The 144,179-nt window shown below is 41.5% G+C and overlaps 2 protein-coding genes across 2 annotated transcripts; one reads left to right on the plus strand and one right to left on the minus strand.

Annotated features, from left to right (window-relative positions):
- The first annotated feature begins 21,084 nt into the window (after positions 1-21,084).
- LOC139377336 (cadherin-18-like) lies at positions 21,085-64,233 on the plus strand. The gene is made up of 11 exons (XM_071120359.1): positions 21,085-21,318; positions 37,436-37,730; positions 38,188-38,307; positions 46,518-46,685; positions 47,145-47,332; positions 47,857-48,110; positions 48,804-48,940; positions 56,290-56,411; positions 61,018-61,132; positions 62,929-63,192; positions 63,587-64,233. The coding sequence occupies exons 1-11, from the start codon at positions 21,085-21,087 to the stop codon at positions 64,111-64,113; spliced, it is 2,424 nt and encodes an 807-aa protein (XP_070976460.1). The 3' UTR covers positions 64,114-64,233.
- A 61,831-nt stretch (positions 64,234-126,064) lies between these two features.
- LOC139377337 (carbonic anhydrase-like) lies at positions 126,065-134,762 on the minus strand. Its single transcript, XM_071120360.1, has 7 exons — positions 134,470-134,762; positions 133,967-134,164; positions 132,509-132,627; positions 132,306-132,398; positions 132,121-132,183; positions 131,857-132,012; positions 126,065-126,707 (listed from the first exon to the last, which is right to left on the minus strand). The coding sequence occupies exons 1-7, from the start codon at positions 134,501-134,503 to the stop codon at positions 126,588-126,590; spliced, it is 783 nt and encodes a 260-aa protein (XP_070976461.1). The 5' UTR covers positions 134,504-134,762; the 3' UTR covers positions 126,065-126,587.
- Between the last annotated feature and the right edge of the window lie 9,417 nt (positions 134,763-144,179).

The following is a 144,179-nucleotide window of genomic DNA, read 5'->3' on the forward strand; positions in this document are numbered from 1 at the left end:
CCAGTGAAAAGTGAACTGTCAGAGTACAATGGTATGGTCACAAGGGGGAACCACATACTAGTACCACAGACAGTAAACATTCTTGATAGAATACACGTTGGACATCAAGGTTGTGACTAAATGCAAAGAGAGGGCCAACGTCTCAGTAAGGGGGCCAGGGATCTCAGGGATAAAGAAAAAGGTCCTGTCTTGTTGTGAGCTTAGAAAGGCACAGCAAAAGGAGCTACTAATCTCAGCGTCACTCCGTGACAGGTATGGAAATTAATTGCTCTGGATCTATGTGAGCATAACAAACAAAACTATCCGATAATCTCTGACTACTACGATACTACACACACCTACAACCACAGCACACAGGTCGCCCTGAAGCTGAAAGGAACCTTTGAAAGGTATGGCATTGCAGATGAGGTACTTTGTGATAATGGGCCCCAATTCTCTAGTTCCGAGTTCCAAGAAATGGCAAAGCAGCTTGACTTTAAGCACATTACTTCTAGCCCACACAACCCTCAGGGTGACGGTCATGCAGAAATGGCAGTGCAGACCGAAAATAGGATTCTCTTGCAGAAAGATCTACTGGTTCCTCATGTGCTACAGGTCAACCCCATTCACAACAACGGGAGCGAGCCCAGCATAGCTTCTCATCGGTAGAAAAATCTGAATGACACTCCCAACCTTGGAGAGAAACCTGAAACCTAAGTGGCCCAACAAAAAAACACATCAGGCCAAAAGGTGCAGCAGAAAAGAGGGAACAAGCCCTCTACTACAACCAGCGTCACAGGGCGAGACCATTACAGTTGCTACTGCCGGGAGAAACCATGCTTACTAAGCTCGATCATCAAAATGAGTGGACTACACCTACAAAGGTAACAGGTGAAAGCACCAAACCCAGGTCTTACGTCGTCGAGATGCAGAAAGGAGGAACACTTACGTAACAATTGCCACCTCCAGGCAGTGCCTAGCCCAACTAAAGGCATTACACCTGCCTCTCCTGAAAGAACAGAAAATAGTGTACTTTCAGACAATGGTCAACAAGAGACCTTGAGTGACAGCACAGACTAGTGGTCAAGAACGGTTACTTACCAGGTCTGGTAGGGTTAACAAACCAGTTGTCAGACTGTACCTGTAAAGAACAACTATAGACACCAAGAGACATTGAAAAGAGAAACTACAGGTCAATAGACTGTCGGGGGGGGGGGGGGGGGGGGTTGTAGTGATGATAAAAAGAAAACATACATGTGAAATATTGCGTTGCTTTAGTGTTCTTTCAAAACCTTTACTGTAACATTGTTTCTGTTTATCGCTATTCTGGTTACACTAACTTGTAGAAGGTGTTAAAAGTAAAAAAAAGTGTGTTAAAGTTAAAGGGGGAATTGTCAGTATTGTGCAACAGTGTTTTGGGATTTCGTAGAGCAGCTTTGTTGAGGCATTCTGGTGAGGCGTGCATTAAAATAACTTAACTTGAAAAGTACTGACTGGACATTCACATTATATTACAGGACACAGAACCACCCGAAACATTTACAAGACAAAGGCCAACAGATAATACAATCAAAACAGTCCATTTGTCCTGGTAGGCGGCATTGTTGTCGTGGCTCGGTACAGGTCCATTTGGGCATTGCCACTGCTGCCCGCCACACCAATGCTGAATTTGGCAGCCCGCCACTTCAATGGATACTAAACACACAGATGAGTGGAAGAGAGCAAGGGTAAGGAGTAGGTCATTCTCGCCTTATCATTCAGTCTCACTCATCTGGAAGGTGACATACTTTGCAGCAGCATCTCTGCATGTAGCACATCTTTCGGTCCAGCTCTGTGCTCTCCCTCTGGGTCCAGGCGGCCGTAATGGTGGGAGAAGAGCACCGTTGGCTGCAGCTCTGAGGCAGTTGTGTTTCCACAGTAGTAGCTCCTTTGGAACTGAGCTCTCTGCTCCCTTTTCAGAAGTCTATTGCTTGTTAAAGTGATTGCACACAGGTGCGCCAGGCCAGGGTTAAGTCAGTCTCCAAGGAGACCAGACAAAAAGGAGAAGTAAATAAATAAATTAGGGAAACACAAAGAAAGAGAAAAGGAAACCAAAGCGATCACACAAAGTACAATTAAGCACAATAGTTACTGCAATTGAAACTAAGAAAATCACACGAAAAATGTTGATTAAAATCAAATCAAATTTATTTATATAGCCCTTCGTCAGCTGATATCTCAAAGTGCTGTACAGACACCCAGCCTAAAACCCCAAACAGCAAGCAATGCAGGTGTAGAAGCACGGTGGCTAGGAAAAACTCCCTAGAAAGGCCAAAACCTAGGAAGAAACCTAGAGAGGAACCAGGCTATGTGGGGTGGCCAGTCCTCTTCTGGCTGTGCCGGGTGGAGATTGTAACAGAACATGGCCAAGATGTTCAAATGTTCTTAAATGACCAGCATGGTCAAATAATAATAATCACAGGCAGAACAGTTGAAACTGGAGCAGCAGCACGGCCAGGTGGTCTGGGGTCAGCAAGGAGTCATCATGTCAGGTAGTCCTGAGGCATGGTCCTAGGGCTCAGGTCCTCCGAGAGAGAGAAAGAAAGAGAGAATTAGAGAGAGCATACTTAAATTCACACAGGACACCGGATAGGACAGGAGAAGTACTCCAGAGATAACAAACTGACCCTAGCCCCCCGACACATAAACTACTGCAGCATAAATACTGGAGGCTGAGACAGGAGGGGTCAGGAGACACTGTGGCTCCATCCGAGGACACCCCCGGACAAATAACTGGTTGGCATCTCCGACATTTCCCTTCACTAAAATACGCCTAAAATTACTTTTGCTTAGGCCTAAAATACTGCTACCAGGCATCTAGAAACCTAAATCAAATCAAATACTGAATCAAATTTTATTTTACACATGCGCCGAATACAACTGGTAACTTTGTTTACGAACCCTTCCCAACAATGCAGAGTTTAAAAATAAAATATGTAAAATAAGAATAAAGTGAAATACACAAGAATGAAGCTATATACAGAACAGGGGGTACCAGTACCAGATCAATGTACAGAGGTACAAGGTGTTTGAGGTAGATATGCACATGAAGGCAGGGTAAGACATTAGGAATCAGGATAAATAATACAAGTAAAATAAAGATAAAATAAAGAACAGAGTAGCAGCAGCAAATTAAAAGTGTAATGTGTATGTATGTGTGGGGTGCTGGGATCCTGCTGACTACGCCAAGTGTCAAAAACAGGTTTCTTTGAGATCCCAGCCGCCACACAGGTAAGATTATACAGGTTAAGTGTTTAATAAAACAATATCTGGTTCACACCATTCACACAAGCATTCACGCCAACCATACGTCAGTTGCTCATCTGCCGCTGGTACGTTTGTTTGTTCATCGGTAGCCATTTGGCAGTCGTTCCTCATCATCCATTATCATCAAGCATCTGTGGCACCCAGCCCATGGTCCAGCCCTGTGCAGGTGACCGAGAGATTAGAGGAAAGCATGCAGGGAGTCAGAGGGGGAGGAGTCTATAACAAATCAATTAAGATAACAAGGAAGAGCAACACAGCAAACCAAGGTAAATCATGCTAAGTAAAAAAAAAAGTCACTGTAAACTCTCAAATACAAATTAAATACACACAGAAAGGGCTGGTATCCAATTTGGGGAAGATTTAAGGGTGAGCAACATCTGACATATGCATGTGTGATAGAGAGAGACAGAGAGAGAGAGAGAGAGCATCTGTGTGCGTCTCCGTGCCTGTGTGTGTGTGTGTGTGTGTGTGTGTGTGTGTGTGTGTGTGTGTGTGTGTGTGTGTGTGTGTGTGTGTGTGTGTGTGTGTGTGTGTGTGTGTGTGTGTGTGTGTGTGTGTGTGTGTGTGTGTGAGCCACAGTTTAGTCAGCCACTTACTGTAGAGCCCCACCCCAGAGCTGCAGCAGGCAAATGAGGCAGCAACCTGGCGGATTGGGAGATGACACCACTAGACAGATGGGGGCCACTGTTTGTGCTGCTACTACCTCTGCTGTTGGATCTTCTGAAGCTGCTTTTGTCTGTGGTGAGCACTGCTTCTGTGAAAAAGTGCGAGTTAATTTATGTTTTATTCACGCTGCTTTAGAGCCTCTCTATACGTCCAGGGGAGTGTGAAAGCGAGAGCCCTGCCGCCACATGTTAAATGGGTTTTATTGTTTGAGCTTTAATGAGCAGTGTTGTTCTTTTTATTATCACCAATGTACGTATCTATCATATTACAATTGGACCTGTCGTAGCCACTCATAGCTCCAGCTCTAAGATGGAACTAAACAAGAGACTGAAATCCTGTAGAAACAATTTCAGTTCACTGCAGTCTAGCAATTAGCTACTGTATGTTAGTGCCTCACTAGGTGTAGCTGGCTAAAGAACTGGAAAATATGTGGTGTTTCTGCAAACAATGTCTACCTAATATGTAGAGGAAGAGCTGTAGTTTCTGCAAGTGCTGATTTGTATATAATTCTATTCTAAAATGTAATGCAGTGCATTTGACAGCTGCTGCTCATTACTTTATGATTAGAGAGATCCATGCTAAATGTATGCATAATTCCCTCCATTTGAAATGCCAAAGCAATTCTCCTGAGTTCCATTTGATCCAGAGGGGGAGGTTTAAAACTAAATGGGCTAGCTAGATACCTCTTCACTAATTCTTTATGCAGTGGGGATTTCAATGTGCCAGACTCACGTCAATCCCTCCCTTGAGTCATTCTCTGGCCACCGCTAATCCTATAATCAGTAATGAGCAATCATTCTCACCATCATTTCCTGAGCCTTACTAAAACACAACAAGGGGTGGTCTTTCCTCCTTTCCTCTACCGGAAGCAAAGTCACGTGAGATTCTTTGTGGAGAGCAAAAACCACCTGCTAGGTTTTGCAGATCTCAAACACTGGGAGTTGAGTCTTATGAAAAACATGTCTGAGCTAATCGCATTTGACCATTATGTGGGGAACTCATGTTGGTCCCATAATGTTTTACTTTCACTGTAACCTGCTACACTACATGACCAAAAGTATGTGGATACCTGTTTTCAAACATCTCATTCCAAAAACATGGCCATTAATATGGAGTTGGTCCCCCCTTTGCTGATATAACAGCCTCCACTCTTCTGGAAGGCTTTCCACTAGATGTTGGAACATTGCTGCGGGAACTTGCTTCTATTCAGCCACAAGAGCATTAGTGAGGTCGGGCACTGATGTTAAACGATTAGGCCTGGCTCGCAGTTGGCGTTACAATCCATCTCAAATGTGTTCGATGGGGTTGAGGTCAAGGCTCTGTCCACACCGATCTCGACAAACCATTTCTGTATATACAGTACCTCGCTTTGTGCATTGGGGCATTGTCATGCTGAAACAGAAAATGTTGCCACAAAGCTGTAAGCACAGAATCATCTAGAATGGCATTGTACGCTGTAGCATTAAGATTTCCCTTCACTGGAACTAAGAGGCTTAGCCCGAACCACGAAAAATAGCCCCAGACCATTATTTCTTATCCACCAAACTTTACCGTTGGAACTATGCATTGGGGCAAGTAGCGTTCTCCTGGCATCAGCCAAACCCAGATTCGTCCATCGGGCTGCCAGAAGGTAAAGCGTTATTCATCAATCCAGAGAACGTGTTTCCACTGCTCCACAGTCTAATGGCGGCGAGCTTTTATAGCAATCTAGCCGACGCTTGGCATTGCGCATGGTGATCTTAGACTTGTATTTGTCTGCTCGGCTATGGAAATCCATTTCATGAAGCTCCTGACGAACAGTTCTTGCGCTGATGTTGCTTCCAGAGGCAGTTTGGAATTCGGTAGTGAGTGTTGCAAAAATCTATGGGATTTTTAGGTGCTTCAGCACCCAGCAGTCCCGTTCTGTGAGCATGTGTGGCCTTCCACTTTACGGCTGAGCCGTTGCCGGTCCTCGACGTTTCCAATTCACAATAACAGCACTTACAGTTGACCGAGGAAGCTCTAGCAGGGCAGAAATTTGACAAACTGGCTTGTTGGAAAGGTGGCATCCTATGACGGTGTCATGTTGAAAGTCAGTGAGCGCTTCTGTGAGACCATTCTTCTGCCAAAGTTTGTCTATGGAGATTACATGGCTGTGTGCTCGATTTTATACACCTGGCAGCTGAAATAGCCGAATCCACTCATTTGAAGGGGTGTCCACATACTTTTGTATATATAGTGTATGTATTGTCAGTAAAGATAGCTAATGCATTGTCGACATAAATGTCATTGTTATCAAACACCAAGCAGGATGTAGCATTTTAGAAATTGTGTCTTGACCTTGACTGAGTGCAGTTGTTAGCAGATTTGTTAGCAAATGGCCTGATGAACAGAACATGACAGACCTTGGTGTCGAAAAGACCTGTAGTATAGACTTCATAATATAAAATGTAAATGTGAATAAAGCTGCACTGACAGCAGGCGTGGGCAAACCTTTTGGCTCGAGGGCCTCATTAGGATTATGAAATTCAACGGAGGGCTGGAACCGCCAAAACTTATTGCCACTCAATTCCATTGAGATGTGATGTATATGTTGTGGATTTGAGAAGTCTCAGCTAGCCTACTCCTGGACTTCCAGCAATGCAAGGGTCCAAGCTTGGTAGCATAGAAGTAGCACGTTGAGTTTATGTATGTGAGGTTTAAGCCTAGCTATCTGGTGTATCCCCCAGTAGCCTATTGTTGAGGGACATGCCCAAAGCTGTGTTAGCTAGTGACTTGATAGTGAAGTGTAAGGCCAGCCTTCTCAAAAGACATAGATACTGTAGTGCAGTGACCGGTAATTGAATTTCTCTAGCATAAATCTAACTGTATTGTGCTGGTTTGGCATAATGTCAATTCTAGGGTAAGATTACGTTGCATGCTAAAAGCACCATTTTCACAGGTTTCAAGCTAAAAGCTAATTTAGCCGGCAAGCAAGCTTGCTAGAGCCAGGCTACAGCTTGACTAAACTGTACAGCATGGCTAATTATGTAAAATACGTTTTACCAACATGACTCCTAAACTTAGTGTAGGGGAGAAGGGGAGGCATATGCACGGGTCTAAGCTACGGCCTCAGATGTGGTCTCAAGATCCACAAAGTTTTTATCTCCAATTAGCATTATAATTAGCAACGTGAAATATTTATCAATTGTTAATTTGTTGAGTGGCCCTCAACTACCCAGAACAAATAGTTTTAACACCCTTAACTTGTATTTCATACACGGACAATCAATTTACCTTGGAAACATTGGATATTTGACTTATACGCTGATAGCCTGGAAGCATGTTTAGCTATACCGTACAACACAGATGTGGGTGTTTTCATGGTATAAGTTATATATTTCCTTTGAAATTTACTATAGAGAGAAAACCTGCAGAGCAATATCCACTATATCTCACTGACTGTTATTTATAGCTACATGCATTTCTGCTGTCATTCTTAATAAATAAAACCATGTTGAGGGATATAGCGATAGAGTGAATATCCTACGTGAACCTACTGCTTATAGCAATAATTTCCCATGGCTATAATCTCACAGAGCAAATGCTACCTTGATTTCAGAAGATCTATGATTGTGGATGTTGACGAACGTAAATAATCACATAAGAAGAGATCGTGGAGCAATTCAGGTGATACTGTGCCCATAATGAGCCCTTAAAACAACGCTGACTCTTGACGCATGAAGCCGCACACATAGAGAATTATTGATTGATATGTACATCAACCTAATGGTGTGCCAAGTTGAAATGAAATGTTTTCTGTAGTTAATGATTAGAAAATTAAAAGCTGTATCTACAAGATGTATGAATGCAGTATTTGCAATACACAGATACTGTGATTTCCGTGCTTGGTATAGTATAACCAAGTAACATAGAAATCAGTGGCGGTCGGTGCCATTTAAGACAAGGGAGGATGATAATTTTTCTAATGAGCATGGCCTCGTTTCTATTAAAGCATATTGGGCAACTATCATTTATATTCCATTCAACCAGCTCAATGCAACACAGATAGATTCAGGCTCTTACATGATACTATAATTTTCCCTATACCCATTATGAGGTTGCTACAACCTAACCTATGAATGAAGTTTACAACGTAGGTGCACTGGTCGAGAGGAAAAATGTGAGTAATCAAGGTGATAGACAGTGACACATTCAATACCGCCGTACACACTCTTACTGCATCTAGCTGATCTAGGGTGTATTCATTAGTCCAACAGTTGCAAACAAATGTTTCTGTTGTACAAATTCAGGTATGTTTATCCCTGTTTAATTCACATTTGCTTCCGTTTAAGAAACGTTTTTCAACACAATCTACTCATAACCCTTCTTATCCGTAGGGTTTTCAGAGGTTCGGTTCGCCCATGTCTGGCTGCGTTGAATTACAATCTTGACGCTGTTTTTAACGTTTAAAAACAGCAATAATCATCGCTTGCTAAACAGTTTTCGAAACATATGCTGATATACCTCTTATATTTCATATCAGTGAGAAATAATCTTCCAAATGAAAAACAGACACTTACTATAAGTCCCCTGTTACACTTACACACAGGTGTTTGGAGCACGTTACTTAACTAATTATCTAAGGTGGCCACTTATTTATTTCTTCTGTCTTCTGTAAACAAGCAGTGTAACATGGAGATATGGCTGTGTGGGAATACTAACCCTATAAAAGGTGTGTAGTCATTTAACCTTTTGAAAAGGATTTCTCACTGATATGAAAGATACGTTCATTATGTTTTCAAAAACATTTCGCAAGTGATGCGTTTTAACATTCCCCTGGCCAGAAGATACTATCGTCAATAGGCGCTAAAGATCTATGAATGAGTTAGTATTTTCAAAAAAGAATATCCAAATACTTGCTAAGCCATAAATCATTTCAAAGGATGGTCACACAGTTAACTTTGCTTCTCAATCTGTTTTTATTTATCTTTGACATCTCAGAGTTCATTTGGCTTATTGCAATGCAGACAGAGAAACAAGGAAGACATGACAATAGCATCCTCAGACAAGCCTCTATGACACCTCACATGAAACATTTATCACTTGCAAATTGTTTATTGTTGGATGGCTGGTACTCTGCTGACAGGTGGACTGATTTATTTGGAAGGTTTTTGGAAATGCTTCCGAAAATAGCATAGTTGAGTTACCAATCAAGCCCTAAGAAAAGTGATAGATTGTAAATTACTGTTTTATATTACCGTTTTATATCTTTACTGTTTTGTATCATTATATCATCTTAGTATTAACAGACTGAAAGTAGAATTAGGTTTAAGCTCTTTGTGTATGGACTGTAGTGGACTAATAATGTGTATTTCAAATAACTCAGTGTCTCCTGACTGATAAGAAGTCCTGAGATATGAAAAGAGGAGCACGGGGAAATCCTGAGTGATGGAAAAGTACTGAAGTACATCTTTGTGGAAGGGAGGAGTTAGAGCTAAGGGTATAAGTGGACACTGTGCTGTATTGAATGTATGCATTCAGCTGGTACATCTTCGCTGAGTAAACATTTGCAACTTCACTCTGAGTTTGGGCTCTTTTGAATGATAAATATGTTTATTGCGTATTGAGGTATTGGTCTTGTCAATTGGCGTCCCGAACCGGAATTCACACTTAAGGAACAGATTTTGGAGAATAATCGGTACTAGAAGAGGCTGGGCAAAAAATAAAGGTAAGCTTGTTTGTTACCAATTCTGTTTCTTACCAAGTCTTACCAACTGTATGCTCGGCCCTAATTTATGTGCTCTCTGTCACCTGGAGCTTCATGGCAAATGGTCCAGGAACACAAGGAAAGCACAACGGACAATGCCCAAGGTCTAGTCTGCCCTTCCCCCTCTGAGGGGCCAAAATGTATCTCTTTTTTACAGTATTCAGAGGACTGACTATTGAGTGATAGTATAATGTTATAGTATCCATGTTTGGTATCTACCTGAATCTTGCTCAATGAGGATAACTCCGATGCTATCTATATGGATGTCTGATCTCTGATCTCTGTGTTAATGTGTATCTGTACACGTTGAACTCTAAATAACTCTATGCAAAGAGTTTTTATGGTCCTCTCAGAAATTCTGTCTAATTTACTCATCCCCACACAAGCTCTTAGATGCTGTGGCACCCTGTGGAGATTGGGCCTTGACGGTCAGATTATGGTGGTTGGTTTTGGGTTGAAAGGTTATACCGTCAGATGCTATAAATGGAATTAAATGCCTTTGTTATTTCTCTGATCCTGTTTCCAGTTGTATGATCAATTCTCATTTCCTAGGCTTCTAGGCCTTCGGCCTAGTATGCATTTCTTTGTTCATTCTTTGTCTTGTAAGTTAATATTGTACTGCAGTGGGTTAAATTAGGGTCACACAGAGTGTTTTTTTGGTGGTCTTAAACATATCTACTTTGAAACAAAATTATACACTTCACACATGTTTATGGGCTTAAAAACATAAGATACCTGTACCATGTCAGAATGTATTGGAATGTATTACATTTTGAGTTTGCATCCCAATATTATACTTTATTTGTACTGAAGAAAAATATCAACTCAACATGCAATCATTTCTAAGATTTTACTGAGTTACAGTTCTTAAGGAAATCAGCCAATTGAAATGAATGAATTAGGCTATAATGTATGAATTTCATTTGCCTCATGCAGTGCAACATCTTGTCACGGGTCCCTACGGAACTTTCATTGCGCACACCTGGCCCCTATTCCCACTGATTGTGTTTTTATATATGTGCCCTTTGTTCACCATGGTCTTGTCAATTATTGTTACAATGTCCGTTGGTTCATGTGAGTACCTGTGCTGTGTGTTTTGGGCTTTCATGCCCTTGTGGATCGCACAGATGATTACGGGTCTCGTCCCGTGTGTTAATCAGTGTGCGCGTGTGTATTTATTCGACGTACTCCTCATTCAACCTGTGTTTTGTATACGTGTTTGTTTGGTGTTCGTCACCGTGCCTTTACATGGCATGCCGTAATTTGTGGCTTAACAAAAAAAACTATTACGCATTATGTCTTTCGGAACTCTTCATGCCACGTGACACATCTCCTCGCTTAGAGTTGATCAGGATGTTGATTGTGGCATGTGGAATATTGTCCAATCCTCTTCGATGGCTGTGGGAAGGTGCTGAATATCGGCGGGAACTGGAACACGCTGTCGTACGCTTTGATCCAGAGCATCCCAAACATGCTCAATGGGTGACATGTCTGGTGAGTATGCAGGCCATGCAGAGTATGCAGGTATGCAGAAGAACTGGGACATTTCCAGCGTCCAGGAGTTGTGAACAGATCCTTGCGACATGGGGCCATGCATATCATGTTGAAACATGAGGTGATGGCGGCGGATGAATGGCACGACAATGGGCCTCAGGATCTCGTCATAGAATCTCTGTGCATTCAAATTGCCATCAAATAAAATGCTATTGTTTTCATTGTTCATAGATTATACCTGCCCATACCATAACCCCACTGCCACCATTGGGCACTCTGTTCACAACATTGACGTCAGCATGCCGCTCACCCACACGACACCATACGCGTGGTCTGTAGTTGTGAAGCCGGTTGGATGTACTGCCAAAATCTACAAATCTGAAAATCAAACAAAATGTTCTTTCTCACATGCGCTGAATAGGTAGATCTTACTGTGACATGCTTACTTACAAGCCCTTAACAAACAATGCAGTTTTAAGAAAAATAGCACTAAAAAAGTAACAAATAATTAAAGAGCGGCAGTAAAATAACAATAAGGAGGCTATATACAGGGGGCACCAGTACAGAGTCAATGTGCGGGGGCACCGGTTAGTCGAGGTAGTTGAGGTAATATGTACATGTAGGTAGAGTTATTAAAGTGACTATGCATAGATAATAACAGAGAGTAGCAGCAGTGTAAAAGAGGGGGTCGGGGGCAATGCAAATAGTCTGGGTAGCCATTTGATTACATGTTCAGAAGACTTATGGCTTGTGGGTAGAAGCTGTTTTAGAAGCCTACTTGGACCTACTGTAGACTTGGCGCTCCGGTACCGCTTGCTTTGCGGTAGCAGAGAGAAAAGTCTATGACTAGGATAGCTGAATTTTTTGGGCCTTCTTCTGACACCGCTTGGTATAGAGGACCTTGGGTCCAAGACAGGATGCTTGGACCCAGTGATGTACTGAGCCATACGCACTACCCTCTGTAGTGCCTTGCGGTCGGAGGCCGCAAGGCTCTCTCTGAGAATGGGGGCGTGCTCAGTCCTCCTTTTCTTGTAGTCCACAATCATCTCCTTTGTCTTGATCATGTTGAGGTTGTTGTCCTTCCTCCTATAGGCTGTCTCATCGTTGTCGGTGATCAGGCCTACCACTGTTGTGTCATCGGCAAACTTAATGATGGTGTTGGTCATGCCTGGCCGTGCATTCATGAGTGAACAGGGAGTGCAGGAGGGGACTGAGCACACATCCCTGAGGGGCCCCCGTATTGAGGATCAGCGTGGCGGATGTGTTGTTACATACCCTTACCACTCTTGGGCGGCCCGTCAGGAAGTCCAGGATCCAGTTGCAGAGGCAGGTGTTTAGTACCAGGGTCCTTAGCTTAGTGATAAGCTTTAAGGGCACTATGGTGTTGAATGCTAAGCTATAGTCAATGAAGCATTCTCACATAGGTGTTCCTTTTGTCCCGGTATAAAAAAAAGGGCAGTGTGAAGTACAATAGAGATGCATCATCTGTGGATCTGTTGAGGAGGTATGCATATTGGAGTTGGTTTAGGGTTTCTGGGATAATGGTGTTGATGTGACCCATGACCAGCCTTTAAAAGCACTTCATGGCTACAGACGTGAGTGCTACGAGTCGGTAGTCAGTTAGGCAGGTTACCTTAGTGTTCTTCGGCACAGGGACTATGGTGGTCTGCTTGAAACATGTTGGCATTACAGACTCAGACAGGGAGAGGTTGAAAATGTCCGTGAAGACACTTGCTAATTGGTCAGCGAATGCTCGGGGTACACATCTTGGTAATCCATCTGGCCCTGCGGCCTTGTGAATGTGGACCTGTTTAAAGGTCTTACGTTGGAGACAGGTTATTGTTGAGAAAGGAACACTAAATTCTCTGGCAACAGCTCTTGTGGACATTCCTGCAGTCAGCCTGCCAATTGCACACTACCTCGAAACTTGAGACATCTGTGGTAGCGTTGTGTGACAACTGCACATTTTAGAGTGGCCTTTTATTGTCCCCGGCACAAGGTGTAATGATCATGCTGTTTAATTAGCTCCTTGATATTCCACACCTGTCAGGTGGATGGATTATATTGGCAAAGAAGAAATTATCACTAACAGGGATGTAAACAAATGTGTGCACAAAATTTGAGAGAAATACATTTTTATGCATATATGTTGCATTTATATTTTTGCTCAGTGTACATCACAGAAGATTTTCAGCGTTTTGTTTTTTTATAATGTTGATTAATTATGAAATTATGAAAAATATTTATTACATTCCACCCATGAGGCCACTAGGCCATTTGACTGCTGGGAAGGGTGACCCTGCTATATGCCGAGAATAATTATTTGTTAATGTCTATATGGCCTTGTAACTAACTAATACACTTGAATTCCGTTCTCATGACCATCCTTTAATCTTAGTCAGCTAAACACATAATACTTGAGGTACATGTGAGGTATATACACAATATAATATGCAAATATAACTCCACTATAAACCCGTTGTGAGCCTTGAGACTGCTGAATCAAAGTATCTGCTAAGAGTTAAGTTTCAAATGTGTAAGCGAATTCAGTATGGCCCTTTAGGAAAATCACAGGTGTGTGTGACCGGTGGAGGCATCATAAATATTCAGTCTTGCCCATTCTCCCTCTGAATGGCACACACACAATCCATGTCTCAAGTGTCTCATGGCTTAAAAATCCTTCTTTAACCTGTCTCCTCCCTTTCATCTATACTGATTGAAGTGGATTTAACAGGTGACATCAATAAGGGATCATAGCTTTTACCTAGAATCACCTGTTCAGTCTATGTCATGGAAAGAGAAAGTGTTCCTGGTATTTTGTTCACTCAGTGTAGATCCCTACATAAAAATGTAGGAAGTGGTTTTGGCATGTGCCGTTGTGGACAGGTGGGTGAAGTAGCCTGTTTGTTTAGTACTTAACAGCGTATGGTTCTGGAGTGGGAATTGTATCTAATCGGAGGAGAAAATATTGTGCATATACAAAATATTCCTAAATGAATGAATGAATCAAGAAACACCATTAGTGAGCGACAATCAAAGTATTATCAAAGGATACACTATAAAACCAGCACAATATAACCCACAATTTGAAATGAAAGTATAATAGTTTTAGAAAAAGGAGTAAAGAATGTGGGTTCCAATTTACGAATATGATGGGAATGAGAGACGTAGTGTAGATGTGGTGACTATTCAGTTCATTCAACCTATACATTAAACCTTTGAGAAGTAGATTTTTGAGATTTTTTGTTGTTGTTGTTAGACAACAGTCCTCAATTAAAATAACACACCACTTCACCCAAGAGTTAAAAGAGACTAAAACAAAATAGGAAACGATGCAGAAAGCTGCAAAGAGTAGTTCAATCGATACAATACATTTTAATTTGGTTAGCATTGGTATCTGGCTGATGTATTTTATAATTGGGGTACATAAAGTATTCATCTCAAAATAATAGACATTAATGAGTGAGACGCAAATGGTGAATATCCAACGGAGACTGGTAATAAATATATACAGTAAAAACTTTAGGGTTAAAGGGGGTACAGTTGCCTCCCTGTGAATAGAAGTTATCATGTTTTGTCTGTAATTAAAACATATTTGTTCACATAGTTAAACAAGTGTTAGAGTGGAAGAGAAATGTACTGGGTGATAGTGATTGAGAGAGAGCTTTCGTTTTGGAAAGAGTGGAAGAGTCCGAGTTGAAGGAACCAGACATGTAGACTAGCGAAAGTAACATGAAGAAAGTGTATTCTGAGTAGAAGGGAAGGACATGGAAAGTAAAATGGAAAGATTCATGGTATTGTAATGAGTATTGCCATAATAGTATGTAGCTTTCAGCCAGCACTCTAATGATACAATATTTTAGCAATTTGAAGCTAAGGTTCTCAATACAAGGTCACATGATAAATACGAGTGTTGACATCATCTGCGTTCTATTGTTTGATATGCTCCTCAGTGAACAGAGGGATTGAGTTTAGGTACTGATATTAAATCCAAGCTCACCATTATTCCTCCACCCCGGCACATCTGGTGTTTGGATTAAAGATAAAATGTGCCCTTTGTGTTGTGAACATAAACAGGCTATAAGTGACAGTAGAACAATTGGAACAGAGGCATGAATAATTGAATAATTGAATAATAATAATTATTATTATTTCTCAAATTAGATAGAGTTGGAGTAACACCAGTGATTTAAATAAGACAGTCATTTCATGTAAAATAATATGTTCCTATTACATGAAACTTTATCCAAAATTGAAATGAAGAAGATCCAAATAAAAGGGCTGTGAAACAAAACAGAGTGGGTTTAATAAAGGCTTCCTGCCAAAAGTCAATAAGCTCGATTGGAAAATAGAGGAATGTACTGTACATAGGCCGAGTAGTACCTAATACTGCATTTTTAGGACTGATTTTACATTTTTAGGACTGATTTAAGATTTAGCATAGGGAAAACTAACAAAATGTTTTGTCTCTTTTCCAAGAGAGGATGGGGTGTCCCCTATCAAGAGTTTAACAATGATTCTGTATCTCTCCCTTTGAAATACTTCCTGAAGCCTGCTGCCTTGTGAGAGCAGTTATTGAAATTCTACAACTGTAAAGGTAACCGAATCCGTCCGTTAAGGGAGCTCCCAAATTAAGAAATGCCATTTGTTTGTTTATTGCCCCTACGTTTTATCCCCCCACCCACAACTGCATCCACACACCAATCTACAAATATGAATATTTGTTAGTAGTGTTAATACCATGTCTGATTTGTTGTGTGTGGTCTTTTTATTTGGTTTTAGTAGGTTATTCACGGGTGAGAAAGGATGCACCTTAAAGGACACACAAATACAATGCTCTAGTATATTGTGACTGAATTTTGGTTGCACATACGGTACCACGTCAAAGGTTTGGACACACCTACTCATTCCAGGGTTTTTCTTTATTTTTACTATTTTCGATTTTCAATTATTCAAAGTAAGCAACCTTTGCCATGGTGACAGCTTTGCACACTCTTGGCATTCTCTCAACCAGCATAACCTGGAAAGCTTTTTCAACAGTCTTGAAGGAGTTCCCACATATGCTGAGCAATTTTTGACTGCTTTTCCTTCACTCTGCTGTCCAAATAATCCCAAACCATCTCAATTTGATTGAGGTCGGGTGATTGTGGAGGCCAGGTCATCTGATGCAGCACCATCACTCTTCTTCTTGATCAAATAGCCCTTACTCAACCTGGAGGTGTGTTGGGTCATTGTCCTGTTGATAAACAAATGATGGTCCCACTAAGAGCAAACCAGATGGGATGGCGTCTCGCTGTAGAATGCTGTGGTAACCCTGCTGGTTAAGTGTACATTGAATTCTTAATAAATCCCTGACAGCGTCACCAGAAAAGCACCCCCCACCCTATCACACCACTTCCTCTGCTTCATGGTGGGAACCATACATGCAGAGATCATCCGTTCATCTACTTATCAGACCAAAGGACAGATTTCCACCGGTCTAATGTCCATTGCTCGTGTTTCTTGGCCCAAGCAAGTCTCTTGTTTCTAGTGGTTTCTTTGCAGCAATTCGACCATGAAGGCATGATTCACGCAATCTCCACTGAACAGTTGATGTTGAGATGTGTCTGTTACTTGAACTCTGTGAAGAATTTATTTGGGTTGCAATTTCTGAGGCTGGTAACTGGAATGAACTTATCCTCTGCAGCAGAGGTAACTCTGGGTCTTCCTTTCCTGTGGCGGTCCTCATGAGAGCCAGTTTCAACATAGCGCTTGATGTTTCTTTGCAACTGCACTTGAAGAAATGTTCAAAGTTCTTGACATTTTCCGGATTGACTGAGCTTCATGTCTTAAAGTAATAATGGACTGTCATTTCTCTTCGCTTATTTGAGATGTTCTTGCCATAATGTGGACTTGATATTTTACCAAATAGGGCTATCTTCTGTATACCCCCCTATCTCTTCACTAAAACAGTGATTGGCTCAAAGGCATTAAGAAGGAAAGATATTCCACAAAACAACTTTAACAATGCACACCTGTTAATTGAAATGCATTCCAGGTGACTACTCCATGAAGCTGGTTGAGAGAATGCCAATAGTGTGCAAAACTGTCATCAAGGCAAATATAAAATAGATTTTGATTTGTTTAACACTTTTTTGGTTACTAGATGATCCCATATGTGTTCATTCATAGTTTTGATGTCTTCACTATTATTCTACAATGTAGAAAATAATACCTGGTACAGAGTATGTTTGTAACAATGAGTCTGAAGTACAGGGAAAGAACAAACTAATTTAATGTTGTGGGCCTCTGTTCTGACATTCTGGTGAGTCCTGATCACCCTCACTAAAAAGATTATAGACACTGGGTGAAATTTAAATATAATATGTACATGCTGATAATTATGAAGAAGTGTATTGCTGTTGTTTTGTTTGTTTTGTTTACTGTATTTGCTTCAATACAAAACTCACCAGATTGGGTCTGGGGTACTGTTGAGATTTCTCCCCAAGGGTGAGCCCTCTAAATCCCTGACCCTGTAACTCCCCGGTGAGATCGCCAAATATGATAGGGAAGTATAAGCCAACCTGCAAAATAGTTTCAAAAGTGTTTTAGTATTCTCTTTTGTATTAATAATGTTGGAAAATGTAATAATTAGTCATACAGTGAATAGCCTGTCATGAATTCTTGAATCAGAAATGCCCTTAACTGTTGTTCTGGTCTTTCTTCTCTCGAGGTTATGGCGATTGTGACTCTGGATGGTATCTTGATGCATGGAAGGGATAATTTGACTGAAATCAGTGTGAGCCCCACCCCTTATAACCGGCTGAAGTAATGGTGGCAATGGCGTCCACTGCAGCCCTGTCCCTCAACACTTCTACCTGAGACCGAGCCAGCAACCTGTGTTCAGCATTCAGTCATATATCAACTGCCTTTTCTATCAGGAGTGCGGCATGAGTCCTGAGACCGAGCACATGGAGAGAGATCACTTCTAAACTTCTCTCATGCTGCTGGGGCACTAATAAAAAAATGGGCGAGACAGAATTGACATTAAAGGATGGTTATGGCGGCTAAGGTGAGCGATTCGTCTGGTTGGGAAAATCTGACTATCCCCCAGATACTGGTTGGGACATCATCAAGGGCCACCCACTTCGACAGGCATGAGTTACATGTGTGCCATTGTGAGTATGAACTTTAAAGCTATCAGAAGAAGAAAAGTTAGAGATCCCAGAAGAATGAGTGTTGTGGGAGGGGGCTCAACCGTGCCCTTAATTTATTTGGCATTGCCAAAATAGTTTATCTGGGGTATTGGGTTGATTGTGGGGGTCCTCACACTGGAAAATGTATAGTAATCTAGACTTTAAAAAATGCATTGAGATACTGATACCACTCATAACAGTATAAGACAAGAACAAATGGGGACCATACTGAGAAAAAAGAATGCTAGAAATGTAAAATAAATCAAGTTTATTCTAACGTTAGCAGGATAAATGCTTCCCTTTCTGTAAATGTATGTTCTGCCAGTGTCTGTTAGGGCTAAATCGAATGATAAACTCAACGTGAAGCACCCTTTCATGGGGTTCATCAATTTCGGCTGTGTGACAGTTAAATTAAGAACTGGGTCTACAGTATTTGGCTACATCCGTACTTTTATTCAGTCATTCTCATCAATGGCTACGAGGTTGAATGTTTTGACAGAAGGGGGGAAGCAGGGACGTGACCCAGTAGACTGGAGACCAGAGTGTCAATTTGAAACAAGCGCTGTGCAAAGCCCCCGCTCAGGGAATACCAGATGTATATAAGGAGATTGAGATGTTGTGCACGGGGATAAGGGACTGTCATTCTAAATTTGGGTTGGATAATTTAGCAATAGTTTTAATTCCTCTTTGGACAGGCAAGACGGAGAGACAGAGCGCTGCCCCTGAACGATAAATAAATCGCAAAGGGAGGGGCGGGTGCATTACTCACAACAGCATATGAGAGGTGTGAGAGAAACCTCTATCTAGTCTATTTGATTATTCCTTGAATTCCTTTATGGATGAAAAATGATTTCCTTATGAATTTATCAAGGGTTGTAATTCTAATTCGGCGTGGGTAATTAATTATATTTGTTCTTTTATTTTTTTCATTATTCAGAGGTAATATTAAGTTTTACTGCCAAGGGTGGTGTTATCATAGCAATACATCTTGCAGTTGGTTTCTGAAATGAATTCAATCTTGTTAAGAATCCATTGAGTCTAAGTTAGGGAGGGTTTCCTCCAAGGTCGAGAGAGAAGGACCTGTTGTATTCTCCAGCCTCTAACAAGCTACTTGTATCTGTGGTCTCATGTCAACAACACTGATGTAATGGTTAAGTTCTTCACCTGGAAGCTTAGCCAAGTATGGTCTACCGGTTTATTGAAACTCTACACTCAAGCTGTTGTGATATGTTGAATTTGATTACTGTAACCAATTATCTCTATCTTAAGTCTTTTTTTTTTTGCACGTGACTCAAAGTTTTGTGCTCGACACTCTCAACGCCACTACTCTCTCCTCCTTTTTTTGTGAACAGATAACATTTGACATACCTCCCGGAGGTCTGGGACCTTTGTGGAAGGGAGAGGGCGAGAGCTAAGGGTGAAAGTGGACACTGCACTGTATAGAATGGATGTATTCAGCTGGTACATCTTTTCTGAATAAACATTTGAAACATCACTCAGAGTTTCGGCTCTTTTGTATGACAAATATGTTTACTGTATATTGAGATATTGGTCTTGTCAAAAGGAAAGGAAAACACTAAATGCTTTGCTGCAGTGGAGGCTGGTGGGAGGATTTATAGGAGGTTGTAATGGCTGTAATGGAATTAATGGAACGGTATCAAACACATTAAACATATGAAACCACATGTTTGATTCCATTACATTTATTCCATTCCAGCCATTACAATGAGCCTGTCCTCCTATTGCTCCTACCACCAGCCTCCACTGCTTTCCTGAGTAGCAGATGTCTTCTCACATGGCATGGGAATATCCTTTTTAAAAACAGTGATTGAAGGTTTTTTATTGTTTTATCATAGAATATCCAAACAACGGAATTATTCAAAAGTGTTTCAAGTACAATATTGACAGAAACTGGAAGATAGAACCACTATGCTTGTGTGAGGTTGTTTACCAAGTGACACACGTTCTGTAACAGTGTAATAGACTGTGAGAATCACATGATCAAAAGCAGCTTATCATTGTGATAGACTCTGACAAAGAACGCACAAAAGAATGTCCCCAAAATGCTATTCTGGCCTATGGAGATACAGTTATGGCTCTCCTGCTTTCATAAAACCATGTTAAATTGAATGTCTTTCAGTTGTGAGGTATGTCAGAGACAGCTTAGCCTTTTGAGCTCAGACTCAGCAATGTAGTTTTGAATACTCTGGTTTGCATCCGAAGCGGACGGAAATACTCAATTCATGCACCCAGCGGAAATTGCCTCTCAGAAATCAAGTCAAAATGACAGTTTTCATCAGGAAAGAACATTGTGCTTTTAAAAATGAGTCAACGTGTAATTTCAGAATACCCGTTCCATCAAATTGCATCGGGGGATTTCACAGAAAGAAAAACATGACTCATTATCTGTGTTTCCTTAATGTTCTTTCTTCTTATCTTTCAAGGGGAAACAGCATGGCAACCTGCTCAGACAAGACCACTGGTGAAATCTTCTGAGGATCCTCTTAGCAAATTAACAACCGGCCTCTCCCCTCCGCCTCCATCCGACATGGAAACGGACCTTGGTTCTACTCCCTAATGGACAGACTGAAACAAACCATGGAATTTAAGAGAAACCTCTGGACTGGTCTTATCTACACCTAGTACTGTCTTACTATTGAGACGTCTTTGTGGCCTCTGGGTACACTGTGTGCCTACGGTACAGTGGAGGACTTAGAGAAGCATACGTTCTCTACCATGAGAATTCCTGCTACCACAGCCTGCCTCTGCCCTTTGCTGATCTGCCTGTGCTTTATCCAGAAGAGCTATGGGACGTCCCAGCTCAGGCCCAATGTCAGAGCACAAAGTAACCAAACCAAACACCCAGACGGAGAGAGAGACGTGCACCACCGGCCCAAGAGGGGCTGGATATGGAACCAGTTCTTCGTTTTAGAGGAACATATTGGACCGGAAGCACAGCATGTTGGAAAGGTACGCTATTCATGTTCACTTTTAATGGCGTTCTTTTGATGTGAGGTATTTGCATGCTGAGAAGAAAACAGTAGGCCTACATATTGCAGTCTGTAGGTGTTTTTGCATGATACAATGTTGATGATTGTCACTGCGCCTGGGAGTGCACAGTAACAGTCATTTGAGAGCAATTTTGTACCAGGTTATTAGAGCCGTACGTTTACAAAGGTTTAGAGCACTTTTCTTTCTTTTGGAAAAGATTTTCAGCTTATTTTCAGCAAAAAAATGTATATATTTCTACTTTATATGATAAATAACCCAAATTGGTTAACCTATTACACAACGATACAACCTGAAGAAGGTATCTAAATTAATCATTTTCTGTACGAATTTGAATGAAGAATACATTTTTGGGGGATACATTTGATCAATTGTTTGTATGGTCATGGTCAGGATAATTCATTCTTATTGAATATCTAAACATGGCAACATTATGAGCTGAAAGCAGTGTTACCTAACTGCTTTATGATACAGCTTACCACAGGAGCCAGATCTTTTGATATTGTGTAGCAGATGCTTCTTGAAATGCACAAGTTGTAATCCACTGTGAAACTGACATTGTATGACATTGACACTACAGTATGTACCAAAGGTGAGGGTTAAAATGGGGCTTGTGAGAGATGTGGGAAGTGAAAGGCTGGTAAGAGATGGCTCACACACACACACACACACATCCCCTGAGGGAGGGGGGGGGGGCTTGGTTGAGTGCGTGATTCACTCTCCTCAAAGATGCTGTGATAGTTGAATTGTGTGTTCTTCTTCCACTAAGATGGCACCTCTCTTGGTATTGATTTGGCCATGAGGAAAACAGCAGGTAATAGAGTATCAAGTAGCCATTTTCAACAGCACATAAGCCTACATTTGTGAGCTTGATTCTTGTCGGCACGCTAAGTATACAAAACATGAAGAACACCTGTCCTTTCCATGACATAGACTGACCAGGTGAATCCAGGTTAAAGCTATTATCCCTTATTGAGGCCACTTGTTAAATCCACTTCAATCAGTGTAGATGAAGAGAAAGAGACAGGTTACCGAAGGATTTTTAAGCCTTGAGACAATTGACACATGGATTTTTTATGTGTGCCATTCAGAGGGTAAATATGCAAGACAAAAGATTGAAGTGCATTTTTTTATTTTTTATTTCACCTTTATTTAACCAGGTAGGCCAGTTAAGAACAAGTTCTCATTTACAACTGCGACCTGGACAAGATAAAGCAAAGCAGTGCGACAAAAACAACAACACAGTTACACATGGTATAAACAAACGTACAGTCAATAACACAATAGAAAAAATCTATATACAGTGTGTGCAAATGAGCTAAGATTAGGGAGGTAAGGCAATAAATAGGCTGTAGTGGCGAAGTAATTACAATTTAGCAATTAAACACTGGAGTGATAGATGTGCAAAAGATGAATGTGCAAGTAGGTGCGAAGGACCAAAAACAAAAACAATATGGGGATGAGGTAGTTGTATGGGCAATTTACAGATGGGCAATGTCCAGGTGTAATGATCTGTGAGCTGCTCTGACAGCTAATGCTTAAAGTTAGTGAGGGAGATATGAGTCTCCAGCTTCAATGATTTTTGCAATTCGTGCCAGTCATTGGCAGCAGAGAACTGGAAGGAAAGGCAGCCAAAGGAGGAATTGGCTTTGGGGCTGACCAGTGAAATATACCTGCTGGAGCGCGTGCTACGGGTGGATGCTGCTATCGTGACCAGTGAGCTGAGATAAGGCAGGGATTTACCTAGCAAAGACTTATAGATGACCTGGAGCCAGTGGGTTTGGTGATGAATATGAAGCGAGGGCCAGCCAACGAGAGCATACAGGTCGCAGTGGTGGGGCTTTGGAGACAAAACGAATGGGACTGTGATAGACTGCATCCAATTTGCTGAGTAGAGTGTTGGAAGATATTTTGTAAATGACATCGCCGAAGTCAAGGATCGTTAGGATAGTCAGTTTATGAGGGTATGTTTGGCAGCATGAGTGAAGGATGCTTTGTTGCGAAATAGGAAGCCAATTCTAGATTTAATTTTTTATTGGAGATGCTTAATGTGAGTATAGAAGGAGAGTTTACAGTCTAACCAGACACCTAGGTATTTGTAGTTGTCCACATAAGTCAGAACCGTCCAGAGTAGTGATGCTGGACAGGCGGGCAGGTGCAGGCAGCGATCGGTTGAAGTGCATGCATTTAGTTTTACTTGCATTTAAGAGCAGTTGGAGGCCACGGAAGGAGAGTTGTATGGCATTGAAGTTAGTTAGTTAACACAGTGTCCGAAAAAGGGCACGAAGTATACAGAATGGTGTCGCCTGGGTAAAGGTGGATCAGAGAATCACCAGCAGCAAGAGCGACATCATTGATGCGAAAAGAGTCGGCCAGAGAATTGAGCCCTGTGGCACCCCCATAGAGCCGGCCAGAGGTCCGGACAACAAGACCTTCGGTTTGACACACTGAACTCTGTCTGAGAAGTAGTTGGTGAACCATGCATGGCAGTCATTTGAGAAACCAAGGCTGTTGAGTCTGCCAAGAAGAATGTGTTGATTGACAGAGTCGAAAGCCTTGGCCAGGTCGATGAATACGGCTACACAGTATTGTCTTTTATCGATGGCTGTTATGATATCGCTTTTGAAGATTTTTTGAAGATTTTAGAAAGGCAGGGCAGGATGGATATACGTCTATAACAGTTTGGGTCTAAGGTGTCTCCCTCTTTAAAGAGGGGGATGACCGCGGCAGCTTTCCAATCTTTGGGATCTCCGCCGATACGAAAGAGAGGTTGAACATGCTAGTAATAGGGGTTGCAACAATTGCGGCGGATAATTTTAGAAAGAGAGGTGCCAGATTCTCTAGCCCAGCTGATTTGTAGGGGTCCAGATTTTGCAACTCTTTCAGAACATCAGCTATCTGGATTTGGGTGAAGGAGAAATGGGGGAGGCATGGGCAAGTTGCTGTGGGGGGTGCATGGCTGTTGACCGGGGTAGGGGTAGCCAGGTGGAAAGCATGGCCAGCCGTAGAAAAATGCTTCTTGAAATTCTCAATTATCGTGGATTTATCGGTGGTGACAGTGTTTCCTAGCCTCAGTGCAGTGAGCAGCTGGGAGGAGGTGCTCTTATTCTCTATGGACTTTACAGTGTCCCAGAACTTTTTGGAGTTTGTGCTACACAATGCAAATTTTCGTTTGAAAAACTAGCCTTTGGTTTCCTAACTGCCTGTGTATATTGGTTCCAATCTTCCCTGAAAAGTTGCATATCGCGGGTGCTATTCGATGCTAATGCAGAACGCCACAGGATGTTTTTGTGCTGGTAAAGGGCAGTCAGGTCTGAAGTGAACCAAGGGCTATATCTGTTCCTGGTTCTACACTTTTTGGATGGAGCATGCTTATTTAAGATGATGAGGAAAGCAATTTTAAAGAATAACCAGACATCCCCTAGTGATTAAATGAGGTCAATATCCTTCCAGGATATCCGGGCCAGGTCGATTAGAAAGGCCTGCTCGCTGAAGTGTTTTAGGTAGCGTTTGACAGTGATGAGGGGTGGTCATTTGACCGCAGACCCATTACGGACGCAGGTAATGAGGCAGAGATCTCTGAGATCCTGGTTGAAGACAGCAGAGGTGTATTTAGAGGGCCGGTTGGTCAGGATGATATCTATGAGGATGCCCGTGTTTACGGATTTGGGGTTGTACCTGGTAGGTTCATTGATATTTTGTGTGAGATTGAGGGCATCAAGCTTAGATTGTAGGACGGCCGGGGTGTTAAGCATGTCCCAGTTTAGGTCACCTAAAAGTACGAGCTCTGAAGATCGATGGGGGGCAATCAATTCACATATGGTATCCAGGGCACAGCTGGGGGCAGAAGGTGATCTATAACAAGTGGAAACGGCGAGAGACCTATTTTTGGAAAGGTGGATTTTTTGAATTAGAAGCTTGAATTGTTTGGGCACAGACGTGGATAGTATGACAGAACTCTGCAGGCTATTTCTGCAGTAGATTTCAACTCCGCCCCCTTTGGCAGTTCTATCTTGATGAAAAATGTTGTAGTTGGGTGGAAATCTCAGGATTTTTGGTGTCCTCCCTAAGCCAGGATTCAGACATGGCTAGAACATTCGGGTTGGCAGGGTGTGCTAAAGAACTTAGGGAGGAGGCTTCTGATGTTAACATGCATGAAACCAAGGCTTTTACAGTTACAGAAGTCAACACATGAGAGAGCCTGGAGAATGGGAGTGGAGCTAGGCACTGCAAGGTCTGGATTAGCCTCTACATCCCCAAAGGAACAGAGGAGGAGGAGGATAAGAGTACGACTAAAGGCTATAAGAACTGGTCGTCTAGTGCATTCGGAACAGAGAGTAAAAGGAGCAGGTTTCTGGGCATGAAGGAATAGATTCAAGGCATATTGTACAGACAATGGTATGGTAGGATGTGAAAACCTAGGCATTGAGTGATGATGAGAGAGGTTTAGTCTCTAGAGATAATTTAATCTAGGTGAGGTCACCACATGTCTGGGAGGTGGAACAAAAGGGCTAGCTAAGGCATATTAATCAGGGCTGGAGGCTCTACAGTGAAATAAGACAATAATCACAAACCAAAACAGCAATAGACAAGGCATATTGACATTAGGGAGAGGCATGCATAGCCGAGTGATCATAGGGACCAGTGGGAAGCTAGGTGAGCTGGAGACACGGCGATTCAGACAGCTAGCGGGCCGAGGCTAGCAGGGGAATGTCGCGACGGAAGAGTCTGTTGTAGCACCCTTGGACGATTACGTCAGCAGACCAGTCGTGATGGATCGGCAGGGCCGCGTGTAGGCAGTAAAAGGGTCCAGGCCAATTGGCAAAATAGGTATTGTAGCCCAAGAAATTTACTGATGGACCTCTTCAGGTAACAGTCCGATATGCTCTAGACAGCTAGCGGACCACGGCTAGCAGGCTAGCGGATGGGCCTTCAGGGGACGTCGCGACGGAGGAGCCTGTTTAATTAAACAAGTCGTGATGGATCGGCGGGGCTCCGTGTGGGCAGTCAAAGGGATCCAGGCCAATTTGGCAATATAGGTATTGTAGCCCAAGGAGTGGCTGATGGACCTCTTCAGCTAGCCGGGAGATGGGCCTAGCACGAGGCTAGTTCCAGGTTAACTGCTGCTTGCTTCGGGACAGAGACGTTAGCCAGGGGTAGCCACTCGGAAAGCAGCTAGCTAGCTGTGATGGTCCAGGTGAAAAGGTTCAGAGCTTGCAGTAGGAATCCGGAGATGTGGAGAAAAAGCAGTCCAGTATGCTCTGGGTTGAATCACGCTGTGCAGACTGGCAGGAGTTGACCGGGCCATGGTTAGCTGATGACCGCTAGCACTTCTAGCAAGTAGTTCTGTTGGGGGTTCTAAAGTATTGAAAATAGCGGATTGCAGGAGAGTATGTTGAAATTGAGGTTCAAAATATAAAAAATATATCCGAAATATATACAAAGAAAAAAAAGATATATACATGGGACACGACAAGACAAAGACAAAGACATCTGAAGTGCTATGCCATCTTGGAAAATAATGAACAGGGTATGGTAGTAGGTGTCAGGCGCACCGATTTGGGCCTGACCTGGAAAACTGTTATACTTTTCACGGCTTCAGATGTGTCAGCGTGATGAAAGGATGAAAAATGGCCACATGTATCTGAATTTTCTCAACTCTGCTCTGCTGTGACTAATTAGCTATACAACCTTCTCCTACATCACAGAGACTATATATACCTAGCTGTTCTCTGTATAGGCTAGACATGTACTGCACACTGAGTTGAAACTACACTTTCCTCTGATTTAGATAACAAGGTTACAGCCCCAGTCCACATACATCCCAACCTCTTATCAATCAATGGGATTGACGTGTAGAGGTGGTGTTGGTGCAGCGGAGGCCAGAGATGGTTGATATAGTTGCACACCGTTAATACTACCAAGTCTCTCAGGCAGCAGTGCCATCACCTCTCACTACAATCTTAATAATAAATTGTTCTTCGGCTGTCCCCATAGGCAAACACTTTTTGGTTCCAGGTAAAACCCTTAAAAGGGTTCTACCTGGAACCCAAAAGTGTTCTTCAAAGGGTTCTCCCATGGGGACAGCTGAAGATCCCTTATTGGTTCTAGATTGCACCTTTTTCTAAGAGTGTAGAGTTAGATAATATGATTAAATATCCCTTACCAGACCTCAGAGACAAATATTACATAAAATCTTTCACCCCGGCTCACTAATACCAAGACTGGGTATAAAACAATTATTGTCAGTGAGCTCTTGCTGCAGCATAAAAATTGACCTTTCCATCAGCGTGCCTCATGTAATTTGTGGTTAGCAGAGGGGGTAGATTCCTGATTTAATCAGTCGGCGGGTTCTTGGAGCGTAGTCAGTTTATCAGCCTCTGTACAAGCCTATACCAGTGAACTTGGCTCCATGGGAATTTAGTGAGTGGATAGCTGCCAGTGTATGGGAAGACAGTTTTGTGTCATTATTTAAGAGCATTCTAAATGGCATCATTGTGTAATTCAATGAAATCCTACAAAATAAATGTGTAGGCTATGCAGTCTTTGTTTGCAAACTAGGCTATTGCCTCCCTGTGCATACACACTTCTTATTCCAAAAACTGCTTCTAAAACTGGAAGTATCTACAGTATGCCTGTGAAAGTCTATAACTGGATGTAGTAGTGGAGGGATTTTACAGTGAAATGTTGCAGTATAGCAACTGAGCCTATTTATCCTCCCTGTAGATATGAACTCAGCAAAACAAGAAACATCCTCTCACTGTCAACTGCGTTTATTTTCAGCAAACCTTTTTTATTTATTTTTTTACTATTTGTATGAACATAACAAGATTCAACAACTGAGCCATGAACTGAACAAGTTCCACAGACATGTGATTAACAGAAATTGAATAATGTGTCCCTGAACAAAGGCGGGGGGGGGTCAAAATCAAAAGCAACTGTCAGTAACTGGTGTGGCCACCAGCTGCATTAAGCACTGCAGTGCATCTCCTCCTCGTGGACTGCACCGGATTTGCCAGTTGGGGAATGGCCCTAGACCTCACCCTCCAATCCAACAGGTCCCAGATGTGCTCAATGGGATTGAGATCCGGGCTTTTTGCTGGCCATGGCAGAACACTGACATTCCTGTCTTGCAGGAAATCACAAACAGAATGAGCAGTATGGCTGGTGGCATTGTCATGCTAGAGGGTCATGTCAGGATGAGCCTGCAGGAAGGTTACCACATGAGGGAGGAGGATGTCTTCCCTGTAACGCACAGCATTCAGATTGCCTGAAATGACAACAAGCTCAGTCCGATGATGCTGTGACACACTGCCCCAGACCATGACAGACCCTCCACCTCCAAATCGATCCCGCTCCAGAGTACAGACCTCGGTGTGACGCTCATTCCTTCGACGATAAACGCGAATCCAACCATCACCCCTGGTGAGACAAAACCGCGACTCGTCTGTGAAGAGCACTTTTTGCCAGTCCTGTCTGGTCCAGCGACGGTGGGGTTATGCCCATAGGCGACATTGTTGCTGGTGATGTCTGGTGAGAACCTGCCTTACAACAGGCCTACAAGCCCTCAGTCCAGCCTCTCTCAGCCTATTGGGGACAGTCTGAGCACTGATGGAGGTATTGTGCATTTCTGGTGTATCTCATTCAGTTGTTGTTGCCATCCTGTACCTGTCCAGCAGGTGTGATTTTCGGATGTACCTATCCTGTGCAGGTGTTGTTACACGTGGTCTGCCACAGCAAGGACAATCAGCTGTCCGTCCTGTCTCCCTGTAGCGCTGTCTTAGGCGTCTAACAGTACGGATATTACAATTTTTTGCCCTGGCCACATCTGCAGTCCCCATGCCCCCTTGCAGCATGCCTAAGGCACATTCACGCAGATGAGCAGGGACCCTGGGCATCTTGATTTTGGTGTTTTTCAGAGTCAGTAGAAAGGCCTCTTTAGTGTCCTAAGTTTTCATACATGTGACCTTAATTGCCTACAGTCTGTAAGGTGTTAGTGTATTAATGACCGTTCCACAGGTGCATGTTCATTAATTGTTTATGGTTCATTGAACAAGCAAGGAAACAGTGTTAAAACCCTTTACAATGAAGATCTATGAGGTTATTTGTATTTTTACTAATTGTCTTTGGAAGACAGGGTTCTGAAAAAGGGACGTTTCTGTTTTTGCTGAGTTTAGCATTTTCCCTTATGTGAAATTCTATGAAGTAAAGGCGTACCAAGCACAATAACTCATTCTTACACAAAGAGTGACAAAAAACTCACCATATGGAAAAAGTGGACAGCAGACACACAGGCTGCTTGCATATCGTGAAATCAGATCATGCTCTGCATCCATTCTGCAACCAGGCCCCTGGTGATATATTACCAAAGTGGATAGTTCCATATATTTATTTATCTATTTATCTGTTTGGGGTTTTTCCCCCATGGCTCTTTTTATCCTTTCATCTCTTTGATAATGCAGGGCCTAGGGTAAGCATCAGTCATGAGCTGTACTCCCATTACCCTGCTAGTGAATAAAGGCACCATAGCGAAAGATAAATGAATGCTACTCTCTCACTGCAGGCAGCGTGTTCTGTGAGTGAGAGCAGTATTCTGGGCCAGTGTAAATGCTTGCGCTAGCCCAACCTTCCTGAGAAAGCCAAGGTTATCATCACAGTAGTTCCACCAACTTCCACTGAATGATATCGGACTTGGATTCTTATGTACTGTATATTACACCTACTGCGTCCTACGCAATAACATTTATTCTTGTGTCGTAGCCTATTACACTGTGTTTTGGAGTGTCCTAAGAGGACAATAAAGTCCACTACTTAACGCACATGTTGTAAATGTGGTGCTTTATGAGTCTTGGACACCCTCCATATGATTCTGTAGCAAACAGGGTTGCTGATTGTACCCTCTTCAGGCATGGGAGGCGGTGTGGAGGTGAACACTGTCTTTGCTAATTGCTCTCTGCTAATGGATTACACTCACTGCCAAGAATTAAGAGCAGCGTGTGTGTGTGTGTGTGTGTTTAACTATACTTGTGGGGACCAGAGGGTTAGTTTTAGGGTTAGGGTTAGGAGCTTGGGTTAGGGTTAAGGTTAGATTTCCGGTTTACAGTAAGGGTACGGGTTAGAGTTAGCTTTAGGGTTATGGGTTAGCTAAAATAGACTGAATTGTGTGTCCCCACAAGGTTCGTTGTATAAGACTGTGTGTGTGTGTGTGTGTGTGTGTGTGTGTGTGTGTGTGTGTGTGTGTGTGTATGTGTGTGTGTGTGCGTCTGAAGGGTTGAAGGTGGAGGCAATAAAAACCATACACTGAGGAATGTATAAAATACAGCTTTATGATTGTAACTGCCAACAGTTGCTGGCTTTATTCTTCATTCAGGACATTTCCCCTCAGTGTCTGTAGAGAAAATAGCATTCTGCCAAAGAGCAAACACTTGAATTCATAATAGGATAACTGACTTGGCTGGCCAGTTGTGTTGTTATACAGATGATGCAAGCCAGCTCCAACAGCGTTGGTGCTGTCAAGGGATTCACAGCTTTTCTTTAATGGTTTGTTATCCATCATTCACTTTCATCCTTACAGAACCACCCTCAGCATCAGCACCACAGCTGTCTGGAAACATGGAGGCTTGGGTGCATCCCAATAATCTCTCCTTCCTCCTGATGTGTGCACTTGTTCACTACTCCCCCAAAATGTAAAAGCATTGTATTGATGAAGGCATGTGCTAGAGGGAGTTTCCATAGACCAGCATTTTTTTTTAATGCATGAGGGCAAGTGAATAACAAGCGATTATTGCAATTCAGCCCATGTTCTTAAGAAGTGGTGTATTGATATGAATGGAGAAGTCATACTCTGGTTGCTATATTTATGAGATTCTATCAGATCCATTTTAAAGCTAATGGGGGGGGGGGGTGTTTTACACCTCTCTCAAACGACCTTCCACGCCACTTGACTTGTTTAAGACTTTGTAAAAAGCCATGTGCCAGGCACGCAGGCACAACCCCGAAATATTCAGACGACACGTCAACAAGGAACAACAGATTTAATTTGCAATGATGCAACTCGGTGTAGCACAACTAATCTGGATAGAGCTGGATTAACCCGTTTGTGTGTTCACACATTGCATTGGCTTTGTTCTGCTAGGCTACGAAGGGGGATACATCAGTATCAAAATGTCAAGGCAGTTAGAAACACTGTTCTTCTTGTTCTCAACGTTTTACATCAGAGTTGACACAGCATTTTTATATAGATCAGTATCATATGATACCCCAATGATTTAGCCTAGTTAAAAGAGTGTGGATTTTCTTTGCATCAACATAGGCTGCATGTGATATGTCACAACAACAATGATGCATGATTTGTTTTTAGATAACAATGTACGCTGCGAGTCGGGAGGCAAGTTCAGGGAGTGAATACATTTAATAAATAAACAAACACGTAACACAAACAGCACACTGACATGGAACAGAAACAGAAACAACAACGACTGGGGAAGAAACCAAAAGGAGTGACACATAAAGGGCAGGTAATCAAGGAGGTGATGGAGTCCAGGTGAATGTCATGATCTGCCTAGCGCTGGTGACAGGTGTGCGCCGGAACGAGCAGCCTGGTGACCTAGAGGCCGGAGAGGGAGCACACATGACAGTACCCCCTCCCTGAAACCCGGCTCTGGGTGGAGGACACCGACCAAGATGACGATCCCGGGGATCAGGAGCGGACTGGTCACCTCTGCTAAGGCGCAGAAACCTGATGAACCAGCTGAGGAGAGAACCTGATGAGCCGGCTGAGACCTCCCTGTTTGCCTCGGCTGAGGCACGGGAACCTGTTCACCCAGCTTCAGCATGGGAGCCTATCGAACCCACTCCAAACCGGCTGAAGCCTCCCAGGTAGGTCCGGCTCCAACACCCGGACTCGACATCACCCCTGACAAAAAAATAAAATACACTCCCCGATGCTTCCCTTTGTTGAGACGTCATTCTGTAACGATGTACACTGCAAATTGGGAAGCAATTTCAGGCACTGAATACATTTAATAAATAAATGTAACACAAACAGCACACCGACATGGAACGAAAGCAGAAACAATGACAACTGGGGAAGAAACCAAAGGGAGTGACACATTAAGGGCAGGTAATCAACGAAGTGATGGAGTCCAGGTGAATGTCATTATGCTCCTAATGCTGGTGACAGGTGTGCGCCCTAACGAGCTGCCTGGTGACCTAGAGGCAGGAGAGCTGTATCAGCTGTACAGCAGAGACTTTCCCATTCAGGATTTGTATGAATTAGTAATGTCTACACAACAAACAGATTATTTTTTAACCTCTGAACACTAAAATGGCATAGTGATAGATTTCTGCAGCTATGTGAGATTTAAAAAAAATAATTCTGCCAGTCTGCTTTTGATTTAAGTGAATGCAAAAACAGTCGGGTATGCAGGCTACTTGTACACTAAGGGTGGGTTGCACCAACATGGATTAACTCTTAAACTGGGTTAAATCAAGGTTTATCTATTAATCGTGTTGCACCAAATGTTGAACAAAGTTTTAAATGAATCCTAGTTCAATTAAATCGTTCCTCTAATCTAAATGTAGTTTTCACTTGCCTGTTGCTCAAAGAATGTAAAAAATATATATATACATTTACATTGGAGATTAATTCTAAACTGCCACTTGAGGTGGTTTAACTGATCAAATGGCAGCATATCTTCTGTGGAGAGACCAAAACAACAGAGTTCCTCTGATAATAATTAGAGACAGGTTGAATCCTGTTGAGTTTATGATAATTAACTCATTATTAGTAGGCTATTTACATGCCCATTTTGTACAACGATTGAATTGGGGCTTATGATATGTCCAGCCTTGGTACGAATGATGATGTTATGCAACATGCTGTAACGAGCCTGATAATGGTAACATTGTAGTGTAGTATCAATCAAATGTATTAATAAAGCCCTTCTTACATCAGCTGATGTCACAAAGTGCTGTACATAAACCCAGCCTAAAACCACAAACAATGCAGGTGTAGAAGCACGGTGGCTAGGAAAAACTCCCTAGAAAGGCCAGAACCTAGGAAGAAACCTAGAGAGGAACCAGGCTATGAGGGTTGGCCAGTCCTCTTCTGGCTGTGCCGGGTGGAGATCATAACAGAACATGGCCAAGATGTTCAAATGTTCATAGATGACCAGCAGGGTCAAATAGTAATAATCACAGTGGTTGTCGAGGGTGCAGGTCAGCACCTCAGGGGGGAGAGAGAGCGAGAGAGCGAGAAAGAGAGAGAGAGAGAGAGAGAGAGAGAGAGAGAGAGAGAGAGAACTTAAATTCACACAGGACACTGGATAAGACAGGAGAAATACTCCCGATATACCCTAGCCCCCTACACATAAACTACTGCAGCATAAATACTGGAGGCTGAGATAGGAGGGGTCGTACAACGATACCCCCGGACAGGGCCGAACCGGCAGGATGTAACCCCACTCACTTTGCCAAAGCACAGCCCCCACACCACTAGAGGGATATCTTCAACCACACACTTACCATCCTGAAACAAAGCCGAGTATAGCTTACTAAATATTGATGGGTCAAGTTGTCCGTCATCATCATAGGGGTTATGGAGAGGGGCAAACTGCTGGGGAATCATCTTCTCTTTAATCCGGTATTTTTATCCTCCAGTTCATTACTGAATTCCTCCATCAGCTCCGACAATAGTTTTTTTCATAAGCGGAGAAATATGAACTTATTTGACATGCCATGGTCATGTGGTTAGCGAACAAATAATAAAATGGCAAAATAACATTAAGTAATAACAATAATTAATAATATTGAATGCTAGCTAGCTTGGTTTATAAACTAGCTAGCTACAGTAGCTAACGTTAACTAACACATTTATTTTCTGTTTAGCACTGGCAAATTTCAAATCAGCTATCACATGAGAACCTTTCAAGATGGAGATGCAGTAGTTCAAACATCACATTGTTATTATTTTATCAAGGAACAGCAACATTTGTGGCCTCATTTGTCAAGTAGGCTAGCTACTTCGTTTCAACTCACAAAATACTTCATATATATATATATATATATATATATATATATATATATATATTTTTTTTCACCTTTATTTAACCAGGTAGGCTAGTTGAGAACAAGTTCTCATTTACAACTGCGACCTGGCCAAGTAAAGCATAACAGTGTGAACAGACAACACAGAGTTACACATGGAGTAAACAATTAACAAGTCAATAACACAGTAGAAAAAAAAGAAAGTCTATATACATTGTGTGCAAAAGGCATGAGGAGGTAGGCGAATAATTAAAATTTTGCAGATTAACACTGGAGTGATAAATGATCAGATGGTCATGTACAGGTAGAGATACTGGTGTGCAAAAGAGCAGAAAAGTAAATAAATAAACAGTATGGGGATGAGGTAGGTAAAATTGGGTGGGCTATTTACCGATAGACTATGTACAGCTGCAGCGATCGGTTAGCTGCTCAGATAGCAGATGTTTGAAGTTGATGAGGGAGATAAAAGTCTCCAACTTCAGCGATTTTTGTAATTCGTTCCAGTCACAGGGAGCAGAGAATTGGATTGAAAAGCGGCCAAATGAGGTGTTGGCTTTAGGGATGATCAGTGAGATACACCTGCTGGAGCGCGTGCTACGAGTGGGTGTTTCCATCGTGACCAGTGAACTGAGATAAGGCGGAGCTTTACCTAGCATGAACTTGTAGATGACCTGGAGCCAGTGGGTCTGGCGACGAATATGTAGCGAGTGCCAGCCGACTAGAGCATACAGGTCGCAGTGGTGGGTGGTATAAGGTGCTTTAGTAACAAAACGGATGGCACTGTGATAAACTGCATCCAGTTTGCTGAGTAGAGTATTGGAAGCTATTTTGCAGATGACATCGCCGAAGTCGAGGATCGGTAGGATAGTCAGTTTGGCGGCGTGAGTGAAGGAGGCTTTGTTGCGGAATAGAAAGCCGACTCTAGATTTGATTTTAGATTGGAGATGTTTGATATGAGTCTGGAAGGAGAGTTTACAGTCTAGCCAGACACCTAGGTACTTATAGATGTCCACATATTCTAGGTCGGAACCATCCAGGGGGGTGATGCTAGTCGGGCGTGCGGGTGCAGGCAGCGAACGGTTGAAAAGCATGCATTTGGTTTTACTAGCGTTTAAGAGCAGTTGGAGGCCACGGAAGGAGTGTTGTATGGCATTGAAGCTCGTTTGGAGGTTAGATAGCACAGTGTCCAAGGAAGGGCCGGAAGTATACAGAACGGTGTCGTCTGCGTAGAGGTGGATCAGGGAATCGCCCGAAGCAAGAGCAACATCATTGATATATACAGAGAAAAGTCGGCCCAAGAATTGAACCCTGTGGCACCCCCATAGAGATTGCCAGAGGACCGGACAACATGCCCTCCGATTTGACACACTGAACTCTGTCTGCAAAGTAGTTGGTGAACCAGGCATGGCAGTCATTAGAAAAACCGAGGCTACTGAGTCTGCCGATAAGAATATGGTGTTTGACAGAGTCGAAAGCCTTGGCCAGGTCGATGAAGACGGCTGCACAGTACTGTCTTTTATCGATGGCGGTTATGATAACATTTAGTACCTTGAGCGTGGCTGAGGTGCACCCGTGACCGGCTCGGAAACCAGATTGCATAGCGGAGAAGGTACGGTGGGATTCGAGATGGTCAGTGACCTGTTTGTTGACTTGGCTTTTGAAGACCTTAGATAGATATTGGTGTAACATGTCACTAATCATAGTTTAACAGATCCAGATTCAAAATTAAGAGGTGCAACACATCTCTGATTAATTATAAACCTAGATTTACAAATCCTAGATTTGCTCTAATCCTAGATTAATTTAAACCATGTTGGTGCAACCCACCCTAACATTCTGTAGATTTATAAAGCAGGTACAGTACCCCTCTGGTAAACTTATTTTTAAGTTATGGTTAAGTTACTACCATTAGAAATGCTCATGGAAAATAAGGGGCAATTTTTGTTCCTCTCCTAAAGTGACTGAACTAGAATTGACCTCAACCCCAGGGGTTGCAACCAACATTATTTTCCAATCATTTCATTCGGAACAGAACCACTATACATTTTTTCCCTTTACACTGTTCCGACCAGCAGAATAAAGTGCTGAGCCAGAACGAACCCCCCAAAAGTATTTGTTATATCGTTCCTATCTGTTCCTTTTTAACCTGTAAAATCAAGTTTTTTACCTTTAGCTTATTAAGTTACTTCACCAATCAGTGCAGTCAGAGCAGCTAATCTAGTTGATTACGTGCATGATGGACTATGGCGCAAGATGCGACTGCAATTTTGCGGGTGGGGAGAGCGCAAGAGAGGGTTGAGCACTGGGCATCTTGTTATGACATGCATTATCTGAATTAGGTCCACAGAATTATACCTAGGAGTAGTGGCTTCTATGGAGGAAATTTGAATGTCCTTTGAGCTAGCTAGCTAACATGCTTGTGTGTGCAGAGCGGAACCAGAATTAATGAGGTCACAGGGGACACGTCTTACCTTTTTGTCGTTAATACATCCAACGAATTGCGATAACTATGCCTATAGCATCCTTAACTAGCATTGAAAAAGTTAATCCATTCTTCTGTAGCTAATAAATAATCTCTATCTTCTGAACCAAGCTTCTAAGATAGGTACGGTAGCCTATGCTTCGGAGGGGGAGGGGCAGGTAGCCTAACACACAGGCAAAGATTTTCTGCTTGCAGCAGGCAGACACTGGAATACATTTTTGAGTGACAGAGTGAGGGCTTCGCATTAGAGCTTTGTTCTGTTTTGTTGTGGGACTAGAATTGTTTTTATATAATGTAAAATAACGCTATTAACCGGTTCCCATGCTTTTAACATAATGGTTCTGTTCCGGAACAGTATGGATCATTTTCCTTCCATGTTCCGTTTCTGTTCATTGAAAAATGTCCTTATTTTCCGGGTATTTGGTTCTGTTCCCTGAACCGGTTCCAACACATGGTCAACCATGGTGGTGAAATCCATGGGTATAGTTTTCTATGTTAAAATGAGTATTGTTATATCTGTGTGTAAAATTTCTGTAATTTCCTTCCCAGCTGCACTCCAACTCAGACAAAGGAGACGGCTCCGTCAGATACTTGCTGACGGGAGAGGGCGCTGGCACTATATTTGTCATCAATGAGGTCACAGGGGACATCCATGCCAGCAAGAGCCTGGACCGGGAGAAGAAGGGCCATTATGTCTTACATGCCCAGGCCATCGATCGTTACACCAATAGATCTCTAGAGCCTGAGTCCGAATTCATTATCAAGGTCCAGGATGTCAACGACAATGCACCCAAGTTTCCAGATGGCCCATTTGCTGCTGCTGTTCCCGAGATGGCCGATGTTGGTAAGGCAGAATACTGACAACATATTTTTGAAATGCTGGTTGCACCTGGCTGTAGGGAGCTGGCTTTGTACCCTGACTGTGAGAGCAGTCACATCATTAGCTGGGTCATCAGTATTGCTACAGATCCCTACTGTATCCAGAGGCAGTCAGGCATTAATGCACAACTCTGTAAATGGATTTTGACAGTCCTGATAAATGGGTTTGGATTAATTGGGAGATAACAGATTTCGGCCTCACTTTATGCGATACAGAAACACTCTGTGGTATTTTTAGATTTTCATGTAGTTTTACTATAAGAAAACCATGACAATATAGTGAGTTGTGCTACAGTATGCCATTGTAGTTTTTACAGTGATCATGGCACGTTGTACTTGTACTGTCTGTGAGTTCGTGTGGTTGTAGTTAAATGGGTTTTGTTTGGAAATACACTACTGATATAACCTTTCCTTCCATGCAGGCACATCAGTGTTTCAGCTCACAGCCACAGACGCAGACGACCCCACCTATGGGAACAGTGCCAAGATTGTGTATAGCATACTACAGGGACAGCCTTACTTCTCTGTAGATCCCAAAACCGGTGAGACGCCTGCCTTCTACTTAACATTCACTGCAATATAACGCTGCATGTGTGAATTGCTTCTGCCAAGTGAAAATAGCTTTGTTCTACAGTATATGTTTTATTAGATGTTGATTGTTGTAATCAGGCTGTTAAACTGTGAAAAGGGCCAAAGTGCCTCATGATGATGTTTAATGACACAGCTGATTACAGAGGCAATAAGCTCGAATTGGGTCTAGTTTTAGAGAAGGCTGCAGTACTATATGTGTTCAATAAATTACATAGTTGAGGGAAAAAGACAGCAATAGTGTTCCTCGGTCTTAAAAAGAGATACCTGCCAACTGTTCTGTATTCTAGCATTCTTAATCCCCCTCCCGCTCATTGTATAAAGGCTCTCAGACATTTTGTTCTTTGCTTTGAAGACATAAGAGAAATAAAAAAGCCTTGAATAACTTTGACAAAACATCCACCCTTGACAAATACACAACATTACCAAAAGTATATGGACACCTGCTCGTCGAACATGTTATTCCAAAATCATGGGCATTAATATGGAGTTGGTCCCACCTTTGCTGCTATAACATCATCTAGGCTTTCCACTAGATGTTGTAACGTTGCTGCGGGGACTTGCTTCCATTCAGCCACGAGAGGATTAGTGAGGTTGGGCGCTGATGTTGGGCGATTAAGCCTGACTTGCAGTTGGCATTCCAATTCACCCCAAAGGTGTTCGATAGGGTTGAAGTCAGGGCTCTGTGCAGGCCAGTCAAGTTCTTCCACACCGATCTCAAAAAACTATTTCTGTATGGACCTCGCTTTGTGGGGCTGTAACAGGAAAGGGCCTTCCCCAAACTGTTGCCAAAACGTTGGAAGCACAGAATTGTCTTCAATGTCAGTGCATGCTTCAGTAAGGCCATTCTACTGCCAATGTTTGTCTATGGAGTTTGCATGGTTGTGTTTGCGATTGTATACACCTGTCAGCAATGGGTGTGGCTGAAATGGCCAAATCCACTAATTTGAAGGAGTGTCCACATAGTTTTGTACATAAAGTGTACATATTCTGTGAGGATGCTTTTCAAAGGATTCCAGTCAATGTAATATTAAAACGTTTTATTTCACCTTTATTTTATCAGGTAGACATACTGAGATCAATGTTTATTTTACAGATGAGCCCTGAATTACAGATAATACAGAAATACACACATCTAAATACAAATACGAAATGCAAGCAGAAATACAAACAAACACATTCGTCACTAATACGGTCCTCAATCAGCTTTCTATATTGCCCTAGAGGCACCAAAACATCAAATTGAAGAACATTTTGAAGATTGTTCCACAAATACGGTGTAAAAAAACTAAAAGCTGATTTACCTAACTTAGCAGAGACTATAGGAATTGAATCCCTAAGACTGTGTAATAACAATAGATTAGAAATTGCTAAATGTTAATGTGTCTGTAGTGTGTGTCTGTATGCAGTACATCTTGATCCTGGGTCCCATGTGGCTCAGTTGGTAGTGCATTGCTCTTGCAATGAAAGGATTGTGGGTTTGATTCACATGTGGGGCCAGTATGAAACATTGATGCACTTACTACTTTAAGATGCTCTGGATAAGTGTGTGTTACAGGGATATGCACACCTAAAGAGAACAAGGAATAAATATAGACATAAGTTATTTTCTTTGCTTCAACAGTCAATGTGTGTTGGGAAGGCAGAGTGAATCTGGCAGTGAGACTGTATTATATGCCATCTGTCAATACTCAAGATGATAGTCCTAGCCATGTTCCCTTCACATATGCTCAAGTGCTATTGACACCCATCAACCCCATGTGCCATGAATGTAACCAAGCACTGGTATTACCACTATGATGGGTCTAGTTTTGTCATTGTATCATCTTAAAAGTATGTTTTATCGATGTCCATGTTGCACTGCTTAGCTACTTGAGTGAGTGGTTCTGATTTGGTTTGAGGCATAGATGTGAAGTAGCCTGGCTGGATTGTGGCCATGCCAGCTTCAGTGCATACTGGGCCATAGCCATGGCAATGCCAGCTGTTCCTGCCTCTCTCCAGCAGCTTATTGGGGCCCCATCAGCAGGAGACCCGGTCACTCAGCCCATAATCAGAGCAGAATCAGAGCTGCCTCTACACTACAATCATCTGTCTGTGATCAGGGAGTGAGGTGTTCAGCTCCTGACCAGTGATCATCACTGACATGCAGAAAAGCACACATGCACACACACACACACACACACACACACACACACACACACACACACACACACACACACACACACACACACACACACACACACACACACACACACACACACACACATTTACAAAAATGCTTCCTTTTCAGACATAGCTAATCATAACCATTACAAAAAGCAATATTTGGACGTAGTGAGCATGCAAATGAAACATGAAGCCTTTCTTATGTATAATCGACCCTTATACAGCTGTAAAAAGCTAGATTGTTAGCATAGTCAATCTGACATGGATTAGGAGGTTGAATAAAAGGCCTGAGAGGATATGATACTAAAACAGCATGAACAGTTTACCTGTATCTTCCAATAGACAACAAAAGTCTGGCAGGTAATATTGACTGGTGTAAATAAAGGACCCAGAGGAACATTTCACAATAAGACCTGCATTTAATGGCATTGATTACCCATCCCTGGTCTGACTAACATAATTACAGTAAGCTACCGGTGTTTCCTCCATTATACTCCTGTTATATAGACAGCAGTGGTGGAAAAAGTATCCAATGGTCATACTTGAGTAAAAATATAGATACCTTAATAGAAAGTTACTCAAGTAAAAGTCTAAGTCACACAGTAAAATACTACTTGAGTAAAAGTATTTGGTTCTAAATATACTTAAGCATCAAAACTAAATGTAATTGCTAAAATATACTTAAGTGTCAAAAGTTAAAGAAGTATAAATAATTTCAAATTCCTTCTATTAAGCAAAGCAGGCCGCACCATTTTATTGTTTTGAAAATGTATGGATTGCCAGGGGCACACTCTAACACTCAGACATCATTTACAAAATATGTTTTTGTGTTTAGTCAGTCTCCCACCAGATCAGAGGCAGAAGGGATGACCATGTGTTGTCTTGATAAGTGCGTGAATTAGACCATTTTTCTGTCGTGGTAAGCATTGAAAATGTAATGAGTACTTTTGGGTGTCAGGTAAAATGTATGGAGTAAAAAGTATATTATTTTCTTTAAGAATGTAGTGAAGTAAAAATGAAAGTCAAAAATATAAATAGTCAAATAAATTACAGATACCTCAAAAATGACTTTAGTAGTACTTTACACCACTGGTAGACAGTAAGGAGGACAGCAACTTTCCCGTTTGCCTTTTAAGTAGGAAAGGTTTTTTGTTTGTTTTCACACAGTGTACCGTCCATTCCACCTACTGAAAGGCTGATACGTGTATACATTTTAAAGTGAGCAGGGATTATACAACTTTTAACTTTTGATCAATTCAAGGAATTGCCAGCTGTTCTTTTGGATTTGATTGATATTTACATTTTCACTGTCAGTCTTCTCTAATAATATGTAGTTCATTCACCACCCACCCCCTCCAATGAAGCTAGCCATCTGGCAAAGCATTATAGCCAACATACTGAGCTATATTGATCTTTAAATAAAAATCTGCAGAAGATGCTGTAAGGAACAATGGGCAAATGCCTGACAGTTTGTTTGTAATATTATGTTATTTTATCAGATTGCACTAGAATACTTATTAGCAAATGTCAGCTTTGCATCAATCATTGGTATTGTTCTTACTGTATATCGAACAACATGCCTGAAATCTGATTTGCCTTGGCTAAATAAGCAGATTAGGCATTGTCTACTCTTCAGAGGATCCAGAGGAGAAGAGACTTGTAATACAGTAGTTTGGCTGTGCCTCAGAGAGGCAACGGGACTACAGTATTGGCTGTGCCTCAGAGAGGCAAAGGGACTACAGTATTGGCTGTGCCTCAGAGAGGCAAAGGGACTACAGTATTGGCTGTCCCTTTGAGAGTCCCTGGGTCAAGAGCAAAGTCAAAGACATCACATCACCCACTCTGGCTGGTCCTGAGAGCTGAGGGAAAATGACTGGGGAATCCCAAGGTCAATTGGAAAGCAAACAGCACAACAACATGGCCCTAACAGTCTTTTATCCCTTGTCACAGTGGCACTACATTATTCCTAGTGATGGGGGGGGGGGAATAAGCACATTTACATGTCGTAATAATATTTTTTATGATATATCGTATCATATCGTTTTGACAATATCGCAATATTATTTTTGCGCTAGTACCTGCACCAAAACGTATTTTCCTTCATAGCTTGTTCTCCAACTTATTTTTAAAAGGGAGCCAGGACTCCCGGGTCGCGCAGTGGTCTAGCTGTGCCACCAGAGACTCTGGGTTCGCGCCGAGGCTCTGTTGCAGCCGGTCGTGACCAGGAGGTTCGTGGGGAGACACACAATTGGCCTAGCGGCGTCCGGGTTAGGGAGGGTTTGGCTGGTAGGGATATCCTTGTCTCATTGCGCACTAGCGACTCCTGTGGCGGGCCGGGCACAGTGCACGCTAACCAGGTCGCCAGGTGCACAGTGTTATCTCCAACACATTGGTGCAGCTGGCTTCTGGGTTGGATGCACACTGTGTTAAGAAGCAGTGCGGCTTGGTTGGGTTGTGTTTCGGAGGACGCATGGCATTCGACCTTTGTCTCTCCCGAGCCCGTACAGGAGTTTTAGCGATGAGACAAGATAATAACTACTAACAATTGGATACCACGAAAAGGGGGTAACATTCAACAACAAAAAATAGGGAGCCAGTTTGTTTTCAGCACTTTTATTTCCGTGACTGATCAAAATGAATTTTCTCATGGCCCTCTCTTGTCCCTCTACAGCAGACATATGGTGAGTGATATGTTTGGACCATGGAATCGCATATAAACTCACAGTATTGTATTACAATACAATATCTCAAATTCTGAGAATCGCAATACATATTGTATTGTCACCGAATCGTTGATCATATCATATCATATCATGAGGTCCCTGGCAATTCCCAGCACTAATTGTTCCCATATAATGAGAATGGAAGCTGAACAAATTGGTTCTATGGTAATGCCTTAACCTGGACAGAATGAGAATGAAGAGAGACCGGAGTATAATCCATTTGCTGAATTCTGATATTTGGTTGGGCTAAATTCAGTGTATTCATGTTCAGACAATTTTTTTTCTTCTTCCACTGGCTGAATACTGAGAGGCTTTTAAGCATTATTGTGGTTTTGGTGTGTTGACAGCTGAACTTACTTGTCCAGGCAGGTGGTTTGTGGCCACAATGTGTTTGGTGCAATCTCTATGACATTCTCTGGGGCGGAACACTTCTCTGTATTCATTTGTTCTGGCAGGTTGAGCTATCTGTTAGCATGTTTTTCTTTCTCTCATTTTCTCACCATTCATTCATTCATTCATTTGTTCATTCATTCATTCATTAAAGAACAGCAAGTCATTTGTTGAGAATTCATCGACAGAGTGTTTTTGTTTCTGAAAGGAAAACAACCCTGTGAATTGTTGCCCATAAGATACACCATAGCATTGGCAAGGTTTTCTAAAAAACGGTTTTATTTGTTTTGTTACAATATACAGTAATTTAACTGTAGCCTTGGGAGGCTGTATTTCAGTGCCTTCATGGTTGTATAAGTATACTGATAAAAAGCATGAGCTGGCGCACACCCCAAAACCGCTGGTCGAGGTGCTGACTAACGGCGAGGAAACTGTATGCTATAGAAATAAATTATAGTGTGCGACTCTCTTTTACAAGCTCCCAGTAATTTATTGGGTAAACCACCAACATGGGCTTCTGAGTGGCGCACCGGTCTAAGGCTCTACATCTCAGTGCTAGAGGCATCACAACAGACCCTGGTTTGTTTCCAGACTGTATCACAACCAGCCGTGATCGGTAGTCCAATAGGGCGGCGCACAATTGGCCCCGCATGGTTAGGGTTTGGCTGAGGCAGGCCGTCATTGTAAATAAGAATTTGTTCTTAACTGACTTGCCTAGTTAAATAAAAAAAAGACCAAGGTTAGCCTACAAGTACATACTTATAGACAAGCTCCCAGTCATTTATTGGGTAAACCACCAACGTTTCAGCATCACTGTGGCTTCTTCAGGGTAATGTCATGAATGCTTGAACCAGGTTATGTAGACAAACAGTGCAATTAGTGCACCCAGTGACAATAATGAGGGGTGTGTCATTGTTACATTTTTTTTCATTCTCATCACCATAGCAAGACAATAGTTTACAGCTTGTTGAATATATTAGGCTATTGTTATCATACTGCTACATTGTTTTCATTTCATCTTTGTAACATGTGATCTTTTGATTGAAGGGTAATGCATAATAAGCATCATCAACAATTATCATGCATTAAGGTTGAACCAAAAGATAACATGTAACAAAGATGAAATGGAAACAATGAAATATGTAATATGTATATTAAATGAAATCATCGGTATGTAAATAATAATGTAAGTTGATGCTATTACTATGTACAATATCTAATTATGTTGCAATATGATAACAGCCTAATATATTCAACATTCTGTAAATGTTATCTTTTATCAGTTATGTTGTTTTCATTCACATCACCCTAATGACTATGACACACCCCTCACTATTGTCTACATAACCTGGTTCAAGCATTCATGACATTACCCCTGAAGAAGGCACAGTGATGCTGAAACGTTGGTGGTTCACCCAATAAATGACTGGGAGCTTGTCGATAAGTATGTACTTGTAGGCTAACCTTGGTCTTTTGAAGTGTGGATACATAGGGTAAAAAACAGACTGATGTAACCGCTACAAAATGTGAAGGACAATCAAATAAGTTATAAGTACTCATTCATACATTGGAGTAAAGCCATTTCACGCAGGTGCTCTAAAATGTTATCTCCTTTCTGTTCTGAGTAAACGTATCCTGCTCTTTGTCTGTCCATTGAATGTCACTGTACTCGTTGACAAGACATACTGTACTAATTATCCTGATAAACATATAGGGCACATAACCAATATGTCCTGACTGGTTAATCCACACATTCATTGATTCAATGTGTGGGGGATGGGTTGACTCGTATTTTCAATTAAGGTTATCACATCTCAAAAAGCTTGGGAAATAACCTTCTTTGAGACGAGTCGTCTTACTGTAATCGATGTGATCCCAATAACTGACAAATGCCTGAGTGTTCCAGAATAACTAGTTAACCCCCACAGTGTGACACCACCCGCAGTTAACTATGGCATGTCAGACCCTGTGTTCTTCCGTTTAGTGGTGGTTGTTCCAGCCAATGTTCCACCGAGGACACCTTGCTTTCAGTACTGAGTGAGCTATGTCCTGGCTGTTGTCCCCTTGGCCTTCCTCTTGTACAGGTGCACAATGTACAGTATGGTCAATCTGTTCTCTCTTCCTTCTAGCCCTTGTTCAGTCTTCAGGGTAAGATTAGGGCAGATGGGATTCTCCTTGGTAACGCTGTGAAGCGAGTAATGCAGCATAGCAGTGCCTCTGGCCAGAGCACGGTGTTTAGGTGCGGGTCTAGCTGAAGGGATAGGAGGTAGGAGAGGAGGGGGTGGCAAGCTGATAGTTCAGAGAGGGGTAAGCCAAGCTTGCTTATGTGTTAGCATATCAAATGGGGTAATGAACCAGCACAGGGGTGAAGCATGGGAATGGAGACATTAGGGTTTTTTGACGAACATTGTATTAAAGCTGGTTGTAATTATGGCTGAATTTAGAAACACTTTATGAATGATTTATTAATGTGAAGTGATACTCAATTTGAAGAAATCAATGTTCCTTCTCCTGTACAACAAGTCAGACTTTCTTTTCCTGCCTTCAACCTGAATGAAAGTGACCGGCATCTTATCCATCCAAGATTGGAATTGGAATAATGCTGTTGAGGAAGAAAATCTCTGATTGTCCACAGCTGCTAGACCCTGGCTGTGACCCCACTATCCGAGAGGTGTCTCAGGGAGAGATGGGATCTGCAAAAAACGAATTTACAATCCATACATGCGTATTCATACATGTATGAAACAGGACAAATATAATAAGCACCCACCAAATTATTATTATTGTTATTATCATCAATACATACAGTATCTACTCTAACAGACCATGTTTATTTATGGTTATTTGTGTGATATAATGAGCATTCTTGTCTTATCATTACCCAGGTGTCATCAGGACAGCCCTATCCAACATGGACAGAGAGGCCAGGGAACGGTACTCTGTGGTGGTCCAAGCCAAAGACATGGCCGGATCGGTGGGTGGGTTGTCAGGCTCCACCACCATCAATGTCACACTGACAGACGTCAATGACAATCCTCCTAAATTCCCCCAGAGTATGTAGACAGACGTCTTACTTTTTGTTTTTCTACCTCGCTGTTTGTCCTTACAGATGGATTCTCTGCTGTAATAAAACACAATATTTATATAACGCTATATCGAACGCTATATAGGAGTTTAAAATACAAAGATTCTTGTACTGTGAGTAATGTAATAAGTAGAATCGTATAATCAGGGATTCTGTTGATGTGTAATGCACAGCCAAATGTAGCCTATAATAGATGTTTTGCTAATGTGGGTGTGGCTATAAGTGATACAAACATGATGTAGTGTGTAGATGATATTTGAATTGCAAACAGGCAGGAAATGTGATTAATTAACCAATTTATTCACATTTACAGCTAGCTGGTATGCATAAACATTAGGCTAATTATTCCTCCATCTACTCATAAATGCTTTATCATACATGCTAAGATAATTACCTCTTGCTTATTCATGTGCTCCTCCCATTAAAGAAAACTACCAGCTGTACGTTCCAGAGTCTGCCCAGATTGGAAAAGCTGTGGGAAAAATTAAAGCCAATGATGAAGATTTGGGCGTTAATGCAGAGATGAGGTACAGCATAACCAATGCAGAGGGGAAGGCCATGTTCTCCATTACTACAGACACTGACCAGAAGGAAGGCATCATATCACTAAGACTGGTACAGTACAGTGCAGTGCTGATGCTCCCCTTCATTCCATCACAACAACAACACCTGGGCTTATGGTTCATGTAATAGTCCCCTTTTTTAAAGATGGATATCAAATCAGTTGAAAAATATATTTGTCACATGCGCTGAATACAACGGGTGTAGACCTTACTGTGAAATGCTTACTTACAGCCCTTAACCAACAATGCAGTTAAGAAAATAGAGCTAAGAAAATATTTACTAAATTAAAAGTAAAAAAAAAAAAAAAAAAGTAACACAATAAAATAACAATAACGAGGCTATATACAGGGAGTACCGGTACCGAGTCATTGTGTACAGGTTAGTTAAGGATATCCTGGGAAATCAGATAATATGGTAATTACATAATTGCCTAATAAATATGCCAGGAGGTAACCAAATGTTAAATACTATTAGTAAGTACCCATTGTTACCACGTACCTTCTCAAATACTAGCAGAAACGGGACAAAAAAAGCACTACTTTGAAAAGAGGATTGCTTTCCGGTTTCCTCCGCAGCCTTTGAACTATGAGAAGAGGAAAGTCCACACGCTTCACATAGAAGGAGTGAACACACACCGGGACCCACGCTTCTCCCACCTGGGCGCCTTCAAAGACACCACCACCCTCCGGATCATCATTGGAGACGTGGATGAGCCGCCTGTCTTTTCCATAGACTATTACATCATGGATGTATACGAGAACTCCCCCGTGGGAACAGAGGTCGGCACTGTGACGGCTCAGGACCCTGACAGTACCAAAAGCCCTGTAAGGTAAATTACATGCATGTGGCTGACATTTTGTGGGCATTTAAAACACCATCACAAGAATCCAAGTGTAATGAACACGAGGGGAGACAGAGAGCTGGTTTCAAACGCAGGGCGCAGCAGGTGTTAATTGCAAAGGACCACAGGAGGAGGCAGAAGGTCATACACAGAGGGTCCAAAAGGGCAACAGTACAGGCAGGGAAAAGGCTAGTAACGTAGTCCGGGAGATCAGGCAATATGTAGATAACAGGAAATCCAATAAGGAATAGGCGTCGTTAGTGAGGAAGGCAAAAACTATCATACACGGGAGGCGTAAATCACGGGAAAAACAGCACCCCGAAAGATGTGTGTCACAAAACAAACAATACCTCACAATGATGGGGTGCAAAGAACTGAACTAAATAGTGTGTAATAATGACATACAGGTGTGTGAACTGGTGATTGGGATCTGGAGAGTGAGCTGCGTTCAGAGGATCTAGGTGTTTGAGAGTGTGAGCTGGAAAGTGAGCTGCGTTCAGGGGATCTAGGTGGATGAGGGTGTGAGTTGGAAGCAGACGTTACACAAAGCTTCTACCTATGCATGTTGAAAGTCAGATATGTTTTGAACGAGAGATACAACAGCATCATCTGATTTTGAATTCAATTAAATTCAAATAACTTAATTCATTCTATTTTAATTGTTCCCTCTGCTACATGTAGGTATTTTATAGACCACAGTGAAGAGGAGCAGGTGTATTTCACCATTGGTTTGAATAACGGGGTGATCAAAACCACCCAGAGTCTGGACAGAGAGGATGTGGCCTGGCACAACATCACTGTGATGGCATCAGAGGTTGGTAAGTACCATAATACACAGAGGATCATCTTCCCTTATTTCTCTTTCAAATGACATTACTTTATCATGGCTTTCAAAATGGAGGATAAATATGCTCATGACCCTGCTTGAATGCATTAATGATGTCACTTTAATAATATGTATCAGTATTAAACACATGGCTCACCAAAATGAACAGCCAGCAGTGGCTTCTGGGATTGATGCCGGGGCTGCGTGTAACATCATAGTGTGATGCTGAAGGTGGTCGGGTCAATCATTTTTTCTTTTCCCTCTCTTTTTCCACTGATGCTTATCTAAGCAATTACCCTTTACTTTACCCTTTTCCGCACAATACTGTTCAGCTAATGGACTGAACTAGCCACTGATAAATGTCAGCTGACACTGTGCTGATGATGTTAAGTCACCATAATTAATGGGAAAACCAGTCCGCACCTTTCTGGAGACTGGTGTATGTTAATGAGGGATTCATGACTTACATAAACATTATACATATAGTGCATAGTGTACAGTGCCTTCATAGTGTACAGTGCCCTCAAAAAAATATTCATACCTATTGACTTATTCCACATTTTGTGGTGTTACAGCCTGAATTCAAACTGGATTAAATAGATTTTCTCTCACCCATCTATACACAATACCTCATAATGATTAAGTGAAAACATGGTTATATAAATGTTTGCAAATGTATTAAAAATGAAGTACAGAAATATCAAATGTACTTTCTGGGGTAACTATAAGAGCTTTGCACACCTGGATTGTACAAAAAAACCTCTCCCGAGTCCGTATGGGAGCAACGATGGGACAACTACCAATTGGATATCACGAAATGAGTACACAAAAATAATTAGAAAATAATTGTTCTACAGCTGCACCATTGAGAGCATCTTGACCAGTTGCATCACCACCTGGCATGGCAAGTGCTCGGCATCCGACCGTAAGGTGCTATAGAGGGGAGTGCGTATGGCCAACTTTCCTGCCATCCAGGACCTATGTACTAGGCGGTGTCAGAGGAAGGCCCAAGAAATTTTCAAGGACTCCAGTCACCCAAGTCATAGACTGTTTTCTCTGCTACCGCATGGCAAGTGGTACCAGAGCGCCAAATCTAGGTCCAAGAGGCTCCTTAAAACCTCTTTGGGCTAGACCTGCCGCTAGCGACCCACTTCGAGAACATCCGGTGAAATCGCAGAGTGAGAAATTCAAAATACAAAATGTGTAATATTGAACAGTCATGAATATTCAAGTGTCATACATCATTTAAAAGCATTTAAAAGCTTAACTTCGTGTTAATCCAGCCGCTTTGTCGCTTTACGGCGAAAGCATACCATGCGATTATCTGAGGACAGCGCCCGCGTACAAAAGCATTAAAAACATTTTCCAAACCAGCAGAGGCGTCACAAAAGTCAGAAATAGCGATAAAATAAATCACTTACCTTTGAAGATCTTCATCTGTTTGCAATCCCAAGGGTCCAAGCTATAAAACAAATGGTAGTTTTGTTCGATAAAGTCCTTTATATCCCAAAAAAAGTAATTTAGTTGGCGTGCTTGATTCAGTAATCCACCTGTTCCACTCGTTCAAAATGCATACAAAGGAATCCCAAAAGTTACCAATAAACTTTGTCCAAACAAGTCAAACAACATTTCTAATCAATCCTCAGGTACCTTAATATGTAAATAAATTATACAATTTAAGACGGAGAATAGTGTGTTCAATATCGGAGATAAATAACGAAGTGCGAGCCCTCATGCACGCGCACCACAAGACTACAGTCAAAATGAGAGCCACCTTGAGAAACTACAAATTCTAGCTAATTTTAAAAAAAAACAAGCATTTTCCCCTTTTACCCCCTTTTCTCCCCAATTTCGTCGTATCCAATTGTTAGTAGTTACTATCATGTCTCATCACTACAACTCCTGTACGGGCTCGGGAGAGACGAAGGTCGAAAGCCATGCGTCCTCCAAAACACAACCCAACCAAGCCGCATTGCTTCTTAACACAGCGTGCATCCAACCTGGAAGCCAGCCGCACCAATGTGTCAGAGGAAACACCGTGCACCTGGCGATCTGGTTAGCGCGCACTGCGCCTGGACGGCCACAGGAGTCACTAGTGCGCAATGGGTCAAGGATATCCCTACCAGCCAAACCCTCCCTAACCTGGACGACGCTAGGCCAATTGTGCGCCTAGTTCTGGGCTCGAACCCAGAGTCTCTGGTGGCACAGCTAGCACTGTGATGCAGTGCCCTAGACCACTGCCCCACCCGGGAGGCTCGTGAAACCCTTTCTAAAGACCGTTGAGTGGAAGCCATGGGAACTGCAATCTGGCAGGATTTCCTTTGATTTTCCCATAGACAGGCATTTCAATGGGTGGTCACCTCAACAACAAAAAAATTCTGGATGGATTCTCCTCAGGTTTTTGCCTGCCATATCAGTTCTGTTATACTCACAGACATTATTTTAACAGTTTTAGAATTAGAGTGTTTTCTATCCAATACTTCCAATTATGCATATCCTAGCTTCTGGGCCTGAGTAACAGGCAGTTTACTTTGGGCATGTCAGTCATCCGAACTTCCGAATACTGCCCCCTATCCCTGACAGCTTCTACCCCCAAGCCATAAGACTGCTGAACAATTAATCAAATGGCCACACAGACTATTTGCATTGAACCCCCCCCCCCCCCCCCACCCCCTTTGTTTTTACACTGCTGCTACTCGCAGTTTATTATCAATGCGTAGTCACTTTACCTCTATCAAACATGTACAAATTACCTCGACTAACCTGTACCCCGCACATTGACTCAGTACCGGTACCCCCTGTATATAGCCTCCACATTGACTCAGTACCGGTACCCCCTGTATATAGCCTCCACATTGACTCAGTACCGGTACCCCCTGTATATAGCCTCCACATTGACTCAGTACCGGTACCCCCTGTATATAGCCTCCACATTGACTCAGTACCGGTACCCCCTGTATATAGCCTCCACATTGACCCAGTACCGGTACCCCCTGTATATAGACTCCACATTGACTCAGTACCGGTACCCCCTGTATATAGCCTCCACATTGACTCAGTACTGGTACCCCTGTATATAGACTCCACATTGACTCAGTACCGGTACCCCTGTATATAGCCTCCACATTGACTCAGTACCGGTACCCCCTGTATATAGACTCCACATTGACTCAGTACCGGTACCCCCTGTATATAGACTCCACATTGACTCAGTACCGGTACCCCCTGTATATAGACTCCACATTGACTCAGTACCGGTACCCCCTGTATATAGACTCCACATTGACTCAGTACCGGTACCCCCTGTATATAGACTCCACATTGACTCAGTACCGGTACCCCCTGTATATAGACTCCACATTGACTCAGTACCGGTACCCCCTGTATATAGACTCCACATTGACTCAGTACCGGTACCCCCTGTATATAGCCTCCACATTGACTCAGTACCGGTACCCCCTGTATATAGACTCCACATTGACTCAGTACCGGTACCCCCTGTATATAGACTCCACATTGACTCAGTACCGGTACCCCCTGTATATAGACTCCACATTGACTCAGTACCGGTACCCCCTGTATATAGACTCCACATTGACTCTGTACCGGTACCCCCTGTATATAGCCTCGTTATTGTTATGTTATTGTGTTCCTTTATTTATTTTTACTTTAGTTAATTTAGTTCATATTTTCTTAACTATATTTTCTTAAAGGCTTAAGGGCTTGTAAGTAAGCATTTCACTGTAACGTCTACACCTTTTGAATTCGGCACAAATAACATTTGATTTGATCCTCAAGGAACCCTTAAGTCTGTGTGGTAGTGGATCAGATGTGTATATGTAATCCACAAGTGACAGAATGTGAAGTGGCAGCTGCCGGTTCTTATCCAATGATGAAAGGGAGTATAGTATAGTTAAGTGACCGGGTCACCTTTCAAGTGTCGCCAGGTAACATGGCGAACCTCAGGACACAGACAAACACGAGATATACCAATGGATGGAGGCTCAGTGGGAATGGAACCTTAATTGATGGAAAGATACTCTGACAAAAGAGGGATGAACATCACATGCGCTAAAATTTCCTGACATGAACACTGGACAGAAATATTTACAGTTGAAGTCGGAAGTTTACATACACTTCGGTTGGAGTCATTAAAACTCATTTTTCAACCACTCCACAAATGTCTTGTTAACAAACCATAGTTTTGGCAAGTCGGTAAGGACATCTACTTTGTGCATGACACAAGTAATTTTTCCAACAATTATTTACAGACAGATTATTTCACTTATAATTCACTGTATCACAATTCCAGTGGGTCCAAAGTTTACATACGCTAAATTGACTGTGCCTTTAAACAGCTTAGAAAATTCCAGAAAATGATGTCATGGCTTCAGAAGCTTCTGATAGGCTAATTGACATATTTTGAGTCAATTGGAGGTACCTGTGGATGTATTTCAAGGCCCAGCTTCAACCTCAGTGCTTCTTTGCATGACATCATGGGAAAGTCAAAATAATTCAGCCAAGACCTCAGAAAAAGTCTGGTTCATCCTTTGGAGCAATTTCTAAACGCCTAAAGGTACCACATTCATCTGTACAAACAATAGTACGAAAGTATAAACACCATGGGACCACGCAGCTGTCATACTGCTCAGGAAGGAGACGTGTTCCGTCTCCTAGAGATAAACGAGTTTTGTTGTGAAAAGTGCAAATCAATCCCAGAACACCAGCATAGGACCTTGTGAAGATGCTGGAGTAAACCGGTAAAAAAATATCTATATCCACAGTAAAACAAGTCCTATATTGACATAACCTGAAAGGCCGCTCAGCAAGGAAGAAGCCACTGCTCCAAAACCGCCATTAAAAAGCCAGACTACGGTTTGCAATTGCAAGTAGCTTGTGGACAAAGATTGTACTTTTTGGAGAAATGTCCTCTGGTCTAATGAAACAAAAATAGAACTGTTTGGCCATAATGACCATCGTTATGTTTGGAGGAAAAAGGGGGAGGATTGCAAGCCGAAGAACACCATCCCAACCGTGAAGCACGGGGGTGGCAGCATCATGTTGTGAGGGTGCTTTGCTGCAGGAGGGACTGGTGCACTTCACAAAATCATAAGGTAGGAAAATTATGTGGATATATTGAAGCAACATCTCAAGACATCAGTCAGGATGTTAAAGCTTGCTCACAAATGGGTCTTCCAAATGGACAATGACCCAAGCATATTTCCAAAGTTGCTGCAAAATGGCTTAAGTACAACAAAGTCAAGGTATTGGAGTGGCCATCACAAAGCTATGACCTCAATCCTATAGAAAATGTGTGGGAAGAACACATTTTGTGTGAGAGCAAGGAGGCCTACAAACCTGACTCAGTTACACCAACTCTGTCAGGAGGAATGGGCCAAAATTCACCCAATGTATTCTGGGAAGCTTGTGGAAGGCTACCCAAAACGTTTGACCCAACAGGCAACAGGCAATGCTACTAATTTCTAATTGAGTGTATGTAAACTTCTGACCCACTAGAATGCTATGAAAGAAATAAAAGCTGAAATGAATCATTCTCTCTACTATTATTCTGACATTTCACATTCTTAAAATAAAGTGGTGATCCTAACTGAAATAAGACATGGAATTTTTCCTCTGATTAAATGTCAGGAATTGTGAAAAACTGAGTATAAATGTATTTGGCTAAGGCGTATGTAAACTTCCGACTTCAACTGTATATACAGTCCATTCGCAAAGTATTCAGACCTCTTCACTTTTTCCACATTTTGTTGCGTTACAGCCTTATTCTAAAATTGATTAAATATTATTATTTTCTCATCATTCTACGCACACTACCCCATAATGACAAAGTGAAAACAGGTTTTTAGAAATGTTTGCAAATGTACAAACAAAAAGAAACTGAAATACATGACCTAAATCAGTATTCAGACCCTTTGCTATGAGAATCGAAGTTCTGATCAAGTACATCCTGTTTCCATTGATCATCCTTGAGATGTTTCTACAACTAGATTGGAGTCCACCTGTGGTAAATTCAATTGATTGGACATGATTTGGAAAGGCATACACGTGTCTATATAAGGTCCCACAGATGACAGTGCATGAGGTCAAAGGAATTGTCGGTAGCGCTCCGAGACAGGATTGTGTAGAGGCACAGATCTGGCGAAAGGTACCAAAAAATGTCTGCATTATTGAAGGTCCCGAAGAACACAGTGGTCTCCATCTTTCTTAAATGGAAGAAGTTTGGAACCACCAAGACTCTTCCTAGTGCTGGCCAGGGGAGAAGGCCCTTGGTCAAGGAAGGGACCCAGGTGGTCACTCTGACAAACACCAGGGTTATTCTGTGGAGATGGGAGAACCTTATAGAAGGACAACTGTCACTACAGCATTCCACCAATCAGGCCTTTATGGTAGTGGCCAGATGGAAGCTACTCCTCAGGAAAAGGAAAATGACAGCTTGCTTGGAATTTGCACCTGAAAGACTCTCAGACCATGAGAAACAAGATTCTCTGGTCTGATGAAACCAAGATTGAAGTATTTGAATGCCAAGTGTCACGCCTGGAGGAAACCAGGCTCTGCTCATCACCTGGCCAATACCATTCCTACGGTGAAGCATGGTGGTGGCAGAATCATGCTGTGGGGATGTTTTTTTAGCGGCAGGGCCTGGGAGACTAGTCAGGATCAAGGGAAAGATGAATGAAGCAAAGTACAGAGAGATCCTTGATGAAAACCTTCTCCTGAGCACTCAGGATCTCAGACTGGGGCGACGTTTCACCTTCAGGACAGGACAACGACCCTAAACACATAGACAAGACAACGCAGGAGTGGCTTTTGGACAAGTCTCAATGTCCCTCAGTGGCCCAGCCAAAGCCTGGACTTGAACCCAATCTAACCTCTCTGAAGAGACCTGAAAATAGCTGTGCAGCGACGCTCCCCATCTGACATGACAGAGCTTGAGAGGATCTGTAGAGAAGATTGTGAGAAGCTTCCCAAATACAGGTGTGCCCAGTTTGTAGCGTCATACCCAAGAAGACTCGAGGCTATAATCACTGCCAAAGATGAGTAAATGGTCTGAATACTTATGTAAACGTAATATAATTTTTTTATTTTGAAAACATTTGCAACAAATGCAAAAAAAATGTTGCTTTGTCATTATGAGGTATTGTGTGTAGATTGAGGGGAAACAACTATTTAATCCATTTTAGAATAAGGCTGTAACGTAACTATGGCTTGTGATGTGCTTTTTAGATTTGTTTTACATAGGGGGTTATTAGATGTGTTTTATACAGACAGTAGCTATGCAATATAAGTGTTCTATTCAGTTTTTTTGTTTGTTATTTTCAGACAATCCGAGTCTCGTCAGCCATGTTCCTATAACAATCCAGGTGTTGGATGTAAATGACAACGCTCCCTACATAGCAAGAGATGATGAGATCATTGTGTGTGAAACCTCCAGGGCAGGACAGGTGAGTATCTTTCATTAAACACACCTCCCTCCATCTTTTCAGCTCTTTTCCACTTTACTCCCCCTCTCTCTCCCACCTTCTCTCCCGTGAGATCATATTCTCCCTTCTTCAACTGTTGTCTTTTAAAACCTCTTATCACGAACTCACATGCATGCAGTCACACACATTCTCCCACAAACATACACGCGCAGACACACACACAGTACACACACATACCCTCTCTGCCTTTGTTGTGTGTTTGACACCATCAGGAATGGATTTATCTGTGGTGCTGCAGACTTTTGCAGCCTCTTGAACCCATAAATTATTCAGCATGTACCAATTTCTCCACAAGCAGATAGGAGCTGCATTAAGCGCAACAGAGCCAGATTGCAGAAAATGTTTATCATCTCGCATTCAAATTTGGCCCGTGTCCAGCAAACCACGACTGCTCAGATTCACATCGCAATAGCATTCTCTCTTCATATTTTTCCCCTTGAATGAAGATTACTAAACAGGCTGCAGCATATAATCAGTTAGCTGGCTGAAGGCGACAGATGATGCATGCTAAGATGCCCAGGCTCTTTTTCCGAAACTGCAACAAATTACATAAAATTAAAGTAACTTTCAGGAAATTTGGCTTGATGTATGGTAAAATATGTTGTTATGTTCATCGAAAGGAAGTAAATTATTATTTAGTTGAGAACTAATTGTACTTTTTTTAGGGCCACACACAATCATTGCCTCGACAGCTAATTCTGTATTTCCAAAGCTTAGTGTATTACTGTATCCTACCAAAAGTTTAGGAATGCTTCTTATAGACTGACAATGCTATAGTGGAGTGTAGGTACAGTAGCCAGGTGATTAACCACCAGGCAGTGGTGTAAAGTACTGAAGTAAAAATACTTTAAAGTACTACTTAAGTAGTTTTGGGGGGTATCTGTACTTACAACTGATTTTTTGACAACTTTTACTTTTACTTCACTACAGTCCTAAAGAAAATAATGTATTTTTTACTCGTTTCATGTTGAATGCTTAAGAGGACAGGACAATGATCAATTTCACACACTTGTCAAGAGATCATCCCTGGTCATCCATACTGCCTCTGATCTGGCGGATTAACCAAAAACAAATGCTTCATTTGTAAATTATGTCTGAGTGTTGGAATGTGCCCCTGGCTATCCGTAAAATAAAAAATGAATTTGAAATTACATTTACTTTTGATACTTGAAAAGTACTTTTCCTCAAGTATGGCAGTTGGGTACTTTTTCCACCACTGCCACCAGGGCCGTGCAGAGACCATTCAGAGGGCATACAAAAGTATGTGGACACCCCTTCAAATTAGTAGATTCGGCTATTTCAGCCACACCCATTGCTGACAGGTGTATAAAATCAAGCACACAGCCATACCATCTCCATAGACAAACATTAGCAGTATAATGGACTTAATGAAGAGCTTAATGACTTTCAATGTGGCACCGTCATAGGATTCCACCTTTCAACAAGTCAGTTAGTCAAATTTTGGCCCTGCTAGAGCTGCCTCAGGTCAACTGTAAGTGTTGTGAAGTCGAAACTTCTAGAAGGAACAACGGGCGAAGTGGTAGTTCACACAAGCTCACAGAACGGGACCGCCGAGTGTTGAAATGCGTAAAAATTGTTTGTCCTGGGTTGCAACATTCACTACCAAGTTCCAAACTGCCTCTGGAAGCAACTTCAGCACAATAACTGCTCATCAGGAGTTTCATTAAATTCGTTTCCATAGAGGAGCAGCCACACACAAGCCTAAGATCACGATGCGCAATGCAAGCGTCGGCTGGAGTGGTGTAAAGCTCACCACCATTAGACTCTGGAGCAGTGGCCTGCACAGAGCCTTGACCTCAACCCCATCGAACACCTTTGGGATGAATTGGAACGGCGACTACGAGCCAGGCCTAGTCACCCAAATTTAGTGCCTGACCTCACTAATGCTCTTGTGGCTGAATGGAAGCAAGTCCCTGCAGCAATATTCCAACATCTAATGGGAAGCCTTCCCAAAAGACTGAAGGCTGTTGTAGCAGCAAAGTGGTTCGACGAGCAGGTGTCCACATATACGTATATACCACCACCCAAAAGGGCACTTGGCGAGTGGGAGGGCAAATGTGTAACCGATGTGAAATGGCTAGCTATTTAGCGGTGGTGTGCGCTAATAGTGTTTCAATCGGCGACGTCAACTGCTCTGAGACCTTGTAGTAGTTGTTCCCCTTGCTCTGCAAGGGCTGTGGCTTTTGTGGAGCAATGGGTAACGATGCTTTGAGGGTGACTGTTGTCGTTATGTGCAGAGGGTCCCTGGTTCGAGCCCAGGTTAGGGCGAGGAGAGGGATGGAAGCAATATTGTTACATCGGCACAGGTAGACTCCTATCTGTGCATGGACCTGGTAACCACTACAATTCGTGAATTGTCCATATGAGAGTTTTTCACTCAGGTCACCTGCTGAAGGAAGCCAGTCTTTTTTATGAACTGACAATACATCAGGAACAATGCTGTTAGAGACAGGTCATATGCCCTAGCTCAGATCTATACTCCTGTCTGGAAAAAGGCTGCATGTGGAACAATGGCACGTGCTAATGGAATAGCTAACAGAAAGGGAGGGAGGGTTAAAGACCTGTTCAGTCAGATAGTCTTTACTATGATACGAAAGTATATTGTGAGTTGACTTACTTAACTTATTCCTATTATATTTAGCTGCTTGTGGAGCTGTACATAATGTACTATATGTATATATATATATATATATATATATATATATATATATATCATAGTTTTGATGTCTTCACTATTATTCTAAAATGTAGAAGATAATAAAAAATAAAGAAAAACCCTGGAATGAGTAGGTGTGTCCAAACTTTTGACTGGTACTGTATATTATGTATATTATATTATGTATATTGATTTAATTTTTGACTGGTACTGTATATTATGTATATTATATATATATATATATATATACAGTACCAGTCAAAAGTTTTTTTTACTATTTTCTACATTGTGGAATAATAATGAAGACATCAAAACTATGAAATAACACATATGGAATCATGCAGTAACCAAAAGTGTTAAACAAATCCAAATAGATTTTTTATATTTGAGATTCTACAAAGTAGCCACCCTTTGCACAGCTTTGCACACTCTTGGCATTCTCTCAACCAGCTTCACCTGGAATGCTTTTCAAACAGTCTTGAAGGAGTTCCCACATATGCTGAGCACTTGTTGTCTGTTTTTCCTTCACTCTGCGGTCCAACTCATCCCAAACCATCTCAATTGGGTTGAGGTCGGGTGATTGTGGAGGCCAGGTCATGTGATGCAGCACTCTATCACTCTCCTTCTTGGTCAAATAGCCCTTACACAGCCTGGAGGTGTGTTGGGTCATTGTCCTGTTAAAAAACAAATGATAGTCACGCTAAGCACAAACCAGATGGGATGGTGTATCGCTGCAGAATGCTGTTGCAGCCATGCTGGTTAAGTGTGCCTTGAATTCTAAATAAATCACAGACAGTGTCACCAGCAAAGCACCCACACACAATCACACCACCTTCTCCATGCTTCACGGTGGGAACCACACATGCAGAGATAATCCGTTCACCTTTGCTGCATCTCACAAAAATGTCACATTTGGACTCATCAGAACAAAGGACAGATTTCCACTGGTCTAATGTCCATTGCTCATGTTTCTTGACCCAAGCAAGTCTCTTCTTCTTATTGGTGTCCATTAGTAGTGGTTTCTTTGCAGTAATTTGACCATGAAGGCCTGATTCACGCAGTCTCCTCTGAACAGTTGATGTTGAGATGTGTCTGTTACTTGAACTCTGTGAAGCAGTTATTTGGGATGCAATTTCTGAGGCTGGTAACTCTAATGAACTTATCCTCTGCAGCAGTGGTAACTCTGGGTTTTCCTTTCGTGTGGCGGTCCTCACGAGAGCCAGTTTCATCATAGCTTTTGATGGTGTTTGCGACTGCACTTGAAGAAACTTTCAAGTTCTTGAAATGTTCCGCATTGGCTGAACATCATGTCTTAAAGTAATGATGGACTGTCGTTTCTCATTGCTTATTTGAAATTTTCTTGCCATAATATGGACTTGGTCTTTTACCAAATAGGGTTATCTTCTGTATACCACCCCTACCCTGTCACAACACATCTGACTTGCTCAAACGCATTAAGAAGGAAAGAAATTCCACAAATTAACTTTTAACAATGCACACCTGTTAATTGAAATGCATTCCAGGTGACTACCTCATGAAGCTGGTTGAGAAAATGCCAAGAATGTGCAAAGATGTAATCATGGCAAAGGGAGGCTAGTTTGAAGAATCTCAAATATAAAATATATTTTGATTTAACACTTTTTTTGGTTACAACATTATTCCATATGTGTTATTTCATAGTTTGATGTCTTTACTATACAATGTAGAAAACACTAAATATAAAGAAAAACCCTTGAATGTGTGTGTCCAAACTTTTGACTGGTACTATATATATATATATATATATATATATATATATATATATATATATATATACTGTACATACATATAGACACACACCCATTTCCCTCTCCCTCTCTTGCCCAAACTCCTCTCCCTCTTCTCTGACAGGTGATCCAGACAGTGAGGCCATCAGACAAGGACAACTTTGCAAATGGCCGATTCTCGTTTGCCCTGCCAATTGACCTTCCAGTCAATCCTAATTTCACCCTGAAGGATAACGAAGGTAGGCTGGCTATTGTGGCTTTGTGTGGCAATTAAAAAAATGTGCACAACATTTTGTTCAACCACCACCAGGGATTCTGGGTGTGGACAGATATTTGTGTCAGATACTCTGGAGTGGCATTACAAACACAAATATATCTAGTGGCGTTTGTTGTCTAACAGCCCCGTTTACACTTTCTCCTCCCTCGAGACATATTTTAATATAAAAGCGAAGGACCTGCAGGGGTGTTTCCTTGGTAACAGACAATAATTTTCCTCGTCCTTATTTTAGCTTAAAGCTACTTGGCTGAAGTCAGAGAGAACACTGTTTTTAAATTTTTTTCCTTGTCTGAAAGCTCAATAGCTCCATTGGCAGATCAGGGAAAATCTCGAGATTAAGGTAGACTTCCAAGACGGATGACAAAAACCTGAAAGATGCCAGACAGAGACAGTGAGCTTCCACTGAGTTTTGTATCAGCGCTCTGTGCTCTCGATGGTGGTGTAGCCTAACACTTAGCTTTTATCCCCTCCCCGACTGGCCCTGTTATCCCTCAGGCGCTTGTTCAGTGAAACCACATTTCCACTGATGTGCATTATGCCTATGTTTACACAGGAGCACCAGGTAGTACTCCTCAGCTAGAGCTAAAAGGAACACTGCTGCATCAGTGCACTGATTGGGTGGTAGTAGGATACTCTAGCTCCCTCAGGCTGTGGAATCTAGTAGATGTGGTTGTTATGCTTTGCTTTTGAAAGGTTTTGATTTCCAAAATTATTTAATATATAATCAGTGCCCTGGGGTTAGTCTGGATGATTTCCTGACGTTCACCAACTGATAGTCATGATTGATATTGCCAGAAATGCCTTGTGAATGAGGTAGAATTTTACAGACCTACAGCAGCTTACTCTCCAGGATGTGTTAGAGAGAAAGATAATCATCTATGATTTCCTCTGCTATAATCATAATCATTTGGAGGAAGAAAGAAGCTGGGAGGCGGCTTTATATTCTATTGTCTCCCAAGTGGAGGATGAAGGAGAGATATATTGGGTCTTTTTTGTTTACCTGTTTCCTCTCAGTGGGCGAGGAGGTACAGTAATGAATTTTGACTTGAAGCTTGTGGGCCAGCGCCCCTGCATGCCAATAGGAATCCTATGTAAATGAACGCTTCCTCCTATGCACCTTCCCATGGGCTCGCTCTGTTGGAATACATTTGTTGATATCCAGAAGGTTGGCCCCTCCTACTCCCCCCACCCCTCTTTCCCTGTCTCTTACCATCCCAAGTGACATGCTTTATCATGGCTCTGTGCGCCTGGGGGAAAATGAATCTGTATTGTGAAGAGGAGGGCCGTGATTGTGCATACAAAAGCGTGGCTCTGGGCCGTGAAAATGAAAATCTGCTAGAGCCTCTCCAGAATGAGAAAAGCTATGGCAACAGCCGTGCTGGGCTGGATAGAATACTGTTGGCCGGTTTTAATAAAGCCTGAAGAGGCAGTCGCTATCTGTCCCCAGTCTTTTCTAATAGATAGCAGTGGGAATGAATGGGGAACTATGGGCATTCTCTGCAATGTTGGAGAAAACTCCCCATATCTCAGGGCAAGTTATTTGTTGTACTGGTCTTCTGTTCTCTGTGGTTGCATATGTTATTTCAGGGGGAAAACAGGTCAGGGCAACGTTCCTTTAGATGGTATATTTTGGAAAAGTAGATAAAATGATGAAAATACACTACATTTTGTAGTAATGTTTGTATCAATACTTATAGGGACTTTTTGTCAATACAATTATACATCCAGTGTATTTTAAATTTTGTCATTCTGCTCCAGACAACACTGCCAGCATCATGGCGCGGAGGCGTCAGTTCAGCCAATCGGAGCAGGATCTCTACCAACTTCCTGTGGTTGTGAAGGATGGAGGAGAGCCTGTCCTGAGCAGCACCTCCACCCTGAACCTCCGGGTGTGTGTCTGCCAGAGAGGAGGAGGTGGCAGCAGCAGGGTGAAGGCCTGCCGAGTCCCGGCCTTCCTCTCCACAGCAGGCCTGAGCACCGGGGCCTTCATCGCCATTTTGCTCTGCATCATCATCCTGCTGGGTAAGAGACAAGAGAGCGGGTTGAGATGGCATGGTAGGAAAGAGAAGATGGGAGAGAAGGGGGGGAAAGAGAAAGAGGAAGGGAGAAAGTGGGAGGGATAGAGATGGGAAAGGAGAGATATTCTTGCCCGTGAATGTGTTTAGTCAGCCGCTTAGAGCCACACTCCAGAGCTGGGGGAGGGGGAGAGAGAGAGACCTTCTTGCCTTGAGGTAGAGATAATGAAAGGCTTCACACCAGCTGCAGGAGTAACTCTGGCTGATTTGTTTCCAGCAGCTAAGGCCACAATTCCACTCTCAAATCGATGCATTGGAGAATAGGGTGTGCATTTTGAGCCTGTAATGACATATTGTAAGTCGTTGTGGTCTTGTCCCCTCTCCTCTGTCCTGTACTGCAGCCATCGTGGTGCTATTTGTCATCCTGCGGAGCAAAAAGGGCAAGAAGGAACCGTTAATCATCTCTGAGGAGGACGTCCGGGAGAACGTGGTCACATACGACGACGAGGGCGGGGGCGAGGAGGACACAGAGGCGTTTGACATCGCAGCACTGCGGAACCCCGCCGGGGCGGAACGGAGGAGGCTGCGGCGGGAGGTAAGGCCTGGGACAGAGGGTTGGCTGGTGGCCTGTGGGCCCCAGAGCCCATCCCTGGTTCTGCTGGATACAGAGGATATGCACCATGTCATTAGACAGAAAGTGGTGGAAGCTGACAGGGACACCAGCGGGCCACCCTATGACTCCCTCCAGACTTACTCGTACGAGGGCCGTGGCTCTCCCACGGGGTCGGTCAGCTCTCTGGGGCTGGCCCAGGTCCTGCCCCCTGAACTCAGCTACAGTGACCTGGAGGACTGGGAGCCGGAGGGTCACACACTGTCCAGGCTGTTTGAGACAGAACTCTCTGAGACAGAACAGACCATAGCCCTGTAAAACATCTCTCCTCTTCAATCCCGTTAAAGGTTAACCTAACAATACAGAGCTAATTTGAGTTATACAACTTGTTTCGTTGTGGAATTGACTGTAATTTTACACTGGGCTCTGACAAGTGAAGTGGGGGAAAGTATTAACATTTTTGGAGAAAAACAAACCCCCAAAATCCTGAAGTTGTTTAAAAAAAGGAGACTATTTTCCCTAGTGTATATTTTTATTGATAAATAAAGGTCAATGATTCTGGATAAGTGAATTAATATGCAAGTTGTGTGTCATGATGTATAATGTGTCCGGTTCCATAGGAGTTGTCTCCTCAGTACCATTGCGGTAAGTCTCTGGGTCAGTATTCATAAAGTATCTCAGAGTACGAGTACTGATATATGATCAGTTAGGTCCCCTCAGTCCATATTATCATGATCATTATGATCTAAAAGGCCAAACTGATCTTAAATCAGCACTCCTACTCTGAGACGCTTTCTGAATATGGGCACTACAACAGTAACCAACAGTCTTTCAACTCTTTCTTTAGTTAACCAATCTACATTTGTAGAGTGTACAGCTCCCCAAAACTACATCCTCCAGAGCACCAGAGCAACTTTTAATTGGGAAACAACACCATTCTATGAATGATAATTGGATCCAAATGCTTTGGTGTGCAGCTTTTTATCACTTCCCGGGGATTTATAAATCAGCTATGAAAAGGTCTTGTTTCCCGCTCAGTCTTGATCAATTCCCAGGAGAGCCCAGCTCCATAAAAAAAGTAACAAGAAATCGTTCCTTAATGTCTTTAATAATAACAGGCGATGAGGGGACTCCTATTTGAATTACTGGGCTGTTTTTACAATACAATATTAATCATGGTTTCATGTTCAGGAATAATGATAATCAAGTAAGATCTTATCCATTAACTCACACTATGTCGTATATATCATATTGAAATGATAATGTGTCATGACACTACTTCCATTTCATTGAATATGACAATAAGTCTTAACAGCCCATAATACTATTCCACACCCACCTACAATAATACACAATATGCTGCATTGCAAACATTCCTACTGTGCTGCTTATTCACAGCAAGACAATTAAGGGAGATGTGTGTGTACTTACTCCTTTGAAAACAACTGTGACCCCCCCCCCCAAGAAAATAATAATTATGTTGCCATAATGGTTGTTAGATTATGAATAATGCATTACTATATAATTGCATTCTATCTGAGAAGGATGTTTAAAGGTTATGGAGGGTAAATAGCATCTCTGCGGCCTCCACAAATGTGATTACTTGTCCAGTTTCTTTTACCCATAAAGGAAACCCACCCGATGAACTGTTATGACAATTCTGCTTAAACTTGTCGGATCGTCAAAGAGCTGATAATAAAAGGAGAATCCTGGTCAATCCCAGGCAATACATTCTAATACAGTATAGATTCCTGTATCTTAGCGTTAGATGATGCTACATACTGTACTTCCTCATGAATTAAAGGGTCTATCATCAGTTGCTACATCAGTTTTTGGACTTATAAAGTAATGCACCCAATGATTCTTGAAGAATATACACTACATGAACAAAAGTATGTGGACGCTTGCTCGTCAAACATCTCATTCCAAAACCAAAATCATGGGCATTAATATAGAGTTGGTCCGTCCCCCCCCCCCCCCCCCCTCCCTTTGCTGCGATAACAGCTTCCACTCTTCTGGGAAAGCTTTCCACTAGATGTTGGAACATTGCTCCGGGGACTTGCTTCCATTCAGCCACGAGCATTAGTGAGGTCGGGCACTGATCTTGGGCGATTAGGCCTGGCTCGCAGTCGGCATTCTAATTCATCCCAAAGGTGTCCCTGCCATACTACAGCTTTGGTGGCTGTATGCATAAGATCCAAAGAGTAGAATAGTAGCCAATTTTTAATAGGTCTACTGTTAAAGGGATAGTTCGCCCAAATTACAAAATATCATATTGGTTTCCTAACCCTGTAAGCAGTCTATGGATAAGGTATGACAGCAATCCATACTTTGGTTTAGTTTCCCTGTCACTGTTTCTGCATGCTAATGTTTTAGCATTTGTGGCACAAATGCCATTCCAGTCATGGTACTGATAATAGCATTTTTCGCACATCATGTTTAAATCAACTATAAGTGACTTTGTTGAGCTTCACAGTCAATTTTCTGATTATGTGGACATAATGCGCAGGATTTGTTCCACAAATGCTAAAACGTTAGCATGTGGAAACAGTGCCAGGGAAACTAAACCAAAGCATGGATTGCTGTCATAACTTATCCATAGACTGCTTACAGGGTAAAATCTTAAATTAAAACAAATGTTTTGCTTGATGAAGGCAAGGTGTTATAAATCATATAAATAAATAAAATCTGCATGGAACACAACTTGCCATTGTTGCCACAAGCTTAAAATAGTCCAGGTTTCTGAGTTTGTTTACCTGGGGATTTTAGAAATGTCTACTACTTTACAGCCCTTGTCACTTTACCTCCCTCTCTATCATAAGACTAGCTGCTGTAGCGCCTGAATCCTGTCTTTCTTTCTTTCAGACAGCACTGTGTACTGTAGCTACACACTCTCCTATTGTGCAAATTGATTAGACACACGTTTAACTACAAAAGTAGACCATGGACGAATGCAGGATGTCACATGCATGTATTTCATTTGATCCACCTCTGCATAAGTAGTTGGGGGAATCAAACAGTGATGAGCTGTTCTACTACATAGGCCAAGGCTGGAGTGCTGTAATTCCCCATGCTGACTGACAGCTACAGCAGTACTGGAGCTACGGCAAAGACAGTCTCTATGCTTCTGTTAGACATGACTGCTGGTATTAGAAATAGTAACCTACATAATTGTCTGTCACTATTGGCATTTGGATGAGAGGCAAATACTATCCTTCTCTGTAAATAGAGGGTCATTACTTACAGGGATGGTTACGGCCTCTTGGGCGATGTTGTTTTTTCCATAATTCTGTTGAACAACTACCAGAACCACCTACTGAAAATATACTTGTATGGTATATCTGATTATTATTCATGAACATTTACATTTAAAATGACCATGGGTCTCCACAATCTACTAAGGCACACTTACTTGGAATGGTGGTGTTCCTAACCAAATACAGTGGTGGAAACAAATCATTTACAAAAATGTAATAATTGGATCTGGCCCACCATTCCAGAAACAATATGTTGCTGTTGCATGTTGACTCTGCCATGCCATCAGTCATCAGCAAGGTAATTAATCTGAGGATTGTTTGTATTCCAACCGTCACACTCAATCTGTGAACTCCATTCATCAACACCCACTTTCCTCTCCCCATCATATGGAACACCCTGAGGTGGGCTGTTTGAAGCACAAACGGACCTCATATGGTCTTAACAAGTTTGACCCCATAGTAAACCTTTGCATAACTCCTCACACGCTGTGCGGAGGAAAACATCTATTGATACCAAAACACCATCTGGGTGGAAAGTATGTTTCTGCATACTGCACATTACACATTGTTTCAATGATCAAACTAGAAGGTACAGAACTCCAGAAAATATTACGAGCCACTAAGATGTACTGTACAGGATGTGCGCAATTATATCTCAAATGATTAAATCTCCATATTTCTGCAGCAAAGTGTGCAGTCAGGTAAAATATTAGTGCTTTTGCTCCATTGAAATCTAGGCGAGGCAAATAGTTCAAATGATCTGCACCAGTGGAGGCTCCTCAGAAGAGGAAGAGGGGGACCATCCTCCTCAGTGAATTTCTGAAAAATAAAAATAGTGAAACATTTAAAAAAGTTCCTTTCCAGATAAAACTATACTAAACATATTCACATCATCAAATAATTTATTAAAACACACTGTTTTGAAATGAAGGTCTACAGTAGCCTAAACAGCACTCTGTAGGGTAGAGCCATGTTGTAGCCGGAGAACAGATACCTTCTGTCCTCCTCTGGGTACAATGACTTCAATACAAAACCTAGGACGCTCTCTGTTCTCACCCACTTCCATAGACTTATACAATAATTATAACTTCCGGAGGACGTCCTCCAACCTATCAGAGCTCTTGCAGCATGAACTGACATTTTGTCCACCCAATCAAAGGATTAGAGAAGGATTCTAGTACGGAAAGCATAAGCTAAAGCTGGCTAGCACTGCAGAGCTTAAAATGTGGTGGGTAGTTGACTCAGAGAGAAAGACAATAGTTTGAACAGTTTTTAACAAATTAATTTCTTAAAAAATTAAGATAAAGCATGAGAGAGAAAGTGCGAGCTAGCTATATTTTGTTGTATTCTTTTTCCACTTTTACTTACATAGCTAGCAAACGCAGATAGCTAGTTTAGACCTACTCAAACACCTGGCTCAAACAGAGAGGGATGCTATGTTACCTAGCTAGCTATGGCTATCCAACACTGTAATTCTTCCAAGTCAAGGTAAGCTTTTGGTTTTATTAGTTTATTGCCACCGGACCCACCTGTGTAACTGCTTGCTGACTGTACACAGTACTGCATGATTGTAGTGGGTGTACTAATGCATTAGTTATAGTAGTTATGTTGACTATGACGTTAGCTAGTATGGTGACAAAGATAAAGTCTGTGTGTAGCGGTTAGCAGTTATGATATGAAGGTTTGGCTTGGATTTTTTTCTGCCTGGTCACATACAGCTGATGTCCACAAGCGAATTGAAACGGTGAGAGGAGGAGAGTGCTTAGATGTGATTTATACAATGATCAAAGGGATCATGCTGTTTTTATGTGGCTGCTATGAAAGTGAACTGTGTTTGCATGTGATCAGTAACATAGTCATTCCACCAATTCTGTAGAAAAACGTTTCTTAAAAGGAAGCAAACGGAACAAAACGGGGATAAACATAACTGAATTTGTCAAATAGAAACTCTAGTTTGCAACTTTTGGACTAATGATTACACCCGAGATCAGCTAAATGCAGGCAAGCGTGTGCAAGGCGGTATTTAATGTCTGTCTTGATTACTCAAATTTCTCTCGACCTGTGCATCTACGTTGTAAACTTTTATTCATAGGCTAGGTTGTAGCAACCTCATGATGGGTATTGGGAATTTTTTTTGTATCATGTTACATTTAGCTGGTTGAATGAATGAATGACAGTCATCCAATATGCTGCTATAGAAATAAGGCCATCATCGTCCTCCCTCGTCTTAAACGGCAGCGACAGCCACTGATCTGCACATTGTTGATGTGCATGGGGCTCAGGGACCAGACCAAGACAGAGGGCGTAGGTAGGAGTAGCCATCTCTGAGAGGGCTTTGGCTCGTCGATATGGAAGCGTGTGCAGGGTATCCTGCTGCTTGGCCTTGAAGACAGACAGACACAATTGCATCGTGGCTGTCTGGGGGAGGAATTAGAAGAAGTACTCTCTGGCATGTCTCCACAGCAGGGGACAGGGGGCAGGGAGGGAAGAATGGCAGGCACAGAAGCAAGTCAGGTGGTTCAGACAGGATGGAGATGGAGTCTCTGATGAAGACTGACGCTAGGACAGGAAGACCGCACCAGACCAGCTCCAATGCATGGGGATACCTCACAGTAGCAATAGCATCCAGGTACAAGGTGGTCGGATGGTCAAAGGCCAACCATATGGAAAATGTATGCATGCATGACTCTAAGTTCCTTTGGATAAAAGCATCTGCTAAATGGCATATATTATTATAAATGATGATATTATATAGAGTATGTCATCCTCATGGATATCAGGACTATTCTGTGAGTTCTAGCTTTACATAGTGTACATGGCTCTAGTTTAAAGAACGTATAAATAAAAAATAAGTATGTAAGTCTATTGTATGTCTAACACAAAAGAAGATGGGAGAAAAAGATAAGATTTGTGCAAAAATTATCATCTTAGTTTTTTGAAACATCAAAAAGCGATTCAAGGATTCCATTTCATGACCTGTTTTTTATTTATTTTTATTGTACAGGGAAGTCAAGGACAAATAACAGAATGGCACTGATAACTGAGTGGCAACAACTTCAAAGAAAATGTCAAAGGAATCGATTGGGAACGGAAGGATGAGACGCAATGAAGCAACGTAATCAATTTCATTATCATGGAAGCGTGTAGTGTACACTTTCTTGAAGCACAACTTTCAGTCGCTCTCTCTCTCTTCACCACTGTAACTTCCTGAAAGTTGATGAAAGCAACCTAGACTTTACCAAACCAATTTTGACAGGTGGTATGAAATAATATATTTTGTCTTCATTTTTTATGCTATATGTTAGAAACTTTGCTATCTTTAAACATTTTATATTTTTCTCTGTCTTATGTCTGATGAGTACCGATGGGTCTCCTGAGGGAGCAAGAAGGGTCTGAATCAACCAAATGATGAACTAAACTAACTGCATTAAGAACCATTTTGACAAGTTCTTAATTATGGATGGCAATGGAAAGTATTGCCGTGACATTTCAAAGAGTGGACCACTTTTGTACAAGATTAACATTTCCTCTAGGAAAAAAAGATAAGAAAAAAGCTTTTCCATTAGTAGGAACAATTTCCTCCTTGACCAACTTATGCACGTCAGGGTGGCTTTCAAGCGCCAGTTGTTCCATTCGAGCCTGCCATGACCACCTTCAATGTCTCTGCATGAAATCTGGAGACACTGAAAAAACACTATATGGAGCAATTTTCACATTAAAGTCTCAAATGCTTAACTGTTGTAGCCTATGTACTTTCATGTTCCACTTATGAGAAAACGTCTAAGTGTGTGCACTTAGAAGCAGTCCAAAGATTGTATAATGGCAATTTTGATTTGACCTAATTTTAACCTTCTGTTATAAACAGCACATGTTTAATAACTTCATAAAAATACACGTTTCCCCATTTCAGGTTAAAAGGATACGTCAGGATTTTGGCAATGATGCCCTTTATCTACTTCCCCAGAGTCAGATGAATTGGTTGATACCATTTGTGTGTCTCTGTGTCCAGGATGAAGGAAGTTAGAGTTAGTTTCACAAGCCAATGCAACTAGCAGATACCCATAGACTTCCAGTCATTTCATTAACGCTAGTTAGCAATTGTGCTAGCGCTAGTTGGCAAAAATGTATTCATGAGTTCATCTAACTCTGCGGAAGTAGATAAAGGGCCTCATTGCCAAAATCCCAAAGCATCCTTTTAAATAAAAGTGCACATTAAGTGCCAAATAAAGTAATAGGGTTGACTGTAAGAGGGTTGACCATTTTATCTTAAATCAGCCATGAATCTCCTTCTGACAAGGGGAATGGAAGCTTGATATATGCAACAGGGAGTGGCAGTTAGTTTCACCATATTAAAACGAGAGTTCAGCTCACTTAACAGGGTAACAGGGTTGACCTTAAAAGGAGGGATAGACGTAAATGAATCACATGAAATAAATTATAATCTTCAGAAATGACTTTGTCAAATCAACAAAATAACTAGAGCTTTGCAATGATGGTGAAAACGTGGAGAAATGTTGGGGTTAATTGGGTAAATGTCTTCCTAGAAGTCACAGGGTGCCCGAAGGTGGGTCACAACGCTGAATTGTGGCACTTTAACAAGCCTTTATTCAAATAAATAATCAGATTTATAGAATTTTACATGTGGTCAATATTAAAGGGCGCTTCAGGGAATATAACAGGCTTTTAAAATTCAATATTGGCGTACTGTACAATTTCTACATAAAATATCAAAGGGGCGCAAAAGGCACTAATTTCATGAAACGACACATAAATTAAGTTTTTAAATGTACAGTGTGCAGTTTTGCTGAGCAGATTTCATGAATGGCTGGATCCAGCAGTAACTCTTCCAAAATGTACAGGCTATTATGAACTACTGCATGTCCTGCTCCTCTGCTACTTACAGTATCCTACATATAGGTTAAGCTCAGAAACTGCAGGGTGGAGGTATTGTTTGAAACTGCTGGGATGAGAATGCATTAGATACTGCAGAAAGAGACGTTTCTGAGTGCTAAGCAGAACTGGAGGTGTCTGCATTGCACTGGCCCACATATGCTGCTGAGCTGTAGCAGACTGTGTGGTGGTTGTATCATGTAATCATTCAGACTTTATTTCACAAGGTTTAGAAGTGGATAGAATGTAAATTCATGACACCTAATTATGCAGTTGTGATCTTACACTTTCAATGTAAGCAACTTCCACAAAAAACATTAGAATAATTCCACAATATAGCCATTGGAGAGAGAATATGGCCTTAGGATTTGATGGATGGGTGTAGTGCAGTCAATGGTGGAAAAAGCACTCAATTGTCATACTTCAGTAAATGTAAAGATTCCTTAATAGAAAATGACTCAAGTAAAAGTGAAATTCAACCAGTAAAATACTACTTGAGTAAAAATGTAGAAGCATCTGGTTTCAAATGTAAGTACAGTGATGGAAAAAGTACTCAACTGTCATACTTGAGCAGAAATACAAAGGTAAATGCTATACATCAAATTACTTATATTAAGCAAATCACACAGCACGATATTCTTGTTGTTTTTTTATAGACAGAGGCACACTCCAACACTCAGACATAATTTATAAACACAGTAGTTGTGTTTAGTGAGCACTCCAGATCATAGGCATTAGGGATGACAATGCGTTATATTGATACTGTAGGTATGTGAATTGGACCGTATTGCTGTCCTGCCTGAGCATTCAAAATGTAATGAGTACTTTTGGGTGTCAGAGAAAGTGTATGGTAGTAAAAAGTACATATTTTCTTTGGGAATGTACTGGGGTAAAAGTTGTCAAAAATATAAATACACTGAACAAAACATTTTATTCAACATGTAAAGTGTTTGTCCAATGATGTTTCATGAGCTGAAATAAAAGATCCCAGAAATGTTCCACACACGCAAAATGTTGTGCTCAAATTAATTTACATCACTGTTAGTGAGCATTTCTCTTTTGCCAGATAATATATCTACCTGACAGGTGTGGTATATAAAGGAGCTGATTAAACACCATGATCATTACAGAAGTGCACCTTGTGCTGGGGACAATAAAAGGCCACTCTAAAATATGCAGTTTTGTCACAACACAATGCCAGAGATGTCTCAAGTTTTGAGGGAGTGTGCAATTGGCATGTTGACTGCTGTAATGTCCACCAGAGCTGTTGCCAGAAAATTGAATGTTCATTTTTCTACCATAAGCCGCCTCCAACTTTGTTAAAGAGAAATTTGGTAGTACATCCAACCGGCCTCACAACTGCAGACCACGTTCATGGCGTCGAGTGGGCAACGGTTTTCTGATGTCAACGTTGTGAAACAGTTCACCCTGATGGTTGTTGGGTTATGGTATGGGCAGGCATAAGCTATGGACAGTGATCACAATTGCATTTTTTCAATGGGAATTTGATTGCACAAAGATACTGTGACAAAATCCTGAGACCCATTGTTGTGCCATTCATCAAACGCCATCAACTCATGTTTCAGCATGATAATGCACAGCCCATGTCGCAGGGATCTGTTCACAATTCCTGGAAGCTGAACATTTCCCAGTTCTTGCATGCCCTACATACTCACTAGACATGTCACCCATTGAGAATGATTGGGATGCTCTGGATCAACGTGTATTTCAGAGTGTTCCAGCTCCCGCCAATATCCACAACTTCGCACAGCCATTGAGGGGGAGTGGAAAAACATTTCACACATTCAACAGCCTGATCAACTCCACACAAAGGAGATGTTGCATGAGACAAATGCAGACTTGTTTTCTGATCCACGCCCCTAACTCTGTGACCAACCAATGCATATCTGTATTCTCAGTCATGTGAAATACATAGATTATTTCCTAATATGAACTGTAATTTAAAAAAATATTTGAAATTGTTGAACTTTGCGTTTACATTGTTGTTCAGTATAGTAAAGGAAAGTAGAGATACCCCAAAAAACTACTTAAGTAGTACGTTACAGTATTTTTACTTACAGTTGAAGTCAGAAGTTTACATACACCTTAGCCAAATACATTTAAACTCAGTTTTTCACAATTCCTGACATTTAATCCTAGTAAAAATTCCCTGTCTTAGGTCAGTTAGGATCACCACTTTATTTTAAGAATGTGAAATGTCAGAATAATAGTAGAGAGAACGATTTATTATAGATTTCATTTCTTTCTTCACATTCCCAGGGGGTCAGAAGTTTACATTCACTCAATTAGCATTTGGTACTTGGGTCAAACGTTTTGGGTAGCCTTCCCACAATAAGCTGGGTGAATTTTGGCCCATTCCACCTGACAGAGCTTGTGTAACTCAGTCAGGTTATAGGCCTACTTGCTCACACATGCTTTTTCAGGTCTGCCCACAAATTTTCTATACGATTGCGGTCAGATCTTTGTGATGGCCACTCCAATACCTGAACTTTGTTGTCCGTAAGCCATTTTGCCACAACTTTGGAAGTATGCTTGGGGTCATTGTCCATTTGGAACACCCATTTGCGACCAAGCTTTAACTTCCTGACTGATGACTTAAGATGTGGCTTCAATACATCCACATAATTTTCCTCCCTCATGATTCAATCTATTTTGTGAAGTGCACCAGTCCCTCCTGCAGCAAAGCACCCCCACAACATGATGCTGCAACCCCCGTGCTTCACGGTTGAGATGGTGTTCTTCGGCTTGCAAGCCTCCCCCTTTTTCCTCCAAACATTAACAATGATCATTATGGCCAAACAGTTCTATATTTGTTTCATCAGTCCAGAGGACATTTCTTCAAAAAGTACGATCTTTGTCCCCATGTGCAGTAAAAAGACAGATGTCTTTTACATCACAATGGGTGGCAGTGTAGCCTAGTGGTTAGAGCGTTGGACTAATAATCAAAAGGTTGCAAGTTCCGAGCTGGCAAGGTACAAATCTGTCGTTCTGCCCCTGAACAGACAGTTAACCCACTGTTCCTAGGCCGTCATTGAAAATAAGAATTTGTTCTTAACTGACTTGCCTAGTTAAATAAAGGTCAATTTTTTTTTATGGCGGTTTTGGAGCAGTGGCTCCTTCCTTATAGGATATAGGACTCGTTTTACTGTGGATATAGATACTTTTGTACCGGTTTCCTCCAGCATCTTCACAAGTTCCTTTGCTGTTGTTCTGGGATTGATTTGCACTTTTCGCACCAAATAACTTTCTTCTCTAGGAGACAGAACACGTCTCCTTCCTGAGCAGTTTGACGGCTGCGTGGTCCCATGGTGTTTAGGCTTGCGTACTATTGCTTGTACAGATGAACGTGGTACCTTCAGGCGTTTGGAAATTGCTCCCGAGGATCAACCAGACTTGTGGAGGTCTACAAAAGGTCTTGGCTGATTTATTTTGATTTTCCCATGATGTGATACAAAGAGGCACTGAAACTACAAATAAACATTACATTATAGAAACATGCAGATGTGTAAATAAATACTCGTATTCAGCATCTAGGACCTATGAAAACACTGACGTATTCATCACAAATCTCTAGAGTATTACTACTACAGCGCCTCGCGTCACAGCCAGATAGTGTTCCTTGTTGTGTCTAGGCCTTGAAATACATCCACAGGTACATGTAACGGCAGATTTCCTCCTCTTCGTCTGAAGAGGAGTAAGGATCGGACCAAGATGCGGCGTGGTAAGTGTTCATGACGATTTTAATAAGAAAAGCACTGAACACTATGGAATACAAAAACAATAAACTAATATGTGAAATAACCAAACCGAAACAGTACCGTGTGGCGGCAAACACACACACGGAAACAAACACCCACAAACCAACAGTGAAACCCAGGCTACCTAAGTATGATTCTCAATCAGAGACAACTAAAGACACCTGCCTCTGATTGAAAACCATACTAGGCCGAAACAGAAACCTAAACATAGAAACACAAAACATAGACTGCCCACCCCAACTCACGCTGACCATACGCTGACCCAACTGACCATACTAAATAAAGACAAAACAAAGGAAAATAAAGGTCAGAACGTGACAGTAACCCCCCCCCCCCCCTCCCCAAAAACTGAACCTATAGGGGAGGGTCGGGGTGGGCGTCTGTCCACGGTGGCGGTTCTGGCGCGAGACGTGGACCCCACTTCACCATAGTTCTAATGAGCCTCTTCTCGCTGCCAACCTAGGACTGGCAACCCTACTAAAGGGCCCCACTGGACTTAGGGGCAGCTCCGGACTGAGGGGCAGCTCCGGACTGAGGGGTAGCTCCGGACTGAGGGGTAGCTCAGGACTGAGGGGCAGCTCAGGACTGAGGGGCAGCTCAGGACTGAGGGGCAGCTCAGGACTGAGGGGTAGCTCCGGACTGAGGGGTAACTCAGGACTGAAGGGTAGCTCAGGACTGGCTGACGGCTCTGGCAGCTCCTGGCTGGCTGGCGGCCCTGGCAACTCTGGCTGGCTGGCGGCTCTGGCAGCTCCTGGCTGGCTGGCGGCTCTGGCAGCTCCTGGCTGGCTGGCGGCTCTGGCAGCTCCCGGCTGGCTGGCGGCTCTGGCAGCTCAGGACAGACGGGAGACTAGCAGCTCAGGACAGACGGGAGACTCTAGCAGCTCAGGACAGACGGGAGACTCTAGCAACTCAGGACAGACGGGAGACTCTAGCAACTCAGGACAGACGGGAGACTCTAGCAACTCAGGACAGACGGGAGACCCTGTAGGCAGAAGACGGAGAGACAGCCTGGTGCGGGGGGCTGCCACCGGAGGGCTGGTGTGTGGAGGTGGCACTGGATAGACCGGACCGTGCAGGCGCACTGGAGCTCTTGAGCACCGAGCCTGCCCAACCTTACCTGGTTGAATGCTCCCCCGTAGCCCGACCAGTGCGGCGAGGTGGAATAGGCCGCACTGGGCTGTGCTGGCGAACCGGGGACACCATGCGTAAGGCTGGTGCCATGTACGCCTGCCCAAGGAGACGCACTGGAGACCAGATGCATAGAGCCGGCTTCATGGCACCTGGCTCGATGCCCACTCTAGCCCGGCCGATACGAGAAGCTGGAATGTACCGCACCGGGCTATGCACTCGCTCCGGGGACACCGTGCGCTCCACAGCATAACACGGTGCCTGCCTGGTCTCTCTCGCTCTCCGGTAAGCACAGGAAGTTGGCGCAGGTCTCCTACCTTGCTTCGCCACACTCCCTGTGTGCCGCCCCCAAAGACATTTTTGGGGCTGACTCTCGGACTTCCAACCGTGCCGCCGTGCTGCCTCCTCATACCAGCGCCTCTCTGCCTTCGCTGCCTCCAGCTCTGCTTTGGGGCGGCAATATTCCCATGGCTGTGCCCAGGGTCCTCTCCCGTCTAGGATTTCCTCCCAAGCCCATGAGTCCTGTGTCTTCGGCCGCTGTTGCTGCTACCCATTACCACGCCGCTTGGTCCTCTGTTGGTGGGTGTTTCTGTAAGGGCAGATTTCCTCCTCTTCGTCTGAAGAGGAGTAAGGATCAGACCAAGATGCGGCGTGGTAAGTGTTCATGACGATTTTAATAAGAAAAGCACTGAACACTATGGAATACAAAAACAATAAACGAATACGTGAAATAACCAAACCGAAACAGTACCGTGTGGCGGCAAACACACACACGGAAACAAACACCCACAAACCAACAGTGAAACCCAGGCTACCTAAGTATGATTCTCAATCAGAGACAACTAACGTCACCTGCCTCTGATTGAGAACCATACAACGCCGAAACAGAAACCTAAACATAGAAACAAAAAACATAGACTGCCCACCCCAACTCACGCCCTGACCATACTAAATAAAGACAAAACAAAGAAAAATAAAGGTCAGAACGTGACAGTACACCTCCAGTTGACTCAAATTATGTCAATTAGCCTATAACATAATTTTCTGGAATTTTCCAAGCTGTTTAAAGGCACAGTCAACTTAGCATATGTAAACTTCTGACCCACTGGAATTGTGATACAGTGAATTATAAGTTAAATAATCTGTCTGTAAACAATTGTTGGAAAAATTACTTGTGTCATGTACAAAGTAGATGTCCTAACCGACTTGCCAAGAAATTTGTGGAGTGGTTGAAAAATGAGTTTAATGACTCCAACCTAAGTGTATGTAAACTTCCAACTTCAACTGTAAGTATTTTGCACCACTGAGTGCAGATTTTGCATAGCCTAAATTGACTGCACCATTTCTTCCTCAAATGTAAGCATCTCTTTGTGACATCCCACATCCCACCTTTCAAGACATTATTTTTTATCCATGAAACATTTAGGATGAAGTCTTGATATTAGTGATTAACTTTTAAGAATGTCTGAGTTATATTTTAATTATTTTCAGCTTGTTCTCAGACAGAAGCTCCATTAGGCCTCATGTAGGCATAATTAAATTCCATAACATATTCTGTTATTGGGAAATGAGATTATCATCACACTCAGCTATCTGTCTCAATGGCAATGACTAATTATTGGGCCACCAATAGCCCTAATGGTCAACTAAAGAAAGTTTCACATCGGGGTTATTTCCTGGTGGCAAAGTCATATGACTAGTGGGGTTCTGTGTAGTGTGTAGTGGCAGTAAGTACCCCCAGATTTTGGAGCAAGGCAGTTTTTCACCCTGACTGAATATTTGGGAATAGAATTGGATTATGCTATACAGATAATCAGAGGCTAAAAGCCACCACACAGATTCCGTCATCAAACATAAAACACAGTGCTCTTTTATCTTTTGCTGTTCTAATGTGAATTAGCCTAGCAGGAGGACAGTAGTGGAATATGCTGACTGCCCCCGATCCATCCACTATCTTGAAGTTTGTCTCCGCTATAGCAGTAAAAAATAACTGTCATCTAGTTACAGTAACACTGTGTCACGTTCTGACCTTTATTTCCTTTGTTTAGTCATTATTTAGTATGGTCAGGGCGTGAGTTGGGTGGGCAGTCTGTGTTTGTTTTTCTATGATTTGGGTATTTCTATGTTTCGGCCTAGTATGGTTCTCAATCAGAGGCAGGTGTCATTAGTTGTCTCTGATTGAGAATCATACTTAGGTAGCCTGGGTGTCACTGTGTGTTTGTGGGTGATTGTTCCTGTCTCTGTGTTTTGCACCAGATAGGGCTGTTTTGGGTTTTCACGTTTCTTGTTTTTGTTAGTTTGTTAGTTTGTTCATGTGAAGTGATTTATTAAAACATGAGTCAAAATAACCACGCTGCGCTTTGGTCCGCCTCTCCGTCAATGGAAGAAATCCCTTACACACTGTATAGATAGATATAGTATCTAAATAGCACATTATCCAAACAAGTTGTCACATTGGAGCCTTCAGACTAGCGCATTTACTTCAATCAAAGTCGCCATAAATTCAAAGCACACGCATAATTGACACTACTGGACTGCACATGAGACCCGAATGCAGTTTTCACATCTGAACTGAAAATTTGATCCCTGTCCGACCCAAGCCTGGTGAGCTGAAGCGCCTGCTTTGAGAAAAGCGTGGTGGACTAGCAAAAATAAATCAATGTCAGATTTTTCTTTGTATGGATATATTTGGTTACAATTAGGCTGGTGAAATGTTAGATAAATTGAGGTGAGTGCTAATGATCTTTATTCACATTTGCTCATACAGTATATTAGCAGATCATAACATTTTGCTAAAATGTTATGCAAGTCTGCTTGATCTTCACTTGCGTAGTAGCCTGTCCTACTCCCGACCAAAATCCTGTGACTTGCCTGATAATCAATGTGTTTCAATGAATCTCTGTCCATTATTTGTTTAATTGATCTCTGGCTGGACAAGTGGAAGTGGTAGCTAATTTACTTGTTTGTTCATCTGTCACTGATCAGAAACATTAGCATGCCTCCATATAGAGCCTGGGCAATTTTTCTATCTTCCTGACCCAACTGAAACTTAAAACCCTGACTGCTGTCTTGCATGAAAATTCCCATCTTTATTCTGTAATCCATAGGTTACATTATCAAAGCATGTCTCGCCTTACCCCTATAAACTTTCCTCCGCTTCTCTGCATTGTCTCATATTGCTGCCCATCTGAGAGCTTCTATTGAGATTGCTTGATCAACAAACGGTACGAGAGTAGATACTGTATGGCAATTTATTAACAATGTGGTCTCACGTTGCTATATACAGGGGGTACCGGTACAGAGTCAATGTGCGGGGGCACCGGTTAGTCGAGGTAATTGAGGTAATATGTACATGTAGGTAGAGTTATTAAAGTGACTATGCATAGATAATAATAGAGAGTAGCAGCAGCATAAAGGGGGAGGGGGCAGTGCAAATAGTCTGGGCAGGCATTTGATTAGATGTTCAGGAGTCTTATGGCTTGGGGGGTAGAAGCTGTTTAGAAGCCTCTTGGACCTAGAATTTGCACTCCGCTACCACTTGCCGTGCGGTAGCAGAGAGAGTAGTCTATGACTAGGGTGGCTGGGGACTTTGACAATTTTTAGGGCTTTCCTCTCACACCGCCTGGTATAGAGGTCCTGGATGGCAGGAAGCTTGGCCCCAGTGATGTACTGGGCCGTACGCACTACCCTCTGTAGTGCCATGCAGTCGGAGACCGAGCTGTTGCCTTACCAGGCGGTGATGCAATCCGTCAGGATGCTCTCGATGGTGCAGCTGTAGAAGCTTTCGAGAATCTGAGGACCCGTGCCAAATCTTTTCAGTCTCCAGAGGGGGAATAGGTTTTGTTAGGCCCTCTTCACGACTGTCTTGGTCCGCTTGGACCATGTTAGTTTGTTGGTGATGTAGATGCCAAGGAACTTGAAGCTCTCACCCTGCTCCACTACAGGCCTGTTGAGGAGAATGGGGCGTGCTCGGTCCGCCTTTTCCTGTAGTCCACAATCATCCCCTTTGTCTTGATCACGTTAAGGTTGTTGTCCTTGCACTACACAGTCAGGACTCTGACCTCCTCCATATAGGCTGTCTCATCGTTGTCAGTGATCAGGCCTACCACTGTTGTCATCGGCAAACTTAATGATGGTGTTGGAGTCATGCCTGGCCGTGCATTCATGAGTGAACAGGGAGTACATGAGGGGACTGAGTACGCTCCCCTGAGGGGCCCCCATGTTGAGGATCAGCGTGGTGGATATGTTGTTACCTACCCTTACCACCTGTGATTGGCCCGTCAGGAAGTCCAGGATCCAGCTGCAGAGGGAGGTGTTAGTCTCAGGTTTCTTAGCTTAGTGATGAGCTTTGAGAGCACTATGGTGTTGAATACTGAGCTGTAGTCAAGGAATAGCATTCTCACATAGGTGTTCCTTTTATCCAGGTGTGAAAGGGCAGTGTGGAGTGCAATAGAGATTGCATCATCTGTGGATCTGTTGGAGGGGTGTGCAAATTGGAGTGGATCAAGGGTTTCTGGGATAAGGGTGGTGATGAGAGCCATGACCAGCCTTTAAAAGCACTTCATGGCTACAGACTTGAATGCTATGGGTCGGTAGTCATTTAGGCAGGTTACCTTAGTGTTTTTGGGCACAGGGACTATTGTGGTCTGCTTGAAACATGTTGGTATTACAGACTCAGACAGGGAGAGGTTGAAAATGTCAGTGAAGACACTTGCCAGTTAGTCAGCGCATGCTCGGAGTACACGTCCTGGTAATCCGTCTGGCTCTGCGGCCTTGTGAATGTTGACCTGTTTAAAAGTCTTACATCGACTGATGTTTCAGTGTTACTTGCCTCGAAGCAACTTATGTCTTGTTATTATTGCATTGGTTGCTCTATAACCCATTAATTCAAATGCCTTGACACTGTGATATGTAGGCCTAAGGCCAAGAAAATAAATAGACCCAGTGGCAAAATAAATTAAACCACACATTTGTGACTCGTTTCAGGAAACTAGGAATATGCCGCATGTCAATACTTCACAGGAGCGGCATTGGAACGTAATTTATTTTTTACTATTCAAAATGTATTTTTGGGCAGAAATGCCTTCTGGAATATGTGAACTTTCATGTGCCTTAACAACAAATGTGTTTTCCATCCATAAATACGAATTCAAGCCTAGTTGGTTTAGCCATGGAAAAAGACAGGAACTTACCCGCTAGCCATGACTGGCTGAGATAATGGATGGGCTGGACATGCCGGGAGATGAGTTTGGATTCTTCTGCCATGTAGCATTCCGCTGTCTATAAAGTGAGCTTTGGTATGTGTTGACAGTCCTTTCTACCGCAAGATTAAAGTTAGCCATTGAGAAATACAAAAGTTTTGATGCTTTTCTCAACAACATCGATGCCCTGAATTCAACAGCCACTATCGACAGATAACTTGGAAAAAGTGTTTGGCTACTTTCTGCAAATGCCACGGTCAGTGTGAACCGGAGTGACTTGACACAACGCTGGTCAAACGAGATGTAGCTACAAACAAAATGTAGTGAAATGGTTCCAGTCTGCCATGACGCGTTCATCCATGTATACAGGTAACAGTCTAGCTATTTTCAGATATACATTTCTAATTTTGTCAGAAAATAGTTTTTATTGCAAGTTAAAGCGTACTGTTAGTTAACTACCAAACGTTGGCTTGCTGGCTCGCTAGCTAACGTTACGTGTATGATCTGTGTAGTAATATTATTTGAATCAGAAATCCATTTGCATTGCAAGTTATAGCCTAATGTTAGCTAGCTAACATTGAACCTAGTTTGTTAGCTTTAGCTACCTGCAGATTCATACTACAGCTACTGTATGACAATGTTAGTATTCGTAGTAGTATGAGTTGGGATTAGGTAGCTAGCTACATGTCTAAACAAAAGACTCCACTCCACATTACATGACCCATCAAATTAGCCAGGCGTGTCTGGGGGTGATTATGGCCATCTATTGAATTTCATGAACATGTGTACAAGTCTAGACAATAGTGACCCATCCACTTAGCTAGATGTGGCTTGTGGGTGGTTATAGCATTTCCTTCACATGATCCATCAATTTAGACAAGCGTGTTGGGTAAGTGTCATCTAATAATGATAAAATATTTGTAATATCTGGAAACCTTCTGTTTTTGATATTGATACTATACAAGTAACCACTTCACTGTATCGTTTACACCTTCTGTATCCTGTGTATGTGACAAATAAACTTTGATTTAATATAGGGTGTGTTACTTTTTATGGCTGCAGGGGCAGTATTGAGTAGCTTGGATGAAAAGGTGCCCATTGTAAACGGCCAGCTCCTCAGTCTCAGTTGCTAATATATGCATATTATTATTAGTATTGGATAGAAAACACTCTAAAGTTTCCAAAACTGTCAAAATCTTGTCTGTGAGTATAACAGAACTGATATTGCAGGCGAAACCCTGAGGAAAATCAAAACAGGAAGTGGCATCTATTTTGAAAACTCCATGTTCCATAGCCTCCCTTTGCTGGATTTAAAGGGATGTGAACCAGCTTCCTCAAGGTGTCAACAGTCTTCAGACAAAGTTTCAGGCTTTTATTTTGAAAACTGAGCCAGAACGATAAAATTGCGTCAAGTGGTCACATGAGTTTTGCTCGCGCAACAGAGTTTGGATAGGTATTGCTTTTCCCTCTCCTACTGTGAAAGACATTTGCGGTTGAAATATTATCGATTATATATTTTAAAAACAACCTGAGGATTGATTCTAAAAAACGTTTGACATGTTTCTGTGGACATTATGGAAACTATTTGGAATTTGTCTGCGTTGTTGTGACCGCTCTTTCCTGTGGATTTCTGAACATAACGTGACAAACAAACAGAGGTATTTTGGATATAAAATTAATCTTTATGGAACAAAAGGAACATTTGTTGTGTAACTGGGAGTCTCGTGAGTGAAAACATCCGAAGATCATCAAAGGTAAACGATTAATTTGATTGCTTTTCTGATTTTCGTGACCAAGCTTCCTGATGCTAAGTGTACTTAATGTTTTGTCGTGCGATCGATAAACTTACACGAACGCTTGGATTGTTTTCGCTGTAAAGCATCATTTCAAAATCTGACACGACAGGTGGATTAACAAAAGGCTAAACTGTGTTTTCCTATACTGCACTTGGGATTTCATGAATATAAATATTTGTAGTAATATTTATTGAATGTAGCGCTATGCCATTCAGCAGTTGTTGATGACACTTATCCTGATAGTGGGATTGCAGCCATAACAAGTTAACCTTATTGCCTCACATGTTATTCCTTAAAGAAATGGGTGTGGCTAATTCTTAAGAGGTTGTGAACGATGAAGAATGGGTGTAGACAAAGAGGAGCTCCCCAGTAGGTGTACCAAAACATTCAAGGGACATTTTCTCAAAAATGGGGTTACATGTTTATCAACTTTCGAAGCAGAATTACTTTCCCATTGTTCATCAACTGCAGTGTATGGTATACAATTTCCTAGCTCTGAGTCTCTACTTTTATCCAACGTAATGAACACAATTTCAAATTTTGCTACATAAGACCGAATCGAGGCGGTCCGTTACATTTGTTTCATTACAAAACCAGAGAGCAATCTCTGCCCGGTGAAGTCCCCAGACATATTGCATGTAAATAAACATTTGTACATGACTCACAGCATGGTCAAGCAAGTTAATGTTTCATGCGATAACATTTTCAGACTACTAAACCACTATTGATTTGGAACCATGGAGAGTTACCGCAAGTCGCAAAGAAAACAGGAACTACCTCCACAATTCGGGCACCATTACAACTTGAACATTTCAACATCATCTAATCACCTATGCTTAGTCTAATACAGTGAGAACTAAAAGATACCAAAAACGATTTAGTCCAATCAACGTAAGCTAAATATGATGTGGCTGTCTATGGTACTGATTTCTGTGTGTGTGCGTGTGTGTATATGTGCGTGCGTGCGTGAACGTAGAAAAACATGTTGATTCACCCTAAATGTAGAGAAACACCAATGACATCCTCCTCTTTCATGTTTCCTAAACAGTGACTGTCATGCAGTACACACTTAGTTTTTGTTGTCCTAGGCTACCTGGCTAAAATACTTGCCTGCGAGCCTAACTTCCTTTCATGGGCAGTAATTAACATCAGCTAATTAAAATTAGCACACTACATCTAGCTACATGCGGAACTTCCGTCCTCTCAGGAATGGGGCACAATGTATGAATTCATGGTTGGATCAGAATCGCTGTTTTAATTAATCATTGGCCAGTATGGAGAATTAAGAAAAACCATAAGTCCAAATCCCTATGTCCATCCATGGCTAATTTAGGAAAGGGATGCTTTTAGCTAGCTAGCTAGTCACCAGGGGACAACAATACATAGAGATGCAACAATTCAAGTTTTTTTCTGTCAATAATGACGTTTGGCTTGTGATGTGATTGGTCTGAAGCCAAATCCAAACTGGCTTTATTGGTGCGCCAGGACCATTCACAGCTGAGCTCACTCAGTTTTGCTCAATGCTGGCTATTTTATTTTATTTATTTTTTATTAAGGGAGGCCAAACACTCACTGGCTTCCCTTGCATTCAATGCTATGGGTGTCAACAATGTATACTCTTTCAGACCAGACAGCATCGGATAGATATGCTACACATACTGAGACAGTGGCGCACTATTTTGTTCACCCAGATGCTTTCTCTGGTGATATATATTCAGCCTCTTGCGAACTGAAAGACATTTATGAAACACAGGGAGATGAAAGATACAATATTTTGTATGTTTGTAAAAACAATTATGGGTCAATTTTTGGAGGAAGCCTGGCTTCCCTTGACAGCCATGAATACACGCTACTGCTAACAACATTACAACAAACCATGCTTCATTTTTATCAATAGCATGTACATCATTAAGCTACATGTGGTAGAAGCAAATGGGACTGAAAACATGGGTATACTGTAAGTATAAATCACTGCAGAGTTCCTATTAGCTGTATTATATAGAAACCCATATAACTCAACAAATATTTTTTTAAATGTCTCATGAATTCGGTTTATATTAAAACTTCAGGGAATAGGTTATCTACGCTACATAGGCCTTTTTAATCCAAAAGTATTGACTGGAATTAATCAATCAACACAATAGTAATGATATACTGTATGAAAATCTTTTTAATTACTGATGCAGAGGCCTACAAAATGCAACCTTGCATGAAGTGAGCTCAGTCCTGTTAGTTTTATTGTCCAATTGCAGTTGTTGTCTCTGTCTGTGTAAAGGTTTTAATGATTTCATCCTCCCTAGGGCCAGGAGGTTAAAAAAAAAAAACATATGACCTGAATAGAAAAATGATCTGGTCCCAACATAGCTCATGTAAAACCGTTTTTTACAGATGATTTATTACTATATCATAAGCTACAACTATGGTCTGCAGGAAAACAATCCCTCCCGGTCTCCCCACACTGGGACTTGTGGTACCACCTCTGAAATCACTACACAATGTTACAAATTTAAAAATGTATCCTATTTGTATGATCTACATGAAATAAAATAAATGGGGCTCAGTGCAGCCGGTGTCGGAAGATAACTCGATCTGTTTTAAAAAGGCCATACAAGCAATGACATTCACTAATATAAATCTCTGTAATATAATCACATAGTTTACACATACCCACCGCGGACCTTTGACAAATAAATCTCAGTGTGACAAGGAATCCCATGGACTGTTTTGTCAACAAACTTAATGTATTCCAAACACTGGTGGTAACCAGATGATTCCAATATTTTAGGTAGCCTAGTAAACGATGCCAGGCTCTGGTACTGTATGTTCTATTGCGAACTGTCTGGGACTTATTGCTGTTTGCCTGTTTACTACTCAAAGATATTCTACTTATTGAAGTCAAAGATGAAATGAACTGCAATACACTGGTCTCAAATATATTAGCATAACTAGGATACACAGAACCACGGCGGACCCATTCTAAAATGAGAGGCCGAAAATAAAGTAGTGGTCATGTGGAAAGGAGTGGGTGTGTCGAAAGGAAAGTAGTGCGTGTTTGGAAAGGAAAGTAGTGGGTGTGTGGAAAGGAGTGGGTGTGTCAATGCACTCTGCTATAGGTTAGACAGTTTGATGAAGCTGTGTTCATTTTTCTTCCGTTTCTTACCATGCGACTACCGTACATTGAGCAACTGTATTGCAAGAGTTTTGACTTCTGTTTTTACTCAAAGGATGAGTCTGAGCCGTATTTCACTGTTAGTTTTACACAAATAATTGTACATTTTCAGTTATACAACTAACAATTGTTTATTTTTGATTACAACGTTTGATGATGGGTGTACTGTTGCTTCATGTGTTGTATGCTTGTGCTTACTGTGATTGTCACCCTGATATTGGCTACTAGGTAGCTACTTCCTACACCATTTCAGGACCCTAGTGTTTGTCAAGTGGGAGAGAAGGGTACTGTGTCCCGGTTTTGCTGCCATATTGCCATTCATGCCCTCCACATTGAGCAATAGACTGTATGTATGTATAAAGGTGACATCCAGATGGTTGTCAATATTAGTGATTTCTTGTGTAGGCTGTTATCCTAATTGAAAGAAAAACAAATTGCCACGTAGCTACTGCCAGGGACATGACCATGACCATGATACCCAGTAGGAAGCAAGCACAACACCGAAGTAGTACTTGTTGCCGGCTTACTGTCGACTCAGTAGTGCAGCACAATAAACCATGCAAAACTGTCTTGAGTGGCAACAAATCTGCCCAATTAGCTGATTCGCTTTCCATATACACACTCCTTTCTACACATCCACTCGTCGCCGTAACTGCTTTAAGCGGGACAACTGTCAGGCGAGTGTTGTGCGCTACCTCCGGAGGTAGCAGTTGAGAAATAGCAAGTATGCAAGTTTTTGTATTTTTTATTTTAAAGTTATTTTTTTAATTAACAACAAATCAATACAGAAAGTGAGGGAACACAAGTACATATAGACTACATACAATGGACAATCGAGCTAGGGGGTACAATATCACATTACAATTACACCAGGACCTTAAGGGACATACATACACAGCTTTTTTGTTAGTAGAGTATTTAACTGTCTTAAAATACAGTTCAATTTCTTTTTGTAGGGTAAGAAAATTAGTTTTTTTGTTTGTAAATTTACATTTGTGAATATGAAATTTGTCCAAAAGAATAATGAAATTAATGACATAAAAATGTTTCAGCTTATTTCTATCGTATGTAAAGAATCCAAGCAGTACATCTCTCCACAATAGTGTAAAATCTTCCTAAATGTGTTCAAGTGTAAATCTACTGATGTCTTGCCACAGTTTTCTTACATGAATACAATGCCAAAAAAGATGCAACACTGTTTCTGGGTGGTCATTACAAAAGGAGTAATTTGAGTTGATGTTTTCCATAAACTTCTTCATATAGTGGTTGGCAGGATGATATTTATTAATAATTTTGAAGGAAACTTCCTTAATTTTGTTAACAAGTAGGTATGTGTGTGGCAACATCAACTTTTTTCCAGCAGATATTATCAATAAATCCATTCCAATAAGGCATGACATAAGGTATAGATAAAACACCCTGCTGAAACAAGGTTCGTATCGCTCTGTAGTTGAATGGACTAAAAGAGAAACAAATCTTTCCTACTGATGAGTCAACAGGGTCAATAGAAGGTAGGCTCTGAGGGTCAGGTCTTAACACGTTCCTGAATAACAGAGCAACACCTGAGGAAATGGCGCCTAAACAATTGCAAAATCTTTAGGTGTTACAGACCTTGTCAAGTGATAAGAATTCCTTATAACTGAGTAAAAGACCCTCTGCATTTACCAGTTGGCTCACCAATAGGATATTATTTCGGAAACATTATTCTAAAAACAAAGTAGTATTTTTATACAATATATCCCGATTATTTCATATATAATATCTGTGTGGAGAAAAATGGTGTTTATAAATTAAGGACCATGACAAGAAAACCTTCCGATGAAAAGCAAAAAGTTTCACTGGAATTTTGTCAATATTAACAAAACAACATGAAGTTCAGGCCACCAAAAGTAGAGAAGACATGATGAGGAATAAAATTCCAGATAGAAGTGGGTCTTCTTAGGAATTGTTTTATCCAATTGATCTTAAAAGTATTATTTAAAGTAGTAAAGTCCAGAAAATTCAGTCCGACATTCTCATAAGTGTTCATTACAACAGTTTTCCTAATGTAATGGGTACGGTTTCTCCAAAGAAAGTTGAAAAGCATCTGGTCTATCTCCTTGCTTATTTTACTGTCAAGATATAAAGATAGAGCACCATATGTTAGTCTAGAGATACCTTCGGCCTTGGTTATTAGGTTGTCATTTCTGAATGTATGGATGATAGATGCAACCGTGTAGCGGCTCAGGTTGGGCTGAACGCTCTGCCCAGCCTCCCTCATACTCAATCCATGGTTGAGCACATGGTTAACAAATGTGTCCCTGATCTTATCTGAGACAACTGTCCTTCCTCGTCCTCCTCTTCCTTTCACTCCTTCACCTCTAGCTCTTGCGTCACCATTGACTTCCATTTTCCTTCAAAACAGGAGAGCTCATCTGGGGTCTTTAATAGTGCTAAAGCTCTGATTTCTAAGTGAACAATTCAGCAACTAGTGTTCACACCTGTGAGGAGTGGGTGTTGCCAATTGGTGTATAGAGCTGGGCATTATGATTGGCGTTGATTTCCAAAGGGACTAAAGAGATTTTAATTTTGACGTGCCTATTGTAGAGAACTGTGTGAAGTGTTTTGCAAAAAGTGTGATATAGAATTGAAAACTGAGTGTAAAGCAGGAATTGTACTTGCAGTTTTGCGGACTTGGTTTAAGGATTTAGTACATGAGTTTCAGGTTTCGGTGATTGTGTTTCAAGTTCACATTTAATGTGTAAACAATTGGGTAAAACTGTATATTACTGTATAGTGTTGTCAGTGATGTTGCAGTTGTTGTAAACGTATGCTGTTGTTTGAAATGACCATATTCACTGTGTTGTTCCTGCTCTGCTGTGAACAGCTGTTCTCATTTCGAAATGTTCGGATGAAACTTGCTGCAGTGTATCGGCTCAAGTTAGGCTGGACCCTCTGCCTAGCCTCCCTGAAACTCAAACCATGGTCAGCCAAAGTGGCCCGGATCTCATCTGTGATTGTTCTCCTTCCTCCTCTTCCTTGTCCCACTCCTCGTCCTCGTCCTTGTCCTCCTCCTCCTCATTGTCCTCGTCCCACTCTTACTCTCACTTCTCTTCCTCTAACTCTCTCTCCAAAATTGGCCTACATTGTTGTCCAGAAAGCCAACCTGAAGCCTATTTATAGTGCTCAAGCTCTGATTTCTAAGTGAAAAAATTAGCTATATGTGTTTTCACACGTGAGTACTGGGTGTAGGTAATCGCTTAATGAGTGTGGCATTTGGAATGGCAGTGTGTTCCAAACGAAACACAAGACCTGTAAGTTTTGAATGATGTGTCTAATGTAGAGAAATGTGTTTAGTGTTTTGCAAAAAGTGTGTTTTACACTTGCAAACTGAGTGTAAAGCAGATAATGTGCTTGCAGTTTTGCAGACTTGGTTTGAAGATTAGGTACATGAGTTAATGGTTTCATTGAGTGTGCCTCAAGTACCACTTTTAGTGTGTAAGCGATTGTAAAAAAACTGTAAGTGTCCTAACACCTGATTCAATCACCTAGATGGATCAGCCGAGCTTAGTTCAACCTGGCTCACCGAATACTAAACCTTATCTACGTCCAGCAGCAGGCCACCACACTATGTTCTCAGGGTGGCTCAGAGGGAGAGGAAACAGGTTTACTATGAATGGAACGTAGACTGGAACAGATTGGAATATATTGTGTTTGCGTAATGTATTGTATTGAATCAGCAAAATGGTCGTATATGTAATCGATTCATTTTGAGAAACTGAAATGGGTTTCTGAAAATTTGAAATTAAATGCTAAGGGTTAGTTAAATATATTATTTACCCCATTAACACGTGTAATACAAAATTATATCACTAATGATGTCACCAATTCTCTGCTATGTAAAACTATGTGCTATTAAGATATGTGAAAACATGATCACCTATTGAGTTGTGTCACTGCCAATCAGTCTGTCTGTCACATTACCATCTCATGACACATACTGTCACCAACACAAGTGAGAGACTGACATGTTGGAAGACCACCGCATCAATTCTTCCGACAACAACAAGTCTCTGAATGTTTTTTAGTGGCCCAGCCAGAGCCCGGAATGAACCTGATTGAACATCTCTGGAGATACCTTAAAATAGCTGTGCAGCAACGCTCCCCATCCAACCTGACAGAGCTTAAGAGGATCTGCAAAGAAGAATGGGAAAACACCCCAAATACAGGTGTGCCAAGCTTGTAGTGTTATATCCAAGAAGACTCAAGCCTGTAATCGCTGCCAAAGATGCTTCAACAAAGTACTGAGTAAAGGGTCTGAATACTTATGTAAATGTTATATTTAGTTTTTTTGTATTTATATATATATTTGAAAAAATGTCTAAAAACCGGTGTTTTGTGTAGATTGATGAGGAAAAAAAACGCTTGACCTCCACTACTGTAGGTCAGACCATCTGGTGAGGCACCCAGGATCCCAGACCCAAAGCCCTGACTCCTTCACATCCATCCCTGTAGCCATTTTGAATGCCTTGATGTCCTCCTTTAGTGCCAGCATCGGTTTGTGATGGTAAATAGACTGCTATGAATAAAATAGATGAGAACTCTCTTGGTAGATGGTGTGGTCTACAGCTTATCATAAGGTACTCTACCTCATGCGAGCAATACCTCGAGACTTCTTAAATATTAGACACTGCGCAGTAACTGTTATTGACAAATAGACACACACCCCCGCCCGTCGTCTTACCAGACGTAGCTTATCTGTCCTGCCGTTGCATGGAAAATCCCACCAGCTCTATATTATCTGTGTCATCATTCAGCCACGACTCAGTGAAACATAAGATATTTCAGTTTTTAATGTCTCGTTGGTTGGATAGTCTTGATCGTATATAATCCATTTTGTTTTCCATTGATTGCACATTGGCCAATAGAACGGATGGTAGTGGAGGTTTACTCACTCACCGGAACTCAGTCCGGATTTCAACTTATTCCTGAAAGTTGTAATAGTAAAATACACAAGGTGCAATTTTTTTTATTGGGTATATCATCAGCAGTTTTCTACTTGTCATGTCAGTCATTGCAGACCTTAGAGAGCTATTTATAATTTGTCAGAAATGTCATGATCAACTAGCCCGTGTCAGCTAACATTTTTTCTCTAGGTTTTTTAGCCCATTGATTTAGTTGTAATGTTTGAGTCACTTAAATGCTGTATTGCATCAACACACGTATGACATAGCGAAATGTAAAGAATTGCAGGAAACAAGCATTAAACCTGCAATATGTTCTCTCCACCAACAAGATGGGTGTGAACAGTTTGTGTCATGGACAGTGCTTGTGGATATAGAAATAGACATGGCGCACACGCTCGCAGGGGGGTGGCATGGGATGTTCCCCAATGACAGAAGGGGGGTCTGAGTGAAAAGGTTTGGGAACCCCTGTATTAGTATTTATTCTCAACCACCACTCAGATCAGTTCCTACCTTGTGTATATACTTAGGCAGAAAGATTACACCATCTAGTGGCATGACAGGATAAACTGCATTTTATTTGTATTTTTTTGCATATGAGTCTCATGCTTCTGTAGCATTGTGCATGGCACATATACTGTGTGACTTACAATGGTTGGGTGTGGAATCTCCTGACCGCTATTGGCAGTGCTCTGTTGGAAATCGTGTTTTACCCCTCACATTTTACAGCGATCCAGAGAATCCAAGCATATCTACTGATGTTGTTGACCCGCTCACACTGTGCAAGGACAACTATCCGAATACTTGTGCCTGAAGTGTAAAGATTTCACCTAGATCGCACCATCACACAATTTATGGTGAGACAATACAGTGAGAGGTGATAAATTAGTCAGTGGCAGGACTAGAGACCAGAGGTGTCCCTCTTAGCTCAGATCACGTTTAACTTTTAGTCTCCTGCCTAGTAATTAAAGTCCATCAACCATGAAATTGACAAGTGTGGGAATCTGTTCTCCCCTGTGAGGCATATGGCGGCATGCCAGTTCTACATTCATTCCACTCTTGTAGAATAGAGCAATGGCGCTGTGTGATAGTCTAATCAGTCTAAATCAACCAAATCAAAGATATGAGTGTGTTAATAGTGAATACATTAAAATGGATGGATTAGTGAATTATGCATACATTTAGAATAAGATTACTACATGAAACAACACATTAATATACAGTACCAGTCAAAAGTTGGACATACCTACTAAATGCAGGATTTTTCTTATTTTTTTACTATTTTCTACATTGTAGAATAATAGTGAAGACATCAGCACTATGAAATAAAACATATGGAATCATGTAGTAATCATAAAAGAGTTAAACAAATCAAAATATATTTTATATTTGAGATTATTCAAAGTAGCCACCCTTTACCTTGATGACAGCTTTGCACACTCTTGGCATTTTCTCAACCAGCTTCATACGGTAGTCACCTGGAATGCATTTCAAATAACAGGAGTGCCTTGTTAAAAGTTAATTTGTGGAATTTCTTTCCTTCTTAATGTGTTTGAGCCAATCAGTTGTCTTGTGACAAGGTAGGGGAGGTATACAGAAGATAACCCTATTTGGTAAAAGACCAAGTCCATATTATGGCAAGAACAGCTCAAATAAGCAAAGAGAAACGAGAGTGCATCACTACTTTAAGACATGAAGGTCAGTCAATGCGGAACATTTCAAGAACTTTGAACTTTTCTTCAAGTGCAGTTGCAAAAACCATCAAGCAATGTGATGAAACTGGCTCTCATGAGGACCGGCACAGGAAATGAGGACCCAGAGTTACCTCTGCCACAGAGGATAAGTTCATTCAAGTTACCAGCCTCAGAAATTGTAGCCCAAATAAATGCTTCACAGAGTTCAAGTAACAGACACATCTCAACATCAACTGTTCAGAGGAGACTGCGTGAATCAGGCCTTCATGGTTGAGTAAAGAAACCACTACTACTAAAGGACACCAATAAGAAGAAGAGACTTGGTTGGGCCAAGAAACACAAGCAATGGACATTAGACCGGTGGAAATCTGTCCTTTGGTCTGATGAGTCCAAATCACAGATTTGGTTACAACCGCCGTGTCTTTGCGAGACGCAGAGTAGGTGAACAGATGATCACCCCAACCCCAACCCATTTGATATGGTTTGGGATCAGCGAACAAGTGCTTAGCATATGTGGGAACTCCTTCAAGACTGTTGGAAAAGCATTCCCAGTGAAGCAGTGTTTTTTTTAACTAGACAAATCAGTTTAGAACAAATTCTTATTTACAACAATAGCCTACCGGGAAACAGTGGATTAACTGCCTTGTTCAGGGACAGATTTTTACCTTGTCAGCTCAGGGACTTGATCAAACAACCTTTCAATAACTGGCCCAACTCTCTAACCACTAGGCTACCTACCACCCCTTAAACTGCTGAGAGAATGCCAAGAGTGTGCAAAGCTATCATCATGGCAAAGGGTGGCTACTTTGAAGAATCTCAGGTATAACATCTATTTTGATTTGTTCAACACTTCTTTGGTTACTACATTATTCCATATGTGTTATTTTATAGTTTTGATGTCTTCACGTGTGGCAGCCGGCAGGGAGAGGTGAGGGGAGTGGTGATTGAAGGGAGATATCTGGCAGTCTGTTGGCTCCACTCCCAGGCCTTATATGGACTTCCTGCCCCAACAAGGCAAGAATGTAACTCGTTAAGCCAGGGAGGGTTTGGGGATAAAAGGGGTAAGCAGCATGCACAACAGGGCAGAGAGTAAGACATCTGTGAGATTACACATTGTGACCGGGACTGTCAGACTAACCCCCTGTGTACCAGACCGGATTGGCCGAATGTGTGAGGGTTACTCCTGGGAAAGGAACTTTCAAAGAGAACGGCTTGTGGACTGTGAGGTGATTGGTGAATTCCCCCTTTCCCTGTGTACAAAAATCCCTAATTAACTTCCCCTTAGCATTCTATTTGTGCTACTAGTGCCTGTTTTGTTATTGAACTTGGTGATGTGGAAACCCCACACCCTTGATCCTGCTACACACTTATTCTACAATGTAGAAATAGTACAAATTTTAAAAAAAACTTGAATGAGTAGGTGTGTCCAAACTTTTTTCTGGTAGTGTATATACTGTATATTTTGCTGTATTTTCTGCTTATTATTTGGCCCATATATGAACTGCAAACAAACGGGTATGAACAAGGCCCGTCCGACTCAATTCAAAGACGTTAAGTGTAATTGTATCATGATGACAATTTGCAAATAATTTACTTCAGGCTGTGGGTTGGAAACAATGCTCCTGTTTTGGAGTTCTGGTATTCTGCGGCCTATTCCACAGAACTTTTATACATAGGACCAATAGTTTTTCTGATCACGAAACCTGATCAGGAAATACTCCTTGTAATTGCAGAAAGCCAAACTCTGTCATAATTTAACCACGAGGACACTGGAGGGCTTCATAGTGATTTATACACGCTCCTAACGCCAGTGCACAAAGTGGCCACAAGATGGGGACATTAGATATAATAAAAAAGTAAACAGGAAATGGGTGACTCAGTCCAAAAAGTTTGATAACATTAGGCTAATGTAGTGAAAACTATATTTTATTTATAGTTTATCTAAATCATCCATGCCCTCAACACAGATGGTAAGTCATGCAATAGGCCTATGTACGGACAAAACATCTACATCTCATAGTCTTGGACTGGATTGTAGGCCTACTCACAATTGATCAAAACCCTATCGATAGACCAATATCATCAATGACAAGATAGACTGTGGATGGACAATAGTGTTTTGGTGTTTCAGTATAATATGACATGTAAATTGAGTATTATGCATTGGTTTATTTTAGCACTGCTCTCACCTTGAAGTCTGGCATCTTGTGATATCTTAATCTTTTTGTACCCATTTATATTTTTGTTCAGTGTACAAAAATATTAAGATATCCTTAATCTTTTTGTACACTGAACAAAAATATAAATGCAACATATTCAAAGCTTTTACTGAGTTACAGTTCATATAAGGAAATCAGTCAATCAGTCAGTTAAATATATTCATTAGGCCGGCCCTAATCAATGGATTTCATATGACTGGATTTCAAACGGGACAGTTGTATCTCCATCTTTACTTTCAAAGACGACTCCTATCCACACTTATTGACTCATGTAGCCGCTTTGCTTGTCCTAGATTTTAATTGTCATCCCAGCCCCCGTCCTCTTGGTAGGCCGTCATTATAAATAAGATTTTGTTCTTAATTGACTTGCCTAGTTAAATAAAAAAATAACTAAATAAAGATGCTCTACAGACTATTAACATTTCAACTATCTATTGACCCTTACCCTAGCCCTAACTCTAACCTTAACCCTAATCCTTGTTCTAAACCTGATCCTAACTGTAACATTAGCAAGCAGTTGCTTATCAACAGATAGTTTGTTGATAGTAAGTTGATAGAGAATCTACAGATGGATGATCCGGACTCTCCAAATAAAGTGTGACCCTTTGAAATGATGGATTTATGTTCATTTGAATGTGGTTAAAATTCATTGAAATTGTATGACGGAAGTATGATAAACAAAATAAAATGTAAATTTTACATCAGGTTTTTGACTTTTTTTATGTTTACTTGCCTTAAATTAATTGTGAAAGCATGTGTGCTATGTGACAGGGTGTGTGCGTGTCTTTTACTTTGTGTTCACTTAGAAGAGATATCACGGAATCAACAGGACATGAGTGCATTTTCTTAGACTAGCCTACAAGTCAAACAGACTCTTTGTTCTTTGCAAAGTGACAGTGTTAGGTGCTTTTTACACTCAAACGTAAAACAGTTAGTTAACATGTCTGACGATTTTTCTTTTTTTTTTACATAAGACATTTTTTCTGTCTCTTTTCATTCATTTACATCTCTAGTAGTAGACATAATAGCTTTCCTACTTCTGAGACCTACCTGCAGCTCTTAACAGCTTCAGCTTTAACTTCATGTTAGAGGCTGATTATGTAATATGTAGATTAATCTCTTTTACCTTTTGGACTCTCGAGATTAATTTCACCGTGAGAAACCCTGAAAGACATCTACTTTAGATACAGCATAATTACAGTACATTCTATTCTAAATTACACCTACTCCTATATGGGCTCTGACCTCTCACAATGATTGAGGTTCTTCCTGTTTTCTATACAGTATTTTGGCTCCCATGGTAAGGAGGTGCTTACAGTGCAAGGCTTTCATAACAGTATATATTTCCGATGTCGTAAAAGTTACAGATCACACTACTGGGTCTAGGGCATAGTTGAGATCAATGGTAAACCATTAACTGCTGATCTGGAACAACAGTAAAGTTACTGAGAGGTTGTCTACACATTGTTGGGCAATTACAGTATGATCACACAGAAATTACTGGGCTTCTAAGAGTGAGTTCCATGTTACGTAACGGCCTCCAATTTATAACTTATTTTGATGAAACAGAACTATTACCAGATATGCTGCTTCTTCATCTTTTTCTGCATGGATGGATCACTTGATGTGAAAGATAATTCACTGTACCGCTGTTTTCCATTTTTTTGTCTGTGTACATACAGTACAGTAGCATATCTTCCCAACCACTGGATTGAGCGGATTGACCTCTTGTATTGACATTGGTTGATTTATTGTCATTACCCGCTAATGTCATCACTTTCACAAACACTCAGAGCAGTTGATGATCTCCCCAAGGTTGTAGGGATTGCCTCAACTAGCCTAATTAGTCTCACTATAAATCTCTGAATGAACAACTAGGATTGATATGTTAGTATGGTTTATTGTGCATGTTGGAACTAGCCCAGTAAAAATGTATACTGGGAAGAGGCAATGTGTTAAATGCGGTAAAGGTTGTTGATAGTAGGAATTATATAATATAAAGATTATAGAACAGAAAATAATATAGAGTATAATAGAATGTTGAAGCCCATTGAGTTCTATAGAGAGGAGCATTATGGGTGACCATTGGCCAGAGGCAGTAAATCACAAGAAGTGTCCAGCTGCAGAGGCTCAGAGAACTGTTTTTGTTTGGTGATCAGGTGAGTGGCCTAACCAGGAACATGTGTACCCTGCCCACTACCTAACCACTAGCTCACGCCCTCACCAGATGCACACTGCAGCCTCCACCAACAGTCTAATTTTCTGTGCAATCATAAGAGGATAAAGGTTTAAAGGACAATATATACTGAACAAATATCTAAACATGTAAAGTGTTGGTGTACACACATGTAAAGTGTTGGTCCCATGTTTCATGAGCTGAAATAAAAGATCCCAGAAATGTTCCGTACGCACAAAAAGCTAATTTCTCAATGTTTTGCCCAAGATAATCCATCCACCAGACAGGTGTAGCATATCAAGGAGCTGATTAAACAGCATGATCATTACACAGGTGCACCTTGTGCTGGGGACAATAAAAGGACACTCTAAAATGTGCCATTTGAGAAAAAAATCTGAGATTATGCTACAGGACTGCTTTTCTAGAGGTGACTGGAATATGTTCAGAGTCTCCGCGGATAACATCAAGCTAACCACCTCAGTCATCGGCTTCATAAGGAAATGCATCGGCGATGTTGTCCCCAATGTGAAGGTTCACTGCTTCCCCAATCAAAAGCCCTGAATTAACACAGAGGTTGGAGCTAAAATAAAGAACAGGGCTACTGCACACAGGGCTATCGCAGACAACCCTGAGGTTACGGCTGAGGACAGGAACAAGAACAAGAAGTCCTGCTACGACCTCTGCAGAGTCATCAAATAAGCAAAAGGACAATATAGGAATAAGGAATGAGGAATATTACACAGGTTTCGCCACCCACCGCATGTGGCAGGGGCTACAGACCATTGCGGATTACAATGGAAGAATACCGGCCGTGATCTGCCATACGACGCTTCCAGATGAATTCAATGCATTTTTGGCAGGCTTCGACAATAACAACATCGTACCGTGTGTATCTGCAACCCACCGACCCAGAGGACTGGTTCATCTCACTCTCAGAGCCCTATGTGAGTAAGGTCTTTAATTAACCAGGTCAGCGTTTGCAAGGCCGCGGGGCCGGACAGTATTCTAGGGCGCGTTCTCAGAGCATGCGCAGATCATCTGGCAGGCATATTCACGCAGCCCTACCTTGTTTATGGTGCCGGAGAGGATGGCTGTCGTTTTATTGGTTCTAAATTAAATTTGCATTGTTTGTAACTTAGTTTGTACATAATGTTAACTGCTACCGTCTCTTATGACCGAAAAGAGCTTCTGGAAATCAGATCATCGATTACTCACCTTGAATTGGACAAATAACCTTTCTTTAATGAGTCGGATGAAAGGGATTTACTCCAAACACCCGAACAGGCCCTCATCCCTGTCATTCGCAGGAGAAAGAGACTGAGATTTTGCGGAAGGAGATCGGTGTGCATTGTGAGGATCAGGCAACGAGTGGCTAATCTGCCTTTGACATCCGTACTGTTAGCCAACATACAATCTATGGGAAATAAATGGGACGAACTAAAAGCACATATATCCTACCAACAGGACATTAAAAACTGTAATATCTTATGTTTCACTGAGCCATGGCTGAACAACGACATTAATAACATACAGCTGGTGGGTTATACACTGTATCGGCAGGATAAAACAGCAGTCTCTGGTAAGACAAGGGGTGGCGGTCTATATATAGATTTGTAAACAATATCTGGTGCACGATATCGAAGGAAGTCTCACGGTTTTGCTCGCCTGGGGTAAAGTATCTCATGATAAGCTGTAGACCACAATATCTACCTAGAGATTTTTTATCTGTATTTTTCTTAGCTGTCTTGCATACCACCACAGACAGATGCTGGCACTAAGACCGCACTCAATAAGCTGTATACAGCCATAAGCAAACAGAAAACGCTCATCCAGAGGTGGCGTTCCTAGTGGCTGGGGACTTTAATGCAGGGAAACTTAAATCAGTTTCAACTAATTTCTATCAGCATGTTAAATGTGCAACCAGAGGAAAAAAACTCTAGACCACCTTTACTCCACACACAGAGACATGTACAAAGGTCTCCCTTACCCTCCATTTGGCAAATCTGACCATAATTCTATCCTCCTGATTCCTGCTTACAAGCTAAAATGTAAAAGGTTTTATGGGCAGGTGGGATGGTAGCGTCCCACCTCGACAACATCCGGTGAAATTGCAGAGCGAGAAATTCAAAATACAGAAATCCTCATAATAAACATTCATAAAACATACAAGTGTTATACATCGGTTTAAAGATGAACTTCTTGTTAATCCAGCCGCTGTGTCAGATTTCAAAAAGGCTTTACGGCAAAAGCATATCATGTGATTATCTGAGGACAGCGCCCCGCTTACAAAAGCATACAAACATTTTCCAGCCAAGTAGATTAGTCACGAAAAGTCAGAAATAGCGATAAAATTAATCACTTACCTTTGATGATCTTCAAATGGTTGCACTCACAAGACTCCATGTTACACAATAAATGTTTGTTTTGTTCGATAAAGTCCCTCTTTATATCCAAAAAACTGTTGCCGCATTTTGTTCAGTAGACAACCTGGTTCAAAGGCGGTCACAACAGGCAGACGAATAGATCCAAATAGTACCGGTAAAGTTCGTCGAAACATGTCAAACAATGTTTTTTATTAATCCTCAGGTTGTCTATTGTCTTTATAATCAATAATATTTCAACTGGACAATAGCGTATTCAATACAAAGGGAAAAAAACAGAGGGCGTGCTCCTGGTCGCGCGTGCAAAAAGCTCTGGTTCATTTGACCGACCACTCAGATAATGTTGTCATTCTTACTCAGTTTTCAGAATAAAAGCCTGAAACAATGTCTAAAGACTGTTGACGTCTAGTGGAAGCCATAGGAACTGCAATCTAGGTCCCATCCATTTATATGGTGGATAGGCTTTCAATGGAAAAACACTCAATTCAAAACAATGCCACTTCCTGGATGGATATCCAATACTACCATATATATGCATATCCTAGCTTCTGGGCCTGAGTAACAGGCAGTTTACATTGGGCACCTCATTCATCCAAAATGTAAAATACTGCCCCCTACCCAAGAGAGGTTTTAAGCAAGAAGCTCCAGTGACTCACGCAATAAAAAAAGTGGTCAGATGAAGCAGATGCTAAACTACAGGACTGTTTTGCTAGCACAGACTGGAATATGTTCTGGGATTCTTCCGATGGCATTGAGGAGTACACCACATCAGTCACTGGCTTCATAAATAAGGTCATCGATGACATCGTCCCCACAGTGACTGTACGTACATACCCCAACCAGAAGCCATTGGTTACAGGCAACATCCGCACTGAGCTAAAGGGAGCAGGACTCTAACCTGGAAGCTAATAAGAAATCCCCTTATGCCCTCCAACGAACATCAAAAAAGCTAAGCGTCAATACAGGACTAAGATTGAATCGTACTACACCCTCTCCGACAGGGCTTATAAACTATTACAGACTACAAAGGGAAGCACAGCCGAGAGCTGCCCAGTCAAACGAGCCCACCAGATGAGCTATATAATTTCTATGCTCGCTTCGAGGCAAGTAACAATGAAACATGCATGAGAGCAACAACTGTTCTGGACGACTGTGTGATCACACTCTCTGCAGCCGATGTGAGTAAGACCTTTAGGTCAACATTCACAAGGCTGCAGGGCCAGACGGATTACCAGGACGTGTACTCTGAGCATGCGCTGACCAACTGGCTAGTGCCTTCACTGACAATTAAAAAAATCTCATTGTTCGAGTCTGTAATACCAACATGTTTCAAGCAGACCACCATAGTCCATGTGCCAAAGAACACTAAGGTAACCTGCCTAAATGTCTACCGACCCGTAGCACTCACATCTGTAGCCATGAAGTCCTTTGAAAGGCTGGTCATGGCTCACATCAACATCATTATCCCAGAAACCCTAGACCCACTCCAGTTTGAACACTGCCCCAACAGATCCACAGATGATGCAATCTCTATTGCACACTGTCCTTTCACACCTGGACAAAAGGAACACTTATGTGAGAATGCTACTCACTGACTACAGCTCAGTGTAGTACCCTCAAAGATAATCACTAAGCTAAGGACCCTGGGTCTAAACACCTCCCTCTGCAACTGGATCCTGTACTTCCTGATGGGCCACCCCCAGGTGGTAAGGGGGGTGGCCCATAACAACAACACAACACAATAACAACACATCGGCCACGCTGATCCTCAACACGTGGGCCCCTCAGGGGTGTGTGCTCAGTCCCTTCCTGCACTCCCTGTTCACTCATGACTGCACGGCCAGGCACAACTCCAACACCATCATTAAGTCTACCGATGACACAACAGTGTGTTGATCACCAACAATGACGAGACAGCCTATAGGGAGGAGGTCAGAGACCTGGCTGTGTGGTGCAAGGACAACAACCTCTCCCTCTACGTGATCAAGACAAAGGAGATGATTGTGGACGAGAGCATCCTGACGGGTTGCATCACTGCCTGGTGTGGCAACCGCTCAGCCTCCATGTTTGAATATGAAATTATTCGTGATGGGATGAAATGTGATTTTAGCTTCTAAAATTTGAGAATTGTGTTTTCATGAGTGAATTAGGCCCGACTCAGTGGCCCGCCCACTTGAAGAGACATAGGTTGTAAACTATGAAACACACCCCTTTTTCTCCCTCCACTATATAAAGCCTTGATGAAAATGTAACCTCCTGTTCCGAGGATGTGAGGACGACGGTCCGATGTCAGAATGGTTCAGATAATAACTACAGAACGAAGCCAACATCAGCGTGTGCTTTGGTTGTGAATGGTATGAACTTTGAACTCTTATTCACTACAGAAGTGATACCTCCTAGCCGTTGAGTTAGCAACAGCAGCTGCAAACGAGGGTTAGGAAGGAACAGACAGAGTATCCTGTCAGTCACACAACAACGTTACTACAACGTATCCAATTGACCACCAGAGACATTCTTCAAAGGACAAAGGACTCGGTTTGGCAACACGGCCTTCCATCTACCACCAACCTACTGAAGCACAGCTCAGAGTAAATATTTATTGCATTTTCCTTTTCCAAATGGGCGGTAATTTAGAATGCATAAGATACTGTATTTATGATAGCACAGCTTCTTCCTTTGTTACTCAGTCTTCCCGCTCTTTCACTCAAACCCAACCCCTTTTCTTTTGTGTAACAAGCTGTCATATCTGTTCCGCCGCTAGGGACGTTTTCCTTTATGACGTCATTTGTAATCAAGTTATGATTAATTATGTGTACGTGTAATTCTGTGTGATTAGTTAGGTATGTAGTAAATACATAATTAAACCCAATTTTGTATTGCTGATTCAACTTGTTAGCCAGGGTTCGTGAAGATTACCAAGAATTTACAACTTTCAGATGAGACTGAATTAAGGTGACGATTAATATTGACTGCTATTGATGTAAAATATTACTAGGTCTTTAGAGTTTATTCGGAAGATAACAGCTCTATAAATATTATTTTGTGGTGCCCCGACTTTCTCGTTAATTACATTTACATGTTTAGCTCAATCAGGTAATATTAATTACAGAGAAAGGGTTTTATAGAATAGCATGTCATATCACTTAATCCGGCATAGCCAAAGACACGACAGTGTTCTCCCTGTACACTGAGTCAGAACCGTAGGATAAATAAAGGGGGCTTATAAGCAGACAATGAAAGCTCTTACAATATTCAATGATGACATTTCTCAAAAACAGGTTATAGGCTACATGTGCACCACCAAGTCAGAACAGTAGGTGAAATTAAGAGATGTAAATAGACAAAATTATTAGGGTGAGGCACATGGGCTACTAACAGCTTACAACACAACATACAATTAGTATTACTGTCTTAGCTACAGTATACATATCTCCCTGGAATATTAGATCATTTATTCAGCAGCATACAAAACATTTTTGGACTCCCCTTGTTGTGCTGTGCTCACTTGAACAGGAGGGTAGCGCTGCGGTCCTTCATTGGCAAATTTTGTCATCAAACTTTTTCATCAAAGTCTGGCATTCTCTGGATTTATGGTGCTTTCAAGACAACTGGGAACTCGAAAAGAAAGTTGAATCAATTCCACTGAATAGCAGGCTTTGCAATGCTTACAGTTAGCCACTGATTCCTTCCAAACCACTCATTGTTGAATTTGCGATTTCCAACTTGTTGTGTAATGTTTATGTCCAATGGCCGTGGAGCACCGATACGTTTCATCTATAATTTCTCTGCATTATTTATATTCATAGGACAAGGATTAAAACGGATTTGCCAGTAGATTGTCGACTTGATTCATGATGATGACTGCTAGCTCAGATTTTGAAGTCAGTCCAATCAAAGCTACTGTAGATATAATGTGATTTGACGTAATTTTATCTGTGGCCAATGACATCTTGGATGGGAACTTCTAATGTAACTCTATGCAGCATCCAAAAGTCTTGAATTCTCTAGCTCTACCCTTAGACTCGGCAGTGACGTAGTGTCCCCATGAGTGACAGAACACTGAGCCAATCACATCAAGACGCTCGGTATTTTCTGCTGGCTTGCCCCACCACTACAGAAAGCACTGAGCTAGCCTGAAACACCTGCATTTTGGAGCTGCCTTACTCAAAAAACAAAAAAGAGACCATGTTTGTATGTGGCTTTATTAACTCAAAGATAAACAGTATATATATTTTTTTTTACATTGTTTGCAAACTGATATGTGACACGTATTAATGCCAAATAACATGCACTGCTCGCAGGACTAGGTTTACTGTACTTTGGTCATATGAGATGATCCATAAGGTTTACTTGTCCTCTATGTTGTTGATTTTGTAGGATCATTTGTTAATTAGACAAGCCCATTTTGGGTATAGGAACAGGTGTGAAGTGATGTTTAGAAGCTTTTCAAACACACCTGTTTCATTTACTGGTCTCAGGGGCCTGAATGTAGTTATGGCCACAGTGTATATCAATCAAGGAGGAAGGCAGGAAAGTTCCATTACAATGGGCTAACTATGAGCAGTGTAGTGACTTCTGACTAACAGATACCATAGCAGTAATCTAAAATTTTTACAAGAAATCTGAGTCTGTTCATCTAGTTACCAGGATATTCAAACTAGTTGCATCAGATCCATATTTTAGAGCTAAAGTACTATTCCCACTAACCTCAATTACATATTCAAGACTATTCCTACTTAGCCATGCTCCCTCTCCCCTTTCAGCTGATAACGCTTGTTTCTCTGTAATTATGTTCTTAGTACCTCCCATTTTAGGGATTGACATTAAGGGCTGGCCTATTGCCTCGTGCACGTGAACTGAGCCGTAGCACAGATTAATCCTGCTCAGAGGTTATCTTGTTGGGAAAGTGGTTTTTTTTTTAAGCGGAAATAACCAAACTGCAAAAATTCCAATAGCATAGAACTGATCTTTCTGGTTCCTCCCCATTGTTTAAGTGAAAGACAGTTAATTTATGACGGTTGAGCCTGCTCCGAGATTTCTTTACTAATAACAACCAAAATAGAACATTTCCAGTGCTGATATTTCTGATTCCACCTCCTTATGAAAGGCAGGCAATATTTGGCACTTCTGCATGTAAATAGTTCATTTTAATTTTTGGGCAAGTGATCATGATTTTCTGGTAACCAAAAAATACTCCTGACTTGCCCAATGGGCAAATGCCTTTCAGACTTTAATGTCAATCCCTGAAATCAGACACCAAAATACCAGTTAGTTGAAACAGCCATAAGGTGGCTTGTGAAAGTATGCACCCCCTTGGCATTTGTCCTATCTTGTTGCCTTTACAACTTGGAATTAAAATAGATTTTGGGGGGGGGGGGGGGGGTTGTATCATTTGATTTACACAACATGCCTACAACTTTGAAGATGCAAAATATTTTTTGTTGTGAAACAAACAAGAAATAAGACAAAAAAAAACAGAAAACTTAAGCGTGCATTACTATTTACCCCCCAAAGTCAATACCTTGTAAAGCCACATTTTGCAGCAATTACAGCTGCACTTCTCTTGAGGTATGTCTCTGTAAGCTTAGCACATCTAGCCAATGGGTTTTTTCCCCATTCCTCAAGGCAAAACTGCTCCAGCTCCTTCAAGTTGAATGGTTTCCGCTGTTGTACAGCAATCTTTAAGTCATACCACAGATTGAGGATTTGAGGTCTGGGCTTTGACTATTCCAAGACATTTAAATGTTTCCCCTTAAACCACTCAAGTTTTGCTTTAGCAGTATGCTTAGGGTCCTTGTCCTGCTGGAAGGTGAGCCTCTGTCCCAGTCTCAAATCTCTGGAAGATTGAAACAGGTTTCCCTCAAGAATTTCCCTGTATTTAGCGCCATCCATCATTACGTCAATTCTGACCAGTTTCCCAGTCCCTGCCGATGAAAAACACCCCCACAACATGATGCTGCCACCACCATGCTTCACTGTGGGGATGGTGTTCACAGGGTGATGAGAGATGTTGGGTTTGCGCCAGACATAGCGTTTTCCTTGATGGCCAAAAAGCTACATTTTTGTCTCATCTGACCACTGTAACTTATTCCATATGTTTGGGGAGTCTCCCACATGTTTGCAGGGTTACATTTGGTCTCTTTGTTGCCTCTCTGATTAATGCCCTCCTTGCCTGGTCTGTGAGTTTTCGTGGGTGGCCCTCTCTTGGCAGGTTTGTTGTGGTGCCATATTCTTTCCATTTTTTTATAATGGATTTAATCGTGCTCCGTGGGATGTTCAAAGTTTTGGATATTTTTTTATAACCCAGCCCTGATATGTACTTCCCCAGAACTTTGTCCCTGACCTGTTTGGGGCGCTCCTTGGTCTTCATGGTGCCCCTTGCTTAGTGGTGAACCTTGCTTAGTGGTGTTGCAGTCTCTTGGTGCTTTCAGAACAGGTGTATATATTGAGATCATGTGACAGATCATGTGACACTTAGATTGCACACAGACAGACTTTATTTAACTAATTATGCGACTTCTGAAGGTAATTGGTTGCATCAGATCTTATTTAGGTGCCTCATAGCAAAGGGGGTGAATACGTTCTTTTCTTTTTTTTTATATTACAGGTTGTAATGCAACAAAATAGGAAACAGCCAAGGGGGATGAATACTCTTGCAAGGCATTGTATGTCGAGAGAGTGACAGTGACCTCTCAGTAAGAGATTAAGCCCTGTTCAGTTATACTGTACATAAAAGAGTGATGTCCTGCATTTGCTTATTTTCTAAATATAGCATTTATATTACCCATTTAGAGCTGCATTGTACTTCCCTTCAAAGTTAATGACATGTATCCAAAGGACACGCAATACTAAAAAAATAAGGTATAATCCCAAAGAAATGTAGAATAGGATTCCTTGTATTATTATTCCAATGCTTCTTTGTATTCCAAGCTCAGCATATTGGTGAGGCTTGAATAAGCTTATAAGCTTAAGCCACTGATGACTGGTAAAGCGGGCTGCAGTGGCAACATTTCTGTCCACAAGTTGTCTGGTAGACATCTGGACAGTGTATTTGTGGTTTGGAAATGTGCATGAAAATGCCTGAATATGTAGGCCTTTGTGCAATGTTAAGATTAGTAAAGGTGCATGGAGAGTTGGGAATTAATTACTTTCTACTTCCATTTCATTTCAACTTACCTGGAAGAAACTGAATCTGATATTTATCCTTAAATAAATCCCTTACTGAATTTAATGGCATGTTTGTTTGGTGTTGGCCAAGTGGCTACTGCTAGAAAAAAGCCCTGAATCAGACTACTTTGTATTTCATCAAGACACTGGTTTGTATCTTGGCAGCTCAAGTTTCAAGTTTGTTGTCCTGCTCTTTTGTAAGATTTTACTAAGCTTATTTAACTCAATCTTATCTTATTTTGACTTTGTAACTTTTTTGTTAATGAAACTCAACCTTATACAGTGTAATGATCACCATAAACTTATAAGATCTCTGTTACAGTAATATGGAATGTATCTCACATATGGTAGCTGATTACTGATTTGCTGAATGGCCACAAACTGTACAGCACCCTGCAATTCACATCTAAAATAAACTGAAGCCTCAGTACTGTGGGGAGGAAGCACTGCAAGTAGAGACAGTGTAGAGATTCCTCCTCTCAAGCTGTTTTTGTCTATATTTCCCTTCTTGAAATCAGGGATAGAGAGGAAAGCTTTGAAATCTATTTTTATCTCCCATTTCCTCTTTTCCATCTGCATTCACCATTCCTCCACTTTATCTAATGATATCCCCTGTTCTCTCTCATACTCTTCTCTCCTGTCTATATTTCATATATCTTCTCCATGCTTTATTATCTCTGTACATGCTCTCAATGATTCCATTTACTCTCTTCTCTCTCTTGAATAATATCAATCTCCTCGTCTCCATTCCCTCTCCCTGCTCTCCTCTCCTCTCTACATTTCTGCACTCTGGACAGCATGCTCATCCTTGTTCCTCTACATAGAGACCGATTCATTAACACCAGCTTTAACGTTGTAAACAAATTACCTTGGAGACTGATACAGTACTTGTAATAAACCATGATGTAGTTGGGGCACAAACATCATTTACATTATGGAGGAGCAAATATAATTTGCATTTTCATCGCATATATCATTTTTGTGGTTGTTTATACATATACAGTACCAGTCAAAAGTTTGGACACCCCTACTCATTCAAGGGTTTTTTCTTTATTTGTACTATTTTCTACATTGTAGAGTATTAGTGAAGACATCAAAACTATAAAATAACACATGGAAGGAATCATGTAGTAACCAAAAAAGGGTTAAACAAATGAAAATATATTTTATATTCTTCAAAGTAGCCTCCCTTTGCCTTGATGACAGCTTTGCACACTCTTGGAATTCTCTCAACCAGCTTCATGAGGAATGCTTTTTCAACAGTCTTGAAGGAGTTCCCACATTTGCTGAGCACTTGTTGGCTGCTTTTCCTTCACTCTGCCGTCCAATTTATCCCAAACCATCTCAATTGGTTTGAGGTCGGGCGATTGTGGAGGCCAGGTCATCTAATGCCGCACTCCACCACTCTCCTTGGTCAAATAGCCCTTACACAGCCTGGAGGTGTGTGTTGGGTCATAGGCCTGTTGAAAACAAATGATAGCGTTTATTTGGGCTGCAATCAGAGGTGCAGTTAACTCTAATGAACGTATCCTCTGCAGCAGAGTTAACTGTGGGTGTCCCTTTCCTGTGGCGTTCCTCATGAGAGTCAATTTCATCATAGCGCTTGATGGTTTTTGTGACTGCATTGACTGACCTTCATGTATAAAGTAAAGTAATGATGGACTGTCGTTTCTCTTTGCTAATTTGAGCTGTTACCACGCTGCGTTTTGGTCTGATCCTTCCTATTCCTCATCTGAGGAGGACAACGGTCGTTACACCTTGTCACAACACAACTGATTGGCTAAAACACATTAAGGACAGAAAATTCCACAAATTAACTTTTAACAAGGCACGCCTGTTAATTCAAATTCATTCCACCTCATGAAGCTGGTTGAGAGAATGCCAAGAGTGTGCAAAGCTGTCATCAAGGCAAAGGGTGGCTACTTAGATGAATCTCAAATATAAAATATTTTTATTTGTTTAACACTTTTTTGGATACTACGGAATTCCATTGTGTGTTTTTTTCATAGTTGTGATGTCTTCACTATTCTACAGTGTAGAAAATAGTCAAAATAAAGAAATGCTTGAATGAGTAGGTGTGTCCAAACTTTTGACTGGTACTGTATATACTAACTGACATTGAATTACTAACCTGAAATCTGGTGTACATTTTATTACCAGCACTCCACAGTCTTAAGGCTACAGTGGACTGGTGTACCATTCATCTGAGAATGGATGAGGTGAATTACTGACTGTCAGTAAGGGTACTGTACCTATAATGATCCAGAGGAATTCACTCACAAAGGGTACCTGCCTGGCGAAGGAACCCGCAAACACAGAATGGCTTATGTAAGCATGAACACAGGCAATAATTAATCAGCCATGACTCAAAGCAGTAATTTCGAGTCTCATAGCAAAGGGTCTGAATACTTATGTAAATAAGGTATTTCTGTTTTTTATTTTGAATAAATGTGCAAACATTTCTGAAAACCTGTTTTCGCTTTCTCAGTATGGGGAATTGTGTGTAGATTGATGAGGGACAACAAATAATTTTAATCAGTTTTAGAATAAGTCTGTAACGTAATACAATGTGGAAAAAATGAATGGGAATGAATATTTTCCAAATGCACTGTATCTACACTGAGTGTACAAAACATTAGGAACACCTTCCATGAAAGACTAACCAGGTGAATCCAGGTGAAAGCTTTGAACAGGGTATGGTAGTAGCTGCCAGGCGCACCAGTTTGAGTGTGTCAACAACTGCAACGCTGCTGGGTTTTTCTAGCACACAGTTTCCCGTATATATCAAGACTGGTCCACCACCCAAAGAACATCCAGCCAACTTGACACAACTGTGGTAAGCATTGGGCCAGCATCCCTGTGAAACGCTTTCGACACCTTGTAGAGTCCATGCCCTGATGAATTGAGGCTGTTTTGAGGGCAAAAGAGGGTGCCACTCAATATTAGGGAGGTGTTCCTAATGTTGTGATAAAAACAATCAATCGATCAGTTTTTCCATTTATTTATACTTTTTCAACTACAACGATTTTAAACATTTCTAAATTATTATGAGAACCATAGGAATACAGTGGCAGCGATTCAAAATGGTCCTGCTCCTTTGCCAATAAATTACAAAATACAGTTTAAAATGCCCAGGCTAACTTAACTTTAAATTATCTAAAACCTTTTATAAACTATTTTTTTAAATTATTTCCTAAATTAGCATAAAACATCAGGGCTTCAATACCAACATTTTTAATGCCACTTCTGTTCAACCATTTTAAGCTACAAACATTAAAACAACTTTAAAAAGTGTATAAATTATAACTATTGACATTTGCATAAATTAGCATCAAATATCCCAACAACAATAATAATAACTTTTGAATCGTTGAAGCTAGAGACACCAAACCAACTTTAACATATTCAGGCTATCACTTGTTTCACAACCAAAAATACTCCAAGACAAACTAGCAAGCACACCACATTTTCTTTAGGATATGTACTTTTTTAGTATTATGATTACTTTTCCTACAATTTTGGGGGGGTTCGCTACTCCTCTTGAATTGTTTAAGCTTTAACATCAAACCAATTTGAAAGGTGCAGACTGACCCAACTTGGATTGTTTGTATACAGCTTTTAGATACTATTTATACTTTTTGAATTATAACTATTTTACATTTGCATAAAAACTCCATATACTTTATTGTTAAATTTGTAAAAAATGTGCACCCTATTCTCTCTGTTTAAGCTATCAACTCCAAACTAAGGTTGTGATGTACAAACTGACTCAACTTAGATAGCTTGCATACAGCGTGTTGATACTATGTACACTTTTTAAACTATAACAATTTGAAATGTTTCAAATTAACATTGGTTTGAATGAGAACCATAGGAGTACCGTGGTAGCAATCAAACAATACATCTATTTTAGACACTGCATCAGCTACTTTCTTTATGCTTTAAACTTCCTTTAAACTTCCCACTGTTGAGTTACCTGCCATGAAACTTTCAGAATTATCAAATGATTCTAAGACTGGTTATGCCACATAGTTCACTCCAACCCACTCCAACCCCACACTCCCTAAACACTCTACAATAGCTACGCCACTTACCATAGCTAACCCATATGATTATTTGATTATAGGCCTACCTATCTGCAACAGTTACTATTACTATTGCAGTGTACTGATACGACGTCTACTACTATTATGCTTACTTCTACCATAGTCAATACTACTACTACTGAACACCTTCTTCGCCCTCTTGAGGCTAACACAGTGCCGCTGACATAGACCGCTCCCCAGGACTCCTTGGCCAATGTAAGAAAGACATTTAAGCATTTTTAACCCTCGCAATGACTGTGCCTTTAAACAGCTTGGAAAATTTCAGAAAATGTTGTCATGGCTTTAGAAGCTTGTGATAGGCTAATTGACATCATTTTAGTTAATTTGAGGTGTACCTGTGGATGAATTTCAAGGCCTACCATCAAACTCAGTGCCTCTTTGCTTGACATCATGGGAAAATCAAAAGAAATCAGCCAATACTTTTTGTAGACCTCCACAAGTCTGGTTCATCCTTGGGAGCAATTTCCAAACTCCTGAAGGTACCATGTTCATCTGTACAAACAATAGTGTGCAAGTATAAACAGCATGGGAACACGCAGCCGTCATACCGCACAGGAAGGAGACGCGTTCTGTCTCCTAGAGATGAACGTACTTTGGTGTGAAAAGTGCAAATCAATCCCAGAACAACAGCAAAGGACCTTGTGAAGATGCTGGAGGAAACCGGTACAAAAGTATCTATATCCTCAGTAAAACTAGTCCTATATCGATATAACCTGAAAGGCCGCTCAGCAAGGTAGAAGCCACTGCTCCAAAACCGCCATGAAAAAGCCAGACTCCGGTTGGCAACTGCACATCAAATCAAAACAAATGTATTTATAAAGCCCTTCTTACATCACCTGATATCTCAAAGTGCTGTACAGAAACCCAGCCTAAAAGCCTAACAGTGAGCAATGGTGGCTAGGAAAAACTCCATATAAAGGCCAGAACCTAGGAAGAAACCTAGAGAGGAACCAGGCTATGAGGGGTGGCCAGTCCTCTTCTGGGAACAAAGATTGTGCTTTTTGGAGAAATGTCCTCTGGTCTGATGAATCAAATGTAGAACTGTTTGGCCATAATGACCATTGTTATGTTTGGAGGAAAAAGGGGGAGGCTTGCAAGCCGAAGAACACCATCCCAACCGTGAAGCACGGGGGTGGCAGCATCATGTTGTGAGGGTGCTTTGCTGCAGGAGGGACTGGTGCACTTCACAAAATAGATGGCATCACGAGAGGGGAAAATAATGTGGATGTATTGAAGCAACATCTCAAGTCATCAGTCAGGAAGTTAAAGCTTGGTCGAAAATGGGTATTCCAAATGGACAATGACCCCAAGCATACTTCCAAAGTTGTGGCAAAATGGCTTAAGGACAACAAAGTCAAGGTATTGGAGTGGCCATCACAAAGCCCTGACCTCAATCATATAGAAAATGTGTGGGCAGAACTGAAAAAGTGCGTGCGAGCAAGGAGGCCTACAATCCTAACTCAGTTACACCAGCTCTGTCAGGAGGAATGGGCCAAAATTCACCCAACTTATTGTGGGAAGCTTGTGGAAGGCTACCAAAAAACGTTTGACCCAAGTTAAACAATTTAAAGTTAAATTGTAAACTTCTGACCCACTGGGAATGTGATGAAAGAAATAAAAGCTGAAAAAAATAATTCTCTCTACTATTAGAGAACCATACTACTAGTGGTGATCCTAACTGACCTAATTCATGGAATTTTACTAGGATTAAATGTCAGGAATTGTGAAAAACTGAGATTAAATGTATTTGGCTGAGGTGTATGTAAACTTCCGATTTCAACTGTATGTACAATATAAACTCAGCAAAAAAGAAACGCCGTCTCACTGTCAACTGCGTTTATTTTCAGCAAACTTAACATGTATGAACATAACAAGATTCAACAACTGAGACATAAACTGAACAACTGTATATAAGAATGCTGTTCATTGACTACAGCTCAGCCTTCAATACCATAGTACCCTCCAAGCTCATCATGAAGCCCAGGAACTGAACCCCACGCTGTGCAACTGGGTCCTGGATTTCCTGAAGGGCCTCCCCCGAGGGGGTAAAGGTAGGCACTACGCTGATTCTCAACACAGGGGCCCCACTAAGGGTGCACTCTCAGCCGCCTCCTGTACTCTGTGTTTACCCATGACTGCATGGCCACCTCCAAGCCACCCGAGCCACAGCCTGTTCAGCCCACTACCATCCAGAAGGAGAAGTCAGTACAGGTGCATCAAAGCTGGGACCGAGAGACTGAAAAACAGCTTCTATCTCAAGACCATCAGACTGTTAAATAGCCATTACTAACCAGCCTCCACCCAGTACCCTGCCCTGAACTTAGTCACTGTTCCATGGCGGCTACCACCCAGTGACTCATCCCTGCACCTTAGAGTCTGATTGATGCCTTATGTTCATAGATATGGAACACTGGTAACTTGAATAATGGGACACTGGTCACTGTAAATTGTTTAAATACTGTTTTACCCATTTCATATGTATATACTGTGTTCTAGTCAAGGCAATTATATTCAGCTATTGCTGTACATATACTATTCTATCCACATATTCTTCAGATATACTATATATTCTGTCCACATACTGTCCATAATGTCTATACATCCCACCTTATATCCACACTTGTTATGTTTAACCTTATTCTAAAATATTTTCCAGTTTCCAGTTCTGTTCCCACCTCCAAACCCTGGTTACTGTTACACTGGTCTCAATTTTTGAACAACACTTTTTTACCCTCAATTCCCTATTTGATTTTGGCAGAATGCAAATGGGAATCATTACTACAAAACGTGAACATTTTGAGATCTTGAAAACACATTCTATGGCTTATGATGCTGTAGTAACTCTGTAGAAATTTATTTTTCAATGTCTGCTTACACAAAATATATTGCTGTGTATACATGAGGTTTCATAACCAAAATATGTTTTACTGAATAGACTGTGTGTTAACATTTTTACGAATCGTGTTTGCAAAGACGAAAGACAAACTGATATTAAGATCTACAGTTGTGTCCGAAATGATTGGATCCCTTGATAAAGATAAGCAAAAAAGATTGTATGAAATAAATAATTCAAATACCGATGCTCCAAAATGTAGCATTTATATTATTTTATACCAATACAATTGCTCAGAGAAATAGATTTTGTTCAAGAAGTAATACAACAACAATTGCAACAAGATAGGGGTCAAAATGATTGGATACCCTGTTTTCAATACACCATCACCCTCCCCTTGCGAGTATGACGACACTGAGCCATTTTTCAAAATGTTTTATAAGATTGGAGAACACACTGGGAGGGAGGGATCTTAGACCATTCCTCCATACATAATCTTTCCAGATCCTTGATATCCTTCATCTGTAATTATGGGCTATTCTCTTCAATTCCGGAGACTGAGATGGCCATTGCAAATTTTAGATTTTGTGGTCAATTAAACATTTGGTCACATATTAGTATAAAATAATATAATAAAAAAAATGTTTTGAACATACAGTTGAATCAGAAGTTTACATACACCTTAGCCAAATTCCTGACATTTAATCATAGTAAAAATTCCATGTCTTAGGTTAGTTAGGATCACCACTTTATTTTAAGAATGTGAAATGTCAGAATAATAATAGAGAGAATTATATATTTCAGCTTATATTTCTTCCATCACATTCCCAGGGGTCAGAAGTTTACATACACTCAATTAGTATTCGGCAGCATTGCCTTTAAATTGTTTAACTTGGGTCAAACGATTTGGGTAGCCTTCCACAAGCTTCCCACAATAAGTTGAGTGAATTTTGGCCCATTCTTCCTGACAGAGCTGGTGTAACTGAGTCAGGTTTGTAGGCTTGATTTGGGATTGATTTGCGCTTTTTGCACCAAAGTACGTTCATCTCTAAGAGACAGAAAACGTCTCCTTCCTGAGCGGTATGACGGCTGCGTGGTCCCATGATGTTTATACTTGCATACTATTGTTTGTACAGATGAACGTGGTACCTTCAGATGTTTGGAAATTGCTCCCAAGGATGAACCAGACTTGTGGCTGATTTCTTTTGATTTTCCCATGATGTCAAGCAAAGAGGCAGTGAGTTTGAAAGTAGTCCTTGAAATACATCCACAGGTACACCTCCAATTGACTCAAATGATATCAATTAGCCTATCAGAATCTTCTAAAGCCATGACATTTTTTCTGGAATTTTCCAAGCTTTTTAAAGGCACAGTCAACTTAGTGTATGTTAACTTCTGACCCACTGGAATTGTGATACAGTGAATTATAAGTGATATAATCTGTCTGTAAACAATTGTTGGAAAAAGTACTTGTGTCATGCACAAAGTAGATGTCCTAACAGATTTGCCAAAACTATAGTTTGTTAACAAGAAATTTGCGGAGTGGTTGAAAAACGAGTTTTAATGACTCCAACTTAAGTGTATGTAAACATCTGACTTCAGCTGTACAATAGACCTTCGTATTTGTATTATGTATTTTACAGTCTTTTTGGTTCATCTTTATCAAGGGATCCAATAATTCCGGCCCTCACTGTACCCTGTTTATATTGGTTACTAGTACTTGCTGCACAGTATTACGAACAAATGAGACACTAAGTTTTAATTGATGAAATCCAGTAAAAATGCATCTGAAGTTGACAGTATAAAACTGTTCATGCAATCTCCATACCTGGCCAAGGGGTGTGTTCTTGCCTGGAGCTGTGAAACTGGTCATGCAATCTCCACACCTATCATATGGTGTGTTCTTGCCTTGAGCTGTGAAACTGGTCATGCGACTTCCATACCTGGTCTAGATGGTGTTCTTTGAAATTGTCATGGCCTGCCAGAACTGTACCTATCATGTACTGAGAAGAGTCTGTGGGAAAATATTTCATATTTTCATATTTCAGCCAAGGAAAATGACAGCAGACAAAGAAATATGAAGTAATGTATTTATTCAAAGACATTTAATGCATTGCAAAATGCAAATGTCAACATTTATTTGTATCTATACAATATACCTGCACCAATTTAGAGCATATGAAATCTTCCTCTACTTCGCTGCTTTTCAAATCAGAACAGGAATATATTCTACCAATCAAACAGTGCAGCTGTTTTAGAACCAGATAACTGCTTTTCTTCCTAACTTCATGAAACAGCTTCCGTTTTTATCACTTTCCCAACAAGTTAGACAAAAACTTGAGCCCCGTTTTCACTTGCACTTCAAATTTGAGCTGGGTCAAGTGAAACCCGAGCCAGCACAGCCCAGTTTCACAACTGGCGCCAGCTCGATTAGAATTCGGGTTGGTGACGCCGTTCCTATGCAACCACCAAGCTGATCACTGCCGGACGCTGAAACAATGTTTAGCTAGCTTGTCTGGGCTTGTTGCTGTTTAATGGAAAATCTTGTTATACTGTAGTTATTATTCTTTAGCACGCTACTGCAAATTGAGAAATCATGTGAATAAACTAAATTTTAAAAAATAAGAAACTACTGCATTCAGACCCCTTGACTTTTTCCACATTTTGTCACGTTACAGCCTTATTCTAAAATTGATTAAATTGTTTTTCCCCCTCATCAATCTACACATAATACCCCATAATGACAAAGCTAAAGCATTTTTTTTGCTAATTTATAAATAAAATAGAAACCTGAAATATGACATTTACATTTACAGTATTCAGACCCTTTACTCAATACTTTGTTGAAGCACCATTTGCAGTGATTACAGCCTTGAGTCTACTTGTGTATGACGCTACAAGTTTGGCACACATGTATCTGGGGAGTTTCTCCCATTCTTCTCTGCAGATCCTCACAAGCTCTGTCAGGTTGGATGGGGAGCGTCGCTGCACAGCTATTTCCAGGTCTCTCCAGAGATGTTCGATTGGGTTCAAGTCCGGGCTCTGGCTTGGCCACTTAAGGACATTCAGAGACTTGTTCAGAAGCTACTCCTGTGTTTTCTTGGCTGTGTGCTTAGGGTTGTTGTCCTGTTGGAAGGTGAACCTTTGTCCCGGTCTGCAGTCCTGAGCGCTCTGGAGCAGGTTTTTATCAAGGATCTCTCTACTTTGTTCCGTACATCTTTGCCTCAATCTTGACGAGTCTCCCAGTCCCTGCTTCTGAAAAACATCCCCACATCATGATGCTGCCAACACCATGCTTAGGGATAGGTTTCCTCCAGACGTGACGCTTGGCATTCAGGCCAAAAAGTTATATCTTGGTTTCATCAGACCAGATATTCTTGTTTCTCATGTCAGAGTCTTTTGGTGCCATTTGGTAAACTCCAAGCAGACTGCCATGTGCCTTTTACTTTTAGAGTGGCTTCCGTCTGCCCACTCTACCATAAAGGCCTGATTGGTGGAGTGCTGCAGAGATGGTTGTCCTTCTTGAAGGTTCTCCCATCTCCACAGAGGAACTCTAGAGCTCTGTCAAAGTGACCATAGGGTTCTTGGTCACCTCCCTGACCAGATCTGTGCCGCGACACAATCCTGTCTCGGAGCTCTACGGACAATTCCTTCGACTTCATTTCTTGGTTTTTGGTATGACATGCACTTTCAACTGTGGGACCTTATATAGACAGGTGTGTTCCTTTCCAAATCATGGCCAATCAATTGAATTTACCATAGATGGACTCCATCAAGTTGTACAAACATCTCAAGGATGATCAATGGAAACAGGATGCGCCTGAGTTCAATTTCAAGTCTCATAACAAAGGGTCTGAATACCTATGTAAATAAGGTATTTTTTTGTATTTTTTTACATAAATGTGCAAAAATATCTAAAAACCCTTTTTTGCTTTGTCATTATGGCGTATTGTGTGTAGATTGTTGAGACATTTTTTTATCCTTTTTAGAATGTGGCTGTAATGTAAACAAACTGTTGAAGCCGAGGGGTCTGAATACTTTCCGAAGCACTGTATACACTGAAACACAGATAAATGACATAAACAATGATAATTAAATGCTTTGCAGCACCCTAAGTGAAATTTTGGGCAAAAAGGCCAACTCAACTGCAACATTCATTGAATCATATCAAATAATATAAAATATTATTATCACATTATCACAGACCTTACAGTGAAATGCTTACTTTCAAGCCCTTAACCAACAATGCAGTTTTAAGAGTATTTGTTAAAGTATTTACTAAAATAAACTGTTGTAAAAAAAATAAAAAGATACAAATAAAAAAATAACAAAATCTTTAAAGGGCAACAATAAAATAACAGTAGCAAGGCTATATACAGGAGGGACCGGTACAGAGTCAATATGCGAGGTCACAGGTTAGCCGAGGTAATTGAGGTAATATGTACATGTAGGTAGAGGTAAAGTGACTATGCAAATAGTCCGGGTAGCCATTTGAGTCTTACGGCTTGGGGGTAGAAGCTGTTAAGAAGTCTTTTGGACCTAGACTTGGAGCTCCGGTACTGCATTCCATGCGCTAGCAGAGAAAACAATTTTTAGGGCCTTCCTCTGACACCGCCTGGTATAGAGGTCCTGGGTGGTATGAAGCTTGGCCCCAGTGATGTACTGGGCCATACACACTACCCTCTGTAGTGCCTTGCGGTCGGAGGCCAAGCAGTTACCATACCAGGTGGTTATGCAACCAGTCAGGAAGCTCTCGATGGTGCAGCTGTAGAATTTTTTGAGGATCTGAGGACCCATGCCAATTATTTTCAGTCTCCTGAGGGGGAATAGGAGTAGTTGTGCCCTCATCACGACTGTCTTGGTGTGTTTGGACCATGATAGTTTTTTGGTGATGTGGACTTGAAGCTCTCAACCTGCTCCACTACAGCCACTGTCAATGAGAATGGGGGCGTACTCGGTCCTCCTTTCCTGTAGTCCACAATCATCTCCTTTGTCTTGATCACATTGAGGGAGAGGTTATTATCCTGGCACCACACTGCCAGATCACTGACCTCCTCCCTATAGGCTGTCTCATCGTTGTCGGTGATGAGGCCTACCACTGTTGTGTTGTTGGCAAACTTAATGAGGGTGTTGGAGTTGTGTTTGGGCATACAGTCATGGGTGAACAGGGAGTACAGGAGGGGACTGAGCACTCACCCCTGAGGGGCCCACGTGTTGAGCATCAGCATGGCAGATATGTTCTTACCTACACTTACCACCTGGGGGCAGCCCATCAGGATGTCCAGGATCCAGTTGCAGAAGGAGGTGTTCAGTCCCAGGGTCCTTAGCTTAGTGTTGAGCTTTGAGGGCACTATGGTGTGGAACGCTGAGAGATAGTCAATGAATAGCATTCTCACGTAGGTATTCCTTTGTCCAGATGGGAAAGGGCTGGAGTGCGGAGTGCAAATTGGAGTGGGTCTAGGGTTTCTGGGATAATGGTGGTGATGTGAGCCATGACCAGCCTTTATTAGCACTTCATGGCTACAGACGTGAGTGCTGCGGGTCGGACGGACATACGTCCTAGATATCTCTGTCTCTTCTTCATGTGAATGGTGGGGATTTGGGCCTTTCCGTGTGTCTGAAGTAAATCCTTTGCGTCCGACTCCTTAAAGAAAAACTCTTAGTCCACTACGAGGTGAGTAATCGCTGTCCTGATATCCAGAAGCTCTTTTCGGTCATAAGAGATGGTGGCAGAAACATTATGTACAAAATAAGTTCCAAATAACGCAAAAAAACACACAACACAATTGGTTAGGAGCCTGTAAAACGGCAGCCATCTACTCCAGCGCCATCTCTATGGCTCATTCGTCAAAAACCCCACTGATATTGCCAATTACTTTAATGATTTTTTTCATTGGCAAGATTAGCTCATTTAGGCATGACATGCCAGCAACAAACGCTGATACTACACATCCAAGTATAACTGATTAAATGATGAAAGACAAGCATTGTAATTTTGAATTCCAGAAAATGTGGAAGAAGTGAAAAAAGTGTCTATCAACAATGACAAACCACCGGGGTCTGAGGATAATAGCGGACGATATTGCCACTCCTGTTTGCCATGTCTTTAATCTAAGCCTACTAGAAAGTGTGTGCCCTCAGGACTGGAGGGAAACAAAGGTAATTCCGCTACCTAAGAATAGTAAAGCCCCCATTACTGGCTTAAACAGCCGACCAATCAGCCTGTTACCAACCCTTAGTAAACCTTTTGGGAAAAGTGTGTTTGACCAGATGCAATGCTATTTTACTGTAAACAAATTGACATCAGACTTTCAGCACACTTATAGGGAAGGACATTCAACAAGCACGACACTTACACAAATTACTGATGATTGGCTGAGAGAAATTGTAGGAGCTGTTTAGTTAGACTTCAGTGCAGCTTTTGAGATTATCGATCATAGTCTACTGATGGAAAAACGTGTGTGCTATGGCTTTATACCCCTTGCAATATTGTGGATAAAGAGTTACCTGTCTAACAGAACACAGAGGGTGTTCTTTTCATGTGTGAGTTCCAAATGTCTCTAACGGTTGCCACAGCGTGAGTTTTTTATGTGTATGATGTCAGAATGCACTCACTGTTCCAAAATGTGATTGTTACGTAACACGACAGTTAACCTGCTCTGCCCTCAAACCAAGGAACTCTGTCTGCTAATTATCTATAGACTATGTTTCAACTTGTCCATTTCAACCAAAAAAATTGAACAACTTGTATTTTCGAACAACAGTTTGAATTGAGGTGTGATCCGCCTCCTCATTTCACTGTTGCGGACCATTTATGTTTGAGGCTTTACTGAGCCGGACAAACTTCTCTCTTCAACGAGAGACCAAGCACTTCCCCAGTGTTTCCCTAGATCAAGTTTGAAGACATTGCACATCTCTAGTCAGAACTTGCACAAACTTTTTTTAATTTTCTGTATATCATGTTGTTTCTACTGTAGCATGCTGTACGTATGTATGGATCATAATGTATTTCAAATCAAATCACATTTTATTGGTCACATACATATCGTTAGCAGATGTTATTGCAAGTGTAGTGAAATGCTTGTGCTTCTAGTTCCGACAGTGCAGTAATTTCTAACAAGTATTCTAACAATTCCACAACAACTACCTAATACACACAAATCTAAGTGAAGGGATGGAGTAAGAATATATACATATAAATATATGGATGAGCAATGACAGAGCGGCCTTCTGGATGGTAGTGGGGTGAACAGGCAGTGGCTCGGGTGGTTGTTGTCCTTGATGATCTTTTAGGTCTTCCTGCGACATCGGGTGCTGTAGGTGTCCTGAAGGGCAGGTAGTTTGCCCCCAAGTGATGCATTTTGCAGACCGCTCCACCCTCTGGAGAGCCTTGCGGTTGTGGGCGGTGCCTTACCAGTAAGTTGCCTTACCAGGCGGTAATACAGCCCGACAGGATGCTCTCAATTGTGCATCTGTAAAAGTTTGTGAGGGTTTTAGGTGACAAGACACATTTCTTCAGCATCCTGAGGTTGAAGAGGTGCTGTTGCGCCTTCTTCACCACACTGTCTGTGTTGGTGGACCATTTCAGTTTGTCCTTGATGTGTATGCCGGGGAACTTAAAACTTTCCAACTACTCCACTGCTTTCTCGACGATGTGGATAGGTGGGTGCTCCCTCTGCTGCTTCCTGACATCCACGATAATTTACTGCTAATGCTAAGCTATTTTCCAGCTATGTGTGGTGCCATGTTTGTTGACATCATACAATGCATTCTGGTTGTCACGTAAGTGTCTGTCAGACCAAAGATGTTATAACAAGGGATAGTTCACTTGACTGACGTATGGTGCTTTCAAGACAACTGGGAACTCTGAAAAATACGATGCCAAATCATGACGTCAGTGAACTTCAGGTCAGAAGGTCGGAGCTCTATAAAGAGGTCCGAGTTCCTGAGCTGGAATTCTGAGTTGGATGACGATTTTGCTCATTCAGAGCAAATTTTTTCCCGAGTTGTAGTTGTCTTGAACACGGCACCAGATTGTAGCTATGGTACCTTAGGGTTGCCAGCTCAGACCCCCCCCCCCCTTTCCAGGGGTTTTATTTTTATTTAGCGTATAAACTTCTCCTGTGTTTGCCCCCCATTTTATAAATAAATCCCCCATCATAGTAATATTTCCTGCATCACATCCCTCCACGAAACCTCGCTCCATTTCTACCCCCACAAACCCCCCCCTAAAATGGTTTCATCCCTGTTTAGCTTTCACACTACGGTTAGGCTAGGCAGTAGGCTTGTATTTGTTGTGATGATCTGTTCATTATAATTGCTTTGTCAAAAATTGTAAATAACTTGTCAAGTCATGTGCTCCAGTTCTTGTATACACTGTAACAAGTACATTGAAGATTTGTAATATGCTGAAAAATGGACAAATTAAGTTCATATTTTCAAGCAATGGGCGCAGTCATCTTTGACTTTGTTTATTTGCGTCTTATAGTGAATGGCATTCTGGGATTTGGGAGTTTTCGCTTGTCAAACATAAACAAACATGGCTGCCATCATAAAGAATGTAGCTGCTGTTAGCTTAGCTGACACCCATCTCTTTTCTAAACCATATTACATTTCTCTCTTGTGCTCACCAGAGATGTGGTACATTGTAAACAAGTCTAGCTGTTAGGTTGCTAACCGTTCTGTTTTTTGTTAGCGCAACCTTTTATGTAGACTGGTTTATGGAATGAGTTTGGCTGTGGATGTGTTCTGTGTGATATTCGGATGATGATGTTCACATTTATCTTTTTCAATAAAAGGTGAAATTGATGAATAAAGTTGTGAAGACCTTTATTTCCCAGCAGTACAAAGCATTGTTTAGATGCTTTCAGAAAACAATGCTGTTTAGACAAGTTTGTTCCATCATGTTCTGTTACTACTGTTCCAATCACATATTTGTGATGGTATGCTGCAGGGACCAGTCAACAATGATCACAAATATGTGATCGTACGTGGCAAAGGGTTAATGGAAGCCTCTCCAACATAATCCAGGTAGAATCAGGAATTCCTCAGGGCAGCGGTCGACCCCTTACTTTTTTCAATCTTTACTAATGACATGTGACTGGCTTTGAGTGGATTTGTATGTGGATGACTCAACACTATACACATTAGCTACTACAGCGAGTGAAATCACTGCAACTTAAAAAAAAGAGCTGCAGTTAGTTTCAGAATGGGTGGCAAGGAATAAGTTAGTCCTAAATATTTCAAAATCTAAAGCATTGTATTTGGGACAAATCATTTGCTAAACCATAAATATTGTAATAAATAATGTGGAAATTGAACAAGTAACCCTGGATTGTAAACTGTCATGGTCAAAACATGTTGATACAACAGTAGCTAAGATGTGAGAAGTCTGTCCATAATAAAGCCTTGCTCTGCCTTAACGACACTATCAACAAGGCAGGTTCCTACAGTCCCTAATTTTCTCACACTTTTCAGTCATGTAGTCAGGTGCCACAAAGAGAGACCTCCAGAAAATGACAATTGGCTCAGAAAAGTGCAGCACGCCTTGCCCTTATATGTATATGTACTCTGACTCAAAGTGGAGGAGAGATCGACTTCATCACTGCTTGATTTTGTAAGAAGTGTTAACATGCTGAATGCACTGAGGTGTCTGTTTAAACTACTAGCACACAGCTCAGACAGCCATGCATACCCTACAAGACATGCCAGCAAGTCTCTTCACAATCTCCAAGTTAAGGACAGACTATGGGAGGTGCACAGTACTACAGAGCCATTGCTACATGGAACTCTATTCCACATCAGGTAACTGATGCAAGCAGTAGAATCAGATCAAAAATACAAATACATCTGATGGAACAGCGAGGACTGTGAAGAGACACACACACACACACACACACACACACACACACACACACACACACACAGACGTATTGTAAATATGTGATAGTGGAGTAGTGGCCTGAAAGTGTTATAAAATGTAATATATACAATTCTATATATCTGCCTTAATGTTGCAAGACCCCAGGAGTGTGGGGAGCTTTAAATAATACAATAGACAACTACAATGAGAGCACAAAACATTAAGAACACCTTCCCCCTTTTGCCTTCAGAACGGTCTCAATTCATTGGGGCATTGAGGTGGACTCTATAAGGTGTCAAGCATTCTACAGGGATGCTGGTCCATGTTGACTTCAATGCTTCCCACAGTTGTGTCAAGTTGGCTGGTGGACCATTCTTAATACACATGGGAAACTGTTGAGTGTGAAAAAGCCAGGAGTGTGAAAAACACAGCAGTGTTGCAGTTAACACACTCAAAATCGGTGCGCCTGGCACCTACTACCATACGCCGTTCAAAGGCACTTCAATATTTTGTCTTGCTCATTCACCCTCTGAATGGCACACATAACACTCCATGTCTCAATTGTCTCAAAGCTTAACAATCCTTCTTTAACCTGTCTCCTCTCTTTCATCTACACTGATTGAAGTGGATTTAACAGGTGACATCAATAAGGTATTAATAATAGCTTTCACCTTTCGTCAGTCTATGTCATGGAAAGAGCAGGTTTTGTATATGCAGTGTATATTGGTCCTGACAATCTATATACCAAAAATGATTCTGATCATTTGATTGTATTCACATGACTTGAAATGTGTAAAAAAACAGTAACCCATGTGTCCAAAGACTAAATATAGTACTATACAGAAATAGCTGTAGGTCACAAACTACTGAGTTAAATCATATATTAGACATAGTTGGGTTTAGAACAGGTCAAAGAACAATACTATATGCGTCGACATACATATGCTGAAGTCATTTTAATGATTTAAAAAATATTTATTCTCAAAATCCCAACTTTGATTGACACTGGAAGTATGATAATCTTAACATTTCAATGTGGCCTGTCTAGACACTTTTACTAACTATGTTGACACCAAATTCCATGCATTTACACCAAAAGTAATTTGTTCTGAGGCGCATTTTGATATTGTACAAGGATGTGAACGGGTTAATCACAAAGACATATTTAAGTTGGAGTGACTGTTGTTTGTACCACACAACGTGATTGATTAACTTGTCCTGAACCACAGAGGTGGAGAACTCAGGTCAATACTTCCTTGTTACGGGCACGTGACTGTAAAATAAGCCATCTGTCCATACTTTAAAGGAAGATATCTGATTATCAACAGTGGGGTCTCCGTTTCCCTAGCTGGGTAAGGCTGATCCCACACAGCCAAAGGGCAACTGACATTTCTCTAGTGTGGTAATTCAATATACCCCAAAAAATGTGAAAAGCTTTCCAACAGATGTGTCATTCCATAAACATTGAGTTTATAAACAGTTACCGATATTAACAACGCAGGATTTCATTATAGTGGGTGGGACTTGGATGACATAATGACACCTCACACAACATTTTCTTTCACTCGTGATTTTAAGACAAAGATAATGCACTGGTAGAGAGGTAAGTTATGAGTACAAAAATATACATATATATATATATATATATATATATATAAATATAACACTTAAATTACATCTCTTATATTTGGCATGGACCTGTAATCTAAAGCGACAAAAATCAAACGATACATTGATGATGTGAGGATACAATACAAAAATGGAAAGTGTTTAAGGATTCATTCAAGATTCCATCTCTTGCATAGCAACTATTTGTGCTTATTGAGAGTAGAGAAGAAGAAAAAAAAGCCCTGTAGTATTATACCAGTATGGCCTCTATCTCTGACTGACTCATCTGTTATTGCAGGGGCAGGCAGCTAAATTACATTAATCTGGGGTGATCCTGAGGCTGATCGTCAGGGATTACAGGAGCTGCTATTCATCCATACCAGCGCATAAATCTCATCTGCACTGGCTCATTATTAAATTGCATTAGTTTAGGTTTACATTTCTGTTTTGTAGTATTTACTGATGGTTTTGTCAATGGGGTTAACAATTAGCAGATTCTGACACCAATGCATGTGCTAAAATGGCACACGATGTGTATATGACCTGGGGAAGATGGATGGGGGATGGTGTGACACGTGGCTGTTTACTTGAAGGACCGGCGGACCATGCGTCCCTTGAGAGGCTGAGTGGGTCTGTAGTTGTCCTGCATGCAACAATGTGTCTCTCCGTCCCCACTGAACTTCAAGCTGCGGAATTTACCCATCTGTCAAGCGAGAGAGCGCAAGAAAGGGAGATACAATGGTTAGAATCAGAATGTCAACACTGCAGCCTTTGACTCATGCTAAAGTGGTTGCTGTGGCCTACTGCTCTCCAAAAACGATTTCCTATATTTAGATCATATAATCCCTAAAACAATACCAAATAAGTACCAATGTTCCTATAGAGGTCTAACTGATCACAATGTAGAGTGAAGTTTTGAGAATTAAGAGTGGAGGACACAATCACAGAGGGGAGAATAGAACAGTATGCGCAATGACACCAGCGTGCAGCTTGGGAACCCCTCTCTGGTAGAGAGTTCACCTAAACCTCACTTGTTAAACCATGTGGGTCTCATATTCGCCTGCAAAGCGACCGGCCGGCGCCGACAGAGATGGCCGCCTCGCTTCGCGTTCCTAGGAAACTATGCAGTGTTTTGTTTTTTTACTTGGGAATTGTTAGTTAGATTACTTGTTATTACTGCATTGTCGGAACTAGAAGCACAAGCATTTCGCTACACTCGCATTAACATCTGCTAACCATGTGTATGTGACAAATAAAATTTGATTTGATTTAAATGTGTCATTAGCGCAAGCTCCACAATTGGAATCAAAGTAATCAGACGTACAGCCATAAGCAAGTAAGTAAAGAGTGTACATCCAGGTTCCTATAAGAATTTAAATGTCTTCACTAAATTCATATTACTATGCATACCATGACAATGACCGGCTGCAGAGTCTGTACAGTCTCATTTCCTAGTAAAAGTTCAAAATGTAGGTGTAGACCGTATCAATTGACACTGTTCAACTTGTTCTCATTGACAGTGAAACGTGAAATCACCAAAAAAAATAATGAAAGTGCATTAAATTTTCTTTATTCTGTAGTCTCACACTCTTTAGGCATGGGTCCTAGACCGTCCTACTGTATGTAGGTGAAAGTCTTTTTCCAACACGAAATTGCATCAGTACTCTGTCAGAACTGTAAAACTCTCCACCCAAGTTATTGCTGCCTTAACTTTACCTCAGCAATGCATATGGCTGAAAGTGTCGATTTAGGGAGGGCTACAATCTTCATGATGACATTTGTGAGACAATGCGTTTGACTGCAGCTTTTTGAGCTTTCAGTAAACAAGTCTCCTTGGGGATCAAATTTAAAATGCCAGCTGGTGAAATTGGACTTCGGGATTTGATATCCCCAAGGCTCAGCATGGAGCTTCAATAATAAATCAAATCAAAGTTTATTGGTGGCGTATACAGTTTAGCAGATGTTATAGCAACGAAATGCTTGTGTTACTAGCGCCTAACAGTGCAGCAAATATATCAAACATGTACACAAAAAAAACTAGAGATAAGAAATCCCAAAGAAATCAGAATTAATTCAGTTAACAACCCAAATAACACTATCAGTAATCCAAATACAATATATGCATATACAGTGCCTTGCGAAAGTATTCGGCCCCATTGAACTTTGCGACCTTTTGCCACATTTCAGGCTTCAAACATAGATATAAAACTGTATTTTTTTGTGAAGAATCAACAACAAGTAGGACACAATCATGAAGTGGAACGACATTTATTGGATATTTCAAACTTTTTTAACAAATCAAAAACTGAAAAATTGGGCGTGCAAAATTATTCAGCCCCTTTACTTTCAGTGCAGCAAACTCTCTCCAGAAGTTCAGTGAGGATCTCTGAATGATCCAATGTTGACCTAAATGACTAATGATGATAAATACAATCCACCTGTGTTTAATCAAGTCTCCGTATAAATGCACCTGCACTGTGATAGTCTCAGAGGTCCGTTAAAAGCGCAGAGAGCATCATGAAGAACAAGGAACACACCAGGCAGGTCCGAGATACTGTTGTGAAGAAGTTTAAAGCCGGATTTGGATACAAAAATATTTCCCAAGCTTTAAACATCCCAAGGAGCACTGTGCAAGCGATAATATTTAAATGGAAGGAGTATCAGACCACTGCAAATCTACCAAGACCTGGCCGTCCCTCTAAACTTTCAGCTCATACAAGGAGAAGACTGATCAGAGATGCAGCCAAGAGGCCCATGATCACTCTGGATGAACTGCAGAGATCTACAGCTGAGGTGGGAGACTCTGTCCATAGGACAACAATCAGTCGTATATTGCACAAATCTGGCCTTTATGGAAGAGTGGCAAGAAGAAAGCCATTTCTTAAAGATATCCATAAAAAGTGTAATTTAAAGTTTGCCACAAGCCACCTGGGAGACACACCAGACATGTGGAAGAAGGTGCTCTGGTCAGATGAAACCAAAATTGAACTTTTTGGCAACAATGCAAAACGTTAAGTTTGGCGTAAAAGCAACACAGCTGAACACACCATCCCCACTGTCAAACATGTTGGTGGCAGCATCATGGTTTGGGCCTGCTTTTCTTCAGCAGGGACAGGGAAGATGGTTAAAATTGATGGGAAGATGGATGGAGCCAAATACAGGACCATTCTGGAAGAAAACCTGATGGAGTCTGCAAAAGACCTGAGACTGGGACGGAGATTTGTCTTCCAACAAGACAATGATCCAAAACATAAAGCAAAATCTACAATGGAATGGTTCAAAAATAAACATATCCAGGTGTTAGAATGGCCAAGTCAAAGTCCAGACCTGAATCCAATCGAGAATCTGTGGAAAGAACTGAAAACTGCTGTTCACAAATGCTCTCCATCCAACCTCACTGAGCTCGAGCTGTTTTGCAAGGAGGAATGGGAAAAAATGTCAGTCTCTCGATGTGCAAAACTGATAGAGACATACCCCAAGCGACTTACAGCTGTAATCGCAGCAAAAGGTGGCGCTACAAAGTATTAACTTAAGGGGGCTGAATAATTTTGCACGCCCAATTTTTCAGTTTTTGATTTGTTAAAAAAGTTTGAAATATCCAATAAATGTCGTTCCACTTCATGATTGTGTCCCACTTGTTGTTGATTCTTCACAAAAAAATAGTTTTATATCTTTATGTTTGAAGCCTGAAATGTGACAAAAGGTCGCAAAGTTCAAGGGGGCCGAATACTTTCGCAAGGCACTGTATACACCAATAACATATACTAAGAATGATATGTACAGCAGTAGATACTATACATTACAATGAGTTGTCAAGAATACAGTGTATACATAAACAGAGTAACAAAATGCAATGTACAGTAGTAGGTATATTAGAATTAACTATCAAGAATACAGTATACAGTGCCTTTCAAAAGTATTCAAGCCCCTTGATTATTTCCACATTTTGTTACTTTACAGTAAAATGGATTAAATAAAACTCCACAGCAATCTACACACAATAATTAAAGCGAAAACAGGTTTTTTGAAATGTATGAAAATGTGTTAAAAATAAAAAACATAACCTTATTTACATAAGCATCCAGACCCGTTGTTATGAGACTCGAAATTGAGCTCAGGTGCATCCTGTTTCCATTGATCCTCCATGAGATGTTTCTACAGGTGGATTGGTGTCCACCTGTGTTATATTAAATTAATTGAACATGATTTGGAAAGGCACACACCTGTTTATATAAGGTCCCACAGTTGACAGTGCATGTCAGAGCAAAAACCAAGCCAAAAGGTTGAAGGAATCGTCCGTAGAGCGCAAAGTGTCAAGCCACAGATCTGGGAAAGGGTACCAAAAAAAATCTGCAGCATTAAAGGTCCCCAAGGACACAGTGGCCTCCATTCTTAAATGGAAGAAGTTTGGAACCACCAAGACTTTTCCTAGAGCTGGCCCCCCGGCCAGAAGGGCCTTGGTCAGGGAGGTGACTCTGCCAGAGCTCTAGAGTTCCTCTTTGAAGATGAGAGAACCTTCCAGAAGGACAACCATCTCTGCAGCACTCCACCAATCAGGCCTTAATGGTAGAGTGGCCAGATGGAAGATTGAACTCTGGCCTGAATGCCAAGTGTCACATCTGGAGGAAACCTGGCACCATCCCTATGGTGAAGCGTGGTGGCAGCATCATGCTGTGAGGATGTTTTTCAGTGGCAGGGACTGGGAGACTAGTCAGGATCGAAGCAAATATGTACGGAGCAAAGTACAGAGAGATCCTAGATGAAAACCTGCTCAGGATCTCAGACTGGGGCGAAGGTTCACCTTCCAACAAGACAACGACCCTAAGCACACAGCCAAGACAATGCAGTAGTGGCTTCAGTACAAGTCTCTGAATGTCCTTGAGTGGCCCAGTCAAAGCCATGGACTTGAACCAAATCAAACATCTCTGGAGAGACTTGAAAATAGCTGTGCAGCGACGCTCCCCATCCAACCTGACAGAGCTTGAGAGGATCTGCAAAGAAGGGGAGAAACTCCCCAAATACAGGTGTGCCAAGCTTGTAGCGTCATACCCAAAGGTGCTTCAACAAAGTACTGCGTAGAGGGTCTGAATACTTATGTAAATGTGATTTTTCACTGTTTTATTTGAAATACATTAACATTTCTAGACCTGTTTTTTTGCTTTGCTATTATGGGGTATTGTGTGTAGATTAAGGGGGAAAAAACTATTTAATCCATTTTAGAAAAAGGATGGAACGTAACAAAATGTGGAAAATGTCAAGGGGTCTGAATACTTTCCGAAGGCACTGTATGAATACACATAATAAAAAAACTGTATAAAAAGAAACTGTCCACTTTTTAATGTCTAATAATTGGGGAGGTGTCTGCTGTGTAGCTATGTACTGTTGCAGATGTGTTTCTTATTTCTTCATAGGAAGACAGATTGTCTTTGTAAATTATTTACAGACAGACTTCGGAAGTTCTAAGACCGCATGGAGCAACAGATACTTTTTTTAGCCCATGATATAGGGAAAGAGCATACCTTTACTACACATGCTTGGTATATTAATATGGGTGAAGGCTACTTTCACAGAAGTGGTGGGCTATTCAAATGATACTGGCAGGAGTTACTAAATAAGCACTATGGGCCACCCCGATAATGTAATCTAAAGTGAAAGCGGCCAAGTCCATTAAGTGAATGGCTAAACTTCTCTGACTATAAAAACTAGAGTACAACTAACCTTGCGGGGGCTGTGTAGCATGGTTGTCTGTGTGGCAGGGTGTGCTACACCAGTGCTGACCTTGGTCAATGAATTGGGGCTGAACTGATGAAGTTGTTTAGTGACAATGAAGGTGCTGTGTAAAATTATTGTACCTGGGTAAGGCTGACACTGATTGATTCCTTCAGGACAATCCAGGTGACACTCTCTAGCAGAGGGGGAGTGGTCAGGGAGCCATTGTATGTCCAGTAGTCCAGTGAGTCAGGCAGCAGAGTTTTGGCGTCAAAGTTGGAAAATGTAGTTTGCTTCCCCTACAGAAGACACAAATTGTGATTTATACATGTTTAAACAAAGTCTTCAACATTTCCATCCAATTCCCACTACAGCTAAATTTGAGTAGTAGTCAGTTTTGATTTCACCTTTGATTTGATGGCCTCCAGAGCATCCAGAACCTTTTGTAGTCTGGGGTTTGCAGCACCAAGCTATAGGAAACAAGAATTCACAGTTAAACAAGGGAATCAGGCTACTTTTAGAATTAAATTACAAGGAAGCATAAATAGCATATGAACTAATTCTAAACATTTAAATTGTATTAGATCTGTACCTCCAGAAACACTCCAACTACAGCAAGACCATCGGGATGGCTAGCAGCTTCACCACAGCTGAGGTACTTGGTGTTCCAGTGCACCAGATGGAGCTTTAAAAACAGAAAGATGATGTCAGGTTTAGCTCAGGTAGCCAATCAAAATACTGATCTGAAGCCATACAGCTTGTCCTGTTGTAAAATCTAGGTCTTGAACTGCCTACCTCACATGGGAACTTGATTCCATTGACGGTGTGCTCAGAGCCCCTGTAATCACTGGCTCCCCAGTGGAAGTGGAACTGCTTCAGCCTGTATGTGCCGGTGATGGGGCCTCCGGTCAGTGCTGCGAGCAGAAACGCACGGACACACACAAACATACACGCACACACTTTTAATGCTGCTCTTCAAAATATCCAAAGTGTCCAAATGCAGGCAAATGACAGATGATTACTAGTCATCTACTACAGTTACAGGCTGTTGCGTTTGAATTGATTTAAGGCAGGTGTTCTTCAGGGGTACGCCAAATATAAACGTGATTCACATTTCTATTTTTTTAAATTCACATTTTAAAAAAACAATCCATTTATATTTTCCAACGGGGCTATACATTTGGGTGAGGATTTTATCCCCTCGCCTGAGTAGCCTCGTTTCACTGCCAAAAAATAAAATTAAACCATCTAGTGTTCAGCGAAATAACACAATGTCATATACAGGTAGCCTAGTCAAATAATTAACATCCGATCACATTAACCGTTACTCTATCGCGGGAATTCCACATATGTAGCTGATGCTCATTCTGTTTGCTCGAAAATGGATTTTAAAAAAGTAATTCCCGCGTCCATAGACACACATACCAGCTCTACTGGTAGTACTGCTACTACCATCGGTACTGCACCTGTCAACGACAAGTTGTTCAGCTTCCATGAGGACATCCAAAGCTAGTATCAGTAATTCTACATTTGTTGCTAGCCCAGCTGGCATGGACACTGACAGTGACAGTTGTGAATCTGATGCAGTCGAAGAGCTACTGCCCCCTTACCCGGGAAAGCCGAACGATGGACCATCGAAGAGGCACAAATATGATAAGAACTACATGATTTGGGGTTCACTTATATTGGGAGTAGTGCCTTTCCTCAGCCACAGTGTGTTATATGTGCAAAAGTACTATCTCCCTAACAACTCAAAAGGAACACGTTGGGAAGCAATACCGCAATATGCTTACTTCATAGATGATTATCCTGATCGTAAAATACACTACTATAAAATAAACGATTGGGTAGGAAACGTTCGTTTTGAACAATCTAGTCCGCAGACAGGTGTGCTTGCTTCCCGGCACCACGTCAATAGACAACAACCAGACAACTAGCGTCTTTTCAAACACCTGCCTACTCTCAACCCACCTATCAATATCATCTACTGTACAGCAGCCTATATGCACAATGGACAAAGACAGTGCATACAGAAATTAATTCACCACCGTGTTTGATATTTGTTCGACACACAGCCACTGAGTTAATATGTAACCAGTTTGCAGCTAGCCTCATTCTCGGTACCTTACTGAATCCCCGCCTCAGAACCCATCAGAATGTAACTTGTATAGAAAATGAAGGTCATATTTTGTGAAGTGAGAAACGGAGATAATCATGTAATGTATATAATTACATATGGATTCTAAGGCTTACTTGAACTGTCAGTATCATCCACAAAGCCAACTTGGAAGGAATGGCCATTGTTCAGAATGTCTGTGGAGTTGGATGGGTCATAGTTCAGTTTGAGGGGCTTCAGGGCAGAATCGTAGGATGCTTGGCCACTAATAATATTAATAGGAGACTGCCTGGGCCCATTAGCAATGGGGAAGTGCTTACACCAGTTGACAGGTCCTATGATAGAAAAAACAGGATAAAGACAAAACAGAGGAAACATACAAATGTATCATTCACTCTATTCTAAACAGTCCAATTGTGTTCTCACAGATACATTCATAAACGTATGACAATAACCTAACAATGTAGGGCTAATGATTTATTTACAGTAACACACCAGAAAATATTAACACTTTTTACAGTGATTTTTTTTCTCAGATAAGAAATGCATAGAGCTACTCTTTCATGCAACTGTTGCAATTTAGTTTTAACTAGTAGGTTGCAAAAGTGCAATCAGCGTCAGATGATACTGAATGCCTCACCGTCAGATGGTCCGTAACCCCAGCCATGAGACATGATTATTGACGTCTGCTCCTACGCAAATATAATCACTTTCAAATGGTTAGACCTCGATGCAAGGATCCAATTTGTGATACCCTTGAACAACAGGTGTCAGGGTTTAGGCTATATAGACTTCCCCTCGTATCAGTTGTCCTGTACCTCAACTGGGTGAGTTTAGCCTCGTTATCTTTTGGCGTCATCAAAGCAGGTGTTCAAGCAGAATCAATACATGAACCGGATCACGCCACGTTCTTTTGGTCCCATTCACTGTGGAGCGTGTCGCTCTATCAGTCGACCTGGTCTCAGATGGTGAGAAAGAAGGAGAACCTGTTGAGTGAGTGCATTCCAGACAATGTAGTCTTGCCAAAAGCTTTGCTGTTAATAAATTACACACATTTCATGTGTAGTTCCTTCAGCATGGTGTCCTCTGAGGGTTTTTTCTAGTGCTATCCCAAAATAGATGTTTCTTTCTTCTGTTAGCGAGGCCTGCCAGTTTCACTGACCTTGAGCTCTTCTACGTAGTCTCAGCCAGTAGTAGAAGACTTAGCCTGTCGTATGTGAGATGTGAAAAGAGCAGAATCGACAAGATGGAAAACAAGTATCCAAATCAAACTGCAATGCATTTTATTTTTTTCTATGAACTGCCGATGTCCCTTTGAAGTCGGCGTCCTGTCAGCGTAAAAACCTAATATTATACGCGCAATAGACTCTTCCTCTCCAGCGCTTAATTAAAGGGACAAAGACAATAGGACATCAGTCACCAGTAGTAGGCCTACAGGTAATTAGACTTGGCACAATATTTTCCCAGATGTGCATAAATAATTTGGCAAAATTTGTTTTTATGCGCCTACCAGTTTATTAGTCACTTTATAACATTGGTTAAATAAATGTCATTTGGAATGAGTTGACTGATATGAAACAAGTGCCAATGAATTACACGTTCCATTTTGTTGAAAATGTGACGCATAGTTTTTGGTAATTCAAAATATTCCTGAAAATGCTTTTTTTCAGGATTTGTGTATTTTAATCATTAAAGGACATTTTGCTTTATGTCAAGTCCAATAAAATGTCATGTGCATTTGCTTCCATCTACTGGTACAATGATGTATCACAGACATTGACATTCGCATATGTCTACTCTCTTAGCAATGACTGCAACATGTGGCAATTGCTGGGTATTGCTTCTTGACACAATTACTACCAAACTTTAACAAGGTGACGCAGGTGAGTTTAATAATAATGAATAGGCTATATGCGATACAGTTTGGGATCTAACCAGTTGTGCAGTAAGCATGACTTTTCTATATCAGAAAAATTCTAAACCAACAGAAAACGTGATCAGAAATAAATCAACATTTCACTGTCATTTTGATAACATTCCATTCTCTTGTGGTGAATGTAAATTAGCATATTAATCATGACACAATCACACACATGTTGTGCCAGTTCTTTATTTAGAAACACATTGATGTGTTTTATGTAAGCCGTGATTGGATCCCCATGTTTGACAGTTGCTTCTCAACATGTACTGTAGCTAGTCTTTTATATTGTTTTTGTCACTGACACACATACTCAATGCCAACACATCCCTTTGTGCATTTTGACCTGCAAAGGCTGGATGAGATGATCCATGATTAACACAGTACAGAATATCTTGGAAGTAGGAAGTAAAATGTCCGCTTTAAGATTATATCATTTAAATTATGCTTCAGCATCCTTAACTTTTTTTAATAGATTTTTTGCCACAATTTTTTTCACTGCAAAATGCACATACATACACTTTTGTTAGGGTGCGGCATAGATTGTGTCAGCAATTATAGATATTTTTAATTGTACAATATCAGTATGATATATATTGTCAAGTCATATCAGGGCAAATCATACTGTGACTCATCTTATTTAGACATCTTGTTAGGTACACAAAGAAACAAAAAGGCATGCGTGATGCCCAACCTTCCATCCAAAGAATGCCAGAAATAGTCAAAAGTTGTGTAGATACATTGACATAAAAGAGAGGCTCTCCTCTGTAATTAGTTGTACTTGTATTGATATGACCACACACGTCAGCCCTCCAGTTGAGTAAGTGGCCCAAAGATGATCAGTACTATTACGAGACCGTAGAACCTTATTGCATTTCTGTCCAAACAGAGTCATTGACATAGCCTTCTGTTCAATGTTCTCTACCTATATAGTACTCTAAATACCTCGGTTCATGTTAAGGTCAAAATAATACCATTTAAAATACAATTGCTGACCATTCAAACCAATGAGGGTTCGGAACTTTAAAGCCAGTTATCTCAATCGTCTTTTTGCACATAGAACCTTATAGTCCCAAGCTCTTGCAAAGTCTCAGTGAAAAGGACTCATTAAGCCCACAGAAAGAAGGGCTTGATTTGTAATTTCTACCTATAAACTATTAGCAAGGGACAAAATGACAATGACTAATTGGGTCTATAGTGGGAGAGGGGACGGGGTAGTGTCATGTATAAATCAGAGTACTAAAATTAGATAAGTTAGATTTACAGATGATTGGGGACCTTTCAACAAAGATCTCACTACTCAGAGGCCCATTGATGGTGTAGACAACATTGTTAGGGTAGAATATAAATAAATTGGCATCTGGTACAGCGAGTAAACCTAAAACATCTGCAAGACATTATTTAATAGTGAGTGTTTATTGTAAAAAAAAATGTAATGCAGCCATTTGAGATCTTACTTAGACTAAATGAGCCTTTTTACAATTGAAGCAAATCAAACATATTTATCGTGATTTTATCCATTCAGCTTTTTTTTTCTTCTTACCAAAAAAACATCTCATCCTACGAACAAAATCAATACGGGGGAATCTCAGCTCTGAAAGGGTGTGATTTAGCCTCTTTTCATGGCACAGATGTGTGTTTTTGTCCCCAGTTCAGATGGAATAGTAAGCCTGAGTATGGGAACAAATGGCACTAACGCAAGGATCTTCTGACGTGATCTCATTTGGCCCATTCATTCATTTCTCTACAATATTTGATTCCTATGCCGATTTCTCTGACCGACAGGAAATGGCATCAGCAGTCTGACAAGACAGAACAGTTTGACCTTTACAGACAACCAAGTGGAATGCTTTTGCTCACAATTTTTATGTTTCTATACACTTATAAAATAAATACATCCATGTCATTGTTTTTGATCAGGAAATATTTAGATATAGAGTATACTATAGCCTAAATGGTCAGTTCATACAAAATGAATGTCAATCTCTCCAAAAAGCAAGATTTAATTTCACTTTCTTCAGTCCCAAACTTAACTTTATTACATCATCTTCACTAACTAATTTGTTGTCGTTTCTCACAGTTTTGATTTATCAGTAGAATTCTGTGGTGGACTAAATTGCAGCTGTCATGGGTTTTCGTCATGTCCCCCTCTGTTTATACTGACAGCATGATAGCTAATGAGCCACAGTTGTGGACAAGCCCAATCTGTTTTCAAAGCAGATGCCAGTCCCCATTTGATCTCCACTGAATAACCTGCCATCTCCTCTCTGCATGCACAGTCCCTATTACCTCACAGGATGGGAGAATCTCTTATTGTCTAGTGCTTTGATAGGTCAGCATGTTGAGCTGTGCGAGTGTATAGTTACAGTATGTGATGTTTCTTCATAAAAAATGTCAATGGGTGAGAGACACTGTGTACAAAACAGCTCTTTCGATGACAGACTGATCAGGTGAATCCAGGTGAAAGCTAGGATCCCTTATGGATGTCACCTGTTAAATCCACTTCAATCATTGTAGATGAAGGAGAGGAGACAGGTTAAAGAAGGATTGTTAAGCTTTAAGACAATTGAGACATGGAGTGTTATGTGTGCCATTCAGATGGTGAATGGACAAGAAAAGAGAGTGCTTTTGAACTGGTTATGGTAGTAGGTGCCAGGCGAACAGGTTTGAGTGTGTCAAGAATTGCAAACCTGCTGTTTTTTTCCGTTCAACAGTTTCCTGTGTGTATCAAGTATGGTCCACCAACCAAAGGACATCAACCAACTTGACACGACTATGGGAAACATTTGAGTCAACATCGGCCAGCATCCCTGTGGAATTCTTTCGACACCTTGTAGAGTCCATTCCCAGAAGAATTGAGGCTGTACTGAAGGCAAAAGGGGGTGCGGCTCAATATTAAGGTGTTCTTAATGTTTTGTACACAGTGTATAAAACTGGTAAAGCTATAGCACACATTGGACATAAACAGTAAAGATTGTTTGTATGCTACTGTTATGGTAAGTAGTTCACTACTATCAAAACTGCAGAATTTTAAGCAGGGGGCTGGAGGACACTGAGTTTTGTAGTCCTGGAAGTAATCCCTCAGCATTTCACTTTAACATGTAAAGCATTGCTTTCAATCATGCAATCATTGCCCCATTAGTTACTAACACAGCTACACTGTGTGTGAGATAATAATTAGAAAATTGGGCACACTAACTGTTGTATTTTATTTTCTAAGGGCCCCTAACACACAATACACTGCCCCTCTCTTTACACAATGCTGAGATAAAAACAAACTTACATGGATCAGTATTACTGGCAATGGATGGGAACAATCTGCTGTTGCTTTTTAGGCATTATATTGGACACAACTCTAGGAAATGCTGTATAATTAGGCTATTAATAGCCCACAGTCAATTTTCTTTGTTAGGTCAGTAATGTAGTGAACGTAATGCCATAATCTAGTCCGTCTTTTCATCGTGTGGGATTCCAGTTCCATGTTTTACAGTAGCCAGCGGGTGGGAGGGATATGCCATGTGAACTATGTAATGCCAGCATACTTCTGAGTAAAGTTAAACTAAAGTATATGAATGCCTCAGTTCTTATCAACATAAGCCATCTAAATAACTGGATGTTACAAGGTCTAGATGTATGCTTACATAAATCTGTTTGACACAAATATTCATATCTCTGACAAATGTATATTTTTTTAACCATTTTTAAAATACCCCAAAAATATAATACACTGAGTGTACAAAACATTGGGAACATCTGAAGGGGTGGAGACAGGTTAGAGAAGGATTTTCAAGCCTTGATGGATTGCCTATGTGTGCCGTTCAGAGGGTGAATGGGTAAGACAACGGATTTAAGTGCTTTTGAACGGGATATGGTAATAGGTGCCAGGCACGCCAGATTGTCAAGAACTGCAACGCTGCTGGGTTTTTCCTGTCAAGAACTGCAATGCTGCTGGGTTTTTCATGCTCAACAGTTTCCCGTGTGTATCAAGAATGGTCCACCACCCAAAGGACATCCAGCCAACTTGACACAAATGTGGGAAGCAATTAAGTCAACATGGGCTATCATCTCTGTGGGTAGCTTTCGACACCTTATAGTCCATGCCCAGACGGTTTGAGGCTGTTTTGAGAGCAAAAGGGGTTGCAACTCAATATTAGGAAGGTGTTCTTAATGTGTTGTACACTCGGTGTATATGTTTTGTTGAAAATATGATAGAGCAATTCATTGTTGTGGAGTCAGTTCTATGTTTGGTGGCAATTGTCTATGTGCTGAAGGAAAACATTTTTATAAATAATTCATAATTATACTCTATATTCCCTACGCAATTGTCTCCATCACAACAGTTTAGCAGCCAAAAACAATTAATTGTCCCTAGTCCATCCGCCATGCCGGGTCTTAGTGGCATCTTGATTTCTGCTGTGTGGGTTTTCCTCCTCTATGCGTTGCATCAACAGAGCGAGCTGTCAGATGCATGGAGCAGAGGCTCGTGCGGTTTGATACCTATACTGCCCACCACCAGTCGCTTCTATTATTTCTCATAAACGGTTGTTTCATTTAGGATTTATCGAATATCGTTCCACTCATGAATGTTGACTTGAGAATACTCTGAAGGTAAGCTCTCAATATTTTTCCGATATGTTGCATGTTTTCCTCCATACAAATAGCAAGTGGTTGATTTGATGAATATACTGATGGTGAGGAATGGACCACATTAGCCTACTATCTACCTTCTTTGACAACTGTTTGTTGGCCGAAAGGCATTCTTTTAAAATAGGCTACATTGTAACCACCAACATGATGGTTGTAACACACACACTTATCGCACAATGAAATTCCATAATTCTAGCGCGGATACAGCAGCCCACATCAGTTGCACACAGCAGCGCAACATATGAAGCACGATAAAGACCGCAAAAGCCAAGCCTGCTGCTCCTACACATGCCGTGAATAGTCTGTGCGCTGTTTGAGTTAAAGCTATCGATGAATGCATGCACATTTTCTGACAGTATTCTATTATTTTCTCGTCTTGGAATGCAGTGCATGCTGTGTCTATAGCTCGTGAGTCATTTAACTGTTCAATAAGTGTTTGGAAACAAGTTTTTGCTATTTGCATAGTTGAACATGAGTGTTTTTGATCAAACACACTTTCTTCCGATTAGTATATCAAATAGCCTACTAATCAGGAGACAAATTGTAGTATTTCATAGATGTATACTGTTGCTCTAAAGTATTGCTTCAAGTCATGGACAGAGATGGGCGTTATCATTCTCGCAGAGAGAAGGAGAGAGAGAAGACATCAGTGTTGCAGATTTATCTATGTAACTAAGCAGGTATTGCCAGGGTTTCCCCTCCTAAATATTATTAATACCTACATCAGATGGCACTTTTTTTAGGGTCTTCCTCTGACATAGAGGTCCTCGATGGCAGGAAGCTCGGCCCCAGTGATGTACTGGGCTGTACACACTGCCCTCTGTAGTGTCTTGCTGTTGGATGCCAAGTAGTTGCCATACCAAGCGGTGATGCAGCCAGTCAAGATGCTCTCAAGGGTAGAGCTGTATAACTTTTTGAGGATCTGTGGGCCCATGCCAAATATTTTCAGCCTCCTGAAGGGGGACGAGGCGTTGTCGTGCTCTCTTCACGACTGCGTTTGTGTGTGTGGACCATGATCATTCCTTAGTGATGTGGACAACGAGGAACTTGAAGCTCTGGATCTGCTCCATTACAGCCCTGTCGATGTGGATGGGGGTGCTCAGCCCTCTGTTTCCTGTAGTCCACGATCATCTCCTTTGTCTTGCTGACATTGAGGGAAAGGTTGGCACCACACTTCCAGGTCTCTGACCACCTCCCTGTAGGCTGTCTCATTGTCGTCGGTGATCCAGCCTACCACTGTTGTCATCTGCAAACTTAATTATATTGTTGGAGTTGTGCACTGCCACGCAGTCGTGGCTGAACATGGAGTACAGGAGGGGACTTAGCATGCACCCCTAAGTGGCCCCCCTTGTTGAGGGTCAGCATGGTGAATGTGTTGCCTACATTCACCACCTGGGAGTGGACCATCAGGATGTCCAGGATCCAGTTGCAAAGGGAGGTTTAAAAATGTTGCCGGAAGGGATGGCTGTCGTTTTACCGCCTCTTAACCAATTGTGCTATTTTGTGAGTTCTTTTAGCATTGTTTGTAACTTATTTGTAAATAATGTTGATGTTGCAGTCTCTTATGACCGAAAAAAGCTTCTGGATATCAGACCAGAGATCAGTGAGTAATCTGACCAGATATCAGATTACTCACTTCAAACTGGACAAAGACTTTTTCTTTATTGAGTTGAACGCGAAGGATAAAATGTTGCTACCAGACAAGGCCCAAATCCCTGTCATTCACATTAAGGAAATACAGGGGGCGGAGATCAGGGTACCTTGTGAGAATGTCAGTGAGTTGGTAACCTGCCTCTACCATCTGTTCTATTGGCCAACATGCAATCACTGGAGAATAAACTGGATGAGCTTCGTTTGAGACTATCCTACCAACGGGACATAAAAAACTGTAAAAGCTTATGTTTCACGGAGTCATAGCTGAACGACGACATGGATAATATATACACTGCTCAAAAAAATTAAGGGAACACTGAAATAACACATCCTAGATCTGAATGAATGAAATATTCTTATTAAATACTTTTTTCTTTACATAGTTGAATGTGCTGACACAAAAATTATCAATGGAAATCAAATGTATCAACCCATGGAGGGTCTGGCTTTGGAGTCACACTCAAATTAAAGTGGAAAACCATACTACAGGCTGATCCAACTTTGATGTAATGTCCTTAAAACAAGTCAAAATGAGGCTCAGTAGTGTGTGTGGCCTCCACGTGCCTGTATGACCTCCCTACAACGCCTGGGCATGCTCCTGATGAGGTGGCGGATGGTCTCCTGAGGGATCTCCTCCCAGACCTGGACTAAAGCATCCGCCAACTCCTTGACAGTCTGTGGTGCAACGTGGCGTTGGTGGATGGAGCGAGACATGATGTCCCAGATGTGCTCATTTGGATTCAGGTCTGGGGAACGGGCGGGCCAGTCCATAGCATCAATGCCTTCCTCTTGCAAGAACTTCTGACACACTCCAGCCACATGAGGTCTAGCATTGTCTTGCATTAGGAGGAACCCAGGGCCAACCGCACCAGCATATGGTCTCACAAGGGGTCTGAGGATCTCATCTCGGTACCTACTGTCAGTCAGGCTACCTCTGGCGAGCACATGGAGGGCTGTGCGGCCCCCCAAAGAAATGCCACCCCACACCATGACTGACCCACCGCCAAACCGGTCATGCTGGAGGATGTTGCAGGCAGCAGAATGTTCTCCACGGCGTCTCCAGACTGTCACGTCTGTCACATGTGCTCAGTGTGAACCTGCTTTCATCTGTGAAGAGCACAGGGCGCCAGTGGCGAATTTGCCAATCTTGGTGTTCTCTGGCAAATGAAAAACGCCCTGCACGGTGTTGGGCTGTAAGCACAACCCCCACCTGTGGACGTCGGGCCCTCATACCACCCTCATGGAGTCTGTTTCTGACCGTTTGACGCAGACACATGCACATTTGTGGCCTGCTGGAGGTCATTTTGCAGGGCTCTGGCAGTGCTCCTCCTGCTCCTCCTTGCACAAAGGCAGAGGTAGCAGTCCTGCTGTTGGGTTGTTGCCCTCCTACGGCCTCCTCCACGTCTCCTGATGTACTGGCCTGTCTCCTGGTAGCGCCTCCATGCTCTGGACACTACGCTGACAGACACAGCAAACCTTCTTGCCACAGCTCGCATTGATGTTCCATCCTGGATGAGCTGCACTACCTGAGCCACTTGTGTGGGTTGTAAACTCAGTCTCATGCTACCACTAGAGTGAAAGCACCGCCAGCATTCAAAAGTGACCAAAACATCAGCCAGGAAGCATAGAAACTGAGAAGTGGTCTGTGGTCCCCACCTGAAGAACCACTCCTTTATTGGGGGTGTCTTGCTAATTGCCTATAATTTCCACCTGTTGTCTATTCCATTTGCACAACAGCATGTGAAATTTCTTGTCAATCAGTGTTGCTTCCTAAGTGGACAGTTTGATTTCACAGAAGTGTGATTGACTTGGAGTTACATTGTGTTGTTTTAAGTGTTCCCTTTTATTTTTTTGAGCAGTGTAGTTGGCTGGGTTTTCCTTGCATCGGCAGGACAGAACAGCTATGTCCGGTAAGACGATGGGGTGGGGGTGTGTCTATTTGTCAATAAGAGCTGGTGCGCAATGTCTAATATTTAAGGTAGTCTCGTGGTATTGCTCACCTGAGGTAGAATACCTCATGATAAGCTGTAGATCACACTATCTACCAAGAGTTTTTCTACCTATATTTTTTGCAGCCGTCTATTTACCACCACAAACCGATGCTGGCACTAAGACTGCATTCAACGAGCTGT

This window comes from Oncorhynchus clarkii, chromosome 20 (assembly GCF_045791955.1).
Source record: "Oncorhynchus clarkii lewisi isolate Uvic-CL-2024 chromosome 20, UVic_Ocla_1.0, whole genome shotgun sequence".
NCBI lineage: Eukaryota > Metazoa > Chordata > Actinopteri > Salmoniformes > Salmonidae > Oncorhynchus > Oncorhynchus clarkii.

Excerpts from the sequence above, each read along its gene's own strand:
- LOC139377336 (XM_071120359.1), top strand. The coding sequence starts at position 21,085 with ATGAGAATTCCTGCTACCACAGCCTGCCTCTGCCCTTTGCTGATCTGC. Across the intron at positions 21,319-37,435 it reads AAGCACAGCATGTTGGAAAG|CTGCACTCCAACTCAGACAA; the intron begins GTACGCTATTCA and ends TTTCCTTCCCAG. Across the intron at positions 47,333-47,856 it reads GCATCATATCACTAAGACTG|CCTTTGAACTATGAGAAGAG; the intron begins GTACAGTACAGT and ends TTTCCTCCGCAG.
- LOC139377337 (XM_071120360.1), bottom strand. The coding sequence starts at position 134,503 with ATGTCTCATGGCTGGGGTTACGGACCATCTGACG. Across the intron at positions 132,628-133,966 it reads GGATGATACTGACAGTTCAA|CACTGACCGGAGGCCCCATC; the intron begins GTAAGCCTTAGA and ends TTCTGCTCGCAG. Across the intron at positions 126,708-131,856 it reads TCAGTGTCAGCCTTACCCAG|ATGGGTAAATTCCGCAGCTT; the intron begins GTACAATAATTT and ends CTCGCTTGACAG.